Source organism: Chelon labrosus (assembly GCF_963514085.1).
Source record: "Chelon labrosus genome assembly, chromosome: 3".
NCBI classification, from domain to species: Eukaryota; Metazoa; Chordata; class Actinopteri; order Mugiliformes; family Mugilidae; genus Chelon; species Chelon labrosus.
In genome coordinates, this window is record NC_140339.1 from 24,305,412 (window position 1) to 24,427,918 (window position 122,507).

General features: G+C 40.6%; 5 protein-coding genes across 9 annotated transcripts; 3 read left to right on the plus strand and 2 right to left on the minus strand.

Moving 5' to 3' along the window:
- Positions 1–1,837: 1,837 nt before the first annotated feature.
- Positions 1,838–12,462, minus strand: sltm (SAFB-like, transcription modulator). The gene is made up of 20 exons (XM_084541159.1): positions 12,168–12,462; positions 11,246–11,333; positions 11,095–11,150; positions 10,421–10,448; positions 8,484–9,084; positions 7,846–7,889; positions 7,616–7,722; positions 7,359–7,508; positions 7,025–7,137; positions 6,795–6,946; positions 6,586–6,686; positions 6,426–6,482; positions 5,507–5,661; positions 5,247–5,412; positions 4,474–4,598; positions 4,137–4,310; positions 3,660–3,974; positions 3,432–3,567; positions 2,937–3,091; positions 1,838–2,846 (listed from the first exon to the last, which is right to left on the minus strand). Exons 1-20 carry the CDS (start codon positions 12,300–12,302, stop codon positions 2,735–2,737), a joined length of 2,970 nt encoding a protein of 989 aa, XP_084397285.1. The 5' UTR covers positions 12,303–12,462; the 3' UTR covers positions 1,838–2,734.
- A 1,575-nt stretch (positions 12,463–14,037) lies between these two features.
- On the plus strand, positions 14,038–41,719 carry rnf111 (ring finger protein 111). 4 transcript variants are annotated; one of them, XM_084541665.1, is made up of 17 exons: positions 14,038–14,108; positions 14,441–14,504; positions 15,086–15,165; positions 19,019–19,978; positions 23,490–23,616; positions 31,009–31,163; positions 32,615–32,809; positions 33,039–33,418; positions 34,326–34,578; positions 35,284–35,641; positions 35,729–35,854; positions 35,943–36,060; positions 36,501–36,581; positions 37,768–37,863; positions 38,165–38,251; positions 38,681–38,784; positions 40,234–41,719. In XM_084541665.1, the coding sequence occupies exons 4-17, from the start codon at positions 19,102–19,104 to the stop codon at positions 40,349–40,351; spliced, it is 3,075 nt and encodes a 1,024-aa protein (XP_084397791.1). In that variant the 5' UTR covers positions 14,038–14,108; positions 14,441–14,504; positions 15,086–15,165; positions 19,019–19,101; the 3' UTR covers positions 40,352–41,719. The 4 variants fall into 4 exon arrangements, with proteins under 4 accessions (XP_084397791.1, XP_084397790.1, XP_084397793.1 ...); XM_084541664.1 differs by lacking the exon at positions 15,086–15,165; XM_084541667.1 differs by lacking the exons at positions 15,086–15,165; positions 38,165–38,251.
- A 111-nt stretch (positions 41,720–41,830) lies between these two features.
- Positions 41,831–89,058, minus strand: myo1ea (myosin IEa). Its single transcript, XM_084541016.1, has 29 exons — positions 88,396–89,058; positions 75,342–75,485; positions 74,316–74,405; positions 72,827–72,921; positions 68,871–68,958; positions 67,478–67,567; positions 66,508–66,639; positions 66,090–66,224; positions 65,665–65,797; positions 62,681–62,877; positions 62,493–62,573; positions 61,733–61,819; positions 61,546–61,629; positions 60,072–60,239; positions 59,128–59,213; positions 57,042–57,123; positions 56,715–56,821; positions 55,500–55,598; positions 54,305–54,449; positions 51,116–51,230; positions 50,862–51,031; positions 50,606–50,751; positions 49,027–49,173; positions 48,570–48,727; positions 47,971–48,060; positions 47,655–47,859; positions 47,047–47,082; positions 45,917–46,086; positions 41,831–45,839 (listed from the first exon to the last, which is right to left on the minus strand). Exons 1-29 carry the CDS (start codon positions 88,396–88,398, stop codon positions 45,763–45,765), a joined length of 3,360 nt encoding a protein of 1,119 aa, XP_084397142.1. The 5' UTR covers positions 88,399–89,058; the 3' UTR covers positions 41,831–45,762.
- Positions 89,059–91,505: 2,447 nt separating this feature from the next.
- On the plus strand, positions 91,506–111,269 carry mtmr10 (myotubularin related protein 10). Of its 2 annotated transcripts, none has more exons than XM_084541138.1 (16): positions 91,506–92,041; positions 93,072–93,132; positions 98,171–98,307; positions 98,806–98,878; positions 100,533–100,675; positions 102,883–102,976; positions 103,759–103,906; positions 104,398–104,485; positions 104,617–104,702; positions 104,932–105,062; positions 105,205–105,274; positions 105,795–105,865; positions 106,454–106,626; positions 106,738–106,908; positions 107,344–107,526; positions 108,048–111,269. In XM_084541138.1, exons 1-16 carry the CDS (start codon positions 91,985–91,987, stop codon positions 108,660–108,662), a joined length of 2,301 nt encoding a protein of 766 aa, XP_084397264.1. In that variant the 5' UTR covers positions 91,506–91,984; the 3' UTR covers positions 108,663–111,269. The 2 variants fall into 2 exon arrangements, with proteins under 2 accessions (XP_084397264.1, XP_084397265.1); XM_084541139.1 differs by having other exon boundaries at positions 108,051–111,269.
- A 3,100-nt stretch (positions 111,270–114,369) lies between these two features.
- On the plus strand, positions 114,370–119,453 carry atxn1l (ataxin 1-like). Its single transcript, XM_084574952.1, has 2 exons — positions 114,370–115,544; positions 116,500–119,453. Exons 1-2 carry the CDS (start codon positions 114,480–114,482, stop codon positions 117,979–117,981), a joined length of 2,547 nt encoding a protein of 848 aa, XP_084431078.1. The 5' UTR covers positions 114,370–114,479; the 3' UTR covers positions 117,982–119,453.
- Positions 119,454–122,507: the final 3,054 nt, after the last annotated feature.

Below are 122,507 nucleotides of genomic sequence, written 5' to 3' on the forward strand. Positions count from 1 at the left end.
ACTATCGATGTAATTTCTCCTTCTCTTTCATATTATAACATGCACTGCTCAAAAAAATCTCAGTGGTGGATATTTATACTGATATAGACTGGGCATCATTTGATAGAAATGAAAATGATCAACCTAGAGTGGGCAGCAGGTCATTCTGTTTAGCTGAAATTTCAAAATGGTACTCAGTAGTTTGTGTGGCCTCCACGTGCTTGTATTCATGCCTCACAATGTTAGGGCATACTCCTAATGAGACGACGGAGGGTGTCCTGGGGTATCTCCTCCAAGATCTGGACCAGGGTTTTACTAGGCTCCTGGACAGTCTGAGGTGCTACCTGGTGGCTCGGATGGACTGGAACATAATGTAACAGAGGCATTCTCAATGTGTTATCAATGTGTTATCAATTCCTTCATCCTCCAGGAACTGCTGGCATGCTCTCACCTCATGAGGCCCGGCATTGTCGTGCAGCAGGAGGAACCCAGGACCCGCTGCACCAGCACACTCATTGTGTGTTCAAGGATTTCATCCCGATACCTAATGGCAGTCAGAGTGCAGTTGTCTTGCCTGTAGAGGTCAAACGCAAAACTAGTGAAAAACAGTCAGAAAAGATGAGGAGGTTAGAAATGTCAGTGGCCTCCACCTGTAAAACCATTCCTGTTTTGGGGGTCGTCTCATTGATGCCCCCGTCTATGTTCAGATCTCCATCCTCAAACAGCTTCAACTTGCATCTTGTCAATCTTCAATAAGCTTTAGCCGTGCCAAATCATGGAACAAAAAGAAAATATGCTTTATTTATTAACTGCTTCGAGGGTCCATGAATGCATGTTTTATTTGTTTCATTCCCAGTTACATGATTTATTATTCAGGAGATAATACAGGTGCAGACTGCCAAGAAACACATTTTGCTATATTTTGTTATGATTTAGTGAGCTATCGGTTTTACGTAGTTAAATAGTTGTTTATGTTCATTTGATGTTTTCTATAACATTGTGATATTTTAGTATTATTACGGTGGAGTCTTCAAATAAGGCCTTTAGTGTTTCCTGCCTCTTCCAGCACCGCATGTTATATTTTTATCTTTGCCTTTTAAACCGTGAACAATGAAATAAAATAGTTTCTAACTGATGCAGTACACAAAAGACAAAGGCAGATATCTAAAGTAGTAGTGAGTAGTTGCCCATATTGCAGTATTGCATATGCAGTCAAACCAATCTGCAGGGGAAAAAAACAAAACAAAAAAACAAATCCAAATTATGCCCCTGAGATTTGAAAATTTCAAATCCAGCATCATTCCCATAGGGTCCAGGATAACTGACGCCTAATAAATGACCTTAGAGATCGTCTCGAACAATTCAAGGACCTTACAAACACCAAGCACTTAAGCATGTGCATATTTTAAAACTAGCAGTCAAATCATGTCCGACAGAAAACAGGAGAGAATAGACCAGGCAAAGCAGACCCCCCCCCCCCCCCCCCCCCCCCCGCCCCCGCCCCCGCCCCCGCCACCACCACCACCACCACACACACACACACACACACACACACACACACACCCACACACACACACACACACAAAAAACAGGGTCAGTGTCATTTAGTTTTTGGTCATTTTATAAATAGTAACATATGTACGTACAGGGGGACTGTACAATCTAAATCTATGCTTCACTTTGGGATTCACAAGCATCCGCAACCAAACAAAAAGCACCAGTCATTCTGCTTTCCAACTTTTTTTTGTCGTTTAATCAAGCTTCATCAACCAGTTACAACAGGTGTGCGGGTAAACATTGTGCGATGTGAGTCCAAGTACATGCATGACAGTCCTGGATGTGTAGAAGTGGTCAAACCGAAGGTTCAGGAAGCTTTTATTTTTTAAATTAAATGAAAAAAATAAATAGCATTGAAATGACTGAACAAAAGACGAACGAGGTACCTCCTCAGAGTCGAGGTGATGTTTTAGTCACAGCTGGCACAAACACCTACAACACTGACGTGTCTGTCCACTGTTCAGTTTCTCAAACACTGCGCATGCCACAAGCCAAGTCCTTCCTGCTCGTTTCACAGGGTTCATTGATGCAGCAAGGTGTTCCCCGACAGTATCCATCTTACAAAAACCACCGCAAGCTCAGAACATTGAATGTCCTGCAGTAACAGACTTGAAAGTTGAATTTTATTTCTGACATACAGCTGTATTTAAACCGACTCATGAGCAATGGGTGGGAATTTGCAGGCTATTTTACAGTTTGATACCATTTCAGGAAATCCAACTAATCTTTACAAAACAAGAGGTCCACACCAAGAATGACTTTTATCAACAGAACAAAAAAAAAATACTCCTAGCGTCACCTGTTACCAAAGGAGCCAAATATCCCTGTCACTTCACGTTCTATAATACACTAAAATAAGACATTACATAGGAAAACTGAGTGTCACTAGGCTAGTGAAAATGTACATACAACACTCAATAAGAGAAGTTGTAAAATCACTCAAAAACTTGTTACAAAGATCTACGGCTGTACAATAACTTCCTAAACATTATTAAAACTTGTGCACAGGGTTGTTTAATATTAACAGCAGATCTGCCAGGAAAACCCTACACTGAGGTAAACACTTTTCTATACAAAATAAAATAGTGTTATCAACCACATGGCCTCAAATGTGCCACCAAAACCGGTTGATTTTCTAAAAATAAAGAATTCAGAAAAGTCTTTCCAGGTGCTTTACAGCGGCAGAAAATGGTTGTAGCTAGAACTGCCGCGGCGTTCCTTTGAAGGGCTTGAATCCACTGACGGTGCCACCGCTGGGAATGGAGCTGTTGGTTATCTGTACAATGCGACTCATTCCCGACGAAGAGTGGCTGCAGAGAAAACAAAAGTCATCTCTAAGACGGCTCAGAGAAAGGTACACTATTCAGCTTTCTCTTCATTTGTTGGGATAGTTGGTGTACCTGGAAGGAGCCATCAGGCTGCCCCTCGTGTCTCCCATCCTGCGATTATCAGGGAAACCCCCACCCTGAGAGCTCGATCCACCGTGCCACTCCTTCCTCAATCCCTGCTCCCTGCCGTGACGTTCCACCACGACCTGGCGGCCAGAGCTGAACGGCTGTAGACACAGAAGAGATTTGGAGTCAGGAGTCTCTATGAAATGTTAAATAAGTGAGAGCTACAACTGAAGACTAAGACCGCGTAAAATACTTAAGGGAGTAAAAACAAACATTTCATTTTACACCACACTGTAATTCTGTATTACCTGTGTTATTTTGAACTTTAAGGAAAATCTGTCACTGACTGTATAAACTGTGATAAACAAAACACTTCCCCATAACTCAGCAGAAATGAAAGTAGAAGTAAATACTCTTATTCTCAAAATGACCTAAAATGTTTCAAATATTTCTACATGCTTTTTCAATACCCTGGAGTTCTTTGTCATAAAGTAGACTGACCTGACTGTTCATCACCATGGGCCTTCCTTCATCTCGATCATTAAAGCTCCTTCCACGGCTGACTGAGGGGCCTCCTCTCAGTGCAGGACCCGGACCCTCTCTGCCTGATCGCTCTGCGCGCATACGCATAGGTCCTCTGCTCAGTGAAGAATGAGATTTTAAACAAGTTAGCTTTCAAAAACGACAAATAGTAATCATTCTTTTTCAAAACGTTTACATTTTATTTACCGTATATCTCCCTTGTTGGAGTTTATGCCGCCACCGTTGTTCTTCCATCCATGCCCTCCATCCCTAGGTGGGCGGTTGTGCGACATGCCGGGCATTGTGGCTCTTGCTGCCACAGGGCGATCATGCATGGGCGCAGGGCGTCTCTCGTCTCTGTCCCTTCTGTTGGTGTCCCGTAGTTCAGTGCGTGGAGGGGGAGGTGGCTCAGCTCTGCGGACTGTTTCAAAGTTTTTGGGGTAGCGGTCAAAGCCAGAGGCCTCTCTGTGAGGAGCAGGACGACTCTTCTTTACCTCTGGCTCAGCGTCAAACCTGTTACGTCTTGGAACATCCGAAGAAGAAAAAAGTGATTTACAAAAAAATAAATTAGGATGAGAGAAAAGTCAAAGTAACATGTAAGTAAACAGTAGAGAGCCACAGACATAACTCTGAAATTTGCCCAGAGCTACAACTAATAAACTGAGAACTCCTATAGTTTTGTACCTGTCATACGTGTTGGGCTGTTCAGCAGCAGCCTCTGGAAAACGACCCCTTTCCCTGGGACTGAAGTTAGAAAAGCGATTCTGCTGCCTGCTGTAGTTGGAACCTTGGTTCATACGGACCTCAGACTCAGGCGCCATCTTCTTAGTGCCGTTCCAATAGGGCTCGTCTCTCCGACTACAACATTAAGTACAGACATATATAATGAGCCAGAAGCTTAGTGAGGCAACACTTATGGTTAAAGCATACATTTAAAATGCTAAAACTGCCCATGTTTGAGACCCAGTGTTTTACAAATAGTGCCCACAATAATACTGCAGAGACAAAAAGCTATATGTACCCATGTTCCACTTCACGGCCCCTCTTGAGATTGTTTCTCTTTTCTTGCTCATAGCGGAAGTGCTCCTGCTGCCGACGCAGCTCCTCGCGTTCACGTGCCATGCGCTCTGCCTCTTTACGTCTTTCCTGAATGAGACGATGTTAAAAATAATTACTGAGACATGGATGTCACTCTATAATTACAAGCAGCAGAAAATTACAAGATAACTAATGACACACAATGAATCTTATTTGCTTTTTCTTGTCAGGTTAGCACACCCTTTGATGCCAAAATAGACTAACAGGATTGCCATAGTATCCTCCTTGCAGAGCTTGTGTTTTAAACTTTTTGCTCTTATTTTATTAAGGCATGTTGCTGCAAACTGGTGCAGGCAACACAAGAATCTGCACAATTTATTTCACTCAAGAAAACTCACGTTTCATGTCCAAATAAATGTTTTAGCTGTCTTCTGTCTCAGCTTTTTGTGCATCAACTTATGTCTTACTAGATGTTAGTACAGCGCTTTTAGGAGATGTGACTGACTGTTACCGCTACACTTTGAATATTTGCCGTTACTATTAATGTGTCCATGCAGGCGCTGCTATGACCCCGTTACAAACAGCTACATCTCTGACTACCATTAAGAGTTCCATTAAACGATAGCCACAGAGTGAACCTTTGTTTTTTATGTCGTCTGTTTTGCAGGCCTGCCAGAGTGACATTTGAAGAGAAAAAAAAAGAAAAATCACTTGAAACTGATGCAGTCCCCGAAGCCAGCAGATTTGTTCATTTACCTGCTCTATACGGATTCTTTCTCTCTCCAGCCTCTCCCTCTCCAAGCGCTCCCTTTCCAATTTTTGTCTTTCCATCTCTAGTCTCTGGCGTTCCCGAAGCAGGTTCTCCCGTTCTTCACGCTCGCGCTCACGCTCTCGGCGTTCTTGTTCTGCAATTTCTCGCCGCCTAAAGCCAAAAAATGCTCATTTTAGCACTTTAGGACAACAAACAAGAGTGCAGGACTTTTTTAATGTGTGAACAGTTCAATTTTTAAGGCTACCTGCGCAACTCTACCGCTCTACGGACACGCTCCAGACGAGCCATCCGTTCGCGCATCCGCTGCTCCTTCTGCTCCTTCATCTTGTCAAAAGGCAAGATGTCTCTTTCTTCCCCCTTGTTAATAAAAGGTCGTGGTTTGTCTCTCATCATCTCCAACTGAGAGGGAAAATGTAGATATTAAAGTTTAAAGCATCTGTACCACAATCAGGGCTGGGCAATATGGACAAAAAAAATAAATAAAAAAAAATCACATTTCGCTATTTTTTTATTGAAGGGCAACATACAATAGATATGTCAATATTTTTTCTAGACAAATCCAAGTCAAAACCACAAATGTAATCAGACTCTCATTAATAGAGTGCTGTACATTTACATGAAAAACTGCTATGAAAATACATTTCTGACATTTACTATATAAAAACCCTCTATGAATAAAATAAGAATAAAGAATATTTAACTCTACTAATACTCACAAGTGTGCAATTGATAAAATCTAAGCAGAAAATACAGAGCAAAAAAAACAAAAAGTGTTTTGTTTTCCCACTGCCGTAGATATGTACGAGGCCTTGTTCCACAATTTAAATTTGGGCCATGTCTTTGGTGGTGTGATAGGACACTACTTTAGAAATACCAACTTCTCACTCTTACTTTCATAGGGCACAGCACGAGGGTCTGAGTTGTACAACATAGTTTGTTTCAGGGTGGAAGTGCCATTGTAAATGTTGGAGAAAATTAATCATGCATGTTTGCAACTTGTTTCCGGCACCCTCAACAGAAAACATTCTCCAGCTGCTCATCAGACGCTTTAAATCTGAACCATCTCCAAATTACTGAGCCAAATTAAGATATACCAATCTTAAAAACTCACTATATCGTCCAGCCCTAACCACAATGTATAACGTATATCAAGGAGTGTATACCTCTTCAGGAGGAATCAACCACTTTGGCCGCCTCTGAAAATTGGTGTTGATGAAGGGCTAAAAAGAAATACAGCAAATAGAATATTCAACATCATTTAACATCATCTGAAGACATATTTATTAAGATATATCTTTTAAAAATATAAATAAAAATCCTTACTTTGTCAAAATACCTTCCCCTTCTAAAAGGTCTCATTTTGCCAAAATTAGAATCTCCTTTGGTGTAATCTACCATCCCCATCTTGCCAGGGCTCTTTGTCCCTGAAAAAAAGAAAAAAAAAATAATGAGACAGAGCAAACACACAGCATTTCAATTTATTACTAAATCAGATTCTCTGAAATCGTGATGAGAAGAAGATTAAAACCTACGCCCATGCTTTCTGTCATCTTTCTTCAGAGGATCTTGTCCTGGACCAGGTGACATTGACTCAGATTTTATACTTCTGGCCTCCTGTTTCTTGGATAAATCTCTGTCCTTTTCTGAAAGCTTATTGTCTTCTTTTTTGTAGGACGGCTGTGCTCTAAAAGTAAAACGCAGAAACAGTTAATGAGCCTTCAGTCAACAGAGGATTAACATTTGAACTTTTTCAGTCACTCACTTGTTTGTCAGTTTCATCCCTGTGGAACTGCGCTTGTCAATTGATTTGCTGGAACTTGATTTGTCCTCTGCTTCCTTCTTTGAGGGCTCCTTTTTGAATGGATCGTTTTTGGCCTAAAAAATGGCAACGGTGAAATATAAATGACAGAGGCACATGTGACTTTCGGTCAATACAAATGGATGGGTTCAATGCAGAGAACAAATTCCTTGTATCTGTACCGGGGCAGTAAAACTGATTGTTTTACTTTTTCTTCCATGATGAAAAAGAATAGTATTGGATCAACTAAAGTCTCATTAAAAATATATCAATGCCTTGACATCTGCTTAAAACTCACCCTTTCAACATATATCTGCTGTCCATGGAGCTCTGTGCAGTCAAGATGGGAGATGCACCGCGTCACCTCTACGCTGGACGACACTGTCACCAGGCCGTAACATTTTGAACCAGGACTGCGAGCATTTGTGACCACCTTGGCACTCAGAACCTGTTGGAAAGAATTTTATTCTATGAAACTGAGTATAGAATTCAAGAGTCAATTTTAGATATATTAAATACAAGCTAATTAGAGAAAAACGGCATGCTCTGATTTACCTTCCCATATTTTCCAAACAGGTTCTTTAGATCAGCTGCTTTGGTGTTTGAAGACAGGCCGCTCACCCATATGTTACGAGAAGAGCTGCTGTTGCTGCCGACAGCTCCTGGTAAAGATGTTTAACGAAAGACATTCACATTTTAATAATGGGGTATTAAAAACAAATACAGAATCAAGCTGTAAGAAATTAGAAAAAGTCCTTTTGGTAGTCTTTGGTACAACATCTTACCCTTTTCATCTTTTGTAGCTTTTCCATCTCTGTCTCTTGAAGAGCTACAAAGCAAATGTTGCAACAACAAACATGAAATGAACGAAGGCAAACAAAACCACTACGTCAGTAACAGGCATACATCTAGTGGAACAAAAACAACACATTTTGTACGGTTGAGGGAAAAAATAATCCTTTAGGCAAGTCGTGGATCAGAACCAATGTCTCAAAGGCTTCATTGCTTTTCCAGTGGTGAGATGTGTCAGGTTGTCAGCCAATTTATTCCCTGGACCAATGAAATCTTCAGAAGTTTGTTCAACTTCACAGTGAATCATTTGACCGAGAAAAAAAAACCTCATCACGGAGACTAATGCTCTTTTACACTGCCTTGTGTAGAAACTGGAAAAGGCTTTAAAACTGCCGGAAAGGTCAAAGTAACAAAGTAAGAGTTGTTTTCTCAGCTCCTGGTTAAGTCACAATTTAACCAACTTCAGAGAAACAAATCAAAGTAGTAAATGGCAGGATTAGGTACATCAGTGAACATTTCCCTTATGGCAAAAAAAACCAAAAAAAAAAAATCTTGAGGCTACCCACAATGTTGCGTTCTTAGTGAGTTGGACTTGGAAGTAGTATCAAAGAACTGACATAGAAAGACAAACCTCTTAGCTCGACCTGATGCCCCAGTAGTGGAGGGGCCTTTCTTCCCAGATTCCTTTTCTTTATCTCCCGTTTCGGCTTTCTTCAGGGCGTCTCTGTCTTTCTTCGGCTCACCTCTGGCTCCATCATCTCTCTTACCGTCTTTGTGGCCCTCCATCTCATCCACCTTCATGGCATCATCTTGGCCCGTCTCAGCAGAGGCCTCTGGGTCATCAGTGCCTTTCTCTGCCTCTGGATCTGGAAGTTTCACATGTTTACCTGTATCCAGGAGATCGTCACCATCAACATCTAGGGTGATGGCATCTTCATTTGGGATTGAGACGGACAGGTGATCGTCCTCAGCTTCTTTAGAGGAATGCATGGCTTCAACACTCATCTCAGCCAGTTTGGCCTCCCCCTCTGGCTCATCCATCTCTGGCTCATCCTCCTCATCCACCTCCTCTGGGTCAGCGTCTTCATCCAACTCTGGCTCAGGCTCTGAATCAGCCTCAGCCGCCACAACTTCTGACTCGGGTTCAGCCTCAGCCTCAGAGTGAGCAAGGCTGTCCTCACAGGGCGCAGGCTTAGAATTGTCACGATTACCTTCATCTGTATCAGTTACATCTGAGGGATTTAATAAGGATAAACATGGCAAAAACACAACTTTTAACATTGACATGTGGCATGTTACTTGACCTAAAAAGTAGAATATAAAACACATTTAGTGTTAATGGTCATCGAGGGCGTAGACATCACAGGGAGACACAAAACACACAATCTTCACTGATAATGGGGGGTGATTCGCTGATCTTCTCTTCATGACACGTGTACAGTTCTTGAGCCATTATTCACTGCGAACGTGCAATTCCAGATGCTTTCTTTGATATGTGGCATCTCTCTCTGTGCGAATGTCTTGACAAAGTTCAGATGTTGAGGGGAAACTTGTCAGTTCATCCAGTATGCAAACTACATCTCCAACTGGTCAGTTCATGAAACGTCAATCTTCAGTTCATGAAAGTCAATCTTCTGATGTTTCTTCTATTAAGGGAATCATCTTGTCTTTGGAGATTTCACATCATCAAATATTATCATCCATGATCATCTCCAACATGTGTCCAGTCAACCGTACACCGAGTGTACCAAAAGCGCATCCCTTTGGTTATAACAGTCTGTCCTTTGCCAATCTTGGGCCATGCTGGATTTACTGTAAGGTCTTTTCCAGTACCCATCATGCTGGGGTAGCAGTTAGCTGGGTACCAACAATTTGATGATGATTGCCACAAATGTATGAAGTCTCTTGATCTTTCCGTTTCCTCCTGACAAAAGGCCTCTCCAGGAGTCTAGCAGTCTTTGAGTTAACTCAAATTGTAACCCCATTCATAGACGTCCCATCAGATGAGACCTGCAGTAAAGTGCCCGATTCCTGTGGCAGAGGATGTGAAGTATTCAGATCTACCCAGTACACCAGTCACTGGTACGTCCAATCACGGTGCCCATCACAGTGGCAACAGTAAAGTACAACAATTGTCAATCCTTCACACTGTTGCTTCTTCCAATTCATTGCCATGATAAAACCTTATGAACATTCACCCTTCTTTTCCTTGGGGATTGTAAGATGTTGAATGCCAGAGACAACAGAAATCCACAGAAGCAAACAGGCCTTGTCTTTAAAATAACTTGAACAATCCGAGAAAGCTGGGTACCCAAGTCAAGGAAATCCAGATCCAATGATTCATGTGTGTAGCACAACAAAAAATCTTCAGTTGTTCTTCTGAGATGTCTCCATTATGCATGTCTTAATATATTGTCACTTAGATTGTGCAGTAGCTAGCAGAGGCATGAAATACCACTAAATAAAGGTTAGACATTCTACCTGGAGTTTCCTGTCACCATACGCGCAAGTTGAAAAAAAGAAACAAGTTAATGTTAGCACTGGACGTTAGTGTGACAGAATACATACCTTTTTCTGATTCATACTCTTCAGTTTCCTAGAAAAGAAAACATTAAGGTGAGTCAAAGTTTTCTGTTGCATGTACAGCAACAAAAGTTGGTCACAACAATGCATAGAGCATGGACTCCTTAGAGTATTTTCTCTTAAGTAGTACACATATCTAATTTACAAAGTATATTACATCTATGTCAAGCAAGTCTCACCTAAAAAGTCCAAAGAGCTAGTCTTTTGATTTTTAGGTGAGAAATTTCTTGTGAAAACTGTAAAATGTTGATAAACTCCATGTTTCCATGTGCACCAAATTCGTAGCTTTGACTTCACTCATAATATTGAATGTGGCTCGTGATACCGTCTGAATAACAGATGTGAGAGCTCTGTATATAACATTTTAAAAGGATTTTAACTGCTACGTCATACTTTTTCATTTGCTGCTGTCACTGCAACAGCTGCATTTATTTGGCATTTCTTGGGGAGTCCAAGGATTTACATAAACTTGTGTTTGCCATGCCTTTACACATTGGAAACACATTTAATAAAAAGCGCAAACTTCAGTAATTTGCATGTGCAAGAATTCACTAGAAAAACAGAATAAGATGATAACTGTGAGAAGCTCTCACAGTCAAAAGAGGAAGACACAAAGAGTTGTGGCAAACATTAACAACAGAAATGCATGCCACAGTCACCTTGGAGAGCACATCCTCTTCTGCTGTGGCGTCCACATCTGACTCCACTTTTTTCCCTTAAGGATTAAATACAGAAAAATTAAATATCAACATGAATATATACAGAATGTATGGCCTATCTTAGTCGTCCTGACTCAAAACAAAGATTTACCTTTGGCCTTTCCACCTTTGCGAGTTGATGCATCAGAAGAAAGCTGGATTTGAATGTTTTCTGGGTCACCACCTTCATCCTCAATAGCCTAAGAAAAGTAATTTGGCAAAAAAACAATTGTTTAAGAGGCATTATGAGCCTGAGACTATTCTTTTTTACAGTAAATTCAGTTAGTTTGAACCTACGTTAATGCTTGTCTTGTTTGAGTACGTGATGACTGTCTTGAACTGTTTTTTAATACTGCAAACACTATTTTACAGATCACAAAATAAACGTACATTACAATGAGGTGTGAGGATGGATTCATATCGACTCTTTACTTTTTAATTCCCAAATCTGATCTAAATCGCCAGTAAAAGGATTCATACATCCGACATAATCTATTTGTTGAACAACTAGATTCACACCCTGGATGTGACATAAGTCGTCGTGAAAAACATAAATTAATAAAGATGAAACACAAATCGCTGCACTTATATTTAAACCCTCACTTAAATGAACGCATTTAACAAAAACGCAACACTTCACTTCTGCACCACGGGCTGCAACAATATACCTGATCTGCTAGTGAAAAATAAGCACTAGATCCAAGTGGTCCAGTCTTAACATCGTAATGTTTTCAAGGTTCAGTGAGTCCGTTTCCCCATGCTGTTTTGTTGCACCAGCACCCTGCTGCTTCAAGTCGAACCTTAAACCCTTAATGCGTGCAGCGTTAACATTTCAATACCACCTTTATTTAAAAATTTTAATATTTTCCGCTTATTGAGCGGTTCCATAGTAAATTAAGACCCAGGCAGTAAAACTGATAACCCGACTAGTTATGTTAACAGGAAATCTCTAATGCTATCATTAGCATTAGCAACTTTACATCGCGTACACCAACTCATTCAACCGTAGTACAAATTATCTTCGTTTTAATTACCTGTCTCAATCTTGACAGAAGTACGTTCTTTACACCAGTTGTATCCAAATTCCTTCGTTTGAGCTCAGACTTAAGATCAACAACTCTTAATTCTGATATCTTTTTAGACTCCGTTGAAATGGCACCCGACGCCATTTTACCTCAAGATTAGCGAAACGTGCGCGCGCAGACAGATTTGCCCAGCTTCTTCTTCGTTGTCTTCCTATATGTTGTCACTGGAGGCTGCAACCGGCTGCAACGCCATCTACTGTGAAGGAAGATACTTAGCCCGTGAATAAATTAAAAAAATGTTTCCATTATCAAAATGTCTCATTATTTCTCTTTTAAATTTCAGTCCAACTCTATCACATATTAATTATCTAATTTTACCGTATTTCCCCAAAAAATAAAAGCAGAACACAGCAGCCCATTTCATTGAACAATATCACAGACAGGCATTTAAAACCTTTACTTGTAAAGTTGTGTGACTCTACTACTTAATGCACCTTGCACGTAATTTGCCAGTCCTGCACATTATAAATGTCTCTTTGTTCCTGTACTATCCATTTTCAAACTACTGTCATGTGTTTGATTGGTTCAGTCAGTACATTAATGTGTGAAATGAAGCTCTGTTTTTCTTTTCATCTAACAGCATCACAGTTTTGCTTTCCTCTAAGCAGGCAGACTACTGAAGCTTCATCTTGGTTATGACCTCTGCACCATAAGCCATTGGTCAGTAGGGAGACAAAGGGTCTGTGACTGATGCAATAACGTCTCAAACAGGTATTGGAATAACAGACCTTAATAAATCTCTATAATATAATTTATAACACAACTGATAATACATGTTTATTCCATGTGATGCCATAGTGATGAGAGCTTGCAACGCTCAAAGAACAACTATCACAGCAAAGGCAGGCCAGAGAAAACAAATTCATTCTACTGCCATAACTTCCCACACTAGTGAGTTGCAGCCCTAATACACCAAACGTGCAGACAAACCTTAGGGTATAAGCTACATTTTGATATCTCACTGAAGCTGAACAACAACTTTGCCTAGTCATGCCAAAACATTACCAGTCCTTTATATTTTATAAAAATAAATACATTTATTTGTTACATGTTTGGTGTGTGTAATTGGTATATATTCATGAATTAAATAAAACTGTAATTAAAGGTTATGTGTGACAGGCATGGACTTAAGCTTTGTGTATTTATAAGAAATTAAATGAAGACCAGTGCCAGAGACGTTCATATTTTCTGGAATTGTGGAGTTTAAGTTGTTTCTCCAGTGAGTAATAGTTCAAAAAAGCCCCAAAGTGTATGGGTTTTGTGATTGATTTTCAGCAACAGTCTTTTACTCATTCAGTGTTACCTTACCTAAGACCTCTCACCTTGCTGTCTGGATAGCCTTTGATAATGTATGTTATGTATTCTGCTCTCATGCTGTTTGATTGTAACGTAGGTCCATTGACTTTCCCACGTTTCCCTTGCGATTATTATTACAGGCAAAACTAACTAAAGTAAAGCAGTTGTAGAGTTGAGAGAATTTGGGGATTATTAAAACTATATCCACTAGCGGGCGCGCTGGTATTGTGAATTAATGGTTTAGGAACTCGATCCATGCACACCAGTGCTGCATGAACATGTATTATCATCATTCATAGGAGTGTGGTTCTATAATTACACAAGGAATCTTATGTCCTCTGGAAACAACAAGAATCTTATTGGCACTGAATATTTATCTCCCTCGGGCTCGCTTTGAAGTGTAAAGTGAATTAAGCGAGGCTGTCGCAAAGTGTCGTAAAGTACTTGAGGGCCGGCGGGGAAATGGCGCCCCCACTCGGCGCATAGAGCAACGACTGTGTTGTAGCAATAGCGAGCCAGCCACAGACGACCTGCTGGGTAAACAACAGTGGATGCCTCGGAAGGCAGGAATGGGAACTTCGTCGAGGGCAAATAGTGAGACATTTCTATCTTATCAAATAGAGACATAATAGAGAGGAAGTGTTACCTTTCAGAAATCGGTAGGATTCATCTGCGAGTCAAAATGGCTGATTACAATCGAGTATTTGATGAGTAAAGTGGAGCTAGCCTTAGCTTAGCTCGTAGCCATCCTGGGCCCATTGCCTTCGATTTTGCTTCTCGGCTCAGCTCGGGACTGTGTTGTCAGTTTCACAATCCCAGCCACCGTCGTCCTCGGGTCGCGATTTCTGTGTAGGCCTGCCTAGTTGCAGTTAGGGTTAACATTTAGATAAATGCCGGTTTTAAATGCTTGTCGCTATTTTCTACAGGATTTCACCTCGCATGTTACAAAAAGGACGGTGGCACATTTTGAAAAAAAGGACTTAGACCCAGGTACGTGTTGTCTTTGTTGTCTTCTGTCTGGAGTATTTGTCAGGCTAGATGGCTAACTGTCCACTTTAGGCTATGTTAATACGCCACAGGAATAATTCATCACAAACATATGCATATTTATGTTTCAGTGCTTCACTACTAACACGACTTTATCTGGCCGCAGTGACTTCAGCTACGTTTGTGGGACATGGACACACAGACAGACAGACAGACAGACAGACAGACAGCTGCTGGGCTTATTGTGATTGTAAAGCGTTGTAGAAACTATACCTACCCCTAGGCTCGATGCTACCTCCCTACATATAACTATATGTAGGTCTAATTTTTCTGATGAGAGTGGTTGGTAGTCGTTTCACAGTCTAAAAGTAGATTGGGTTATCGTTAGAGCTCAGTAGTCCTGGCTCAGTCCTTCATCTTGATTTGGTTTACTGTTGCCATTTCATATATATTATTCTACAGGCAATCCCTGCTATTTAATTCTGTTTTAGCCACACAGTCTTTTGCTTATCATTATCTGGGTGTCTTCAGGAAAATATTGTCATTCAGCACTGATGCTCTGGGGTTGTTTTTTTTCCAATCAGGGCAGTCCTCTGAGGCCCCTGAGTTCATGCATGTCATTGCACATCTTAGTCTGTGGCATCTGAAAGACCCTCATTTATCAGTAAGTTGTAAATACAAGCACAAAAGAGCATCGTTGTCATTGATAAGTTTACTTTTCCTCCAGGATTCAACCTCTTGCTACCCCAATTCCAGCATCTGTCTTTCACAGAAGTTGTATCTTCATGTAAGGTTATTGCCAGCACGCTGTTGTGAATGAAGAACACAATGTTTTTCAGTGTTAGCAAAAGGAAATGGCTGTGTAAGCTTCATTGTGTCCCATCATTATATTACCTTTTTACATACATATGCATGCATGTATGCCACTGCAGTTAAGAACAGTAACCCTGCAGCAAATGTAATGAGGGATATTGTTGTGTTATAGAGATAATGTCAGACCGATGGAGAAGTCTGAGCAGTAGTTGTATCTTAAAGAGATTGGACGACTGACCTTGGCCAAACAGAGTAAAATGTGCTAGTGTAAATGTACAGGCTTTCTTTATATGAAGCTTGATTTGATGGAGATGAAATGTGGATGTTTGCAGTTAGAAGTGTGTTTTCAAAGCAGAATTAAGCAAGGCGATATTTCTTAATTCTGCTAATTGTGTGGTCCCAGCAAACAATGTGGAAGGGCAAAGCACTGGTTTTATTTTCTTATGTCGCGTTACATCACTCGTGCTTCCAGATGGCCACATAGACGTGTTGGTACAATATGTTCCTAAATCACTTTCTAAGAGACGAGCAGCATGATTTTGTTTTCTGATTACATCATATGGAGAAATGTGTTTGGCTTGCTGCGGTGGGTAATATCACTACATGCACACAGTGCATAATGCTGCACTATATGTATTTGACTATATGATAAAACCCACAGTACATTCACTGCATTTACAGTATACAACACCCCCAGTTAACAGTGCAGTGCTATCTCAGATTATATCCACAATAGTGTTGATCACTTCTGTTAAGAGTAGTACATAGTGGGCGTGTTGCACAAAAGTCCACTACTTTACATCAGGTCATCAGGTACCTTGAAAGTTCTTCCTCAGCACCATAAGGCACACATTGAGTCTCAGAGACAAACTTTACAAAGTAGCCTAAATTTCCAAAATGATGGAATTTGGCATTGTTGTGGGAGACCTTACACCACTGTGAAAATGTTACCAGTGCAACACACTTGGAGTCTCTTTCTCCTGGGATTTACTTGTCAGTGCACACAAATATAGCCTGAATTTTCTCAAAGTCATGATAGGAACATGAGAATTACTTTCATTGTAGATATTTGCTTTGAAACCTTGTTCTGAGTTAGTCTGATTCATATGTACCCCTGGAAGCAATAATGAAGCAAACACATGAGTATTGACTCATCCATTAGTTTTGACTCAGCCTGTTGTAATTTATTTTCTATCTTTAATCTGCAGACTTGGGTCACATTGACTTTATTGGTGCTAACCAACAGAATGACTTAGTGAATTAACATATTTCTGTGATTTAACGCCATGAAGTGTTGTTATGGAGTTGTCAATATGCGGGTAGCATAACTAGGAAATTCTCTGCTTTAAAAAAAAAAAATGATATGGATCTCTTTAATTTAAATTTAAAGATGCATTCTTATAGATTTGTTTTTATGTAATTGTCCATTGACAGTTTTCCCTCTCTTATGTTGCATTATCCTTCTTTTTCTTCTTTTTCTCTTCTTTTGCAGCTGTTTTTTTGTTTTTATGAAATGCCCTTGCAACCCCTTAATTTGTTTTTGTTACGAGCAGTGGTATGCACTATTATTTATGTTCCTTTATCTTATTGGATGGGCTTGACTCTGTCGTGATGGCATTCCTAAAAACACTGTTGTTTTCAGTTCATGAAAGCCTCTACCTAAGTCTAGTGTTATCTGATCATTTTGGTTTTCCCACTGTCTATAATAAGTAAAAGACTTTTATATTTAGTGAAAATACAGTGAATCAGCTTAGTAGCTCAAGGCCTTTTCACACATGGACTGCAGTCCTGACATTTTTCAAACGGCACACAAGGGAGCTATATGTGACAAGCAAATGTCTGAATCAATCAAGCCGGACATTAAACATGCATTATCCTGCCAACTCCCTAGTACTGAATCCATGTAATTTCCGGTTGAGCCCACGTTCGAATAGAGCCTGTAGTTTTGAAGAGAATTCATAGGGAGTGAATCAGCATATTGATGACTTCACACTGAGTGGGGCTGCTTCGTCCTCTTTTCTGCGTATCTGTGTATTATATTCCACCCTTTTGTTGATATTGAAGATCTGTCCCAAATACACGTAGTATTGATATAAGTCATCATTATGGATGAATCCTCCTCGTTCTGCACCGAGCCACCACCCCACGCCTAAACCAAACGGATTATTTCCAGAATGAGTCTGACACAGACAGCCTCCTGTTGTCTGCTACATCCATTAAAGGGCAACTTGGGACAACATCTGGACCTCATTCTGTTGACATTGTCCTCAGTTCATGTATGACTGGCATTATTTAGTCCATACAGTCAGCATCAGTATGTTCAATGTGTAGTCTAAAAAACAGCATACTGGTTTCTTTATGGCGTGGTGAAGAAGAGGGTGATAATTGCTGATACCTGTCAAAGAGAGAGGGCAGACACACTGCAGGGGTTTGGTTGTTCTGGTGTACTGGTGTACCTTCAGTACATGTGATGTTAGACTGGAATTGTTCATCATTTGGAGAGTCTTAATTTTGGATCATGAGTTGGCGACACTCTGTTGGCTTCTAATGTTGGTGACATCTCTCTTTGAAATACCTCAAATTCCAGCCAAGACATAATCTTCCTCTTCCTTTTTATTCTCCCTCTATTGAGGAAAAGTGATCCATCTCTGTGCCTGTTCAGACCTTGCATTAAGATCCCATCTGGGCTGTCCAAGATCCCTCCAGATCCAATCTCAGTTTCACACTCTGTATGCAAATGTAACAGTGGCTGTCTCTAATGGATCTCTACCACTGCTTCAGAACCTAGAACAGCGCTGTTTCATGTGTGTGCATCATGACTTTGGCACTTGTTAAGTTATTATTTATTGACATCCACCCTGACATTAGTTAGACCTGCACAAAACTCAGATTATAACTCCAACCCTGGAAGTTTCCATACACAAGGTAATCTGGCAATAAAGGTACATTGAATAAATAAGTAACTTAACCGCATGTAGCTCCTCATCAACATGACTGCATCAATAATTTACAGAATCACACTCATGTACTCATATTTTTTTTTAGTTAACAGCTACAAGGACATAATATTTTAAACAGCTCTTATTACTAATGAACAATCATCACTTATGGTGCTTTTTCCTTTTCAGGTGATCATTCATAATAGCAGTCGTGTGTTATTTTCTGAATAAATGAGGCAAAATTCCAATGATACAGGGAACATCCCTATGGAGTATAGGTGGTCTTTAATGACGTATTGTTCACGCTACCAAAGGAATGTGGACACACGCAACCCAGACCACCTCCAAATGTGGTCAGAGATCAGATCTCTCTAATGCTATCTTAATCCGTCCTGGGGGTGTTCACACCTGTCTTTTATGTGATCGGAACGCCCAGATCAGATCTTAATGCATTGTCTGAACAGGCCCTCTGTTTTCCCCTCTTCAAGAATGCAGAACTGTTGCATATTTACCTCTCTTTCCTCCAGCTTGTGCTCCCCCTGTCTTCAACAAACACTCCAGTCTCATCAGTTGGAGACTGGATTTCCCACGCACCGCTAGCACCAGCCATTGATGACTTGCTTTTAATTTATTCATAGAAAAATTGTCAGCATGACATTTTATGAATTAATTAGGTCTTTTTTTTTTTAGCTAATGAGTCAAACTTCTATTTAAGTAAAATGCTTTTTTGGTGAGTGTCACTTACTCTTTTCTTCTTTATTCTAGGTATTGTAAGATGCAGTGGACAGAGGCCTAGGAATTAATGCGAGTGCACTTGGTGTTTGCCCTGTGAAGACAGACCTGCCACCATGAAGAGTGAGGTGCCATCTGAGGCGGCCAGCAGACAGGAGCATCTGAAGGAACCACTGGTGAACCCAGAGCCCATGGAGGCAGCCAAGAGCTTCCCTAACAACCTGGAAGTGATTGGAAAGGGAGGTGGCGATTTTGAAACCCTGTGTGAGTCCAGGCATCGGCCCCTGAGGGACACAGGGACACACAGAGACTCAGAACGGAGCCTCCCTGGGCGCAGAAAAAGAAAAGGCCAACAGGCAGGGCCATCAGACTGCTCGTTGAAAGAGGGCCACATCAGTGAGAGTTCACTGGCACCTCAGCGTCCCAGAGTAGAACTATTACAACAACCCAGCGAGGATGACCATAACCACGAGTCCTCTTTTAGTGACTGTGCTTCATCTCCTTCATCAAGCCTGCGATTTGGGGACTCGGACACTCTCAGCTCAGAGGATGAGGCGGAGGCTGGAGCAACAGGGGGCCAACAAAAGGCTCCCGCCCTGACTACAGGAGCAGCCACTGGAGTTAACCTGCGCCCTGTTCTGGGTCGAACTCGGGGGAATCGCTCTCATAAATGGGTGCGGTCTGAGGCTGAGCCCGTGCTGCTGAAGCGGCCGTGTCTGAGCAGCCGGCGGCCTCTGCATAGGAAGCGCTTTGTGAAAACGACTCCTGGAGGAGGTCAGCGGACTCAGAAGCAAAAGGAGCGACTACTACTGCAGAGAAAGAAACGTGAAGTGATAGCACGTAGGAAGTATGCTCTACTTCACAGCACCAGTAGTTCCAGTGAGGAGCTGAGCAGTGACTCGTCCTCGCCTTCTTCTACTGAAGCAGAAGATGAGCTGTATGTGGATGTCAGCAGCACCAGCAGCCAGCCCAACAGTGCTACTGTAGCCACAGGTAAAAACAAACCCCTTCATTTAGAAATGTGCTCCATTGTAGACTCTGTATTGTTCTTATTTTATGTTGCACAGCACGAGGTATGTTTATGTAGGCTATTGCATATGATAGTATAACATTGTACCATCACAGAGTAGTGCTTTAGACCTCAGGAGCAGCCATACAATCATGATCATGAGTAGTTAAAATGGACGTATACATCTATTTTATCAGTAATCAGTCAGTAAAAGATTTAGATGATTCACACTGTACATGGGACCTTTCAAAACTGTAATTAGATTAGTCTCATAAGCATGAGCAGACAAAATCATACACCACAATGTGGACATTGGTTTCTGTGATTTCCTTTCTAGTTTAAAAGAAATAGGCAAACAGGGCTGCCATCACAGCATAATGGAAATTATGTGGCCTGGAGCTAACAGGCACAATCCAGTATTAACATATTTTAATTGAAGTACATTGATGCATTGTGCAATTAATATGCACTGAATAGTAGAATAGAGAACAGAAAATGTGAGTTTTGGAGGTCAGCGTTTGTCATACAGCTTTTAATAACAAAAAAGGTTGTCAGTGTTGTTGTTTTCTTTAATCAAGTGACCTACATACATATTATATACTTACAGTTTCCGTCACTGTACAGAAACAGTTTAATTGGCTTCAGCAGAAATGTGATGATCAGAAGCCATCTCATTTTTGCTGGGGCTTTATTGGTGAGCACTTTTTAGCTATAGCTGAAGAGAGTCATTAAAGAACCTGATATTTCAAATGCACAAACAGGAATGTAGGAGTGAAACCAAACTCCAAACCACACAGTGTCAGGTAGAAGCTACAAAAGAACAGATCCCTGAACATCAAAACTACAAAGGTTTTGCTCTTGTCTCCAGTATTGATGCACAAAATAAGCTGGTGAGGACACAGGGCTATGGGGAAGAGGCTGTCATGATCGGACCTGCCACCAAGAAGGACCGCATCAGTGTGGCTAGCCCCTGCTTTGAGGCTGTAGCGGAAATGCATGTTATTGTGGCTCGGCACAGAGTACAGTAGCTAAGGCAGACCAACACGGGCAAAAATAAAACTCTATTAATGTATGTTTTCATTTTGAGCGAGTGACAATGAGATCTTCTGAAAAGCCCCACCTCTACCTTGGTGTAGTGTTTCTCTCATGCCACTTAGCTTTAGCAATATATCTGCTCCTGTGGCCTTAGGGGAGAATGGAAAGTTAGTTGTTGTGCCTCTATGGTACGAGGCAGGTGGGAGAAAACTCAGACACTGTTGAGCGCAGCTTTTGCATAGAAACAGTGGGTCTCGGAGGAAAAACAAGACATTTGTTTACATCAGCGGAAAGCAAGGAGGCAAGTGATGAAACCTACTGTCTAAATGTCCAGAGATGGAAACAGTTTAATCTTATCCCAGAGCAGCAGATAAAACGGTATCCTAACCAGACTTGCTGGGATGGATTGTTGTTTAAGATCAAATAAAATTCGACAAAATGATGTGTAAACACACATCTGACTGTCAGTGACACTAAATAAATGCTTGAAGCATATTACATGCCCTCCAAGTTGATCAAGTGGTTGCCAAGTTGTGCGAAGTGAGCACTTGTGGCCTTTTGATATTTTCACACAGATTGGTAACAATTCTCTTTCAGCTTGAAAGGTGTTGTTGTTTGTGTGACTACATGAAGCCTTCACCAGAGTGCCAGGCAGCTAGACTTGCAGAGGGTGCTAAGCAGCAGCTCTCACGAGACAACTGGAATAGAAATCACTCTGGGGAATTATAAGTCACTTAGTGATGTTCACAAAAACAAAATCTGGACTACAAAATCATATGAAGTGCACAAACAAACTTATCTATTCAGTAATTTAAGTAAACTAGAGGCCAGTTTCAAATGTCTAATTCATCAGTTTGTTTAAAATGTGTTCACTTTCCACCACAGGCTCCAGCTGATTTGATTTTCTGGTCTTCCTCTGCTCCTAGATGAAGTGAAAGCAGTGCTCATATTGATTTGTTACCTCACTGACACCAGAATGGTACAATAAACAAACATATCTGACTGACACCTGCTATACATCTTAAAAGTTTGGAATGACATTTGACAGAAGGCTCAATCATGAGCGAGAGAATTTATAACTTTGACTCATACACCTGAAGCATTAGTCAACAACTCTCACTTACATTGAGAATTTGTTATTGTAATAAGAAACTGATATGAGACGATTAACACAAATGAACATGTACTGTCTGTGGCTATATGCTCTGTATTATATTCATCACAGCTGAAGACTAAAATTATAGGTTTAACGCAAGTACCCGATCCTAAAATAAAGCCATAGATTGAGTTGTGTGTTCAGGGAGACATTGCTCTCATTACCTCCCATCACACACATGCTGTCTCCATTAAGAACGCGGAGAAGAATGATGCATTTGTCACAAATTAGTTTATCATAACTAATTTGTGTGATCAGTGTCAGTGATGAAAAGGGTTCTTTTTGTATTAGGTTGGTGGCATTAATTCAAAGGAGTCCAAGAGTGAGTACAAACAACCAATTTAGTATTAAAAATGTATGGCAAAACTGTCAATATATTAAATGAAGACAGTGTTGATGCTTGAGTCTCTGAATGTTTGAGTCCTATGGGGCCATGACACACCGAGCTGTCTGCCGACCATGTTCTAGAGTTGGGCCCCTAGTTTTTCCGATGTGATTTGTGCCATCGTCTGCACTAGTGAGACACCTGTCGCTGGCTTCTCAACCTGTTCACCATCTTAAATTGTTGAAGGATCAAATCGGTGACAGAGATCATTCTGATTAGCGCTTAAGCTTAGAAAACTTGCACACCAGAAGAGAAATGAAAGTGACAAAAGTAAACAGAATGATGAATAAAATGTCCACAGGACAGACATTTTAGTCTAATCTGAATGTTCAAATACAGACATATTACAACAACATGATCATCTAGAATGAATAAACCGTAGACCCACCAGACCAGGAGAGTCCAACTCTATTCAACAGTTTGTAGCTCTTCCTAGTTTCCTCGCCTCGCAGCTAATGGCAGATCTTCAGTTTCATGGAAGTTATTTCCTTTCACGAAGGCCAAAACATATGACCACATTTCTGCTGAAATTGTAATTTCAAAAAGTCATCTTTAGTTATTTATCTCTCACTGCAGTGATTTTCTCTGAGTGAACACGCCTTAGGGGGCTCACAAGGTATTAAGTCCAAGAAGAGTATGGGTAAAATCTTTTTAATAATAGAGCAGATTTGGAAAAGGTGAATGAAAAAAGAAAACAACAAACAGCTGGACATTGGTAACCGTTCTGCTATGTCCAGTGCTAAACTGAGTAGATTCTTCAGCATACACAAATGTTTATGGTTGTTTGGTCACAATATCTCAAAACCACACATTTGTTGGTATGGACTGAACTATACACCCAAGTTTATATGATTTGCTTTGATACTTTTTGTTTCTGTTCTCTGATCTGTAAGGTATTAACTTTTAGTGCTGTGTTCAGGTGCTCTGGATGAAGATGTGGTGGTGATCGAGGCATCTCCAGCTCCAGCCACTGCTATCCCGGCAAGCGAAGAGATCAATGTCACCTCAACAGACAGTGAGGTGGAGATAGTTGGAGATGGATTCAGGTGAGCATCTCAGATTTTTTTGGCAAGCAGTAAAAGTGTCTGAAAGTATTACTCAGCTTTGAGTTGTATGACTTGTGCGGTGTTGAATACACTTGGATGTTACATGACTTTGACTCTAGTTGAATAGTATAGCATTTTTCAGAATGTAAGACAATGTGACATTGGAGTGTGGGATGACTTTTTAGGAGTGGACTGTCCATTTTATTACAGAAAGCAATCAGATATCAATTCTGGTATCAAACAAGTTGAGTCATCATCACATTTATTGACAGACCAATGCTACTGCTCTTTGTCCCTGCCACTCTGATTGTTGGTCTCCTCTCAGCACTTACCGTAAATTCCGGACTATAAGCCGCTACTTTTGTCACTTGCTTTGGACCCTGCGGCTTATACAACGGCGGATGGATTTTTACAGCTAACGGTCACCAGGGGCGCACTATCATGTCATAGACGATGACACGAGGATTAAGAACTGACTTTTCTGGTATAGTAGGCTGGTTATTTTGATACAGTAAACGGCCGTGTTACTGCACCTTTACTGCTGTGTTGGCTGTTTTCGAAAAAGATGCTGGTTATTTAGTTGAGCAGCCGGGTTACTGCACTTTTTCTGCCGTGTTACAGGCAAGCACTTTTACAAACAAATTAAATTTAGCCAATTAACGTTATTGCCTCGTCAAGCGTTGTAAGCTTTGTTTTTTGTTATACTGCACTACTACGGTACTATGACTGCAGGAAGTGCGCTAGGAGCGCACTGTTGTATTATTTGTGCATTGCACGAATGCTGTTTGTAATGTCAAAGATGTGAAAGTTTGATCGATTGATTTTTTTGTTTGATTGATCGAAAGATTTATGTTTGTCAAATGTAAATAAATGGGACGCTTTGCGTTTCCAAACAGTCATTTCTGTCCCGACAATCCCCTCCGTGGTAGAAGAAACCCTTACGGTAATTAAACATTAAAACACCAGCAGCTTATAGTCGGGTGCGGCTTATATATGGCACAATCTGTAGTTTCCCCAAAATTTAGCTGGTGCGGCTTATATTCAGGTGCGCCTTATAGTCCGGAAAATACGGTACTTCCACCAGGTTGATTTCATTATCCCACCATAAACTGTCACACATAGAAACGACTTAAAATGTAATTCCTGTTCGTGAAGTCACCTAATCAAGCCACATGCAGTTCTGCTCTCATAATCATTTTTGAAGTTGTATGAAGTGAAACTTTATTAAACATGTTTAGATTGTCGCATTGATGTCCCATAACATCAGTGTGTGCTGCCCATGACAAAAATTTCACAAATGTTATTTATTTGTCCGTATTATTCATAACCAGGTCTTTTGAGACTTGAGGTTGAGGAAAAGTGTCTTCTCATTAACTCTGCATGACTGGTCATATGGTGTGGTTCCCCTTTCTTTAGAACATAAGAACCGTTGTTCCATATACTCATTCGCCGTTATACGTGGTCTATTTATGTGTTGTTTACTGCTTATAAAATAGTATTTGGCATGTTGCCTTCTAGTGTGCCTTCTCTGCGACAGTGAGTATCATCCTATAACTGAGCACCACTGCAAGAGTTTTAAGGTCTTCACGGACAAGTCACACTTGTGATTGTACTCATGAACAGGAAAAGTGGCTGATACAGCAGGAGAGGTCAAAAAGCTGCGATGACGATGACCTTAGCCTTTAGTGTCTTTCACTACCTTAACTTATTGAGGTAGCTCACTATTAAACGGGGATATTTAGCCACAATAAATTCTTGTTTTAGGCCACTTCTCTGTAACATGGTGATAATTGACACTCACTTGCCAGTTTATAAGGTACACTGGGTGAGGTTTTCCATCCAACTAGTGTGGGCTTTTCTGTTGGGCATGTAACTCGACACCAACCTTGCAAACTGGTCCGGGCTAGCTGGTTTGTGCACAATGCACAGAGCTGACCGTAAACAGCCAAGAGGCAGTGCGATGCAAACTGTGGTAGAAAAACCCAACTGAAGCGCATAAACAAATGAGCCGCATGCTCCTAAGACTTGAATAATATTGGCGTGCCCATATATCTTAATTAAAAAATGCTAAATTCCCAAAAATGACTAACCTAGAATAATATATGTTTACGTAACCCTTTATCATATTCAGAATATGATTATCTCAGCCTACATGTAAACCTACGGAATGACTATGCAAATGTATTAAGATTTTAACCAACATATAGCCAGTGGCTGTGTTAGTGTGTGTCAGCTGTTTTAACCACTGAGACAGAACTTGAAAAAAGAGAAAATGCAGGTCACTAATTGCTTGCAGGGTGGGGTAGAGTGTGGTGCTTCAGTGGATTTGCTTTGCTCATGAATTCCATAGCTCTGCTTACATTGCCCAGAGAATGCAGCCATAGTGGAGCTGCATGCCTGCTTGTTTATAGCCATGGAACCACATCACTCTAAGGGGATCCGCTCAGGGCTGCTGTTATTTAACTCTTTCAAAAAACAACACACATACTGCAAAGCTAATCAGTTACCTGCCTAAAGATTCATAATTGGATTGTCTCATGGGCACTGGCTCACTTGGAGCTAGTCACACATTTAGACACACAAGAAGTGAAAGATTTTCTTCCAAATTAGGCATTTATTATTTCCAGATTAAATGATTACTATAAATCCTGAAAAGCATTTAAAACCATTTGTATTTTAGCCTCTGATATCCTAGTTATTATGTCCATTTCTGTTGTGTATCAGCCTGGCCTAGACAGACTCAATTGCTATCACAATGTGATAGGGCTGGGCGATAAAACGATAACGATATCTATCGCGATAGACACGTGATCAATATCAATAGAAAATACGTTCGATAGAATGTTCGATAATTTCACCTAAACTCCGTTAGAGAAAAATAGGATGAAAACCATTGACTGTATAAGAAAACCCCGAGCCAGAACTGCAAGTCATTCTGGGGGATGTAGGCAGAGGAAGGGCTTTAGCCTCTCGACCTATCACGGCCCAGCTAAGCCAGGTTGGTGGCATCAGTAACAACAACAACAAATAAGTATGGCGTGGAGTGAAAGGAGAATATGAGTGCGACAGCGTGAGAGGAAATTGTAGATAAAAAAGGAAGGTCACGTCACCAGTTTGGCAATATTTTGGTTATTTTAAGTCTGACAAGAGTGAGACCGATGTTGTATGCAAACTTGGTGGCGAGTGAGCATATTAATTGGCTCTTGTCTCTCTTGATTTGTAGGGTAAGAATCGGTTAAGTTTCGTTTCTCTGACGGCCGAGTGAGTGGCTGCTGACTCGGTTAAGCAGATCCACGAGCAGCGGTTATGAGTCGGTTAAGTTTCGTTTCTCTGCGTATTGTGCATAAGTGAGTGAGTGTCTGAGTGCCTTAGTTTGCTAGTGGTTAAGTGGTCGGGTAGTACGTTTTGTTCCTCTGCCGAGTGAGATGTAAGATGTTTGAATGGTGCCGTTTATTGATTATACGTGGTAGGACTCAACTGAGCCGGCTAAATAGACTCTAGATTCATGATTCTTGAGTCGTCTTTGATGGCCGGTTATATGAGCCGAATCTTTTTTTCCACCGCTTCTGAATATTAATTAAAAATGAATGAAAATTAAATGCTATTGAATATGTCATTGTTATCATTTAATAAATAAATAAATAATTAAAGTCACGGGTAAAAAATGGGTTATGACGGGTTTTTTATGACCCTGTCAGTCAAAATGACAGACAACGAAAAAGTCTAGCGCAACTTCTGATCAAGAGGTACACTGAAGCAGTGCCATACGGCAAAACATCAAAGCGATATAAAGAAATAACGGATGCAGTGGCGTATCATTTAGCGAAGGACATGCTCCCGCTCAGCACAGTTGAGAAGTCTGGGTAGAATAGGTTAAAAAAACGAATCAATAATTATCGATATCGACCGATATGAAACACTTATATCGTGATCCATTTTTCAGCCATATCGCCCAGACCTACAATATGATTCTGATTACACACCATTTGAGTTTCATTCTGGGGTGTTTCAAACGATGCAAAGAAAAAAAAAAAAACTCTGCAACACTTGGATAATCCTAAAAAGATTTGGCTATGGTTTGATTGGCCCAGCACGTCTTCACTGGAGCATAATCAACTCTTAACGGAGCGATTCCAGACCAACTTTCCCCCACAAAAATGTTGTGGGTTGGTGAAGTTTAGTTGTGTATAGTTTGTTGTGGCTTGAAACAAGCAAGAGGTTGATATACTGTACAGATTTCTATGGTGTATTTTCTCGTAAAGATCTAACAATCGTAGTTCTTCCCAGAACAACTGAGAAATATTTGCAATTGGAGAAATTATGTTGTTGTCATCCTCTGCAGCCACCTCCATTTTCCACACCCCACTGAGAATCTTATTTCCCCATTCTTATAATATGACTTCCTGTCTCAGTCCTCCCCTAATTCCTCATGTAGGCGATTATGCAGCTCAATTCAACAACCTCTGCCTCTGTGTTAACCTCCATCTGGCTCCCTTTTTGTATCACTCCTTTCCCTGTTGCTCATTTTATATTACTCTATTGGTAATATCTGGAAATAGTTCCTGGGAGGGATTACACCGAGCGTGGAATGTCATGGCTGGTCTAAACGGCCTGCTTTGCTCACTTTCAAAGATGTCCTGTCTCACTAGAGAATGTAGAGATGAGCCCCGCTGAAGGGGGGATGGGCAGCAGTGGAGCAGGAGGGCGGGGAATCAAAGGCCAACAGAATGAGCAATGAAATCTTTGTTCACACTGCCATTGGTCCAGTGTATGAATGTGTGTTTGTGTCCAGCTGATGTCAGTATCGGCACAATGTGTCATGGCTTTTTTGGTATTGTTTGGGAATGTTGAGTCGAATGTTTATTCACCAGTCAATTTGCTCTTATGACTCTAATGCCATTTGATTCATTTTGCCATATTTGCTGCATGATATTTACTTGAAGCCTGCTTCACAGTTCACGTTTTGGCTTGGTTAATCTCTCATTAAATAAAACTAGTTGATTACTTATAAAGCTTTTCCTTCAATGTTTTGCATAGTGTCTAATTCATTTTAAATAAAAGATAGAAGAGTGTCTATAATGGCTGTAGCTCAAAGGTTTTGACACGATTTTGGACGTCTAATTCTCAGCTTGTGCAGTTTGTACTCGTTCAAATTCAGGTTTAAACCAATCACATACGTCAGTAGTAGTGGCCAATAATGCAGATCAGCAGCATGTCTTTGTGACTCTGTCTTCATGAAGTTGTCTAAATCCTAAATTATGAAGTAAATATTTTGCCAATGCACTGCTTGATGTCTGAAATTGTTTACCACTCTTGTGGTACACACAGTTCTGCTCCTGTCTAATGTGATTCCCTCCCGTTTAACTCCCAAACTCCCTGCCTTAGCTGTCCATAGCATCAGTCACAGCAGTTTACTCTACATTACCGCAGAGCACAGCCCTCAGCTCGTTTCTGATCCCAGAGGCACTTTGGTTTGGCACAACCTGATCTTTGCCAAGCCACCCATTCCCATAGTGTTCATATTTACAATGCACTGTTTTCCTCCTTGCATCTGCCCCCACCCTCAGGGGGCCACAGTGGTAAACAGATATCTACAAAATAATCCCAGGTCTGCTTAATTATGAACTCCTCCCTAGCGTAAAGTCCTGCTCCTTGGGATCAACCCAGAGCTGAGGCGGCTGTCCAATTACAACCACCCTGTACCTCCCTCCTCCCTCTGCATACTACCTTGCCGCTGTGTGATTTGTGAGGAGCCACAAGTGTTTGCAAGTTTACGTATTGAGTTTGCTTGATCGATTTGTGAAGTATGAGACTTAATAAGCTTCCTCCTGTATTCCTCTTGGACTGTGCAGTGTGCGTCTCAGGAAACTGTATTGGATTCAGGCCTTATGAGCTAATGGGAATCCCCCTTATCACAAACAGCAGGGAGAAAAATACTTTTCCTGCCTTAAACACGTCTGAGGAATGTGATCAAAGCCAACTATCTCTTAATTGAGTATTTTTGAGCTTTGAGAATAGATCAACAATTTAACCAATCCGTAACAGTACATGTTTCTAGTAATGTTTATAGTATGGTGCAGAAGCTCCACGTGCTAAAATTAAAGCAAGGGTGCTTTTACAGTAACGTCAGGAGTAGTTTTTCAGTGAAGCTTATACACAGTGCAGTTGACCAAAACAAACTAAATCAGTCTTTGCTGTGACCACCCTTTGCCAGTTCTCCTCTTGTGGTTTTACTTAGGCTGAAACTGCATACAGTTCTTGTGTGAATCCTCTGCTTCTTAATTTAATCCCAGATTAAATCCATAGTGTTGATATCATAGCTCTGTACTACACAGAATCATAAAAAAAAAAATTTCTGGTTCACATTTCTGTGAATGTTGCTAACAGCATAAAGGCAAGACAAAACATTTTTTCACCACTTTTATTATAGATTTTTTTGTTTTTTATTGTAGAGTATAATTCCTGTCCATCAAGTAGTTATGCCCACCTTTTTACTCTATTCAGGGGGCAAGTTTTTCATGAGGATATTATAAAGATAAACATGTTAAAGCTGCTAAAGCCTGAGCAAACACATGAAGAAAAATCTGTCCAATAAAGAGTTATCAGCTAATAATATCTTGTGTTTTTGTTTGTTAATCGGTACGAACCACTCACACGTTTGACACGTCTCGGCTGTGCTGTTGGCACTTGGATACATTCTTTTCCCACTGCTCTTGTGTATTTTTCAAAATCTCTCATTTGGCAGCAGCGAAATCCCCCAGCTGCAAAGCTCCATGGTATCCGGCTTTACGGCACTCCCGTACAGCCTCTTGCCTCTTGTCCCTCAGGCACATTCCTCCTCCCTCTGATCACCTGGCTTTACGGCACCGTCGAGGGAAATGTAGCTATTCCCTGGCCTCTCACTCCAGTCACAGAGGACAAGGGGAAGAGCAACGGAAACCTTTGAGAGAGAAAATTAAAAGGGAGAGAAGGAAAAGGGCCATAGGCAGGGCAGGAGAAGTGCAGACTTTTTGAGCTAAATGTAGGAAAAAGGAAAGGTGGTGGAAATAAGGATTTAGAGTCCAGTTTCCGGATGGTCATGAGTGCAGAACATGCCAACAGGTTCTGACAAAGCTTTCACTGAAGTGGCTTAATTTCCCAAAACAAATTATTTTATTGTTTTGACTAGAGCTTTCTGGGGTGGAGAAGAGCTTTAAAATGTTTTTGCTTGTGTACCATTGTGTACGTGTGGCCAGGATAGTGGTGTACATTAAATTCTGTCCTGGGAATGAACTCTTGAGTGTCTCGCTGTTGTGAAGCATTTGCTTCACTGAGCTGTGAGAATATTCCTGGTTGTCCTGCACTCTAGTTCGGTATAACAGACCTTTTTTTTTTATGTCTCTTTGTCTATAGGTCACGCTCAGTGGGGGGTCTTGGCAGGATTTGGCCGAACAGTTGCTCCCAGAATCGCCTTCAAGAGCCACGGGGACGTCACAGACTCTCCACCGTCATCCAACCACTGCGTCAGAATGCTGGGGAGGTGGTGGATCTCACTGTTGATGAAGATGGTAACAGCAAAAAAAGAAAAGCCTCCCTCCAAGTGCATTTTAACTAGTCTGATTAAAGGATAACTAGGCATAATTTTAACTTTTTTAGTTACCTTCCTCCTCCCAACTGTAAGAATAATGGCTTCTTTATCATAGTAGCTGTTCTTTTACAGTGTTTGTGTTTCCCTCGGTAAATTACATGTAAAATAGAAAAAACTAGAATCTGCAGATGTTTGAAAAGACAAATCCGTCAATTATTGTTATTGTATGTGGTTCAGAAGTCAAACTTTTTGCTTCAAAAGTAATCCAAACTTGGCTTTCACCAATATCCTGTGAGCAACCATTACCTGATTTTATGCTGCACACAGCATTAGTTTCCAAACAGCATCCTACCAAACCAGCTTCTTGGTTACCTTCCTCAGGCTGCGCAGCCTGCAGCTCTTCATCTAGCTGCTCTGTGATTTTAATGTGAAGTTGTTGAAGTAGCAACTTAAGGAAATGTTCAGTTTGCATTAGCACTCATCTCTGAATCAATCAGTTTTCCCCGATCATGATTTAGCATCCTGCACTCATACCTAGATATCTTTTTATACTGATTGCATTAGTAGTATACAGCATTTACATCGTTCTAGGATTGATGCCACAGAAACCCAGTTGGTAAAAATGCAAATATATAAAAACTGCATACTATTATCAGTGACTCTGACTCTGTGATGCAAACAAGTAACAACTCATGTACACAACAAAGTTTATTGTTGTGCATTGAAAATTAAAATGAACCTAAATGAACCCAACCACTACAATATTTATTTTCTTTTCACTTTATGCAAGCGCTATATTTTCTGTAAAAGTGGACCGCTTTTATGGCTTTAGGCATTTATGTCGTAAGTCAGATCAGCCCACACCATGATGGATGGCAAAGTGGTAGAGCACTGAGTATTAGAGTGTTTTCATTTCTTAGTAGAAAGAGGGGAAATTAATTTGTGAATATGAAAAGCAGATGGAGTGAACACACTGGAATGCTAATAAAGTCTGCTCCTCTACTCGGCTACTAAGCCTCTGCAGACAAGTAACCACATGCTACAGTCCACCTGGATGTACCAGTGAGAGCCTTTTACGTTTAGGTTTTTTGTATTTAATTTGTATGATTTAGTTTTGTATTATTTTTGCAAAAAAAAAAAAAAAATTGGGGGGGGGGGGGGGGGGGAATGCACACAATCAGGTTCCGGCACAGACCCCTCTCCTTTCAGTGAGTTTAAATGTTATTATATTTACAAATGAGCATTTTTATTATCAGTAATTCTCATTTTTTCTCAAGCAATGAATAATTGTTATTTTGGGAAGGAGCTGTGCACTCTTTTGTGCCTCTTGTTTAATGTATAGTTGAAGAATTGTAGCTCCACCTCTAAGCACAATAGTTATTAATTCGCCTTTTCTAAATTGTCACCTGATACATTTTTTTTTCTCCCTAGATCTCTCAGTTGTGCCAACAACCTCTGGCAGCATTCACAGTCAAACAGTCAGGTCGTCCTCATCATCATCTTCTCATCATGCCTCTACCTCAGAGCTCAATGATGCCCCAGGCCCTTCCACTAGCTGCCCAGGTTCAATACCTGAAAGTATGCACACACAGAGGCCAAGTGGCTCTGCTCGCACAGCCACAGAGGGTAAGACAGGACATGGCATGTTGAAATCAGATGCTGTAGACCAGTTTCAGCTCTTGCTCAGAGGCAGACTGATACTTCCTTTTAGCTCCTGATAAATGTTTACACAGTAAAGTATGAAGTAGTCACATGTCTCTATTGGTCAACTTTAGCTTTCTTCCTTTTCTGCCCTGAAACATGTTAACCTGCTGTCTCATTCTGTTTTACTGATCAAATATCTTTCTCCTCTCAGATGACAGCAGACCAGGTTTGTCAGGTACAGTGGGAGAAAGCGCCAGCACAGCCATGCCCAGACTCCCATCCTGCTGTCAGCAGCACTCCCCGTGCGGAGGCCCCTCCCCTGGTCACTTGTCCCTGAGCCACTCCCATTCAAGCTGCTTGCAGGCGTCGTCCTCTCAGCAGACCAGCGGCTCTCAGCACAGCCACAGTCACAGCAACACTCACCACTTTGTCCATCATGTCCATCACCCAGCACCACACCCACCGGGCACTGTGCCATTTCAAGAGGCGAGCTGCCCCGTGGAGCGACCCACTGCTCTGCCCGCCCCCTGCACTGGAGTCAGCAGCAGTAACAGCAGTAGTAGCAGCAACCCAACCCACTACCATGACCAGGTATGACTATACTGTAATAAATACGATCTGTTTTTGATTTATTGATATTTGCGTGGACCTGTTTCCATGACCATCTAATTATACATATTAAACATTTTGAGTAAAGTAAGGCATCTGTCAGCCTTGACGTAATTGATATTGTTATGGTGACTGCCACTTTTGTTTAACACTTGCAGACAGTTTTAATATTCTTTTGAAACACACAGTGATTTCACACTTAGTTCATTGTTCAGACACTGGGAGTGTTCCCCCCATGCGGGTTTGTTTGGGCCGGTGTGAATGCAGCAATCACACAGCATCCCAGAACAAATCAACCGAGCTCAGACCGGTTAGAGAGGGTGGTTGGAGCCTGCTTGCAGTCAAGATATCCAAGATATTTGATCTGAGTATCCAAGTTTAATCTAGTATCCAAGACTCTAGCCAAACCAAACATGTTATTCATACACTAGTACATGAAGCAGAGAACAACAGTAAATGCCAGTACTCCCTGCTAATGGCTTAAATTGTGTAGTGTTTGGGTCGCAACCACGGTTAAACTATAAATTATAACATTTTTTAGCTTCATTTTACTTTGGAAGCTTAACCGCCATTACTTTATTGAGGTTATCTTGCAGGTATTTGGGAGGACAGCGCAAATTAACTCAACAGTTATTAAATTCTGTCACTGTGCATAGCCTTAAATAGAATACTGTATGATTGAGGTGAGAAGATCACAATCTAAGTAATAACATCTTTTAAACGGTCTTGCTGTGATCTTGTGCTACATTAGCATCCTCTATTTTGACAAAACCCTCACTATGCATCACTAATTAATAAATTAATGTCAACAACCCTTCACTAGAGACACATTTTGCATTTCAAAGTTTGTCTCACTTCTTTCTTTAACCTTTCCGCCTTCCTCTCACAGCAAACTCTGCCAGTGGACCTGAGCAACAGCAGCGTTCGGAGCGGTGGAAACAGCGGGGCTAGTTTCCATGGCAGCACGTCAGCCTTTGACCCATGCTGCCCAGGCTCCACCTCACGACCCCCTGCTTATGTTTCCCATGCAACCCCTGGGCCCAGCCAGCCGACCGTGGTGGACTCATTCAGCTCCTCCATGGTGGCTCAGCCCCAGCCGCAAGCCCAACCCCAGACCTGCAGACATTACATGCACCCATCTTGTAAGTACGCCGCAGTCATGTTGCACAAGAGGACATACATTCACTGTTTTATTTCAATAAGTTTCTCAAGTCAGATTTCCAAGCGTCTGCTACTATGTAAGAAAAATTAACAAATTTGCAGTGGAATAGTACTAACACAAGCACGTCTAAAACCTGATGCTAATAGTAATTAACAGAGACTGATGGTTAATGTGCCAAGTGCTGAGGGAACTGTAGCAGGCAGAAGAAGTTAATTGCTCCTCAGAATATTTCAGTATGTATTTCAGCAGTGTGTCAAGGCTCCCTAGTGGGCATGGACTAAGAACTAGTGGCTGCTGGTGCCTATGCTCACCTCCCTTCTGCCTGACACTCCTCCTCATTTCACTGCAGCTCAGACAAATAGTAATGTCTGCATCAAGGAGCATTGCTTATTTATTAAAAGGATGACGCAATGGGAATCTGAAACAATTTTGCCAGAATCTTGGGACGTCAATGAGACAATGTTTATGTCAGTCATAACTAAAGCACTGCTGCAAATGCATCGTCTCTTGATGAGCTTGTTTGTCTGCTGGCATTAAGGAGACTTTCACCATGCTTTGATGGATATCTGGCAATCCATTATTGGATTTGGCCTCGCCTTGAGATTATTTACTAAGAATAAAAATGTAGAATTTCACCGCCATTAATGTTAAAAGATATTTTCCTTTTCTCCTTTTCCAAACCTAGATGGCTCTCTAACACGTTCGCTGCACCATCAGCCCTCCTCCGCCTGTCCTCATTCCCATGGGAACCCCCAACTCACACCTCAGCCTCCTCAACAAAGCGAATATGTCATTCCCCACACCTTTCATGCGCCACTACCATCTCACCCTTCTGGTCATGCTGTGCCACCTGCCCCTCCCCCTCCTCTGTCTACCCATCACCTCTCTTCTTCAAGTGCCCCACTGGCCCAACATCTTCCTACTGACCACCAGTCCCTGCCGCACCATATGCCCGTACTGGGGGCTTCGGTGCAGAGGATCCATCAACACGAGATGCTGCAGAGGATGGAGGTTCAAAGGCGTAGGATGATGCAGCACCCTACGTGAGTACCTCCACCGTCCAGTGCGGATTAGTGCAAAGCAGTTGTAGACCGCTCTCTGTTGAACCTGTATGTTCCCTTTCTTTGCAGACGAGCACATGAGCGGCCTCCCCCGCACCCCCACAGAATGCACCCAAACTATGGCCATGGACACCACATCCATGTGCCACAAACTATGTCTTCCCATCCTCGCCAACCTGAGCAGAGAACAGCATGGTCAGTACCAGCAGCAGCTTCATACCAGCTAATCCTTTATTTTATGACTAGTAGAGAATGTATTATAACAAGGAGCGTTTGTCAACAGGGAGCTTGGCATCGAGACTGGAGTAACCGTGGCACCGTTCCCTTCGGGGCACCTGCACTCCCACCTGCCCCACTACCACCCTCCCCCAAGGCTGCACCACTTCCCCATCCCCTTCATGGTGAGAGAAACCGATCTCACATGTGCATCTATTAGCACACATGAAAATTAACCACTTTTGTATGGAGCCTGGCTGAGATTAATGGCACCGGGTCCTTATTTATAACATCAGTTATTTCAAGGATGGTTTAGTGAACCACATGAATAATGCAATAGCAATTAATAGTGGCTCATCAAGCATTTCAAGTGCACACTCAACAAATCCAGAATTCTTGAGTCACATCCTCTGCGAATATAGCCAAACACTTTGTGATGCTGTTTATTATATAACTGTTATGAAGTTCATTCGTTTTTATACATATATGGCCCTTTTCATTACATTATCATGTCATTTGTTTTTAAAGTAAAGTAGGATTTTGTTAATACATCTTCCTGAGAAGTAGGAAACTGTATTATACACAAACTGACTGTGTTGTGAATACATTGCGTTCCTCCTCTCAGCACACTGGCATATCTGAAGTGACCTACCCGCACATTAGGTACATCTCATCTAGAATGACTGGCTTTGGAAGAACCTATGAGGTGAGGACAGTTTCTGCTTTTTCATAGATGTGTTTGTGTGAGACCGTGGACAAATAAGGGAAATAAGCAAGTAGCACTTACTGTTTCATTCATCACCGCTGCCAGTTCGAATAATGTCATGACGGCTTGACTCATCAACACTTGACTCGCTGTTTTGATCTTGTCACAGTGCTAATGCTAGTTTATTTTTATTCAAAATACACAGCGAAATTAGATACACGCAGCTGTTGTAGGAAAAGAATAAGCGGCAGTTCTCTTGTGGAAAGAAACTAAAGAAACTAACCAGTGCAGGCTTAGTAACAAATTTCTTCCTTTTTTTCTGAAAATTCGTGGTCACTTATAGTCGGTTATTCACTCACTTGCCAGTACATTAGGTAGGTATCACTATATGACAATAAAAGCTTTCTGATATAACACTCCTAAGCTAAATCTTAGCTTCATGAAGATTATTCAGTGTTTGTTCAAAATGAAAACACAGTTGAACCAGCGGCACTCTCAGTTATTTTAGAGTACTGTTTTACTATTGAATTGTGTTGTACTGACACGTGCTTCTATAATTTTGACAACCCTATTTGAGTCTAGGCTAAATAAAAGAAACACTTTTGTATTTAATTCAATCCAGTTTAATAGCCATTTCACTTTGTTTTCACTAGTGAACCTAATGAACTGGCATGCGAGTGTGTGCTGATACACAAAACTGTTTTCCATTTTTGAGCTTTTTTCTCTAATCTTTCATTTTTGGTAAGATGTTTGGACATTTATTGAAATGAAACCATGTGAGAAGTTAAGGAGAGGAGAAAAAAAACAGGAGTGTATTATTAAGTGGAGTAGCAAGTAATCGATATCTGAAATGTGACCCAGACTACACACTGCAAAAGTCAAAAAGGTTGGAACCCACTGATTTAATATTGTGTAAAATCAGCATCTTTACAGTAACTGGTAACTAAATCGTCCCATTAAATGTGGAGTAGAAAGTCTCGTCTGAAATATAGAATCTAGCATCTAGGTGAATATTACTTTTAGGCTCAGTGCTAACTACGAATGAACAGCTGGGCTTTAGTCTGTAAAAAACAGGAAACTGTCCAGGTGTGTTGCTGTTTTGTGCAAGTTTCAGTCTGTACAATGCAAACATGTGCACGTGTCTGTCAGTCTGATTGTGTTTTTTTTAATATACCACCCCCATCAGGACCTGCTGCATTTAGAGGAAAGACTGGGGACTGTGAACCGAGGAGCCTCTCAGGGAACCATAGAGAGGTGCACTTACCCACACAAGTACAAAAAGGTGAGGATGAGTCAGACTGTGTGTGTGTGTGTGTGTCTGTGTGTGCGTGTGTCATATTCACTGTGTAATAGATTTGGAAGGTGCTGTGTATAGCTGTGCATGTCTGTTACAGTTTATTCTGGGACAGAGTGCCTAGTGGTCTTTTGTGCTCGTTTCAAATGATGTTTTACCAGCATTTAGAAAATACTGTAGTGTCTTTCACCAGAGATTGCAGCTGTGAAGATATTGTTGGGGAAAGGTCTCCTTAGGGGTTTCCAAATGTATCTAAATAAGCAATCTAACACCCTGCCACCCAATACAGAAGGTGTTGGAGAGAGACATTGACCAACAGTTAACCCCCGAAGATTGGGCATCTATTGGGAAAAATATGCACGCAACCCCAGAATCGGTGAGAAATAATGAACAAATCAATTTGGAAACATGTCTCTGCTCACATGTACAGTAGATGTTAGTCTTAGTCTTGGGGGCCAGGGAATTCGGCTAATAGCTTTGATTTGAGTAACTTTGATTTGTTTAATATAGATGCAACAGATATAAAGTTTTTTTTTGTTTGTTTTTGTTTAAGGACAAAATGACCATTCTCTCTGTCCCCAAATTATTATTTTGTTTTTTTGGTTTGTTTTTGATGTGTCCTAAACATAGTTAACTTTTTAACAAATATAAAATGTTACCTCAGTGTTTTTAAGTTGAGCAGTTTAATGTTTTACAGAATCAGTTAATAGGTTTGTGAACCATCTGTAATGAATCTGCTGTACTTTTACTGATTGTTGCTGCATATCAAAAGTCATGTTTTTTTTTAAATGTTACTCACAAACAGAGAAAGCTGCATGGAAAGCAAGACGAAGACGAAGGGGCAGACGAAGACACAGAAGAAAAATGCACCATCTGTCTGTCTATACTGGAGGAGGGGGAGGATGTCAGGTAAACGTCTCCCCTCCTGGGGGTTTGTCCCACTCATCACACTCTTCATTTTTTGTTCAATTATGCTTTCCGGGGCGTGTGTGTTTGCCTGTGAACTAAGACAGGTGGGATGACAGGTGGAGTTGTTGCATTCTCTGTCTCTCGTGAGATTTTTTATTTTTATTTTTTTTTTTAAGCCCAAAGGTATTCAGGTAATCAGCGGAAAATCCCAGAGTGCCTTAAAATTACCAGCCTCATGGAGCTGCTTTTTTGGCACTCGCTCAGGTTTTTTAAAAAGGATTTTCTGCCCTCTGTTGGCATAAAAGGAAGTGACAGTTGTTTGATTTCTAACCAGATTATTTTTAAATCAACACAGTAGAATATTCTGACTCTTCTATATATAAATTATTCGTTCATTTAAATGAATGAAGTTTCTCCCATGTTTAAATGTCACTGTGTCCCTAATCTCTGAACTCAGCAAGGTAGTAAGGTCCCTCTTCTCTTGTGTTATGAGTTCTACCTGGTAAAAGTGAGAGTCTGTTAAATATGACTGAAGCCTCGTCAAGCTCAGTTTTATAGAAAACAATCTGGCAGTATTTTATACTGTCCACAAATGAAACAGCTGGCTACAATGGTTTTCAGAAGTAAATGCTTCATTTGTTGGGGTCTATTTTCAGCTGTTCATTTGATGCGCTGGTGAGTATGTAGAGCAACAGGATGATGTACCGTTTGTGGGATCATCTTAAAATAAACAGTGTGTTTGTGATAATGAAGGAACACAGCACCCAGCGGAGGGATGGTTTTATTCCTCTGTGTGATCGACAAGTATTGATGTGCTTATTATGACCAAATTTCACACAAATGAGTCCACCCCCTCGCTTCTCCTCCTTCTCCTCGCTGCTCCTGGATGACAAAATGATGTTCGTCTGTAGGTCCATCACATGCTCATTGGTTTTCGGTTTGAACTTGAGCCGATGGAGCGTTCTATCAGTCCTGTGCACTCATCGGTAAATATGGTCTCCAAGTGAAGACACCACGTTTCTACCTGGAAATAATTCTCTAGATTTGTGTCATTTATGATACATGTCCGTAAACCGGTGAAAGTTCAGTTTCAGCAAAAACAAATATGCTTAAGTTTTTTTTATATCACACTGTTTTGGAAAGACATTGATGTAAACTGCAGCTTGACTGGTTGGCAGAGGCATAATACCGCAAAGCCATAATTCTATTTCCATGATGCAAAAGAATAAACCTTCAGTCCAGGTTTGGATCAATTCGGTGCTGATTTAGTGATAGTGACAGACTCAAACCAACAGGGATAATCAGGCTGCGCTTCCTACAATAAAATCCAGCAGGAGATAAGCTGGACAACACTGTAACCAGCTGACTGGATGTCTGATGTGTTGTATATGTAAGCTGAGTTTCTGTTTTCAAATCCTCATGTCTCTCTTCTCTCTGTTTCCCCTCCAGACGCCTACCATGTATGCACCTCTTCCATCAGCTGTGTGTGGATCAGTGGCTCCTCACCAATAAGAAGTGCCCCATCTGCAGAGTGGACATTGAGGCGCAGTTGTCTGCCGAGAGTTGATGCTGTTTTTTCTTTTCTAACAACCCTTTTGTTGAAAATTTATTTTGAGATCATATTAATTTTCTCTTCAGTACCGCAGTCAACCAAAGATGGCATGAATTACCTGCGCAGCTCTACTACGAGAAAAGAAAAAAGAAAAAAAAAAACATCTGACAAAAAAGCATTGAGCCTAGAGTGCCAGCTATCACATATTACTACAACAGCTAGATTTCTCCATTAAGGGTTTAAGATTTTATTGTATTTATAAAGCTTTTATGTAGCTTTCGATTGTTTCCTCAAGTGTCATTTTCATTTTTCTGCATGTTTCCTTGCAATGCATTTCTTTGCACATATTACGTGGGCTTAATACGGCCTAACAAGTTGCAGGTGAGGATAGCTGCTCTAGTAAAGATGCATTTCTCTAAACCTAATGCCTTGCTTTACTAGAATAGAATGTCAACATCCAGTTAAAAAAACAACATTGCAGGATTCATTTTACCAATCATTGTATTGATTAGTTTATGTTTAGAAGATGTGGATTGTTAGTGAAAGATGTTTGTTAAGAAAACCAAGACATTCCTAACTAGGGAAATATGTTAACAGATCAGCTGCTGTATTAGTGCACACCCAGTATTTCTAGAGTGGAAATAAACTCCGATGTTCACCTCACTCCCGGAATATGCACATGCTTTGCTACGATTACACCTCCCTCCAGCACCTTCATTTGACTAAAACACCGTTACCACCACATCTGATGTATCTTAGAGAACAAGAAGAAGAATGTCACACCCCTGTCTTGACTGTTCTTTCTAAACTGATTGTCGGGATCTGCTGTGAATCTTTTCTCCGTTTCGTTGAGTTCCCTCCCTGCAGACCTGCGATGCTTAACTTGGGTTTCTGTGAGATGATCTCAGGTCTAGACGTGTTTAAGAAATTTCACACAAGCCTGCAGCCCGGGATCATTTAGTTAATTCGATAACTGGCAGTGGCGTTGACTTTTAATTTCCTGTGTGTGTGCGCGTGTGTGTTCAGAGGGAAATACACAGCTCAATCTGAGACCGTTTGTTCTCACACTTCAAACCATTTTAGCCACCCTCCCTTTTGTCTCTCTGTAGTTGAGCAGCGGCGTCCATTTTGGCTGCTGCGGAAAGGAAAAAAAAAAACACTAATACTGTTGACTAATTCACTCGCATAGACTTGCACAAGAGAGAGAAAAAGGTAGGAGAGTAGTAGTGAATATGAGTGCGCTGAGGCCATGTATTTCCACTCTGATGAACATTAAGAGAAGGAGGAGAGAAACAGTTATTTTGAGTGTTGAAATGCAGTACTTAAAGCAGGTATCCATGCATTCGTTGACTTAAAGGCACCAGGATCATATTCTGTGGGATTTATATTAGTTTTAAAAAATAATATTAATAAACTTGGATAACTCTTTATTGAGTCCGAGTCAGATGTTTGAGTGAATGTTGTTGAAGATTTCATGGTGGTGTATACATTCTTACAGCGTTTAATGAACTCAGTGGTATGTTTTGAAATTGCTTAAGATATTCTATATATATATCACAAAGAATTACATCTATACTACATATATGAGAAGTCAACATCTGTGAATATTTGGCATTTTGGCTAGAGCATAAATGCAACACTTTAGAGACTTTTCGTAGGACGTCTTCTCCTTTGCAACACTATTTTAGGTTGCGTTATTTCAGATCATTTGGTTTCGGTTCATATATCTCACATATATATTATGTTTTTGTTTGAACCAAAGACTGACTGATCTGATGACAAGAAATTTGAGAAGTGAGTCAATTCATCGCCATTTTATTTATGCATGAAAGTGAGCCAATATTACATATCTTTGATTTGCAAAAGTAAGTGAATCTTTGCTTTCAGTATCTCATGTGAGCCTTTGTGCATCAATAGCAGCAACTCAGCCTTTCCAGTAACTGCTGACCAGTCGCCTCGAGTGGCTTTAAGGGATTTTAGCCCATTCCTCAGTACAGAACCGTTTCAGTTCTGAGATGTTGGTGGGTTTACTCATATGAACTGCCTGCTTCAAGTCCAGGACTTTGACCTGGTCATTCCAAAACATTCATTTTGTTCTTTAACCATTCCTTTGTAGAACGACCCATGTGCTTGGGGTTATTTTCTTGCTTCATGACCCAGTTTCTCTACAGATTCAGCTCACAGACACATGTCCTGACATCTTCTTTTAGTATTGGTTGTTATAACTCAGAATTCATTGGTCCATCAATGATGACAAGCCGCCCTGGTCCAGATGCAGCAAAACAGACCCAATCAAGGACATTACCACCCCTATGTTGCTGTAATGCAGGATTGTTTAGTTAACAACTAGAATGTCTGGTTTGTAAACCAGATGTAAGGTTTGATGAAGTTAATAAATAAATGTATTACTTTGTTTTCGAGATCAAAAAGCACATTTCTCAGAAGTGTTCGAAAATATGGAATTACATGGAAATTAAACACATACGGACAACATAGACCGGAACAGTTACACCAAAGTCTTTCTTCAAAGATCTGTCAAAACATAGACCATGTTAGATCCATCCAACCAACAACTTTTGTTGATTGTATTGTGGCATTTTTCTAAACAAAAACAATTACCAAGTTCCTCGTAGCACACAATTTAGATTGATTTAGGAGATACATTAATTCATTGATTTGTGGTTCACTACACAGCTGCAGGACGCCACGCCGCCACTGATCCACCAGCAGTGGCAGAAAGAAGGTGTTCTGTTGCACCGCAGCATCAATGCAGTCGTCATCCATTAAGGTGTGGCAGCCATCATTCATTTTATTATTTAAAACAAGTACTGTTGATGGAAAATGTCTTCTCATGAGGCCATGCATGTCTCCTAGAAATAAAATGTCCTTGTCAGCTAGAAGGTGTCACAGCAAGCCAGATACAAATTACACTTATCAGCCATAACATTATGACTAATTACAACGGATGAAGGGGACAGGAGACGAGTGAACATTTTCCTCAAAGTTGACGCGTTACTTGGGCCAGTGAAAGTACGTTAGCAACTTTGACGAGAGCCAAATATTGATGGCTTGGCAAAATGTTCAATACTGCAGCTCTTGTGGGGTGTTCCCGATATGCTGAGGTCAATACAGAGGAAGGGAAAGCGGCCAGCTGGCGATAGGGTCACGGGCAGCCGAGGTTCATTAGAAGAATGGAAGAAGCTGGCCTGGTTGTAGGCATCACGTGTGTTTGTCGCTTATCTGGGGAACACATGGCACCAGGATTCACTATAGAAAGAAGGCAAGCTGGCAGAGGCAGTGTGATGCTTCATACAATGTTCTCCTGGGAAACCTTGTGTCTTGAGATTCACGTGGATGTTACTTTGACACATACTACCTATCTAAGCATTTACCCTTATGTAAACGGTATTCCCTGGTGGCTGTGGCCTCTGTCAGCAGGAAAATGCGCCCTGTCACAAAGCAAAACTTGTTCAGGAATAGTTTGTGGAACGAAACAACAAGTTCAAAGTTTTGAAAATTCCCCAGATCTCAGTCCATTTGAGCGTCCGTGGGACGAGCCGGACAAACAAGTCCGACCTATGGAGGGCCCCCTTCACAACCTGCAGGAACTTAAAGGATCTTCTGCTAACATCTTGCTGCCAGATACCACAGCACACCCTCAGAGGTCTAGTGTCTAGTGAGTCAGGCCTCTGAAGGGTCAGGGCTGTTATGGCGGTGAAAGAGGCATCTGCACACACAATATAAGGCATAATGTTATGGCTGATCAGTGGAGTCCATCCTTCTGTTTTAGCCCTCATTAGTGTTAAACCAAAAAGTCCAAGAAATAAAGTGTTGAAGACATTCACCACCAGGACCACAAGCAACATGTTTACACTGGTATTAGTTTTTATACCGACATTTTAGACTTAAGTCTTCTACTACATTTTATTCCAAAAAATGAAGAAATACGGCAATTATAAAAAAGCAGTCCTGTCAGCCACTTCCCTCACCCTTGTTGATGATCAAGTAAATACATTTAACAAACGCGGAAAAGAATAAGGAGTCTGATGACCTGTGACATTAAACATCAGATCGATCATTGCACGTTTAAATCAGTTCTCTGATAATAAAAGAAAACAAAGCAGTTAAATATGCCACATTACAAGCTTTATTAAAAGACTCATCTACTGTTGTGTATTGCACAAGGATGAATTCAACCATCCAAGATCAAACTATGTTTAATGATGCAGCAAGTTCTATGACAGGGGTCCCAGCAGTTTTTTATACCGAGTACAGCATAATGTGGTTATTTGATAAAAAACAAAACAAAAGAAAGGAATGTGTGAGTAATGCAACAGCAGTGCAAAGGATGTGCAGAAACAGTCGAGCAGAAGTAAAATGTCAACAAATTTCATTCACCAAAAAAAGAAAAGTGAACTCTGTGATTATTATTCAGCCTTAGCTGAACAGCCCCGTGAGTATCAAACGCAAATAAAAACAGCGTAGTTAAGAGAAAATACAAAAGGAAAATTATATTCTAACAGGCATACTCCTACATATGAACACATATACAGAATCGAATCTAAAATGCCTGTTTTACGTAAACACATTATTCTCCTCAGTGACTAGCTTGGCAATCTGTCCCTTCATAGACTTGATTTACTGGCTGTGGCATGAATGAGTGACGGTGTCTGTGTCCAAGGTAGTACCTGTACCAATAAAGTGCTAATACACCACATGCTCAGGTTACAGTATACATGGTCTCTACTGCTGTTTGTCTAATATATACTGATGTGATCTGAAGTTTAAAATCAACAAAAAAAAAATATATATATATATAATAAAGGTGGTTTTCCAGGTCATACACCGCTTTAATGTTTACGGAATAGAAATAAAAATCACTTAGCTTTGGTATTTAAAAATCACAGCGTGGTGATTTACAGAGCGTCCGTTCCTTGGGAAGTCGTGACAGTTTTACACCGAAATAAATATTCCTGTTAAAACAGCAGTCACTTCAGTTTTGACGCTGAGACAGCCACGCTTGTGTCAAACCTTCAACTAAAAAACAGAGTAAGAAATCACAGCCTGGTCCCCAGCAGATTTCATTCCAGCCCTTCAAAACGTTTGAGCTCTCAGCAAAGTATAAATGAACACAGAAAGCTATAAATACAATAAATAGTTTTGTTCAGTACTCAAAGGGACTGCGCAGGAAAACAGACCCTGGGGTCAAACAGTCTTCTTGTCTTTAGAGAAGAGAGCCTCGTTTCAAGCCCGACGATCTTTTGGTCTGGTGGTGTAACCGAGGGTTACATTCATTCATTATAAGGCAGTAGTGGAGGAAGTGTCTCACAGTGCTCCTCTCTGTGACTGTAAGCCCCGTCCCGTGCTCTGAGAGGGTCAGCAGGGACGCAGCAGGCTCTCCGCCTCGCGCTGTAAACCTGCAGCTCCTAGATCTTGGTGACGTAGTTGTTGGGGAAAAGTCCCTGCTTTCCTCGAAGGCGTCCCGTCCACCATCCAGACGCATCTGGTCAACGAACATGAGTGAATTATTGTCCCATATACACCATGAAGAAATTAACCTTACAAATGGTGAGCACTTACCCTCTTTGATGATGTCAATAACGTCTTCAGCATTAAAGCTGAGCTCGTCCGTGTCCTGAGCGTCGTAGGCGTACAGAGCTTTGCATTGGGGCACCTGTGGTTTGGGTTTTGGCGCAGGCTTAGGTCGTCCTCCGCCAGGCGCAGGCCTGCTGGCTGATGGTCTGTGGGCTCTGAGGTATCATGAGACAAAGAGAGAAAGCACACTGCTGTCAGAACGAGCTGCCTCCAGAAATGCACTGAATGAAAGATGCAGTTTTCTGTGCCGAAGTGTCTTAAAAGTACCCAACTCAAGCTTTTTGAGTGGGATAGCAACATTGTCATCAAAATACCAGTGCATGCACAGTCTCCATCTTGTTCTACTGTCTAAGAACTTACAGTTTCTTTCTTTATTTTATTCTTTTTATTTTCTTGTGTAGTCTGTTGTAAGCAAATAGTTATTTTCTGCTTCTGATTCCCCCCAGACATCGACCACAAACTGTGGACGAGGCTTCATTTGAATAGGAAGGATGTTCACAAATCAGCCACAAGATGGCGATCTAGTACATGCTATCACTCTGCCTGCACCAAAGACCAAAAACCAAAAGGTACTCATTAAGCCTCTCAGAGCAGAGCGTTGATCCTGAGTCAGCATTGCCTTTAAAATCTGCATACAGGCTGTATTTATTTAATTAAAAAACTGTATAATATATTATTAAAATAGTCCAAGTAGTCCTTAACCACAATACCAGTGTAATACCAATGTAATGAAGAAGACTATAGGAGTGAATTGCTATACCCAACTAACTAGTTACTTCATACATATTTAACATATGCATTTACAGAAAAGGAATATATATATTTATATATATATATATACTCATTTCAGTGATGGTCAGTTTTCATATGTACCAATGGAAAAGCTTCACAGTCAGGATTCTTTCATTGCAGGATGAAAGATCTAAACATACTGAGGCAAGCTGGAAGACATCCCATCTTATGTCAGCAGCAGGAAATGAAATATTAGTTGCAAACTACAGTTTGAACTACAAATGTACAAGAGAGGAAGCGTCAGTATGTCCTGCTGCCTAACGCTTTTCTAGTCCTGAACCACCACCGTCACCACCCAAAACACTGCAAACACTCCAACTCACATTCCTCCATTTGAAGCTGGCCGTCTGTCTCCAGCACTACAAAAGAATAAATTATCCAAATTATGTCAAATTACAGAAACACAAGAACGTGAATTAGTGCGTGCCCATGTGAAGTGAGGCCCTGTACGACTGCATGTCGAGGCTGCACAATATGTTAAATATCCTGCAGAGCTATGGGAGTTTATGCATTTATTTGTGCAGAGTAGACAGAACGAGGCAAATACCTCATCCCAAAGGACTGTAAACCTGAACTAAATGAATCACAATGATACAATATTGGGTTATAATAGGTCTAATTTCTGTTTTTAGTGTGACTGGGAGAAAATGTGTTGTTTTTTGTTTAGAGTTGTGAGATGTTAACTTCAAACGTGTCACGATTAGAGACTAAAATGGTCAGATCACCTTCCAAGAGTCTAACAAGAGAGAAGAAAAGAACACTGGAGACTGGAAACAACAAGTTGTTACAAGATTAAACCAACCAACAGATATGATATGATATTTTCATTCAGCCTAAACCAGTCCTTGTAGCAGTTATAGTAAAGTCCCTTTTCCCTGTACTGTGTGAGTTCATGGGTTTTGCTTGTTGTAAGCTTGTGCCAGTTTCTCACCCTGCAGCTCCTTGATCGGGCACTCTCAGACAGTCCAGGTTTGGCTGCTGCCGGCTTCCGCCTCGCTCGTTGTGCTGGTTGATGTTGCTGGGCAGGAAGGGGCGCGTCGAGTTGCCGGATGAGGGATGCCTTTGACCGTGGTGCTGCGTGTTTCTCTGATTAGCGGTGTGGTTGGTGTTTTTCAGGCCACCGTTCTGGTGAGCCACTGCAGAAAAAAAGAAAGAAAAGAACAAATGGATCAGATGTTGCGCGTCGCACACGGCCCTCTTGGACATACGACGAGCTGCTCAGCCGGTAGGAGGTGCGTGTGCTGTACCTGGAGGTCCTGGTGCAGCTCGTGCCGGGGTGTTGTGGTGCGTTCTGGACATGTTGGAGCGACCCTGACTGAAACTCTTCCTCGTTGGGCCTGAGGGAGAGATTCTCAGCGAATAAGTGACACATACAAACAGCGTATAGGTTGACAAGACAGCAAACATAAAATAAGGTCATTGCAGATGAGAGAAACTGCAACGGAAACAAAAAAAGGTCAAGATCATTGAGTTTATCGTCACACTTAGTGTTAATCTAAAATGTCAAAAATCAGTAATATCATAAATGATTCATAAATGCTTGAAAAAGTTTGTGTCCCATAATCTGATCCATTCTGCACGCTCCAGAACATTCACAAGGAGGATCAACATAATACAATGAAGAGCAATGAATCTATCGTAAGGCTGTCTGCCACTACTCTCTTACAAAATAACGTTTGTACAGTCAGCGCTATTGAAACTTCATTTTATAAGGGCTTCCACGTGTTCAAATCATTACGTCAAGGTCATATAAGACTCTAATCCCCGCCTCAGATCTGCTGCATGTTATTCACGTCTAACTGTGAGAACAGGTGTCGTCTGTATGTCGGGGTCAGTCAATACTCACGTGTGTTCTTGGGAAGCCCGGGCCCGATGCTGACCTGCAGAGATTTGCTGGATGGCTTCAGCACGGGCATGTCTCCCTGACCCTGCACAAACAGGACCTGCCTGGTGCCGCCACCACTCAAGAAGCCCCAGTTCTCCTTCTTCAGCTTCAGCTCCAGTCTGAGAACGACACAAGTCAAAGTTTTCACCGCTCGAGCCGCATTTGTATCCGATTTAGGATTATTAGGACATTGTGCTGAAGATGTGGTCAGAGGCTGCACACTGATCTGAGCGTGCTCACTACTGTGTATATGGATGGGTTAAATGCAGAGAAGGTATTTCTCTGGATAACAACAGAAGAGCTAAAATAAGTCAGACTTTGAGTTACTGAATTAGTTCAAACACTGATTTAGGTTTTTCTAGTTAGTTGTTTCTACTCTACATGTGCATATGGAACCATGTAGCGTGTTTTCACTTACGTGTTACTAAACTTGAGTGGCAGCTTCCTCTGAGTTTTCTCTTCAAACCTGCGGCTCAGTAAGCTGATGAACTCCGTCTTGAAGACACAGTCCAGCAGGCTGTCGTACTCCTGCTCGTGCAGTATTAAGAAATCATCCTGCATCGTGCTGAAATTAACAAAACACTGCGTGAGATACAACGTTTTAAAACTCTCATGCCCTATTACAAAATATTTGTTCTGCTTTCCGCGGTGCTCTGATGGAAGATGGGGAGTCAGAGTCAGCTTTCACATTTGCATCAAGAGCCTCACAAAGCAGCTCACATCTGAAGAGGGAAGACAGCTTGTGCCCGTAGCCCACACAAGGATACTTTGTTCCTCCCAATGAAGTGGATTTTTTTTTTCCCTCTGATGAGCTTTTTACAACTCCATTGCACCACCTGGTCCGTATTACCCCACTGACTCGAAAGCCACATGCTCGCACAACTGATACACGTTAAACAGCGTTCCCATCGACAACAAAACGCTCACAGGTTTGTGAGTTCCTCTTATTTCGTAGCCGTCTTTGTAGCAAACAAACCTACATTCTTTCATGACCGTGCTTTAGAGTGTGTATTATTTCAGCAGCGTTTTCTACCATGTGGACGGTTTTCAGTCAGGCCCGCACGCGAAAACATATACAAGTAGTTTTAATATACTCCACATGTTTTCAGTGTCCCTTGTGAGACATTTACAGGAACACGGGAACTTGTGTGATTGGAAATCCAGACTGTGGCTTTGAAGTAGATTGATGGCTTTGTGCAGAGCAATGACTCCAGATTATATAGTGGGCCCCTGCATGACGTTCGGTCTTGTTTTGGAAACAAGTCATTGCCTACTGGTATCAAACCCACACTCGCACATATGTGTGATGCAGAACTGCATCTCTGAGATAAAGCAGTGGACAAGTTTACAAAGAGTCGAGTTCATGTGTTTTCAATCTTTCATTTAACATTTTTTTTCCTCTTCTAGAAAGAACTGAACATATGATTTACTTGGGTCATGATTACATTCTACATGTATGCTTTAGCCAGATGTATGTCCATCTCGCTCCTCTTTAAACATGGATCAGATGTTCTGCATGAATGAGTGTGTGAGTCGAGGTGTGAAGGTTGCATTTATTTTTTCTCTCTTTTTTTGTTTTTTTTATTTTAATTTGCATACTCTTGGTAAAGACTATCAATGAGCTGCAAAAGCTGAATGTAGCAGGATACATTCTCACTAAAATTCACTGAAATGAAAATGCAGCAGGAGGCCAATTTGCTAGAGAGCAGGGGGTGGTGTAGCAGCAGGAAGCAACTCTTAAAGTTGATTTATGTAGACGGAACGAGCACCGTATTTATATGGACAGAAGAAGGACTGCATTGTGAAAAATTACTTCTGCACCAGCTTGAATTACCGTCAGAATCCATTAAAAACATGTGAAGGAACAAAATACTCTGTCTCATAAAACTACAAGCTGTAAGCTCTGTGCACCACATTGTACAAACTGAAAGGGACCTGTGTACAGTATCTTCTTTTGAGTGATCCGAGTGAACTTTGAACCAAAATGCTCCTTGTACCTGAGAGACACCGTCAAGATCTTGTCCACATCAATCCGCCTCTTCAGCACCTCTGTCACCTGCCCTTTCTCCGGCCCCTGCTTCACCTTCTCTCTTCCAATCAGGTAAACAGATTTTGGCGTCAAGATCAGATCTCTCTTAATTCCCTTAAGACAGAAGAAGAAAAACAGAACATGAATGCGTTTTTAGTTATTGAGCCAAAAGAAAAACAAACCCAAAAGAAAAAAACAAAGGCCACAGTCTGAAGAAAACCAACCTTGAACCTGCGGTCGTATTTTGTGACTGTGTCTGCAAAGTCGATCTTTTCTCTCTTTCCCAGAAACTGTCGAAGCTCGGGCCTGTCATCCATGCCGATGTAGTCACCTACAAAGTTTCTGTTCAGGCTATGTCGCCGCCTCTCTTTTCGGTTCATCAGCAGGTCAGAGGCTACATAAACCCACAGAGAGAGGTGGTGAGAGATGGAGGCAGAGGCATGTAGATGATGAACCAGTTAGATGTTACCTCACTCACCTTCTTCCCGCATCTGGACGTACTTCTTGCGAGCCACATATTTCCTCCAGGCCTTTTGGATGGTCCTGGCATAGCCGTCAAACTTGCGCTCCCTTGTCTCTTCCAGCAGAAAGAGCTGTCGGGACAAACAAGAGAGCCAGCGCAACATACTGTAAGCAAATCTCAGACCATTAAACCCAAAGACAGACACACCTCAGTACAGAGAATGGAAGGAATGAATGCAATAACATACTGAACATATTTGAGTACAGTTGAATACACAAAGTTATTCGTGCTGATAATTTTTACTGGTTTTCACTGACAATGAAGATCGGCTTGGCTTTTAGTCATCAGACCATTTAACGCGTGAATCAACACAGTCATGACAAGTCTCAGTTTGGATCGGGTTAAAATGAACAAGAGGATTCGCTCTTTTCATATCACTTCCCTCTGTTTTACTACTTTAGTGCCAGTTAGTGAGATTTTCTCATTATTAAAACATCCCACCAGTTAATTAATCAAATCCTGAGAACCAAAATAAGCCTGGACAAAGAAGAAACAACATCTGTGAATAAAAGTCTGCCTTTAAAGTGGCAAAACTATCAGAGTCCACCTTGTGTGAAAAAACTAGTTTCTGCCGCTGTCCCTTCACTGCACAAACAGAAAGTATATAATAGAAACTGTAGAATATACATTAAGTCTGTATAATTAATCCACTTCTGCTTATAAATTGCGTAACCTGGCAGAATTTGTCAAATACTGGGATGGTATTAAGGGATGGCAGTCAGACAACGCCATTTATTATCACACATTTGCGTATGACCTTTGAACCCAGCGAAATGGTTTTGATCACAAGTTTACATATTACTGAATGTGTGGTATTATGGTATTTAAATGAATATCGTAGGTAAGTCTTGGACAGTGCTCCAAAACACAAAAGTCAAACTGACCTTTTCTCTAGCTACAGCAGAAAAACAAATGAAGGTTCCAGTGACCACCACAATCTCCTGACTTCAGAATCACAGAGCCACCATCAGGTCTCAACCGTAGCAAATTTATGCAAAAATGACCCAATAACTTAAAGGTCCAGCAGCGCTTTTTTTGCCCAGATCAAGTAGAAGCACTAGTTAACTGAGAAAATAAAGGGCCCCGTCCACAACTATCATGAAAGACTGCAAGCTGTCACTAATGCAAAGGGGGTCACTATATACGGCATCAAGACCTAAGGCTACGCAAACATCTCTGTGTTTTCTTTATTGCTGTGTTATGCTTTGATTAGTTCATTTTGAATCACATTTAAAATAACACATTTTAACTGATCACTCGTGTTTTTCTGCTACACATCTTACAAATTCTGACATGGTATGTGATCCTACGAGCAGAGTTGTACACTTATCAGTAGGAGATGATTCTGTGCCAACAGACCACCAGTCTCCTCACCAGTCTACGTCATTTCCTGGTGGGCCTCTTGACACGCAATCACACTCTGGGCCCTCTCACTGCCAGACTAAACATCCTGCCCTGCTCTGCAACGGGCCTGGCATCAACTCAGCGGTGGCCGCAGTGTGACGGAAGAGGAGCGAACCACAAGCGAGCCAAAAACACAACACAACCGATCAAGCTTTGACCACGAAAGCTGTGAGCAGAGAAATGCACTGAGTCACTGACTGAATCAGTGACAACACAGAATCACTGAGGCCTTGGAAGACTGAATGAACATCCCGTGTGACAGACCTGAAAACAAACAGCTGCTGGTGATGAATTTAGTTCAAGCAGGAACATTAATCGAGGCCAGAAGAAAATAGTTTTAACTTTCTAATATCTTTACTACACACCTGACTCACTTCAGTTATCACTATATTATGTGTGATTAGTTACTTAATTGGTTCCACTTTAAGTCTCCATTTATATCATTTCTACACTGTTTATAATTTTTATAATTTAGATGTGTTTATTAATGTATATGTCAATAACTGTTATAAGTGGAGGCTGCTGTATAAGCAGAAAATGAATGATCATACCTCAATATAACAATACATGAAATGTTTTAACTGCTAACAAATATCTTAAAATGTCTTTACTGGTGCTAACAAAGTATATATCAGGAGGTGTCATAATCACGTCATATATGTTATACAGCTAATAAATGCAAAATAAAGTGATGCAATGAATGACTTTCATTTAAAGATGTCCTCCATAAAAACAGAAACGTTTGTCGGCACAACGTTATCTCACCTTTGTGAATGGCACATCAAAATAGATCACATTAATTACTTTGCTTCACATATAAATGACAGCTCTGTGGTCTTCGCTCTGTCTCAGAGAGTAAGTCCTTTGACAGACAGTAAGCCACCAGTTCATCCATCGTCACTTTGAGGGAGAAACTCCCGCACCATCTGGCCTGGCGTCAAACAAACTTCACTTATTAGATCCAACCAAAAAACTCTTCAGTCACACAGCTAATTACTGTCTTATCAGACACAGAGGCTTGTTTTGAGAAGCCTGGCAGCTCATTTCAGCGCTACGCCCTGTGTGATATTTGCGTTTCATAAGCACACCTCAGTGACTTGGGCTCTCAGTCTGCCAGCGTGGGGGATGGGGGCTGTGCCAGTGCATGGCTGCGATAAATAAGTAAAGGCATTCAGGATCAGCTGTAGGGCCTGAATCCAGACTAAGATGTCTGTGTATGAGATTCTAAACATACATCTGTGCGCGTGCACCCACGTTCGTGCATGATGTGTACAAATGTTAATAAGTGAGGGAGCAGGCTACACACAAGTGCTGCTTTCATAAGAATCATGAAAAAAGTAGTTTTGGTGGAAAAAGACAAGCCTTTACGATGTCACCTCATACGCCACAACCACAGCCTGGACCAGTGTTTTAGTTTCACAGCAGTGTTGACTCAGTGCTGACGCGGTACAAGGGTCAGGTTCAGTCTCCTCCCTACAACAGGGATTCGAGCACGATTTGGGACACTAGTGCCCTTTTATGGTGTTCAGTGTAAAAATGGTGTGTTCAGGTTTCCCCTCCTAATAAACAGACTTTCTTTACGTCAGCTGAGATCATGACAAAGTAAATTAAATTCTGCGTTGGCATATGTTGGTCAGCAAGTTTTTGCTGAGTGGCCAATTTCACTGGAAAGCTTTGTCACAGAGACTCCGTATTAGAGGAGATGTGAGAGTCTGAAGAAGAGGAAGATGACAAACGTACCGACTCAGGGGCTTTAACGAAGATCTTGGTGCGACCGAGCTGGAACTGATCCTGGTCCATGTTGACAGACCGTAAGAGATGAAGGACGCCTTGTTTCTCATCTCCCCGCCACGTTGGCCAGGATTCCTTAGTCAGGATGGCGTACCTGAGGACCAGGAGGTTCAGCAGATATACAGAATCTCAGTTGTGTACGTTTGGATGGGGGTTTGTTTATGTTGTAACACAGTTAACAAGCAAAACCACGACTAAAGGAAATGTAAATGGATTTGGAAAAACTGAATATTACACTGACTTTGAGAATAGAAATTATATTTAATGTGGAACCGTTGCATCATAGCTTGAGCCCAGTCTGCTTAAAGGGATAATTCTGTTTCTTTACTTATGAGTCACTTATCCATAGTTTCCCATCATAAAACGCTATCTGATACGAATGTAAAATGGTCATAATATTCTAAATATAGTGTACACTTAAAGTGATATTGACATGTTTTCCTGCTGACGCCATCCACAGCAGTTCACTTCTTTGTTTCTAGTCTGGTTCTCCAAACTGAGGGTGAGATCACCATCTGCGGCACAGTTAGATCCATATACAGTATGTTTCAAAATTTTTTGATTATTTTAGCTCTTTGTCAAAACATATTGAACTTATGGTTATATTATGACTATGGGCTTCAAGTTCAGACTCTCTGCTTTAATTTGAAGGTATTCAGGAATTACAAACATTTTTATTCCCAGTCCACTATTTTCAGAGACTCAGAAGCAGCCGCCTCTGCTGGCCTAAACTTTATCAAAATCACTAACTTACATTTTAATATTTTCCCATTAATCTTATTAACTTATTCCCAATAGCCTATTCTTTTCATTTTCTGGCTCATTTCTCTCAGCTGTGGTGCTTCTGGCAGTGTAACTCTGTATTAGAGCTTTTATCCAATCATATTTCAGCCATCATGTGTTGCCGGAGTCAAAGATGGTCAGAGAGAGGAGACTAATTGAACTGTTCTAAGTGAGTTTCTTGCTTTAGTAATGGCATTCATCTCGCTATATGAGATACCCGTCTATGATGCGATGCCCTGTTTTATTACGTATCCTTATGATGCTGATGGTTTTTATAGCAGCGGCGCCATAACGATCGTATTCAGAGGTGTTTTGAATAAGGCCTAGGTGGAAAATGCACGGCAAGTCTGAGGCGTGATACCTGTTGAGGAACTTCCTGAAGATTCTGCGGTAGGCGTACCCAGCACGCCTCACCCTGATGTTCTCCTTCAGACCCAGATACTCCACCTGGTGCTTTACTCTAAACAAAAAAGGAACCCACGATTAACTTTGAATGTGGCACTGAGATGATCAAGTTTACCCTGTTACTACCTTTACTTAATTTCAGATCCTCTATCGTTTTAATGTCACATCTTTGCGTTACATGTGACATCATCTTTAATTCAAAAATCTTTCCACAGCACATAAAGCTCCCGCTCGAGTGGAGGAAGGGATAGCAGCAGGTCATTGTATGCAAAAAAGCTGCTTTTGCTCACTTTTTCCTCAGACAAAGACGTTAAGCACTACTTAGTACACTCAGACTTCCTGCCAAAACAGCGTTTCCGGTGCTAATTAATGAGCCACCCAGCACACGACTCACAACAGGAAGGTCATAGACTCTAAACAATAGAAAATCCTTCTGTATCTGAACATGCAGTGACCAAAACCAGTGAGCAGAGTAGAAAGAGAGGGAAACTGAAACAATGTCTGAAACACGTCTCACATGTCTTCAGAAAGAAGAAGAAAAACAGATCAGAACAATGATCCAGTGTTTGCTTTTTGTAAGTGAATTTCACTTACAAAAATGAGTGAAAATATATTATCAGGACATGAATAATACATTAGCATCAAAGTATAATACTCCCATAACACATCAATGGCAGTAAAGAATAAACTTAAATGAACTGCTTTTTTATCAGAAGCTAAATAAAAACCAATAATATCATCAGCGTAAAACCTGCCCAGAGCTGCCAGCAGTTCCTCACAGGATGCTCTTTGGCTGATTGGTGTGGTTCGACCAAAAGCACATACTTAACTTCAATCCCGGCAACATGGATTTTCATGTCATCTTGCATATCTGACAAGAACTGCAAGGTAATCCTAAATATATATTATCATTATTTACTTAATTTGATGTTTTAACTACTTCTAAATTATTTTACAGAAATAAAAATAATCTGTTTTAGGAAGGTAAATCCTTGCTGTTCCTGCTCACAGCATCCATGGGATCAATCACTGAAAGCTTCCACTAATGGCTCCACTTAGACTTTGCTCTGAGGGATAAGTAACTGGATGAACATCATCTGACATCAACGGTTTTATTTCTGCGTCCTGCATGACGACATTGGGGGTGGGTTACGGTGAATCTGCCACTTACCGACTCTCCTCCCAGTCTCTGGGCTTCTTGGTCTCATTTGGTTTGATGCAGCGGATGTAGTGAGGAGTACATTTCATCAGTGTGCTCACCAGGTCATTGGCTTGTTTCTGTAGGGGACAAGCAAGGGACATCAAAACAGAGAAATCAAAACAGAGAAAGGACAGATAATGATGAGAGTGACAATGGTAATGATGTGAACGTTAAAATAACCCAAAGTACTGTGGGCTCTTTCTGACTGGGAATGTTGAAGGGCAAACACACTTTTTCACACGGGACCCTGATAAGGAAAAGGGACTGGTACACACACCGACTTCACTGAGCACACACCTTTATTTTGCTGCCTGCAGTTGTGGGCCGACCCTTCTTGTCAGCGTTGAGGTTTTCTGGAAACAGTGCTCTGATGAAGGCACTGTTGGAGAGAAGAGGAGGAGAGACTGAGTTAGGACTGACAGAGACAAGCTGGTATCATCCTCGTATCAACATAAACACAGTGCTGTGGATCTGAAAACAATGCAGGGTTACCCTGGCGACCAAAAACAAAAACGCAGTTAATGATTAAAGAACCAAGGACCTCTGACTAAGGTCACTGGTTTAAATTCCTGAACCACTTGGGAAGGTCTGAGTTTGTGTGCACACTGTGTTGTGTTTGTACAAACAGCTTTCTGTGCAGCAAATCTCCCCAAGGTCTCGGCTGTACAGAGGAACGAATGCTTTTATTTTACTAAATGTGAAATTTAATAATAAATTACGTGAACTTTAACTCTTTAAAGTCTTTAACTCTGTAAAAGGAGGTGTGTTTTTCCTGGGAGGACCATGCCCATTTGATTCAGTATTTTCTCCTGTGTCTTTCTGTAGCTGAAGTGGTATTAATATTAACAGATAGTTGACATTATTTGTGAAAAGAAGAAAGTCTTTCTGAAACCAGAGGCAATATCCAGGAGGGAGATAATACAAAATTACAGAGACAGAAACAAAGGACTAGCACTAAAACATATAAAACAGACATACGTATAAAGCTCCCCTTCTCCTACAAACTCTGTTTGGACATTAACACAACACGTGGACATGGTCAACCAGAGCTGAACCACACTCCCTCCCGAAAAAGTGCTGGGGCCAATTTATTTTGGAGTGGAACAATTTAGTCCTAACTTAAACTTTTAATTTGTAGATGTGGTTTTATAACATCATCATCATCATCATTACTACTACCCAGGATGCCTTACTGTGGCTCAGCATGTAGAAGATATTTGAAGTTTCCACATCCTCATGTTTCTCTGTGAGGAACAGTTTGTACTTTTCAGCTTTATTTACAGCTATACAAACACTAATGGTGAATATTTTTTTTTTCATAGAGCATGATCAAGTAATAAGAAAGAGACAGCATGTCTTTAAAATGTGACAGTTGAACTAATCTGTACTGAACCACAAAAATAAATCCTAAAACTGGCTATAACTAGATCCAAACTGATCAAGTATCTGTGGGACAATCCACAGAGGCCCCTCCCCGCAACCCATAGGACCCAAAGCCCCCCCACTAATGAACTGTGTCGGCTGTTTTTCCTTTGAAAAGTCACACAAAAATGTAGCCGTCTGTTCTAAAGCGGTCACGCACTTCCGCACTATCCCTGTTTGACGATTATTATTTGATTATTTCAAAGGGCTTTTTTCTCCCACACTGATATTTGTTTGGTTTCAAACATCTGACTTGAGGCTTGGCTACAGAAGAAAGGACCAGCAGGTTGTGTGTACAAGTGGGCTAATACTGTCCAGCAGACACCACTGGTCAATGCTTTCCTCTCTTTTCAGACCTGCTGCTCGGAGCAAAGAGGATGCTTCCTTTTCTTCTTGTGCTGCCCTTGAGTGACTGTGCCTGATTCTTTTGTCCATGTGTACATGTATATATTTACATACACATGTTTGTTTGTCTAAAAGTTAGCAGTATGTATACATTTTGTAGCACGTGTCTGAATGGGACTTTAGCATAACCTCCTTTCATGCCTCAAAAAGCATGCATGCAAAAGAGGCCCGTGGGGGTTACTCAGACAATACAGGCTGTTTGAACAGATGGCCACTTTGACACAAAAAAGGCCAAAAAACCATAACATGGGGGCAACAGACTGCATAACGCAGCCCTGCAAGGAGCCTGCAATGGTAAGGGCAGAATGGTTAGAACCCGTAAGCCACATAATGGGACAGCAGCCAGACGTGATTCAGGGCAGAGTGCACGACGTAACCCAGCCCTGCACACTTTTGCCGCGTCCCGCCACTTCCCAGATGCACTGCAACGTCTGAAGCTTTCATTCAGATGTATCCAATTATAACCATATGCATCACAAAAGAAGACTCCCTCCAAGTGAGCACTACAGAGGTCCTCGCCACATGTCGGTGCAGTGTGCAAACAGGAGTTACTTACATTTCACTGCTCTGCATCAGCTCAATGAGGTCAGTAAAAAGGACGTCTCGGTTCCTCTCGCAGAAACCCTCAGCGTCGTAGGACACCTGGAGGAGAGGCATACAGAAGGAGTGGTAATTATCAAAGAGGACAAGGTTGAACTGGTACAAATCTCCAGCTAAATGGCACAGGACACCTGTGAGAAACTAAAAAATTGTAACTGATATTCTGACCGATCAGTGCCTTGGATTTTATGGAGGGGGGAAAATAAAGGGTTTCAGATCCAAGCTTTACACCTCCTAAGATTAGCATCCTTATAAAGGCACCAGTGCATCAATTAAACCGTGTTATTTCTGGTGTACTGTAGACTGGAGGAATGTTTTGAGCGGGGTCATGGGAGCCCCTCAAGACGTTACGGCATGGCTCATTAAGCTTGTGGCATGTGTGCCAGGCTGAGGCCACCACCACACATCTGGAGAATGACACGGGACAACCTTGGCCAGGACACTGTTTCAAATGAGGAGGGTACTGCAACCATAAAAGACAAAGAAGAGAGAGGTGCAGCCGGGAGGGATGTTAGTTTAGAAGTGGAAATCTTTAAAGGACAAAGATGACGACATAGACTCCAGGATTGAAACACCAGCTGCATAACTGGTATTTATGACAGATCATACAAGTGGGAAAGAAAAGCTCCTGTACCAACACCATAAAAATATCATCTCAAGACGTTTCTATTTCCAGACCTAACCCTTCAGCTGCCTATTCCAGACTCGATGCATGACATATTCTTTTACCGTTGACACCACAGCAAAGCCGAGTACATTGAGACACTGGCAATCTTACATTGAATGTTATAATCTTTCAGCTTTGTCCCCCAGAAACAACATGATGCCAGGTGTCAAAGTGACCAAAAAGGACCAGACTGCCCTTAAAACGTATGCAGCACTACGTGCACTCAGACCGACCTTGCCAGCATAGTGGTGGATTATGAAGCCCTGGTTCCAGCTGTTGAAGTGTTCATGGGTGTTGATCTGGACTCTGAGCTTCTGCAGCATTGTCTGGTCGGCTCCCTCGCCCACTGCGTGCATGGTGGCGCACACATCGTCGAGGATGCACATGATACCGGGGGGATTCTGGGATCACACAGAGACAGAGTCACATTTTCACTGTTATTTTAAAAGGAGTCCCAGAGGTTAGATGTCTATCGAGTTCATCGATAGAATAGAATACAGCTCTCTTAGCCTTCCACGAAACTAAATTTAATAGCTTTGTTTGGAGTGTATTTTTATAGACCAAAACAGTCAGTTATTTGAAAGTGCAAATAATAATGTGTGGCCTTAATATGTGCCATTAGAAATGTGAAAAAACTAAACTTAATTATATCTCAGAGAAACTTCTGATAGTATAACCTATTATCTGTATTGACCTATATGCTTTATCCATCAAATACAAAAAGACACTTTTTTGACTCTAGCAAAGCATCTAATTGAGACATGAAAGCTACTCTAAGAAACTCTAACAGAGGCGCTCTTAAATATTAGTCTCGCACTCGGCCCCGTTTGGCTCCATTATGTCCGGCCTTCAGTGACCTTCAGATTGCACAGTGGTGACAGTGTCTCAGACTCCAAGAACAGCGTTTAAAAGGACACATGTAAACTTGTCAGTGTATTAGCCAGAGAGCTGAACTGTCAGGCACCGATACAGATCCCCTGCTCCCCTCAGATGGAAGCTTGTTTTAAAGCCCTTGTTGTGGATTTCATGGATTAAACCTCTCAGTAGGACAGATAAATCAAATTAAGAGGCATGTCGGCACATTTGAGGATGTCAAGCAGCAAGTCGTGGCAACAGAGCAGAAGCTTGGCAGGGACTTGTGCTGCTCAGTTTACAATATTAGGAAACCAAACTAAAACAAATCAGATAACTGGCCATATCCGAGTTTATCTGCTTTATATCTTTAGCCTTTGGCCTGTTTGTTATTACAGAAATAATTCATAATCATAATACGAAGGCTTAGAAAGTGTGGTTGTGATTTATTATATAGAAAATAATTTGATTTAATGAGTTTCATATTTCTTCTCATGTGCAGTTCCCTTGTTGGACTAAATGCATCTTTCATTTTTTGTAAATAATTGCATGAGTGTTTTTTGTGTATGATGGTTATGCTTGGTCCAATCTGATCACATATAAATTTATTAACTTGTTTTTAACCTAACCCTAAACCTAAGGTTGGTATATTCTAATTACTTCTGTTGTCCAACCAGATCAAACCTCAAAATATTCAATATATGATCACAGATTTTCTGTTAAACACCCATGGTTGTCTATTACATGAATTCAGATTCAGCTTTTCTATAATAATAATAATATAAATTGTTTACTCTTGGCAGGAGTTGTTAACTTTCTGTTTTCTAGCTTGTTTGCGACTTATGGTTTATTTACTTTGCTCTCGATGAGATCGCATACGATCTTGTTGTTGAAGTACTCGATAGCAGTCCACTTGATGCCCTCCTGCACATACTCCTCCTACAAGACACGGAAAGAGAACAGAACACATTTAGAGAAGCAGGAAACAGAATAAGAGCATTAAAACAAAACAAGTAGCAATAAGAGTGTGGGGGAACAGTACCTGCTCCGCCTTCAGAGTCAGCTCAATGAATATCTGCTGGAGCTTCTCATTCACAAAGTTGATGCAGAACTGTTCAAATCCATTTTTCTAATGAAGACAACATGGTTAATAAACTCCATACAGCCTGAGTGAGCTTTATCTTCAGTAGAGTACGGATATCCTCTAAGCTCAATGGGCTTTGTTTGGACTGGGGGCTATACACAGACTGTTTGATATTAAAGGAAGCCCCACATTGTTCAGTTCACTGCGCATACAATGGACCTTCAGCATGAATCTAGGTGACGGTGCTCTGCATCTTCCTGTCTAATAACATGGGGTCACCAGAACACTCACGACCTTTTCTCACATTGTGCATTCAGAGAGGAATCCTTCAAACTTAAAGACATACTGAAAAGCTGAAGGAGCAGATTAGATCATATTTACACTGGATAATGTTAGCATTATGGTGCACGCTAACTACCTTGATAGTGAGAATATAGAGGTCTTTGCAAGCCAAAATAACACAACAACATGTCCATTTTCAAGTAGCCGCCCTCCCATCAAACTAAACAAGTAATCAGATTAGAAAAGCATATTGAAGTCTGCAGTCTCAATCTGGAGATGGCCTTTAATCCACATGCTTTATAAATTAGGTTTATCCTTTATATTAAATCTGTTTAAATACTCAATGCTAATTCCAGTTAATCTAATTTATGTGTTGCTGCATAGTCAAAATGCCAGCAGTCATGTGTTAGTGTACAAAACAGCCAAAAACACTTACCTGGAAAATTTCAAATCCATAAATATCCAACACTCCCACATTTAACTCCTGATGATCCTTCACCATGGCTTTGTTGATGGACTGAAAGCAAAGGATTATTCAAACAAAACTTATATTTAAGACAGGCTTTCACGGCTTTAGTATTTCACATTTATTAATTCTAAAGCAGCACAAACATGCAATCATACCTCAACCAGGTAGTCAAACACACGTGAATGCAGGGCTTTGGAGAGGGCGTCACGCGTGTAACACGCCTGCTCCACGTTCAGTGTCACGTCAATAGACTCCACTGCATTTCCCCACTTGCTGTCCATCTTCCGGCTGGTCAGCTTCTCCTTCAGACGATTCTGGTCAATTCCAAGCAGAAACGCAGGAAAGGCTAAAACTGTAAGACAGAAGAAAGATCATGTGAGTTCATATAAATGTTTCCTTACCACACGGTATCTTTGGTTACCGGTAGGAGAAACGTTAAAAGGTGTGCAGATTAGCTGCATGTTAGAGTACAGGACAGGGATTATAATTCTGTATGAAGCCATACACAAAACCAGCCAATTACGATGAATAATTATAATAATATCAATACAGAGTAGAGTCAATTGGACCATTTAAGTATGTTTAAAGGTATATTATTGCAAATAATATTCCATAACTCTCCCTCTGAGCTGTAATAATGACTTGATAAATCAATGAGATTATCTTGTCACATTCTAGCTTGAAAAAACTAATTATGTCATCTTAAACTGATTAACTTTTGGATTTGTAATGTGGGATGGACAAAACAAAACTTTTTCAAGAAACTTGGAAATTATTATTTGTACTTATTTCTACAGTTAACATAGATGGTAACTGTTGTATTTAGCTCATACTATTGTTATATTGGGCCGTGGCTGTACTTTTACTGTCTGATAAACTATATAAATAAAGCAGAATGCTGCCCTAAAAATATGAAAATCAGTATGCAAATCAGCAGGTAGGACGTCATGGTTCTGTAACCTTATCACACCAGAGAGAACCACCCCTATTTTGTCTTATCGACCACTGGTAACCTCTCAATAACTGCTGCTAATATTCACAATGCCTGCAAAGCCACGAAATTAGGGTGATTCAGATGCTAAACCGCTAAAACTAAACATCCTCCAGCAGAGTTTTCAGAGCCAACGAGTTTTGAACTACAGCTGAATGCAAAATAGAAGAATAGCATAGACCAAACTCTTGAAAAAAAAAAAAAAGAGTTGAGCACACCACAGATCATTTGCCCCGACCTGGCGTTGATATTGTCCCCTGAGAGCCCCTCCCTGCCTTATTACAGTGACTCACTTCCCCTAAAAGGAAATAGCTCTCAGGCCTGCAGTCTCACTGCGTCTGGGAATGCATCAGACCACTGTAGTAGCTCCCTTTTTGGGAACTTAGGGTGTGACTGACCATATGCCTGCTTAAATCATAAGGAAAAGTCATTGTTTGTATGGATTGTACATGACGGCGAGGAGGCTTTCTGCACATGGTGTAGAAGCAGGGATAATATAAGCACATGTTTTCCTGCAGGAAATTTGTCAGTCAAAACAGCAGTTGGCTTTGAGAGCAACAGGATGATGCTGTCATTAGAGAGGTTTGTAAAGCATGCTGATTCAGTGCAGTAATATGTGACATGAGCATTGCCTCTTAATGTCACTCAACACTTCCTTCCTCCAATAGTGATTCTGCTTAGCTCTCAATGAAAACATCAGCATTATGAGACGTGGGTTAATTGCACGTTCATTTGCAGGGGTGGGAGTTCTCCAGTCAATGTTTTGCAGAATAAAGCTCGGAGGCACAAAGAGCATTACCAAAACAAAGTTATGCAAAAATCGATGGTGACAACAGACTTTCCTGAATGATCACCACGCTTTAATTACAAATTAACTGAAAGTTGCACTAAACATGAAGCTGCAGCCAGCAGTGGGTTAGCTTAGCTTAGCTTAGCATAAAGCCTGGAAACAGGGGAAATCAGCTAGTTCGGCTCAACTGAACAATGTCAAAGTTTGCCTCAACTTTCTTTCAACATGCGAAGATGCACTGACTCTTGTTGCTGTGTGCGAGTTAAAGATGGTGAAGCTTTATATTAGGAGCAATGGTCTCAATATGTGCAGTTACAGCACAGAAGAAGGGAGATTGAAAGCAACGGGAAAGGCAGAGATTATAATGCACTGCTGTTACGTCTGCACTGAACAGACCAAGGCTTTGTACACTGTACTCTCATCTGCATCATGCAGACACAGCATGAGATAGAAAAAGAGGAACGGAGACATGAATAAAATGAAGCAGGAGAAGGCAAGAGGGAAGAAAGCAGAAGGAGAAGTATTTTTCCAAGTAATTTTCATCTCTGACGAAATGCATTCAGACCCTCAATAATAGCATTTTTATGTTCTGGTAATCTAGCGTGGCCTGGATTAGTCCAGACAGTTGGCCGCAGCCCTGCATTAACACAATAAAATTTTAGGGAGTGAAAGTGGTGAGAGAGAAATATTCTCCAAAACCAACCCAAGAAGGGCAGCTCAGGACAGTAAGGGGAGGAGAAAGCTCCAGAAAGAAGAGAAAAGATTTACCATGACCCAGTCTTAATCTGAATACCAGCACCATCACCACTGAGCAGATATGAACAAACCGAACAAATATCTCAGAAAATACTGGGTGGACAGATGGATGTCATTTACAGACATTCATGTTAGGCAGAGGATGAATCTCTCTGACTGTGGTGATCATCAAGCACCAGGTCAAAGTTTTCACTTTATATCTAGAAAAGTAGCTATTTGAAGGATTAGCACAAACTCTGGTATAGATATTCATGGTCCCCAGAAGATAGAGGTCTGGTGATTTACAGCCTTTTTCTCCAGCACAAACAACAAAGTAAAAGTTTAAAACTGTTCAAAACTTTGGTTTATGACAGAATACCTGCAAGACTAATGACAGGATTTCCATAAAGAGTTTAGTAGTTTTGTCATCCACATTTTACCTCTCTTCCAAGACTCCAGCAACTGATTGTCAGAGCAAATAAAAACATGCCCGGTTAAAGCTGGAAAGTCTATTTTTGTCCATCTGTCCCTGATAAATGTTAAAATGTGGACTTTAGCCACCCTCCTATACCTGAGCACTTAACTAGACCACGTCCAGCCGCTTTGTGTGAGCCTATACTTACACTCCTCACTGTCCACAGCAGCGTAGTTGCCCGATTCCCTGAAAGTGATATTTCCCAGGTGCAGGACACCGGCTACAATCTGAAGCACCATGGAGCGGTCCTCCGCTGAGATGCCAATCACATCCATGGCATGCTGGGGAAGCAGAGGAAAAATAAAATCACGTTAAATCAGGGTCACAGTGTGGGTTTACTCACTCCTGTGGTACCTAGCTCATGTCTTCTAATTACTCCTGTTGCGGTCTCACTTGTAAACAAAAACAGGAGGAGATCATTGGAAAAGAAAACAAAGGAGTACTGCTAGAGAGAGAGACAGGAATGTAAAGAGAAGACTGTGAGCCACATTAACTCTGGTATGACATTCACAGACAAACACAAACAACACTGAGGGTGTTACTGCCAGCTGAACAGAAGGAATCTGACTGTACCACTGTCTCATGGAAGTCACTCTTGTCGTTGATGTCGTCCACTTTGTAGGAACCAGACTGATTGAGGTAAGTGTAGTAATCCAGGCTTGTGATTCCCAGGCTGTTCTTCTGCTCTCCGCTGGCTCCTTCTATCAACTACAGATCAGAAATCAAGTGGTAAATGGTGCATGCAACGGTTTTAGACGCGAGTCTTTATATGTAGATTCATTTTAAGACATTTTGTGTGCGCTCATCTGTGTTTGATGTCAAAGCTGAACAAGTCTTTTCCACTGACTTTGGGCCGTGTGCAGCAAAAACAGATCGACCCTTTTCTTGCGGCCAAATGGCACGTCTAATCCAACTTGTCCTGAAATTCCCTCACAGGCCCCTTTTCACGAGCCCGACATGTCCCATTCACTCTGAGAAAAATAAGTCTCACCTGGTAGAATATGTGGAAACTCCTTTCTCCAGGATTCCTCATGACGACGCGCGACTTCTCCAGAAGGAAGTTGGAGATTTTCCCTCCATCTGGTTCGCCACCAGAGCTGAACTGGATCTCAAAGTATTTCCCCTGATAGATCAAAGCACATATTTTAAGTATTCTAGTACGTATGTATAAAGCTTAAATACCAGAGCTATATAGTCTGAAATGCTGGCACCTGGTGTTTCTACGGCTGCTTGTGGTGTGTGTGTGTGCATTTATACAAAAATCGGATCCTGCTTTTTGTCTTGCTCTGGTGTCCAGACAAGCCTGTAATGTAATATCTGTTCCAGTCAAGCTGAGGGCAGAAGCACAAAGCTGAACAGAGACACCACTTAGTCCTTCAAAAGCAGTGATCTCAGGCTGTCAGCGCCAAACTGGATCTAAAAATATATTTTTGCTTCGTATGCAAATCGGAACCTTTGACCAAGAAACTGAAAAATTCAGGGGAAATACATTTTCTAAACAAGCTTGTTCTTATTTTTACATCCTTGCTGGCCGAGTTTCTTAGTAAGCGGCAGAGGACGTGTCTCAGTGGTTCCGCATGTGTGTATTTCTGTACAGTGTGTCCTTACAGCAATTCTGGTTAACCAGGACACACACGAGGTTTGCTGCCCCATGCAATAAAACTGAAAACAGAAAGAAAAGCCTCTACTATAAAGCTTTGTTTTCAAAACTCTCAGCTTGGATTCCAAGGTGTGCCACAAAACGTTTGAGTCCTCAAATTAGTCCACAGTAACTTGTCCTTAACATATGTGGTCTTCTGGGACACAGAAGTTGCTTAGTAGTGTTAAAATCTAATGCTCATGTTTTCAGCTGACTTTCCTGTGTATTTTTCTGTTGAACATTAACCAGTTATGAGTTGAGCCACAGTATTAGCACTGCGATTCACAAAAAGCAGAGGCCAGCTGAGAAATGAAAGCCTTACAAATCTGCTGGAGTTGTTGTTCCTCACAGTCTTGGCGTTGCCAAAGGCCTCGAGCAGCGGGTTGGACTGCAGGATGATGTCTTTGACGTGCTGCGAGGAGACAGATCCAGTGAGCTGTTAGATATGTAACAGACAACCGTACAGCAGGTAGAGACAACACACACTTCACACCCTCACGACACACCGGTGTGTACGTCTCTGGAAATTTCCACTCAGAAACTACACTGCACCGTGAGTGCACATAGACGTGTGCACACAAACGCACATCTACAGACAGACACAGAACGTCTGGAGGGCATTATCTTTCCTGTGAGCCGTGCGTGTATGTCAGAAACACATGAGTTTTAAATCAGTATGGCAGACACAGATATTCCCACTTCCATTATTGTTTGCAGAAGGTGAGTGGAATTTCTTGGAACTTTTTGTTGTTCCTATTCCCGCTTGAAAGGAAAAGATAAACACTGCACTTACTACTACTACTATATTAATAATATCCAGGAAATATGAAAGAACGCTGAGATTCTTTCAGAAAAATGGTCTAAAGATAAGAATAGTGGTCATAACATGGCATGAACATTATCAGACATGATATGAAATCATACTCAGAGAAACAGACAGGTCAGCATCTTTTTAAAACTATTTTCACACGTGTGTGAAAACACATCGTCAACACGGTGCATAAGAATGCAGGTGCTGAACAATCCCCATATGTTGTTTCCCCCTATGTGTGCAACAATGGGAGTGAGAAGTGATGCTGAGGAGAGAAGAGACTCACAATATTTGTCCAAACAAAAAGCACAGAAAGAGTCATCTTTACAACTGGCTTTTGTATGCTGTACAACTCTAAACACACAAATAATGCTGTGCAGTTATAGGATTTAGTTTAACCATTCAGATTAACAGTAGTGTTAAATCTAAAGCCCGAAAATGATTTCTGACGTCGCTTCACTGCACGCAGCTCTGAGTGGATTAGATATAAAAATCCCACTGCCATCACGGTTAAGGCATTTCCTCATCAAACTTTAGATCTTTATCGTGCTTAGAAGCTGGACATCTGCTGGTTTGGGAGGGGGGGGGCTGCCAGATGGCTAAAGGGGGCTGGGCGAACGTAAGAGGCTGCTGATGGGCTGATAATAGGCTATGAAGGATGAGGATGACAAGACAAAGACTGTGGCTGCGGGAGGAATAAGTGCAGGAATGAAGCAGCAACAGGTTGTTTGATTTCAAACGTGTAGCAAATATAAATATTAGAAATTGTCCTGGTTTTTATACTAACCTGGTGCTCTTTACTAATATGGCACTAAATCTTTGCATCTAAGCATCACAAAAATCTCAGACAGTCAAATGCATCTTTCACATGCTGTCCGGAGGCAGAGAAATCTCTTTCGCTCACCTGCACTTTGGGTCCGCCCCCTGAAACTCTGGAGATGTAGCCCATGATATATTTTGCTGCCACCGTTTTTCCTGCTCCGCTTTCTCCACTGAAAACCAGATAAAGAATTTTAAGCATGCGTTTTGTCATTCAGGCAATGTGAACCTCTGAGACAAATTCATCTAATAGCATGTGACGCCAGGGTATAGATATTGATTTCAGCGATTCATGCCGAAATGGGTTGTTGTTGTCGTCCATATTCATTACAAAAACAAGATTGAGGGACTCACACTTTTTGTATTGACTGTTTAGATTTGGGCTTTTCCTCTTCCTGAAACCAGATGACACCTTCTGATTATGGCTTAAACCTGTTTTTCACAAAACACTGAGGTTATTTTGAGTTACTAAGAGGGCCTGAGCCATGTCTTATCTTTAATTTGAGTAGGTTTACGTCAGTATAGAAGGAACTGTGCATGCGTTATCTTGACCTTTTAACACGCTGTGCCAAAAGTTGAGAGGTAATTGGACAAAGACTGCCTGAAATCACACCCATGCTTTCGCTGAGGCCACTTATAACCAAGTGTCCAACTGTTTGTACAGCTAGGCACTTTGTCTCCCACGCAGTTTGACAGAAACCCTTTTAAAAAAAAGTTGAGACTTTATTTTAAAAGGACTGTGCAAAAGCATGAGAAACAAAAGTGAGGTAGCTGTCCACGCGCTTTCAGTCTGGACTTCACGGATTCTTCATTCAGATGATTGAAAATATTATGGATTATGTTTAAGCGTGTTTGAAACGTTCGAGAGTTATTGCTGTTCATGTGTATACAATCTTTTTCATCTTTTGTGCAACTTTGTACAAATGTCAACTCATCTGGACAGCAATGAGGACATTTATTCTGTTTTGTTTACATATTTTTCCCCTCATCCTACACTTGTCTTTTTGCCAGGGTCATACTTATTTTTGACTTATGTGGCTTGGTGGTGGGTGACAGCGGAGTTCCCTTTTTCTTTTTGTGCCTTAAAGTAAAGTCAGGTTAGTAAAAGCCTCTGTGAGAAGCACAGCTGCAGACTGTTAGAGGCTGCCAGAGGAAGTCATGGGAGCAACTCTATTACACAGGAGTCTCTATATGGTTGTACCCATCCCCCTATATACCTCTACCAGATCCTTCAGCATTGTCTGGGCTTCCTCACAGCATAGTTAGAAATTAAGCAACAACAAAGTGATACGCCAAGTTTCATTTCAGAAAAGCTCCCTGTTGTCTTTCCGGGAGCATTGTTTCTCCTCCCGTCAGTTATGATCCAAAGAGTTATTTTAATCACAAGCTGCGGCAGTTTGAGTTGGAGTCCCATTTTCAGCCTCCAAAGGGGCAGGTCTCATTGTTACACAGCTCAAATGTTGAAGGCATTGTTAACTTCCGCAGAGATGTATTAACCAAACAAGGACATGAGTTAAACAATGCACAAGGAGGTTTAAGCATAAACTTTCATAAATTATTACTGACTTGAGCTATGGGGAGGATGCACTGTCAGCACAGAGTTCTCATGCTGGTGGTTTTAAATCCAATTATTGTATTCCCACAGAACTAGCTGCAGTATGTTCAAGAAGATTTTTAAGATTTCTTCTGCGAGACCGAGACCGTAACATCTGCTTCTCTATGCTTTCAATCAATAGGAGGTTGTCCATTTGTTTTGAGGTCCGAGTTAATGGTCCACAACTTGAAATCACAGGGTGTTAGTGATTAATTCATTTCAGTAAAGCTCTACAGAAGGAAGGGAACCGACTGCATGTGGCAGTAAAGACTGACACAAACAATGGTGAGCAAACGTGTCAGATGATCTTTCTCCACATGCCTTCCATGTCTTAAGAGTACTGATGCCATGAGAGATTTCAAAGATGGCAATCCATGTGGTGCACGGAAGGACATAAGGGGCGATAACAGGTTTTGTGGCAGATATGATCACTGCATAAGTTCTTGTGAGCAGGAGTCAGGCATCAATTGTTGCAAAACCATATCTGAATAGCTGAGAGTACCATTTTAAACAAGCACATACAACTGTCTATTTAGCTTAAAACAACTCAACCGCTGCCCTCAGGTCCTACCAGAGGAAGGAGAACAGAAATAAGAAAGAACCCGAACACTGCAAGTACTTCATCAACGGTCTGCAAACTCCAATGTCAAACTCATCAACCAAGAGTCAGTCGACTCATTAAAGAAGGATCGAGAAGGTCATCCACATCTGACTCTAATGACAATTTCTACAGAGAGATAGCGTTGACGACCTTGCTCTTGGACCAAATGTCATTACACAAGCAAGGTTCCATATATTGGTCATGGTATGCCACCTAAGCTATCACCAGACGCTAATTGAAAACAGGTCAGGGAGAAGATCTAAGCTAGCCTCTTTTCGTTAAATTGGAGTGGTTATTTTAAATAATTCAAACATATGAACATCCATAGAGGATTAAAAAACAGAAGAAGATGAATACGAAGAAAATAAATGCAATATATAACTGCCTAAACATTGTTAGGTAATGTAACTAACACCCCATGACTAAACCTGTATTTTTTACTCATTAAAAGGGACTTGGTAATCTCAAAATACCCATAGTCCTCTTAAAAGTGGTCTAATTATAACAGCGACTTGCTTTGTTGGCACCTATGAAAAGAAAAGAACAGCCATCTGTGGAAATATCTCACAGACAGTAATTAAAAAAGATGATTAAACCAGCAAAACACTAAATAAACCTGCTTTTTTAGGATTAGGTTTCAGGAGCTGTTGTTCACCTGACAAAGACTCAAAGTTAAGCCGGCTTTGGAACACAAACTGAGAGACTGTGAAGTCTGACAGGAACCTGGTCTCATTTGAGGTAAGACCAGATGTGAGGCTGCTGATGCTCAAATGAAAAAAGTTGCGATGTTTTGATTCCTCTATCCCTCAACCACTTTATGCTGAATCTCCCTCGTCATCTATTCACACATTTCCTTAGTAAATGTGAAAGAGCGCTAACACAGGCCCACGCTGACCGCACTGCACGGCCAGCAGTTCACGGCGGCCTTTGTTTACCGAGACCTGGTTCATCATAAAAACCACTTCCACGCTTTTGTTTGCTGATTTAGTTGATCGCAAAATCCACCTCAGTGCCTTTATGCAGGAAACCGAATGAGCAACTGCTGGCTGTCCAAACAACGGGCGAAAGTGCTGAAGCAGGGGTCATTCGTCATGAGGTAAGCACTAAAGTAACCATGCTGCTCAGATGACTGGAGCGTTGGAAAAAGCTGCGATCATGACAACACACTTTTTTTTTTGCAGCTCAAAAATATTAATCAGTAAGCTCCAGCAGGCTGTGAAAGTACCTAAAAATCCCCTAAATCTAGGGAGTGAGTGATTTTGAGCCAAGGTTCATGCAGGTGTGCTTCTGTTCTTTCTTTTGAAAGCAGGAAGTTGCTTTCCAGCTGCTTTGTTTCCTGTCCATCCTTAGCTAATAAAGGCCATATCCAGCTGTTAAATATGCATTGTTTTTCTATTTGGGTATAAGTAAATTTTTTCCATTTTATATTTCACTGAAGCCGAAAACGATATGATGAATAAACACCGGAGAAGCACGTCACTCTCTGTCACTAAGCAGCACTGAATATTGTGGTGGAACCTGTTAGGTCTGTTCTCCTGTTCCCCTCCCGTCTATTATCATGACTTGCGGAGCAGTCCAGCTTTGTGACCGCACAGATCACGTTGCACAGATTACTATCACCCGCCTTTCTCTCACATCCCGGACCTCTGACACATAGATACAAAGGGCTGAAAGTTACAAAAATGTAAACTTGTATAATCAATCAACTAAACAACTAATTCACCTCATGTTAAATGGAGAACTTAATAACAGTGCTGCTTTTTTGGGGAGCTCTTACATAATTTGGTTGTCACATGCCATTAGATCATGATGTGTAAAGAAGGCAAAGAATGATCATAATTCTTACCTAATGATGACACATTGGTTCTCTCGGTCGATCATCATGTTTCTGTACATGTTGTCTGCCAGAGCGTAGATGTGAGGGGGGTTCTCATACTGAGCCTGAGAGTCGATAAAAAGATTTTATTAAAAACAGTGGTAAGAGCAAAGTAAGAGCTTTTCTAGGACACAGCATCTGAAAAGAACAAGTACACTCACTTGCCAATTCATTGGGGACACAAGTGAAAACAAATACATTCTAATATAACAACCCTGCACTAAATCCATGTTATAATGCTTGTGTATATACAGTTATTATTGAGACAGGTGTTAATTCAACTGCATGATCATTTGGGCGGATGTAGTTTGTGGTGCTAGTAAACTTGATTGAATTAAACACAAAAGAGTTTCTGTTATTTAGCCTATCCCACTGACTAATATTCAAAAAACAATAGAAGTCAAAATAATAGAAACACATGTCGGCACAATACAGTCCAACAGGCTCCACGTGCTGCCACAGTCTCAAAAGTGAAAACACAGTTGAATCAACAGCTCTCTCAGCTTATCTTAAACAAACTCAGAATAACATAACCTTCACGAACCTAACATTTAGTGCAGGAATGTTATATTAGGATGCATTCGTTTACACATGTTTCCATAATGAACTGCCAAGTGAGTGCAAACTGCTCACAATGCTGCCTTATGAAGAACTATTTTCAGTGTAGCCAAACCAAAACAATTAACAACACATAAATTAGTCATGCTGTTGCACTGGGCGATACATTCTTGCGTTAAATATGGGTGTTCTGCTGCTGTGAGAACTCACTAGAGAACTTCAATGCCCAGATTTTTATTTATTTTTCTTAGGAAATACGAGGTGTTTTTCTATTAAACCACATAGTTGAGGGTAACAAAGCTGGAAACTAAGTTTTCATGGGAATTTTTGACAAAATAAAACAAATGTATCTTAACAAAGATGTCTAGAATCATTCTAATACATGTATACACTGATCTCACTTTGACAGTCAGTCTGATACATAAAACAAAGACAATTTCCAAATCTGTTACTCTACAACTGAGCATCCAAGTTTGTGCCTTTATGATTAAATTCAGGAAGCAAATCCGAATCATCTAACTGCGCAAATGTAAACCCAGTGAACTCGTGTACAAGTCAACTGTTAAATTGACCAAGTGTGATGCTGGGATTACACAGTTTGTCAGATTTTTAAAAGCCTTTCAGTGTGTTCCTGGCTTAAGGAGTGAAGCCCACACTCAGCAGGCCGGGCCAAGAGAGGACGAAGACTCGAACAGCCTGTTCTGTGAGGGTGCTGCCAAGCCTCCTCACTGGCTCAATCGAGTTTCTGACAGCAACATCTGGGCCTGCTCGTTGGAAAGTTTGCACTGCATCTAACCAAGCTCATTGAAAAAGCTCTGTCTTTCAGATTTCAATAACACATCAGCGATTCTAACGTTGTATGCTACGTTGTATTCTTTAATAGAAGCTTAGATCTACTTACTGCGCCTTGATACATCTCAATTTCTTTGTCCCCGAAGTATGGCATCTGCTTGAAAGGGTTGACGGAAATAAGCACAGGGCCGATGTATGTCTGATGTGTTAAAGATTACACTGATAGAATATTATAAAACTGTGAGGGAAAAAAATTACTTAATCTTTGGCAACTGTGACGTCAAGGGAGTGCAACAGTGCAGCAGTAGAGTATTTAGCGATCAGGCCTAAATAAGCATCCAGTGCTTACAAATGACAGAGAATAGACCGGCCATGTAACACTGAGGTTTTATGCCCTGAAGCCAAAACGCAGCTCAAGGCAAATAAAGCTGCTATTGTGGGTGGCCCACAGTGACCCAAAGCCTTGGCAGGGAGACCTCACAGTTACGGCTATTTATTGACCCAAATCAAAGGCCTGACTCAGAGCTTTCGAACCTATAACTGCCAGCATTTACTAAACTTCATAATCCCGATCGCTGCCAGAGCGTGGACCAAGTTTATGTAATGAGCTGCTCTGAGACCGTTCAGCAATGCTTTTCAAAGCGGCTATTCATTCATTTGAACAGCTTACGTGTGCTTGTGCTGCCACGGCACTTCAGGAACCCAAACCTAGCATTTGTACCACGTCCTGTATGAAAATGATAGCTGTCAGCAACCACGATCAAAAGGGGTTACTCAAAAAAGATAGCAGCAATGCTCTGATTAAACAGACTGCACATTTCCTCCGTGATGTAACTAGCTACTGCTCGCTAACACCTCTTCTTTCACATTTTGCACCACAGTGAGATAAAACTAGAGTAAGTCTGACTTTGGTGAAAAGGCAGGATGTAGGGATCTGGGTGAGGGTACGCACAATGAGCCTCTTTCCATCCTGCTTACGGACCAGGCAGAATGTGTCACCTTCTAACACTGACCTATTACTCAGAGCTAATATGTCACAGTGAATGAGCATTCAGCTATTCTGGGAATAGCAGGGATGAGACCGCCTCAGCTATTCCTCACTGGGGTGAGAACTGCAAATGTGAGCCAAGGATACAAAGATGTAGTCATCCATGTATCTCTTCTTGAGGTTGTCCACGATGGCGTCCTCATTGATCTTGCTGAGCAGCACCATGTCATCCACTCCGCTGTGTTTGACATTGTGGCTCTGCCAGTGGTACCGGTAGTGCCCCCGGCTCCCCTGCAACAAAACACACACAACATGCAATTGTTAGTTCACTCGGAAAGACACAGTGAGATGATATCTGGGTTGCACAGTCACAGAAAATGAATAGTGGCTTTAAAGCACACTCAGATGAAGTACAATTCTATGGTTTTATCAAAAAGTTCAGAGATCAAACAAAAGGGGAATCCATGGGGAAAATGCTTATTATCACTCCAACAAAAAACACAAAATTTGCACTTTTCTGTTGCCAGCAACAGGGTGAGCCCATGTTTACTTTGCAATACTGCAAGGTCAGATTCCCAGAAGTGCTTGGTGTTATTTGTCCAAGTGTTAAGGATGCTCTGAACCGACTTTTTTGTGCTAATGCTAACACTCTGGTTTCTCCATAAATCCCTGTTTTTCTTCTAGCTGAGGGAGTCTCCGAAGGACTGAGGTCATACATCATGTGCTATGAGTCAGTATTGTCTGGCTACTGTTGACGAGGGTCACAATGTGCTGCGAGGAGTGAGCCTCTTTCTCCTGGATGGAGAATCACTCAAAGCCACAGAGAGTGTCCAGCACATTAGTCAACACAGAAGTTAACCCTTGACTTCCTCCTACTTTAGCGGGGAAATGAAGGAAGAGGAAGAGGAGCTCAGCTCTAACCAGTACGGTAAAAGGAAAGAAATAATCCATTCAGTGACGCCACTACAGCTAGATACAGTATTAATAGTAAGAGGAGTGGACAGATAATATGTTTTTTTTTAAAAATGACATCAAATATGTGCAAAGGCAAACATGCATCTTGAATAAAACAAAATAAAATTTGAAAAAACTACAGTTGCAACCGGTGTTTGTTAGCTCCAGGGACAAAAATAAAGTTCAGCTTTAAAAGCAAATAGTTAGGGTTAGTGCTCCAAAAATCCCGACATGATTGAAAGCTCCAGTTGTTTTCTCAGCGGCTGCACCGGAATCAGGCATTAAACCTCAGCTCCATTCTGCTTTATCAGATTTATCTTTTGATTTTCAAGGGTTGTGGAGTCTAGTGTAAATGCAATACTAGACAAAAAAATATAATTCAAAGCAATACGTCTCAGTTTCCACAAAATAGGTTCATCTTTAGAAAACAAGCACTGTACAAAAACCATAAAGTGTGAATAAAAGTGAAACAAAAGCAGCAACGCTACAGTACAAAATGAAACAGTGGAAAGTCATTGTGCTTTCAGTAATTAACTCTAAATTACTGTATCAAGGAGGAGGGCCAGAAGCATTTAATATCCTCCAGGGTGAGTTTATTCTTTACAGCAGCAAAATTAAAACCACTTTACAGACTCAGTCATAGCCTGGGAGATGGCGAGGAATGTTAACAGCTTCTCTGCCTAATTCATCGTGTATTTCCCTTCAGGGGGGAAGGAGCAAATTGTTGCTTGATTAATTCTCCAGATCACACCGGTTAACTGGCGGCAGAGAGCGATGCGGACGATGACAGGGCGATGTCAAAGAGAGGGCGCAATACGAATATCTGACTTGAAGCAGTAAAGACATGTCGTGAAGAAGGTAGACACTAAGTGAAACAAGTAAAAACACACACACAAGCTTCCTTGATACAAAATTGTCAGCGGGCTCTAAAATGTGCACAACATTTAAAATGCTTTCAGATAAGGGAACAATTCTCAAGAAGAGCCGCAGATAGGAAACTCTGGGAAGGACAGATTTTCCACAAGCGCTGTTTATACAAAGCAGACAAAAGTAGAGTGAGTAGGAGTGAGGAGACACTAAATAATGCACATAATGCTGTTAGATATTATCTTAAGCAAATATTCCATGCAATAAGAGAGAGTCAGGCCGAAACCTTGGCTTAGCTCATATTTGACCAGTCTCAAATGTTTCTATATCACATAATTTGATATAAATGTCTGAAAAGAAGTATACAATATACAGTAATTAGTTGAGAAGAAGTTGGCTAAATATGTGTAACACAGAATTAGGTGATACATTTTGTTTTAGGCTTTATAAATAGTCAAATAGAGGGCAAAAGCTGCATGGTTGACGGGAAGACAAAACAAGGCTTAAATTGTGGAACATGTTCCAGCAGCCAGTTTTCCAAGTGTTTTTAGGACACGTTACAGAAGGAAAAGTACATAACAGTAAGTTACAGTAAACCAGGGAGAGGCTGATCCTTTATAATCTGTTTGTAGGCATTATTGTACTTTGCTCTGTCTGGGCCTAATTTTTACACAGAGATCCAGCACAATAGCAACTTACTTTATACTGATGAACTCAAGTGTCCTTTTTATTTGGGAAGTAATTGTCATTTTGCTGCCACCTACTTACTAAAAGTAGTACTTTGACAGACCTTCTCTCCAGCAGGGAAGCAGACTCAACCGCAAAGTGAAAATAATTGAACATGCTATATTTAACCACTCTCTGCTATGTCTGGAATGAAAGTATGCTCATTCAAGAAGGGAGAGGTAATAATCTGGAGACACAGGAGGTGAATGTCAAATATTCTGATGATTGTTTCATGTGTTTTGACTTAGGCCTTGTTTAATGAGCCAAGCGGACTAAGAAAATATTCTTACTTGCTGCAGTGGACTGTGGGAGTAGCTGCACCGGGAAGGAAGGCTGAACACATACGCACAAAGACATCTGGGAGGTACCTGAAACAATCACACTCCTCTTTTGCTGACTACTGAGCGGCAGTACATCAGCCAGGGGTCGAAGGTTGTTACACTCTATGGATTGTAGTACGGTGCTTGATTGGAAGTTCACTTCCTCTAAATGTTTTTCTGTTTTGAGCCAGGTTTTGAACCAGTGGCAAATGATGAAAATGCTTCTTTAAGCTGCTCCACAGGTTTACATACAGACACTTGTGTGTATACGCTGGTTAAGCTGCTAGGTAAGGATTACATGAATGATCTGATTTAGTTAAACGTTTTATAACGTCAAATCTGCAACTTTTTCTGTGTATTTTTTTGTACAGTACATTTTGACAAGCATAAACCAGCGAGCACGAAGCTGATCATTAACTCCTGTATTTGCTTTTACTGCTATAGCCACTGTGATGCGTCATATGCACGACATCTTGTCAATGCAGCCCTATTAATGCTTCTAAAGCTACGTGGACGTATTGGTTTAGCAGTACAGCCTGAAACAACATAAAGCATGCACAAAAACAGAGTTTACAACATATTACTGGTTACACAAAGAACCATTTAGATCCGTTAATCATCTCACAAACTTCCTTTTGAATGTAGTTTTGAATACCTCGTCCCTTTTATGGAAAATATTGTAGGATGGAGTTTAGCTTTTTAGCTTATTATTTAGCTGTCTGTTACAGGTTTTATGACACAAAATCTAAATGAAATCTGAGCCAAGTGTAAGTCGGTGGCAGTGATGTAGCAAGAGTGCAAACACAGACACACGAACGCACACAAGGGACATCTGGCCTAATGTGAAGTCTATGGTGGTCATAACAACAGCATCACCATGGAACCACAGACTTCCTCCTACACACAGCATTACACAGACGCAGTAAACAAATGAGATCTGACATCACTAACACACGGTGATAAAAAGATCTGAACAAATGACACTGTGACAAAACTGTTAATAATGGGAGTATAAAGAAAAGCAGCGAAGGCAGTTGATTAGTTTCCTCTCGTCAAATATAATCAGGTCATTCAAAACCAAAACGGAACCAGACCCTTTCCCAGAAGTTAACACAAAGGAGTTACAACACAGTCCTGATCCATAAGTCCAGGCTTTCCCTTCATGCAAAATACCATTACCATATATGGAGAGTGCTGTGCTGCTCTGGCTTGGGCTACAGGAAATGGCTGGGTTTGATTCAGTATCATAAGCGGCACTTTTCCCCCCATTTCTCCTTTCTGTACCATTTTCCTTTTCCACACTAGGGCTTGACACACAGTCCTCCATGTGTTAGGACTGTTTCTGCTCTGCCCTCAGAGCCAAATCTGGATGAAAGCCATGAGAACGAATTCCTCTCTTCTAAAAATAAGAAGCAACTCAAGTCGTTGCTCACTCTGTACTAAAAGTCCTCAGAAATGGCACGACTTTGACACTGTAAAGCCGACCACAAGGGATGAAGGTAAATAAAATACTGAGACTCATTTACAGCAAAAACAGGTTTAGTTTAGATTGGTTGTAGGAAGGGCATTTTTAATCAAGTACAAACTGAAGGATATGTTAGTTGAAGCCTCTGAGGCTAAATCTAGCTTAAGAATACAGCCGTCTTGGTGCTACAGACTAATACCGTGGGTCGTGTACTAAGCATGATTGGAGGAAAATGCTTTGAGCATTTCGATGGATATGACTTTAGGCTCGGAGCAGACTGCTTTAGGAGAGACCCCACATCTTATAAGCCCTCAGGTATTTAGATAGTATTAGGATCAGTGCTGCCATGTACCATTTTGCTTGACCTGATTTCATTCAGTCAATGCTGCTTTGAAATGGCATGTTTTAAAAGCAGTCCTATCATAAAGGCTGTTTTCGAGTAGCCAGAGTAGCCACCCTGTACTTGTTGATTATGGAAAAACAAAAACGGCAGCAGTGACTCAGTGACGTATAGTTCAACCACACTGAATCACATCAGCAATGATAACTCCAGTCATGATGAGTCAGAACCAAATGAACAAAATGCAACATCAAGCCAGAGGATTTAATCAAAGCTCCTGATTCAGATGAACACTTTTTAATCAAGTCACAGAGGTTCACTTAGCCGTCAAACTTAAAATAACCAGACTGGAAAGTTTCTATCACTTCCGACATCATTAGCAGGTCACTGATCACTTTTATTTACCGTAGCACTTTTTATTTACAACTTAATTACACATTAGTTACTCAACTCTGTCACGAGCTAAAGCGACCTGAGGTAGTTCCAAGATACAACGACAGCACCTCACAAAGCAGTTATCTCCTCATGCATCGCAGAGCTGTACGACCACCAAACAAATCTGCCCACATGATATTCTGACAAAGAGATATTAGTGCAGATGCAGCCAGCAGACTTCAAACATCATTCCAGTGGTTTTGTGTGTTTGAGCCCATTAACTGAAAATCAAGCACTCCTTATGTTACTGGCGACCTTTTTCCAAAGCATACCATGAGGATTTCCTACCTTCAAGGGAGCTGTTGCCAGTAGTGAGTTTCAGTGCAGTTTGAAAATCAATATACAAAGACTTTACACTTGTCTGCATTGAGCTGTCATACTGAAGTCAGCATTATTTTGTTTAACAAATAATAGTCAAACAGCAATGAAGTGTGCCTGTGAATTTTCACTGATGCATTGACACATTTCGGGAAGACTTTACCCTCCAACCAGAAAATAAACTCTTCGATGCAAAGCAGTCACATATCACAAATGTTTATCTCCCAGTTTAGGGGAGTTTTTTTTCCTAAAACTCAAAAGGCCTGTAAATGCAATTCATTTTTGATGTTGACTCTAGTAATCAGATTTCTGAGCCTCCTTGAAAGTGCCAACAAGTACACTGAGCCCCTCCTCACTGTTATCACACAGCAGTGGAATCTATTGTAACAAAAGGCACCCAACTGTCTGCTTTGTAATTAAATATAGCAAGAGCAAAGAAATATAGTACATTTCATAAAATGTCATGCTGTAAAGAACTGTATCCACATATGCTTTATTGATATTTGTGCCATGAGTCACTCTTTTGTCCAGTACTACTGCTGGATACTATTTCAATTACCAAAAGGAGTGCCAAAGGAAGCCAGGAAATACCTTCATAATACAAACATAATACTAGTAACATGTGGGTTAATTTTGAAAGTTTTTTTCCCCTGTCGCCTTTCTGGGATCCAAAACATATGTGGTTCAATCTAAACTAAACACAGTTCGAGAGAAATATCTCTCTAAGCAGCATTTCCACCTGGTCTCTGTGGCTTACGTTTGCACTTTGTCCATGATCAGTCACTCTGTGTAATCGGGCCAGATGCAGATAAAACTGCTGACCGAGACAGTTGGACTTTCCAAGGTAGAGAGAATAAACAATGACGAGAAGCAGGGTAGACACTCAGGAGAAGAAGCAGAGAGTCTGTGCGGTGTCAGAGGAGAAATGACCCTCAGTGTGAGACAGTCTGAACCAGTCTGAACTTCTGGGGGATGGGATGCTCATTAAGGTCATACTGAGATCTGAACACAAACACACACTAAAGTGATCCTGAAAACTGCACGACGCTGAAACCCAATTAAAGAGTAAATCCACACCGAATGTCACAAAGCAGAAAACTATTGCTGCATTACTCCCGCCAAACTAAACCTTTTAAAGGAGGTAGCAAAGCAGCTCACGCTAAAGATATACAAAAAGGTAGTATTTCATGATTAGATTTCCATTGTCTCTCATAGATGTCAAGGTTAAACCCAAGTTCTGATGCCACATTACAGTTCACAGTGTCAAAGACGTAAACATTACGTTAAAGCAGATCCAAATTTTGCATCAACACCTACTCAAGTTTGGTTAACACAACACGAAGGAGAAATAAAGGAAACAATGTGTCACTTCACCTGCCAACAGACTGATGAGAAATGTCTGGAAGGTCTGTTCCAATTATGGGAAGAAATATAGAGCCTCCAGCCTTACATAGAATCGAAATATTTACCCAGAAATGTCCAGAAAAACTTAAATCTGTGGAATACCAATAATAAAACCAAAACAATTTCCAGTAAGAAGAAACCGCATCTGACAAACAAATCGAATCTGTATTTTTTTCCCCCAACACAATCAACTGTCTGTCCAAGTCAACAACCTGCTGTGACATTACTTACTGAGGTGCAGCCAAATGTTAATGCAACTGGCTTTCTTTTTTTATTATTATTATTATTATTATTATTGCTAATTTAAATTAACCATTTAAGGGAAAGTCCATCTATTTTTCATCTGGTAATTTCAGTTCACAGATTGGCTTTGGAGGTGACTGTGGGAGGTTTGATTTGAGAGTGTGATTTTAATGCATTTTTGTTCTTTGCATTTAACATACCCATGCTAACCTGTCGCACTTCACCACTGCACAGTCTGTCTAGAAGCCTCAGACTCTGAGAACTTCAGTCAAATTTCACACCCGTTGACTGCGACACAGATGTAACTACACACCGAGTCTTAACATGGCTGTTATTCCCTTTTCGAACATAAATCACCACCGCAATTCCAGCCATTCTCACTGCTTAAACACCCAGTGGAGCAAGAAATCAGCCACTGCAGCGGTACAAACCTAGGCTCATTAGACTTTGGTAAAGTATTGTGTTGCCAATAAAAACTGCACTGACCTGGAATTTATCGTCACACACTGGCAATAAAAATTGAATGCAAAGGCTTGTCGCCAAAGCCACTTTGAATAGCACCTTCAGGAAATGTGAAACGCATGGAAATGTGAGTTATACTGAATATTTTGTTTATCCTGCAAATGACCAACACCTGCACATGCAGTAGAAGGTGAGCAGACTCCACGAGCTGTCTTGCCATCTTTGCACTTTACAGCTTGAATGTTGACAAGACTTGGTGGTAATTTGGACACCACCGTAAATAATGCAACCAGCAGGCCTGTCCTGAGTTTCCATGTTTGGATTTCTCACACTGTAACAGAGCAAAGCTGCTTGAGGTCACATAAAAGGGTAAAAAGAAATATATTATTCTGCACAAATTTGGAAACATGAGCTGACTGGTTGTGATGATGTTATAATACTGTGGCTGCAGGGCAGGGCTGAACACTGCCCCTCCTAGAGACAGAGGACATAATGATGGAGTGTAAACAGATACTTTTGACACATCTCAAGCTGAACCACGCAAGGTCTCAACTTTTCAGCGGCGGCACTCTTCCTCGAGTACAGTAAAACAGTGGAAACGTGAGAGCTGCTGATCTTAGACATCTTAAATTGAACCAGTCTCATAATTGGATGACAACAGCAATAAGGGTGCCAATAAAATATAATATCAAAGACAGTGTGGTTTAGGGTGGAACGCCACTGAAATCCTAGACAGGAGACGTGTCACAAAGTGCTGCATTTTCTTTTCAAACCAGCCTCGGTAGTGGTTGAATGTAAACAGACTATCCACTAATTCAAAGTCATGAATGTGCCACAACAGGGTCTCCAGTTTTAATCAAAGAAATCCAAACTGACATGTACCCTAACTTAACCTTTAATCTAAAACTACAGAGACAGAGATGTAGTACAACAACATAGCAGAAGGGAAAACTGGTGGAGCTTTCTGTTTCCTGCAACTCTTCATTGTTTTAGTTCAGCCACTGTTTCTTAGAAGGTAAAAGGAGAATCTTCAATGCATCTAATTTGAATTTTGACAAATAAACTGAGGTGAAAAAGACAATGCTAGCATTGAAAGGATTCATCTTTTAATGTGGTTTATTGCAGCAATTCAACAAACGTGTCTTTGATTCTGTCAATTGTGCAGCTTGTTACACGGAAATGCCTCCAGCAGTTCATAATGTACCACGGACAGAAATATTCTCTAGTATCAGCACAAACAAGTTACAGTAGCTACTCTCTATGACTATCATACATCTGCCAGGAGCAAAGCAGATCACTAAAGATGTGCAAGACAGCTTCCAGCTGAATCACTGTGGTTATATCCCAGAGCTTTTGTTTCTTTTGTGAATCTAATATCGCTACTGAAACAGATTAACTTGCCGAACATGTGTGCCAAAACAGTCTGATCTACAGTAGAGTGTTGCTACAGATCAAAAGGCTAACATTGGTCTAAGGTGTCTCGTGATACAGTGAGAAGTTGCCCAAAGTCAGATAAGGTCAACCCTGTGCTCTCACCTAAGAACAAGGATGCATTTTTCTTACACCAAGTTCGTAAACACGGAAACCGGAACCGTGATGTGTCAGCATGATTCAACATCATTACTTTTTTTAAAAACAAAAAAAAAAGGTCTCACCTGCATATTTAGCCCTCAGGTGTGGCCCTCAGGCTCATTGGGTGTGGTGTATGCATATGATAAATGGGAGTTTAATAATTTTGCAAACCATTCCACAGAAGCTAGCAGGGATCCAAACTGACTGGAAGTTACATTTTGTTTTGTAACTGATGCAAATGTACACTCTCGCGGTATTACATTTAGCTGCGATGTACACTGTAAAACTAGTGTTTGTGGAAGATCATCACGTTAAAGTGGATGCTATTTTCACACTCCAGTAAATACACGATTCCACAGAGATAAATGCAGTGACTCAGCCATGCCATGGGAAATGTGCCAGACAAGACAACTAATTCAAACCAGCTAATTCTGACTTTGTTTCCAGTCAGTTCATGTCTTTCTTTAAATATACAACAGCTGACAAGCCTTATAAAAGCTTTGACTCAGTTCAAGTTCCTTAGTTCTTGTCTGGAGATGTGATTTTTTCCCCCCCACATGATTTATTCCAGAAATATGCAACTGGATATTCTGTTGACATCCTTTTAACATATTTATAAGAACATCCTTTTTACACATTTCAACTCAAGTGCTGAAATTAGTCGAGCTTTAAGAAAAACTTCAGTTTCAGGGGGAAAATCCAGCTTTTCATAACCACGTAACACACGTCTTACTTTCTGATAAGGCAGACATTTTTATTTTCTGTACCAGTACAGTAAATAAGGTTAAACAACAGCAATCAAAATGACACACCTACTGCAAACAGTAATAAGACAAAGGAGGTTTCCATTGGTGAGAGTTTAAGGTCAGCGAATGGATCACTGGCTCGACACTGGTTGCTATGAGACAATAGGAAGCTATCAGACATAATTGGAGAAGGTCCAAGAGCCTGTCCTTGTCCCCTGTCCATGAAGAAGGAAGTCATATATGCATGCAAATAGACAGTTATAATAGGACACTGCTTGGTTCATGATCTAAGAAAGAGGAAAATAACCTAAACGTACAACAGAGGACATCACAAGATTATGTTGACACAGAAGTTAATTTATCCTTTACTTTCCTACTTTATAATCTTTTTATCAGTTTAAAGTAAAAGAAAAGTTGTCTGTTCTGACTGTTAGGTGGAAAGTATGATCAAATAACAGAAACTATTTAACCTGCAGGCTTTGTCCAATGTTAGCACAACAGTGTTAAGCAGAGATTCAACAGAACCACCAACTCCTAACAGCTACTTTCAAATGAAAATTCAATAAGGTTGTAGAAATATTTAAACCCAAACTGAAGTAAACATCCACACTGACAATTTAAGAAGTTATGCAAGATGTGAGGCTGCATTTGAGCACAATGGTGCTTTGAGCTAAATGCTAAACTCTGAACGCTACGGTGATATTAAGCACATAGAAGGGTTTAGCCTGATAGCATTCTAGCAATTGCCTAATTAGCGCTAAACAAAAAGTACAGCTGAGGATGAAATGTTAACCAGTTCCCCAAAGTGATTACTATTCATTCAAATGTGTGTTCCAAATGTCTTGAATGTAGATCTGATCAAAGTCATGAAAATTCACACCAAGAAAACACGTCAAATATTGATATTTCAGTCTTGATCGATGTAATGACTTTGACATGCACAGAGAATATTATGTTTCACAGAAGACTACAGGCCTCGGTGTTATCAACTCACTGACGACACATACTTATAAAATATTATTTTTTGCTAAGTGACAATGCTTATCAAGTCTTTTGTTTCAGTAAAAAACGCTTAGATATCAGGTGTGGTTAACTGATTTTATTTTTGATTTTTTTTGCAAAATCAAAACCAAAGTTATCATCCCACCGTGTCTCATTTCCTCAATGTTTAATATGTCAGAGCTAACAGTCATGCAGAAACCCCAAGATGTTTGGCCTGTTAAAAAGATGAACTGGAAGTGGTGCAGTAAATGACTGAATATGAGAAATCTATGTCTACTGCTGAAGGCTATAAAGGTTTTTTATAGTTGCATGAACAACTCTCACTACTGGATACGCTCATGTGCAACAAAATCTAAAACAGGAAGAAAAGCTGCCACATCTGTTTGCAATAAATTTAAAGATTAAATAATAAAAGTATTGGAAATGTTGCATTTCCATTAAAAACACAAAAAAAGACAGTAGTAAACCCAGATTTGGCGTAAATGCACACTGATATGTGACGTGCTTAAATATATGACAGTTTGGCAACTTGAATTTACAATGTGTTCAACACATTTATAAGCTTCTTTTATCCAGAATGATTTACAACAAGTGCAATGGTAGAATAAGTCGACACTCCACCATCACAAACAGCAAAGAAAATGAAAACATAGCTGCAGCTTCGTAACAAAGACGTATGGAACTGATCAAGAGAAGTGTGTGAGCCTACTGAACCACAGCGACAAGCCTAACGAGTTTGCCAGGTCCGCAGAATGGGTGTTCGTCCTGTTTTCAGACACAGGGCTTGAATTCCAGAGCAAATCTCTACAGCAGTGATGGGTTTGAAAATAGAGCGCCAGCTTTGAGGTGAAGGGAGAGGGGGGTTACTCAGTATGCACCTCCCTGTTGGAGAAGCTAATGCAAACCATCTGCTGTCATACTGACTTGCTATTCAGCATCTGGCAGAGAGGGAACCAGTGAGCGGTGCTGGTGTCTGCTATTCCAGACAGTCGGGATGAAAATCTGACTATTTTCTCTCTCTTCTACTGTCCACATGAGCTGATACTCTCCTTTAACCTCTAATATAAAGTTGAGATGTAAAGCTTTATCCCTCAGCTCCATTAAACTCATGAGTATGTTTTGTTCTCCGTAAAAATACAGCAGTGGAAGAATCAAACTTTAAAAGTAAAACATTATTTTTTTTTTCACAGCACAAGCGCAAAGCTCTGTTGTGTTGATCGCATATTATGCAACTTTTGTCTTTTCAGATTTTCTCAGGGCAACCCTACCAACAGGTTCAATACAACACTTAGGATGGCAGAATGCTGGCAAGTTTCAGTCCTACCTGTTTTAAACAGACATTGTTTGTGAGAGCGTGAACAAAGCAACAGGTTTGAGTGGATGAAACACACTGCACAGACACATGGGAAGAAATTATTCCTTTAACAAAAAGTGGAAACATAATCAAAGTATTCCAAACTCACATATTTTTATTGTTTTTTTGTGGGAGGCACATACAAACATATTTAGTTAACACTACGTCTCCAAAAACCGCGAGACAGCCACATTACCAAATACAAGTGACTGTAATAAAAATCTGTATTATTATGCTCATCAGCCAAGGTGGGAATCCTTCCACTAAGGACAGAGACTTGAGGAACTGTTGTCAAAACACAAAGATGAGGCCCTACAGCTTCCTCCATAACTTTGCTGTAGGTGTGTCTGCTGCAGGGATGGTATTCAGAAACCAGGAAAAACCTGTCTGCATGCAATGCACTGAGACACACACAGTTGACACACTCCACCTGACACATGCTCCCCGGCTGCCTATCCATCCAAGACTAACCGGTTTTTTAAGATAGGACGATACCTAACGCAGCAGACTAATGTTTTTAAATGACATCTCACTGGGTGTCACTCAGATAAGTCAAATTCAGCTGCTCGGGGTCAGTACTTTCTAATTACCTTCAATGCAGAGGAACTGTTAGGATGAAGAAGATAAACAGCCAGAGTGACTGTTACTAATGGTGGGGCCAATGATAAATATGGCACAGTAACAACTAAATTAAAGGACTTGCTCATGTGCTTTACAATGTATTCCATTAATACAAAAAAGACAACCTGTCAAGTAAATGTGTGGAAACTAAATGGTTATTTTGGATTATGTAATGATAAAAAACTAAATGACAAGGTCTTCAGACTCTCCATTTCATTTCTGGGAGTAATTAAACGGAATATTTCTGAGTGATAACATGTGGGGTTTTTTTTTTTACCGTCACACTGCTGCATAGACAGTAGCAGAGCATCTGTGGATTAATATTTGACAATGTAACTCGAATAATATTTCGGTCACTGAAACATCACTCACCATCCTGTGTCCTCACAACAGTCGCAGTCTTCTCTGTCGTATTCCCCGCGATCCAGTATTTGTGCGAACCTCAGTGTTTACACTCAAGTTCACACTGCGTTTAAAAAAAAGTCTGAGTAACTTAAAGCCAAAGGACAAGATCCAAGTTTACACAATATATTCCCGATAAACTCCGGACAGCATGGATGCGGCTCCTCAGCGGCGTCCTCCGTCCATCGTGCAGTCAGATAGGAGTCCTTCTGTACACTGACAGCGGCAGAGCTAACAGCGAGCTGGAGGGTAACTCACGGAGCTCAAAATTCCACTCTAAAACATAACACAGGAAACTGAGACACGTTGTCCAATCAAAAGGCCGCTAAACACGAGAAACACTTAATTATTCATTAGTTACTGGGAGCGAAACAACTGGGCATGCGCAGCTTTGGCACCAAGCTCAACTGGACAATAACATTTCAACATCAGTTTCCTCATAGATCTGAACAAACACACACAGCCAAGGGACATGAATGTCATTTTTTTACTTTAGTGAAAGTGCAACGTATTTTTTTATTAAAAGTCAAAAGAAACGGATAATGCAGTCTGAACTATTTTAAAATATAGTATTTAATCATAAATACTGATATTTTAGCATGAGGAACTTTTGTGTTGCTGTTCTTAATAGCCTAAATCCAATTCATTTTCTCTCATTTGTCAGTTGATTAGATACACTAGTGAAAATGAATGTATTCTAATGTAACAGGTTATTGTATTAATATTATTTTCTTCTGTGTTGCTGTTATAGCTTTGATTTGGTTATTTCTGATGAACCAAAAAAAAAAAAAAAATGCAATTTTTGTTGTTGTTGTTGTTGTTGTTTTGTACCTGACAATGACAATAAAAGTTTCTTATCTAATTTGTTTAAAATAACTGCAAGAGCGATCGGAGGCTGTGTTTTTAGTACTATTTAACTGTACTGTGTTGTACTGACACATGTTTTTATTATTTTAACAGACTCGTTTTAGTCAGTGGGCTAGTCTAAATAACATCCTCCAAAATGATCATACAGTTGAATTAATGTATTTCTGACACTGTTTCAATATAAACTGAACATTATTACAGTAATGATAATATTTAGTAATACTGCAGTGCACTATCAATACTGTACCTAATGTTTTGTAGAGTGAGCGTATATAGTCTGGTGGGAAGACTGTGAATTTTCTTTTAGTATTTTTTTATTTGAATCTATTAGAAATCATCATCATCATCTCTGACTACCTTTGGCACTTTTTTGAGTTAGCAGAGTGACACTCTAGGAGGATCAAATGAATGCAGTGGAGCAAAGATTACAGTACATGCGCCTGGACTCTAGTGAATCAAAAAGCAAATTAGTAGAACATGAAAATACTCAAAAATAAGTAACTCCAGACTGCACTTAAATATAGCCCAAATTATTGCCTCTTCCCACTGTATGTGGTGGCCATAAATGGAAATGGTAACCCCGTGTAATATGTATAGTTCACCTTTGTGAAAGAGCAATATTAAATGCTCTTTTCCTTTTTCATGTTCCATTTAAAGTAATCACTTAATTGTCCTACAAGGAGGGGAGGAATTTCACACCAAATGTCTTCAGTGTTTTTCTTTAGTTTAGATGCTCTACCGTTTTTTGAAAGGCTGTCTCCAAACTGAATTCCATTTAATGTTTAGACTGTAGTGTTAGTGGGTGGCACGTATCCCGTTCTCACGTCCAGTCTCCAGCCAGACTGAGGCTTGTCCTGAAATGATGTAGAGTGGTGAGGCGAGTCTCTGGGTGTAACCAGTCTAACAGGCTGCCTCTGTATGCATGGACACAAAAGTGTGTGTGTGTGTGTGTGTGGGTACGTGCGCGCGTGTGTGTCTGCGTGAGCATCCATGCATGCATTTCAGTGAGGTAAACATACCAGTACACTAAATATGATCACTCAGTATTTGGCATCTGACGATGATTAAACAATATGTTTCCACCTGTATTATGTGATAAGTAACACCCAAACATGAAGAAAGCTCTCATAAGGGTAGGGACAATCAATTGTAAGCTTATAATTAACAGGGGTGCCTTTGGTGTGGTGTCTTGTCGCCACCTTACGGACACTGAAGGAGAAGGCAGACATTTAAAAAAAAAAAAAAAAACTTGCATGTTCATTCATTCATACGTTCATACAAATATTTTGGGTTATGAAAGTTTCATTTCGGTTATGTGTGGTTAATCAAAATATCGGATATGTTTTTATCATACCAATAGCATTTAATGGTATCTGGCACGCATTTTGGCACGTTAGGTTAATTTGGTTCCTGGTTGAGAAGTGGCTGAATTGACATTATTACCTACTTTTTCACTTTAGTGGTCTGTAATACTACAGTCTTGTGCTTTCATTGCTGTTACTCCATTCTCCATCTGCCTACCAAGCACCTTCGTCTGCCCATCCCCTGCCACTGCCTGTCACAGGTATCTAATTACCTCTGAATGTCAACCACTTTAATCTGCAAGTCATCTGGCTGGCTTCAAAAATAGCTCCACAAATTAACAATTTAAAAACCATTGGTCATGGCCATTATACATAGTACAGTGAAATTGTGTTTAGCAAAAGTCAACAAAAAGACACAGACAAGTGGGTAATAATAAAATAAAAGCAAGTGTCTGCTGTGAATCAAATGTGAAGTATACTGCTTCTGAATGATGAGATGGACACATATTAATGGCGTTGTAAATGGATTTGCAATAGTATTATGACTGGACTTTGTTTTCACATGAAAGTTTTGTGGAATAAAGTTGAGCTACTGTAAAATAAAAAAAACTAGGTCACAGGCTTCTAGGTTAATCGCCTCGTGGGAGTTGTAGTCCATGGGTGGCGTACTTCGTGTATGCAAACTAAATAATCATTATCATATCGTTAATTTGACACTGTTGTCACTATTTACTATCACGTAAGTCAGTCTATATCAATTTTGCCTAGAATATGTGTAGAGCTGACAACCGTCGTGCATCAATTTTACAGAAAGTTTGACGAAACAAAGTCTTGATGTGAAAATACAGCTGAAGAGTGGAGCCCGGAAGTAGGGCGGGACCTCGGCTCTTTATAAACATGGCCGTTAAGTCCTTCATAGCGTCAGGCGCTGCGTTTGGCTGAATTGGTTAGCCTTTGAGGAAGTCACCGAGGGTTACCAACGCAGTAACAGGTGTAAAGAAAATGTAGACACGCAGTTGGCTCCTGTAATTTGTTTGTAGTTTTATCCTTGCGTGGGGACGACATTTATAAACTTCATGTAGTACTTTTTGCTAGCTAGCTAACCAAGCTAACGCCGACGTCTCAACGTTAACTTCTGTCAACTTTTTTTTTTTTTCAACCAGCAAGCGTAATCTGCTACTTGACTGCTTATCGAAATGGAGGAGTGCCGTCGCTCGCCCTGGTTGTGTCGATGAATATTTTACAGACGGTCGTCTTGGATTAACTCGGCTAAAGTCTGACCTGAAGTTTCTTGGAGGCTTTCTTTTGGTTTTTTCCTACTGGCAGCAGTCAACTGATCGCCAGTCGCCCGTTTAGTAACATCACAGAGAGGAGGGCGGACATAAACAATGTTTTCTGGCAAACCCACGAAACCCACCTTCAAGTCTTATCTTCCACCTGTACAGGTATGTATGTATTTACTTATGTCTGATATTAACGGCGGAGGGTCAGGATACAGTCTAACGTTGCCTTGAAGTTAACTAAATGCAAAACAGCTCATAAAGAGGCAGCAGCACGCTTCAGTAGTTTTTTTCTTATTCCTAGTGATGTTGGGCAGGTTTTTAGTTTGTGCAACGACTTTGCAACATCGCCATAACATGGGGAAGCGTCTTACCACATTGCATTTGCTTGGTATTCGAATAAATCAGGTGAAATGTCACTTGGTGATTAAAATGTCCATCCTACTCCCGCGCGATAAACCTTATACTGAGACTTGACAACTTCTTGAAAGTTAGATGTGATTACTCAGTTTTAATTTGGCGTCACTTGTAAGAGTATGGGCTTCTACTTGGCTTGTTTTGCCTGCAGGTGTACGCATTTCTTCAGACAGAGTGAAAGTGTTTGCTTACAGACACTGTTGGAGATGACCCAAATAAAACCAATGTTTCTCAGGCCATGGCCAAGAGTTGTGTACTGTTTGGTGTTTAGGTAACTTTTTTTTTCTTCTCTCCATTGACTATCAGTGAATCCATTTATAAAAATCCTCATATTGTCATGAGCATACTCTGGTCAAGCGGCAAATACTTTTTCCACAGGATAAATGAAGTATCTATACAGATCCTGTACTTGATCGCCTGTGAAAAATATTGGAGGATACAGTATAAATACCATTAGTTGACTGCTGTGTATGCTTGACACCTAATTTTGGTAAACAGAACCTACACCAGACGTCTTGTCACTGCATGTAATGTTTAATGCAACATTCATTTTCCTCTGTGTTTGGAATATTACAAGTCCCTTCATTTTATTGGTTTTACATTTTGAAGCAATTTACCTTTTAATGTTGTGTTTACGATGCCAAGACACATTTGAGTGGCAGTTTTCTACCTCTTCCCCTTGCAGTCACATTATTTCCATTATTCATTAACCATCTCACGAGTGAAGTACTGTATACCTAACTCTGATGTGGAATATATTTGTTTGTTTGTTTTCTAGACTGATGTGAAGAAATCTGTTGAACCTCCTATCAAAAAGTTGGAGCCCAAGTTACTTCCAGGTAAGTTTGTTTTATGTATCATCCTAAAGAATAGGCTGGCACGAAAGAACGTTTTTCACCAAACAAGAACGGTCTGTTTTATTGAAGGCAGGTGTAGTATTTTTGCCATGTAGACCTTATATTAACAGCTAGATTAAATACTTATTTATTTTTAGGCAGTGTCTCACATACTGCATTCCTGTTCTGTGTGCAAATTGGTAACATCATTGACTAAGCAGCAGACTTGTACTTTGGTAAAAAGGCCTGTTTGTCATTAACTAAAAAGCTGTGTCTTCAGTCTGCAGCCTGCTTCCAGACTTCTTTAATCACACATCTCCATTTTGTTTTCAGTGTACGCTAAATGACAATGACTGTTAGGACTGATTATTGCATCTACCTTGCATAAAGCCACATTTTATTGTAAGCTGCAGCTAAAAGGCTCCAGGGAAGTGTTTCAGTAGTTGGTTTTGAGTTGATGAATTTTTTTCAAAAGTATTGGGTCCAATTCTTACTAAAAGCTTGTTCTTGTAGCAACCCTAGCAATGGGGTAGGAGAGTGGAAACTTGTACAGTAGAGAATTGTAGCCGATTTAGACCTCTGCGTCAATTTGGCGGTGTAGCTATGGCGACAGCCCAGACCTCACTCTGGCCTTAACACCGTAGCCTGATGTGCACCTCCCCAGAAATGCAACTTCGCGTCGCGGTGACGCAGACCGCAAGAGCTGTGATTGGTCTGCTTAGTAGTAGCGTGTTTCCGCTTTAGTATTTCTGGCTGCTTCTCCATCTCCGTAATTTTCAAATTGATTGTTTTGGATCAATAAAGAAGGGACACATTGAGGAAGGTTCGGAGATACAAACATTTGTGTGACTCGGCTTTGTCCAAATTTCGTCGACATTTCACCAAAAGTTTCAGACACCATTGTTGTAAGTGAAGCAGGAAGTAGAATCAATCAACTGGCAAAAAAGACACAACTCCCACTGGCATTTGAGTGGTGTTTTTACAGAGCGAGCCAGACTGACGCTCACACTGGCATTGGCTGCGTGCGTAGGTTACAGCGTCTGTTTCCCGCAGTACTTTAAATAAGCCTTTAGGATGTTGCCTTCTTTTGTCCTTCTCCTTTTTTTTTTCCTTTACAGTAGTATATGGTCTCATTGCCAATGAAAGGATACATGATGCCTGTTTCATGTACGTGTATTCTTGTCCTGTTTACATAGTGTTTTATTAGACCTTAGTCTTAGTCTAACAAGCATTTCAGATCAGCCAAACATGCATCACTCTTGCACAAAGTAAGATAATGCAAATAATCCCAAATTCCTTTGTGGTAGCAGAGGAACTGTGTGTGGACATCCTTTACTACCCAAATTCTCATTGTGTCGTCCACTTCTATCTTGTGTAATTTGTTGTGTTTTTCTCTACATATATTATAGAAGTTTGAACACACGTGGCGTCCGTATAAACTGAGATAAACTTAGGTAGTTTGTGTAATTTTACAATCGAAACTAATGGGTATTTGATTGCATTGACTTGTTAGTACTAATCAATTAAAAGCGTCTCAGATTTGTTTGTATGACTGTATGAACAAAAAACAAAGATGACCCTCTGTAAGTGTTGCAGCTTTAGCTATCAGAGTGTTCTGACAGATGAGCCAATGCATTATTATACATGAAAAAAATTTCAAAACATGAAACAAGCCTTTAGATCATGTTGCATTTTTAAAAGAAATTTTAAACACCTCTGATGGTGGCCGTGTTCACATCAACAGTGAATGCAGGTGGCTTTGTTCTTGTGGGGCGAGCTGTCTGGTGGGGCTTTGGGACTGTGCTTGCTATTCAGCAGACCCTTACGTTTGTCCATTTCTGCTTGGGAAGGTTTGTTACAGCTTGCCAACCACAGCGGTGCTTCTGCATCACTTCCTGATTTCCTAAACTACACGTCAGGCTGTTGGTCAAATCACAGAATATGCATGCATTAATCATGTGTTAAAAAAGTTATCAGTGTCAAAAGGAATTTGCTTTTACAAGTGTTATTAAAAAGCGTGATTTCATTTTTTTTTTTTTTTATGAAAATCTTTATGAAGTAATGCATTGGAAATTGGTAAATGCTTTCCAAAGAATTGCTCATCAATAAATTAAACCAGTCAGCACAACTCTGTTGGGAGCTCTTACATGCTTTAGGTATTATTTATTGATCCAAAACAATCAATTCGAACATTGCGGAGATGGAGAAGCAGCCGGAAATCCTAAAGCTACTACGCTACTACCAAGCGGACCAATCACTGCTCTTGTGCTCTGCGTCGCTGCGACTTGTAGTTCCATTTCTGGGGAGGTGCATGTCAGTTACAGCAAAGGCTCTACACAGGTGTCTGCGTAGGTGTCTGCGTAGGTGTCTGCGTAGGTGTCTGCGTAGGTGTCTGCGTAGGTGTCTGTGTAGGTGTCTGTGTAGGTGTCTGTGTAGGTGTCTGTGTAGGTGTCTGTGTTGTTGCTGTAGCCTCTGCGTCAATTTAGCGCAGAAGTCTAAACGGCCTATTAGGTGTTAGAAAACTCGCCCTCCCAGTGAAACATCACCCTCCCTGCTCCAGGTCAGCCCAAGAGTTCTTTACAGCACACTTCCTCACTATCACTGTGGTGTTTAAGCCTCTGACAATTATAGGAAGTGACAGTTTTAGAGGAAACAACTACTTTAAAACTCAGTTTTAAAATGTATTCAATTGAAATTCCCTCAAGTTGTGCCAACTGATGCATATTTAATCATTATGTTAAGTGTTTTTAGTGTAACTTTAGTTATTTATCAACAGGGGAGCCTCCATTTTAATGATTTAAGTGTGAGCACTTGGTGATCTCACAGGAGTGGCTTGACACACCCTTCGACGGTGTGTCTTAATAAGTGTCCCCTTTTAAAGTATTATGCCTAGGTCAAGTTGAACATGGTGATTTAAATTGATCTGCTGTACTACCACTTTGTTGTTGCCTTTTTCTCATCCTGATTTGTGCGCCAAGCAGACGAACAGGTTTCATGGTCAGCTTCCTTGTTTTTAAATGTTCAGTCTCGGTTGGTTTCTCAGAGGCCGAGCTTTGAAGTGACTGTCTGTAGGACTCCACCCTGCTGTCCCAGTTCACATCATTTAAACATTTGCGGGGCAACCTTTACGGCTGGGTTCTTGTCTACGTCTTAATCACTTTGTGATCATGTGAAGGGGCAAGGGTCATGTTACTCATAAAAATGGTTTATAAAAAGTCGCCTTGTTACCCTAAAGTTGAAGTAAACACTTGTAATGTGACTTGCATGTGGCAGACCTGAAGGCAGTCACGGTTCCGCTTGTATTTAGAGACATTTGACAACGTGTGGGGCCTTGTAGATGCAGGTTTCTAAAAATGTGCATGTGACTTCGGCCTCCTGTTGGGTTGCATATCTACTGATATAAAACAGGGTCTGCTCTACTTTTAGAAAATCACAAAACATTGTGTTTCATGTATGTCGGCATAAATTAAGTAAAGTGATTCTGTTTTTTGCTGTTCACTAAATAGAAATAGAGATATGAATAAAAGAAGCTAAGCAGGTGCACACTTGAGGAGTTAACATCTTAGTCAGACTGGTTGAACTAGTTTTTTTATTTTTGATGTCAATGTGAAGACTTGGTTAAACGTCATCCATTTTAATTGTCTTTAATAAAAAGTTTCAGCCGCATGCAGTGTTTGTGACAGGGATGTCCTGATCAGTATTGGAACATCAGTATCAGGGCAGATCCAGGCGTTCCTGTAATGACTGGATTGGTTTTGGGTTTCAGCCAAGCCCGATGTAGTTATTTATTTTAGGTTTGCCATAAACCACAACCACATCCTTGTAGTGCCAAAATGTCTTCTTCTTCTGTTTTAGTGGCGGCTGGCTACCGTCACAACTGCCAAAAACTGAAGGAAATGAATCAAAATCACGTGACTAAACATGTCTACTGTGTGGACGTATTTTACTCTGGAAAATGAAGTCAGTCCGACAGCAAATTGTAAATTTTGCAACGGAGGTGGTAGTGGGAGACTATCATTCATTACTACTAACTTCATTTGCCACAAATAAAAACTACGGAATACGGCGAATACACTCAGGCCCCGCACCAGAACGACAACAAACACTGAGCACTGTTTTTTCTCGAGGCATCGTCAAGGCAAAAAAATGTTACAGAGAGAGTTGTGGAGTTTGGCGTTGGATGCCCAGCCCATTTCTATAGTAGAGAACACAGGTTTTCACCATCTGTTGGAGCTTCTGTAGCCAAGGTATGAGCTACATTAGCATTGACAGACCCTATTTGTTGGACTTAATACAGTCACATTGTGCACACGTGATCTAGGCGCATACAAATAAGATTAAAAAAAAAAGCCTTTATGAATCACCAGGGGAGGAAATTTTGTTTATCCAAAATTGGATCGGGACTCGAATAAGCCTATACTGAATATGAAAAGACTGGTATCAGATCAGGGGGCAAAAAAAGTTTGTACTTCAGACAATGGTGACTGGAACTAACCAGTTCTTGTTTGAGTTAATAAATGTTCATCAGCGGTTACTTTTATTGAAATCACAAAAAATGAGAAGACGTGGTTAGGTTTCTGGGGAGGTGGATGTTGAGCTACAGCATAGACTATAGAGAAGGCCACTGTTGGAACAGAGCTGCACTGCAACTGCGGGATCCAATGCAGAAGCAAAAACGAGCTCAAGTTTGAGGAAATGCTTGCGAGAAAGTTTCATAATTGTCTATACAAGAGGTATTCTGAATGCACAGATATGTGCAAATGCTATCACAGAATTTATAGTGTTCATTCATATGTTAATGATCTAAAATCCATTTAACCAAATTTCAGTCTAGAATATGTTTCAATGCAAAGAACTGAAACTATCACTTCTCAGCATGTTAACAAGAACCACCTTCTTCTTTTTTGTTTTGTTTTTAAGCAGTACTTAGGTTTTTGCTTTGCTATATCGTTCCAGTCTTTTTCTGCATGCTTTCATGAACTGTAACAATCTGCTGTAGGTTTTACACTCATCTTTTTCTTCATGTGTTTGTCACCACCAGGAGAGATAGTGGTGAATGAGGCAAACTTTGTGAGGAAATGCATCAGCAATGAAAGCAACCAGGATGACCTTTGGGGGAAGTTGATATGCACCAACTTTAAGGTTTCCTTCATCTCTCAAGATGCCCTACTTAAACAGGTACTTGTGTTGATATCTTAGTTAAACAGTACTTAATAATGTTGTTGCATGTTTGCAGATTTGTCATGGCGATACCCCGAGTGTGATAACACATCCTCCTGCAGTTCTTAGCAAGGCTTTAAATTTATTTTTTAAACAGTATCTTTACATTTGTTCATTTATACAGTTATTTATTTTTAGTCCCCCAGCATACTGTTGAATAGATTAAGTACTTGCTGTACAGCCTCATTTGTATGTTTGCTACATCTGGCAAAGAGGAAGGAAAACTTGTGCACTTTCCTGTATTATATTGTCAGTGATATCGCACAAGAAGTGAGAGAACAGACGTCATTTCCACCAATGCAGCAGATTGTTGTTGTGATAAGAAAATGGAACTTAGTCATTGCTCAGCCTGCAACTCACGGAACATACCAGCCAGAATGTTATACTTCTGCTATTCATTTATACTTGTGGAGAGTTTTGTAAATAACAGTGTTTTTTTTTTGTTCTTTACATCAGAAGCCCCAGTTGTCCCACCTACTGCTTGGAGAGCATGACATCCCACTCACCTGTCTGGAGCAGGTAGTAACAGGTATGTCTGTCATTTATTTATTTATTTGTTTATTGAGATTAATTCTGCATGTTTTCCTATTGTTATTCACTACTGACTTCCACATGTGGAAATCTCATTACAAAAACTCAAACAGAAATCGCAAGATGCCAGAATACCGCAAATTATTAATTTCCTTATGGTATTAAACCTTAATAATTTATTGTCTAACTCAAAAAGAATTGATCAGTTAGCTGTTTTGGCACAAACACAGAGCATCATAACATTGTGCCACACAGAGCAAAATTGAGAATTAAAGTTAGATGGGCCCAGTCTACTCCTCATTAATCTTTGACAGTGTTAATCTTGGGTGGCTGGTGTCGCTTGTTGTTTTTCCTGGTCAGCAATCTGATAACGAGTGATGTCCCAGCAAAGTTAGTGTTTAGTGGCAGTGCAGCCTGGCTTAGGATTAGCTTTGTTTATATTTCTCATTGCTGTCGATTGCTGACACCACAAGGGCAACTGCCCAGAGCAAAGTTTGTTGTGTTACATTGATAGAGCACGAGGTTGTGTTTTATCCAGCTGGTTTTTGACCTGTTTGAGCAACTAAAGACAGTACTTCACTGTGAGATTTGCACAGACACGGAGAGGCATATTTTGAATGAAATAAGACCCCAGTTGCTGGATAATATGAATACAGTTAAATAGCTTTTTTTTTTTTCATCATCTGTTAATGAGGCGAAGAGTCGAATTAATGGCTGACATGCAATTTGGCTGCTAGAAAGGAGGACAGGCTGGTTAGTCTCAGTCAATCTTAATATCTACTGCGATCCAAATAAACTTGATTAACATATCTTATTATGTTCAGCTGTTTTAGCCGTATTTGTTTGTAGGTCATTCATAAGAATAGCCTAGCAAACAGTATGTTTGTGTATGTAGAGGGATGAGTGGGTTGACTGCTATGGAGTCACATTTCATATTTCTGCAAGTTTGTTCTGCTTGTTTGTGTTTCATAAATTTCTCATAATGTCTCTCTCACTGGGGATTTTAGATTTTTGTTGTGCTTACAGGGATAACTAGAGTTATTGCTGTCCACTTGAATTAATGAATTCACCGCTCAGAGTTGGTTCTTGAGTGGCCGTTGTTTGTAGGACATTCCTAATGCACCATAATTGATGATCAGTACTGACTGAAATGACATTATTAGAAGAATAATTGGATTTTCTTTCTGGCCTCTGCTACATATCATAACACTAAAGTAATTATTTAGCCATGTCAAAGATATGTGGTTAGGGTTCTGAGCATGTTTTAAAATTGGATCTTCTGTCTCTTAAGGGGGAATTACCGTTTTTTTACAACCTGGACCTTATTTCTTGCATAAAATACGATCTTTTACTCACCCATATAACTTTGGTGTCACTTGGAGTCGTTCGGAAGATATTTAGATCCAGGGCGCTGCGTATATCCATATAGTGGGAGTGACTTGGGGCACCGAAACGCAGCCTCTAAATAACGCATTATCTGCCATGAAACTCGTTCATTTCACCAATATTTTGTTATGATATATTCCCCGTTGAGTCTGGAGTTTTTTTTTATGCCAGAAGTTAGGTCCAGGTTGTAAAAAACCTATAACATATTTTATTTACAAATGAATAAATTGTGTTTGCAAATATATATTTTTGCTTGTTCCTCTCAGTGAATGATACAAAGGGGAAGAAGAAAGTATTGGGCTCAAACCAGAAGCTGAAATTCAACCCCTCTGAGCTCATTCTGTATTGCAAAGACTTGCGTGTCATAAGGTTCTGCTTTGATGAGGCTGGGCCCGATAGTGCCAAAAAGGTGAGTGAAAGGAAGACTTGTACAAATTTGCTTTGATTTCAGTTTTGGTAGGTGGGGGTCTATTTAAAATATTTCCTGCATGAATTAATAAATTATATACAATAACAAAAACAATCCCATTGCAGTATCAGGATATTAAAGCCACTGTGGGTGTTTTAAAACATGGATATTTGCTATCCACCCAGCCCCATTTTATTTGTCATTAAATAAAATCATCAAATTCTACATATAAAAATTTTTCCATCATTGACTGTTTTTTTTAAAACAGTGACAGAAAAATCTGAACGCCATCTGTCATTTTGACAGATCGCAATTCACACCCCTGACCACTTGTTGGCAAGTGACGTTATTAATTGGCTCTTGTCTCTAATCGCAGTTTGCATTCCAAACATCGCGGAACTTTTATCAGTGCACGATTTCCTGGTACACCGATTATACTGATGCACACGTCAGAGCTTGGCTAACCATAGACATATATACAATATATATGTATATATGTCTATGCGGCTAATGGCTACCAAAATGGAGGAATCGGATGAAAGCACGTTGCTACGAGTGATGAGTTTTTGTGCAAATTGTGCAAAATAAAAGAGTTTGCATACCACCGAAGCACTTCAACCCTATGGTGCCGTCTAAGAGCTGTTAGCGCTAGCAGTCCCGGTCCGAGAACGGACAAGACGTGTCGGCAGCCTAAACTTTTTTTTCCCTACCATTTAAAGTCACTACTGTCAGTACTGAAAAGGTACTTAAAGTTAATGAAATTTTAATGAAAATTAAATGCTATTGAATTGCATTATTATCATTTAAAAAAAAAAAAAAAAAAAAGTGACAGGTAAAAATATATTATGACGGGATTTTTATGACCCTGTCAGTCAAAATGACAGATAGCGCAAACTCTGTTGCTGACTAAACTTTTCCTTTCCTGACTGTGTGCTCTCATTACATTCTCACACTCATTGCCGCGGCCACTTCCTTAGTGACAAGGATATTTATGTCACACCAACTTTTATGTGCTTCTCTGTCACCCTCAGTTTTATTTGGCTTGACTTACCTCTCAAAAAGCATTGCCATTGTAACTGTTAGACAAACAACAAAGGGACATTGAGAACAATACCCATTTAAGACAAAGGAAACACAATTTGTTCCTGATTGTTTAGTGACTCATCTCTTACGCAGAAAGACTGGATGGAGACATGTTTTAAAAGTTCAAGTTGGCCATATATGTGGTTAGATGAACTTTTTGGTAGCCATACATAAAAAATCTTAATTAAGACCTGGACATTGTGACAAATTCAACTAAAAAACAAACAAAAAAAACATTAACCTGGAAGTTTGAAAATGTGACCATTTATAAGTAAACTAACCCACCATTAAAACACAGCCAACAATAATTAAACAAACATGTAACATTGTGAAGTCTGGTGTCTATAGAAGGCCCTGAAATAAATGTGTGTCAGGAGCTCTTTCTATCTGCACTCTTTACAGTGTGCTGGTGAAATGTACATGAATCTGAATGGACACAGTTGTGTGTCTGATCTCCTCATGTCATCTGGGAGCAATTTTTATGTAGGTTTTGGAGCACTTGCAGCTCCCCAACATGTACTTACACCCTATTTCTTCAGAGGCAAATCTCTGTTTACATAATAATTGGAGATACATATATCTATAAATTACTTTACTGGGTAGTGTAATACATAAGACAGAATATTAATAATAACGGAACGTGTGATTGTGTATAGAGCACCAAAATAGAATGTGTGCCCTCCCTTACTCCTTTTGAGCTTATTTATAGACGCCATGTGTGTAATTACAGTGTGAACGTTAAACAGGGCTCAGTTCTTTCTTTTTTTTTTTGTGATGTATGGAATTATGCCAGCCTATAATAGCGTATTTTGCAATAGGAAATTACAGAGTTGGGAGCAGCCTTGTCTACACACACACTTTTTCTGTGTCTCTTGTGTTATTCACAGCTTTACTGCTGAATGGACTGCTTTGTGTGAGTCAAATGGAGCCACATAAAGATTCAGTTCTGTAAACCCAGAGCAGTAAGCTGTCATACATTTTTTTTTTTACAGGTCTCACTTGTGTTAGGGTCAGGGAGTAGTTTAGGTAACTAAACGGCTGCTGCATCTTCCATATTGTTGAAACTTAGTTTGTTGTATTGCACTCTTTATAACATAAAATTATATTTTATCTTTGCATGCTAGGTTTGCCTTGCTATTGCCCACTATTCTCATCCAGCTGATCTTCAACTTCTGTTTGGTTTTGAGTATCAAGGACGACGATACCATGAAACTAAAGGTACTCAAACATATTTCTTAGTAGGAATTTCATATTTTACAACTCAGCATAATATACTTGTCAATACTGCTGTATGTATATACAGTATACACTCTCTTGCCAGTCCACTAGGTACACTAGTGTAAACTATTGTATTCTAATATACAATAGTTTTCTTCATGAAGCTAAGATTGAGAGCATATCCTGCTCTCAATCTTAGCTTCATGAAGGTTATAATGTTCAGTTTACGTTGAAACAGCGTAAGAAAAGTGGTAATTCAACTGTATGACCATTTTGAAGGATGTAGTTTGTGGTGCTGGATTGAATTAAACACACTAATATTTCTGTTATTTAGCCTAGCTGCATGAGCAATACAGGGTTGTCAAGAAGTGTCGGTAAAACACAATATAATTCAATAGTACTCCAAACCACAGCCTCCAAAATGTAAAATGCAACAAGATCAACAGCTCTGTTATTTTAAACAAATGCTGAATAACATAAGCTTCATGAAGATATGATTCAGTGCAGTGCTGTATTAGAATGCATTAGTTTCTTTTGGTGTACCTAATGAACTGGCAAGTGAGTGTAGAAATATATGTAAGTATGTTGTACTTTATCCTGCTTAAACTGACACACAAATCTTTATTTTGTATACAACAGTGCTGTCCGCATTATCTGCATATAAGCCTCTTGTTCTTTTTTTAACCTATTAAATCTCTGCCTATTTTAATACTTTGACAGAAACATGTAATGACATAAGCCATTTTCCAAATTCTGAAATCAAAATGTGTTTGTGTTTCCAGGTGGGCAACCTAATGGTTCCACTCCAAGAGCAGGGTTACAGACGCCCATTTTTGGCTGTTCATCTGACTGGGATCGAGAGATCAAGAGAACGGGTGCTTCAGAGTGGCGGGTGTGCTCCATCAATGAGAACTATGCCATCTCAGCAAGGTTGTCAGATCATTTTATCTTTTGGAAGAAAAGCTTGTCTGTAGCTCCAGTTGGCCTCAGATGCTATAAACACTTAAAATATTTTTGGAGACACTAAATTTACTTTATGTGCCTTTTTGCTCATTTATTGAGGTGTGTCAAAAACAGCAACTGTGTAACATGCATGTCTGTTTTGGACAGTTTATGCTATTCACCATGGTTGGGTGGTGACAGCATGGTGGCTTTCAAAGAGAGGATTGTAATTTGCGAAAAGACTGCATAATGGTAGTTCGTGCCAAATTGTACACACAACATGGACTGAAACAATACTTACATGAAAACCAATTCACAAACCACCACTGCTAAAAATACTTAGATACACATTTTGGACAGACAATCAATTCCAGCACTAACAAGTTATTTACAGTACCAAGGTGTCCAATGCCATGCCATGATGTTTTGTGTTTGATTCATGTGTAACGCCATGTTTTCCTTTCAACTTCTTTTTTTAGTCTCCCTGAGTACATCGTGGTCCCAGCTTCTCTAGCAGATCAAGATCTAAAGCAGTACTCGTCATCCTTCACTGACAACCGCATCCCTGTGAGTATATGTACCATGTCTTGTATCTAAAATGTGTGCTTTTTATCAAACTTTAGAATACTTCATTTATCCATTTCCGTTTTGTTTTTTTATTATTGGCCTATAATGCTCTTCTTCTTTCTTCTTTGTAGCTCTGGTGCTGGAATCACCCTAATGGGGGTGCTCTTGTCCGCATGGTCAGCATAACTGATCCATTGCAGCAGAAGAAGATTGAGAGGTAATGCAGATCTGTCAGCTTCATTCAGATTCAGAACTTGAATTAAATGTAATGTTTGTACAACCTCCTCACAATGAAGCTCCATAGCAACCATCAATGTTCAGCTGCATCAGGATAAGAAAGTTTTGAAATTTGTCATAATTTAATATAACATTATAGCTCAGGTTTTTCATTAATTAACAGTTAGTATTAATGAAGAGAACTTCCAGTCATAAACGTGTTGTTGTAGGATCTTCACGGCCATCACAAAAAGCCACCCTCAGCGCAGTGAAGTCTTCAGGTCAGATCTGGACAAGTATCTGCCGAATATCCAGGAGATCCAGAACGCTTTTGTTAAAATCAGACAGCTCTGTGTCCTAGGTGAGTTCCACTGCAACTGTTAATTGTAAATAAAGTCACTACAAGCATTTATCTTTTTGTGCAGTCTAATTCAAAGCACTTTTTTGCTAAGGCGTGTGTAAGGTTTTATAGGTAAAGGTGTTTGACGGTTTTGATTGTACAGATCCTTTTGAGGAGTCTGAAGAAAGGTGGCTTTCGTCCATCGAAAACTCAAGATGGCTGGAGTACGTCAGGTATGTGAACAAGCTGACGACACGTGATCCTTATAAACTATCACTGTAGTAGCAGTAGTTTTTAAAAGGCCGGCATTAAAAGATCTTGCCCACTCCATGATGTTTGCGATACCCACATACTTTTTCCAATCTGCACCATGTTGTTTACATGTTGTATTCAATAAAAACATTTAAACATGTACTTTTTTGTGCAGTATTAGTCTAAGTAGACTGTGTTTGTCTATTGTTTTGACTTAGATGAACATCAGAACACATGTTATGACCAATTTATGCAGAAATCCAAGTAATCGCAAAGGGTTCACATACTTTTTTTGCAACTGTACACACACAAGATCAGTAACTCGTTTGCACAGCATGGCTATTAAGACTTAGTATCTCTTGTCTTGAGCTTATCTGATCTGTTTTGCCACTATTAAGGTGGCACGCATGAAAGGATTTAAATAATGTAAGAATTGTATTCAGAAGATAGTAGTGCAAGTTTTTCATTGCCAGCTAATGTGTGTTCTTTTTCTGATCCAAGGAGCTTTTTAAGGCACTCGGCTGAGATGGTGTACTACCTGGAAGGAAAGAATACCCCGGTTGTTCTCCAAGGTAAACTCTTTCTTTGTCAGTCATAGAGCAACAGCATTCTGTAGTTGACACTCTTATATTAGAAGTTAAAAATTAAAGCGCTCCATGATTTATGATATATTAAAGAGGATGTTGTCTTTAAATACTTGTTGCATACCAGTCAAACAACAAAATAAGAATGAATAACTGCGGCATCCGTCAGAATGTCAAAAACAAGCAAAAGGAGCTAACATGCTATAGATACAGTAACTTCAGGCGGATGTGAGTGATGAGATGTAATCCTGTTTTAAAAGTGTACTGGATAAATGTATTGCATTATTGTGTGTCATTCGGTAAAAAATCTATGTGCTCTTTGCCTGACTGAACCACATATGATATCACTCACTATAGAAAAAGAAACCATCAATATTCATCATTCAGTATACATGTATTTGTTTTGTGCATTTGTGTCTCACAAAATGAATTAACACAAATAACTATTAACTATTGCACATTAAAGTATAATATTGCATGATGTAAATTATTTTCTCACACTGTTGCTCTTAAAATAAGTGTTTTTCTTGCAAAATGCCTTTTTAATGCCGTGTTTCTCATTTTGCACCTGTACAGAGGAAGAAGACAGAGACCTAAACTGTGTAGTGTCCTCACTGGTGCAGCTCATGCTGGATCCTCACTATCGCAGCCTCACTGGCTTTCAGAGTTTGGTGCAGAAGGAGTGGGTGATGGCTGGCCATCGCTTCTTAGACCGATGCAACCACTTAAAGAAGAACTACAGGGAGGAGGTATATGTCAAATTTATTTAAAGTTATTCAGTCTTAGGAGAGCTGACCTCGTGAATTTCCTGTGACACTCCTCTTTCTTGCTGTCTGCCTCTCTGTGTTCTCTCGGTCAAGTGTCCGCTGTTTGTGTTGTTCCTGGACTGCGTGTGGCAGATGATGAACCAGTACCCAGCTGCATTTGAGTTCACAGAGACCTATCTGACTGTATTAAGTGACAGCATGTGGATCCCACTCTTCAGTACTTTCCTCTTCAACTCTCCCAAACAGTGTGCTCAGCACTTGATGGTGAGAAATACACATTTCTGATTGTACATTTATACACTTTGTATATTTATTTAATTGTAACACAGTGGATACTTGTTTTTAATAAACGTGCCGGAAATGCAAAAGTAATCCCGAACATACTGTACCTCGGGATGAATTTAATGAGAGTAAAAAGACTTGAGGTGATGGTTTGTAACATAGCATAATTTTTTTGTTTTATCGTTTTATGTTAAGATGTAAGATCCTTTAGTGTGTGCCAGATATTTGGCAGAAAAGGGTGAAACACAATGTACAAAGACAAACATAAAGCTTGTAGTCAGGAAAGTAACCATCACATTTGACAAAAGCAAATTATGTTTGTATAACGATTCATTTTTTGTTTGATTCGTACGTTGAATAAAAAAAGTTTAATGCATGTCATAGTGAACACTACTAAAAATGAAATTTAAATTTCAGGACTTTGCCAAAGTTAAAGCTATCCCTCAAGGAGAAGACCAGGTTGTGTGTTTCCCTCCTGTCTGGGAGTGGTCACAGCAGTTCTCCACCAAAGATCAAACCCTCTTTAACAACCCCATGTATATAGGCAAAGGAGTTGCCTGCGTTCAGAAGGGGGAAGTGAAAACCTTCAGACGCACAAAGGTATGTTAAGACAATGAGTGTTAAACATTTCTATACAGCTATAGTAGTATGAGCACACTGATTTGGGTATATTCCCCCTTCTTTTCCTATCATTGGTGTGTTACAATGTTATGAGCTGTATTAGCTGCCATTTTGTTGTTTTATAGGTTTGTTAGTGTTTATTTTCTAAGCCAGTTGTATTATTTTATGTAGATGTATTTCTATATACAGTTTTTTGTGTGCATGGTGCAAGTAGGAAAATGTATTGCGTAATTGTCAGAGCTTGATTATAAAAGGCAAATACCATTAATAATAATAATGTGTAGTTAACTGTCATCTCTACTTGGTATTATTATATTATGGTTTTAGCACATTTGTATTTTGTCAGACATTTTGTTGATTTCTTCTCAGAAAAAAATAATTATTGTTTTTCTAAGTTGAACATTTTACTGTGGAGTCATGAGCATGTGAATTGGCAAGCTGCAGAAATTGCAATATGGCCATGTCATGAAAAATAAAATCTTCTTGTCTGTTTGTTGTAGCAGAAAAGCTACAGTTCCACAATGCGTGGAGCTACCGCATCTGTGCGTAATGGACTGAAGGGTGGAGATGATACACTGCCCCGGCGGGGCTCTCTGGTGTCAGAGCTGAAGCCTGATTTCTCACCAGTGAAAGATGAAAGCCCATCAGAGCGCTTCTTCAGGGACTGGTTCTCTCGACCTACCGACCTGCAGGGCATCCTTATTCCACTGCTCATGCCATCACATGTAGTTCTCTGGAAGCTCTTCTTCCTACGTTGGGTTCCTGAAGTCTGCATTCCCAGAGGTGGCCCTATCACCGCCTTCCACAAGCTCTCCCAACTGGTTGATGAAATAGATATACTGCAGAGCCAACTCAGGCAGTACAAGGCACCCAGCCAGGGCAACATGCTACTCCCAAGCCCAAGTGGGCCCCCTTCAGACCAAAGGAGAATGTATTTTAAAGCCAGTTCTCCAGATGACCCCTCTACACCAACAGACTGCCTTACCTCTTCTTTTCCTTTCACCCCAGCTGGAAACCTGTGCCGCCGCACTGTCTATGGGACACCAATAAGCAAATTTCTGAATGGGGCGAGGATCTGGCTCTCAACAGAGACTCTTGCTTATGATGTTGTCTGAGGATGTGAGGTTTTAAGGGATGTGGGCCCAGTAGAGGTTTTAGTAACAACTAATCATATTATTTTCTATTACCTCTTTCTTAAATACCAGGAAGAAAACTGAGAAACCGAAAAATGCTGTTGTGGACTTTTGATTTTAAATTATTTATAAGCTAGAATTTGCGCCATTGATGCTGCATCCAAATCTGAGGTCATTTCTAATTGTCATCCGTGTCACAGCAGGCCCTTTGACATGAAAATAACTAGAAACACATGCTTACTAATTGCATTAATGAAGGTTTTGTTCTGTTTACATACAGAACCTATATTAATGTGACCTTTGTTTTGCTACGGTGTCAAAATGGCTGTTTTGAGAAAGGTCTGTTGTTGATTACAGCTGAGGAATCCTTATGTTTTCAAGCACAATATTATCTTATTAGCCAGGGAGTTGTTACTGTGAGATCTTGTTATTTTTACAATAGATGCGTTTTATTGTCTTCTTCATCCTGCATCTTTCTGAAACTTTTGTTGAACAAACTGCTCTGATTTCTGAGTTACTTGTCCCATATAAAGAGTTCTGTCTGAGGTTTTACTATGGGTTCAAGATCTACATGTGATTCCCTAGATGGCTTAAAGCAATAACTGAAATTAACTATTAATGTATGCGCGTCTCCCCTTTTCTTTAAATTCTGATTGGTCAGAAAGACTTCATTGAAATAATTGAATAATGATATTTAAGATTAGAAAATGCCCATTTTTATTGCAGCAGCAATGATGCATTTCATTTAACACTGATTTCCAAGTACTCAATTTGTGTGTGCTTTCTGGCAAAATTAATCAAAGTTTTTTTCAGAAAGAGGAATAGAAAATAACACTGCTAACAAGTTTTATACTATGTGGTTAAAAGTTTAAGTATCAGGCCTGGTTGAATGTAATGGGGTGTTTTTTTTGTTTTTGTTTTTCCTTGCACAAACTTACTGCTGTTTGCTACAAGTGCCCTTATTTTATTGGTTGTTTGGGGGGTTCACGCTACGTAGCAGATGGTGCGATTTTCAGGGTCTAACTTTCAAGATTTACTATTTCTGAAGCAGCAATAAGGGCCTATATTTTTAGCATCATAATGCAGGTGATGCTGAGGGGAAGTAGAGCTGTGAGGATTTCAATCTGTGGTCGACAGTTCCTCTTCTCTTTTGAAGAGACTTTTATAGAGGCCTTCTGGTAAGGCACCAAGGAGAAGCTAGTCAGATTAGCAGCAGCTCACTGGGTATATATTTGAAAGTAAAGGGACAGACAAAGGCTTTGACTCAAACCAGTTCCTAGTTTAGTATATTGGATTTCAGGCACTTAAGTTTCTCATCCAGTGAGGGTGACACAGTTTTAAGGCAGCACATAAAAACATTAGCAATAAGACATGTAGATACCAGCTGTCACAAGTGATCTGATAATGTAGGTCAGTTGTCCATTCTACAGCAGTAGTGTTAGTGGAGAATGAAAAGCCTTGAACTTCTGATGGAATTAACTGCATACATTGTTGAACATACTGTATGTGTGTCCTTATTTGTCTGGATAATTCTACTCAACATAGGCGATTATAATAGACAAACAACAGGAATTGGGGCTACTGTTTATTCAGTTAGGATACTAATAATGAGGCTTATGCATAAATGTGCTCCTGGCCATTATTGATGCATTAGGGAAATTTCTTGGGAGATTTTCGAACATGTACACCCTAAAAATATCTCCCTGGGATGTAGACAACCAGCTGAACTAGGGACTGGTTGGAGGCACATCTGGGAAAATTGGTCCTGTGCCCTTGAAAACTGGCGAGAAACGATCACTGTGTAAAATCTCAATGTCTTAAACATGACAATGCAGCATTTATTGTCAAACCCTTTGTAATTCTGCTTATGAGACCACTGGACAGACTTCATATCTGTCCTATTATTACAAAGGAGTGTTGATCCAGCAATACTAGATTGACCATCTTCCAGTGGCACACGGTGAACTTGTGATTCTCTAGCAATAACTAGTTCAGGTGTTTCTTAGTAAAGTGTATAATGTGAGTGCAGTCTTGCTCTCCTAAATGCTATTAATTGCACATTTTACTTAGTATATAGGATAGGTTGTTGAATATAATTCTGGCAAATATTATAAATACTGTATATGCTTGAAAATCTTTCAGTTAATATTTTTGATTAATGGTACTAAATAACTTTTATCCTGATTTAGTCTTATATTTTATGGAGATATATTTATATTCTGTGTGTTTCCCACTAACAATGTTGCACTCTGCTGAGATTGTATGATGGCCGTGCTTCCTCTGTAGCACAGTTTGAAATTGATTGGCAGCAGATGTATATATTCAGTTATGCAAATGTTCTCTAAGAGGGGTGCAGCTGTTATTGCACGTCCTCTGTGCCTTTTTGGGAATATTGACCATTTTTGTAACTATATTCTAAAATCTATTGACTTATTTTAGTTTTCTAAAACTGAGGATTTTGACCAATTCTGTAAATCTAGTTAAATTCGGAGGTACTGCACTGAAGCTGTTTTTTTTTTTTTTCCTTAACAGAAAATAAGGCTCAAATGTGTACCAGTAACCAATCATTACAGTAGTTTTCAAATGAAATTGTGTTATGGCTTTTATTTAACTTGGACATGGTTCATGATATGATAAGAGCTCGTATAACAAGTCAAACGAACACATTGTCTTTGTTTGACGTGCACATTTGGTACAATGAAACATGGTAGAAGAAAACAAAGCTGTTGGTTCTCACATAGCTCACCTGCTGAGTAGGAGCCAGGAGCCAGAGAGATTCCTGGTGTCCATGTCTTTTTTATTTTATGATTCACCTTAAGTTTAATTCCATAAAAATGAAACTATGAATTTATAGGTATATTAGTCTTTGGGATATCAGCTGAACATTATTTGTACAAGTAAGTCTAGGGGAAACTTATCTCCAAATGTGCAACGATATGGCTAATGCTCAGGTAAGCTCATTGGCTTGACTGGTGAGACCTACAGTTGCACTCCTCTGACATAAAATCTGTGGGAAAAAATACAACGAAGGGAGTCACAGTTTTGTAATTTTAACACTGACTCTCTCTCCAGTTAGTGATCACAACAGGAAAGGACTCTTGATTTAACTCGGCTCATGTGTACTGAACATGTTCATGAACCTTCCAAACCAACAAAACACGTGTTTGAACTTGTTTTGCGTCTGGTTTGTAGATACACAGCCATTGAGTGGTGAGAAAATTGGTTTTAAAGTTTTGAATGCATAAAAATGAAAACTGAATATTGAAAAAAAAAAAATAAATTTAAAAATGTGCTTGTGCATAGTAAACCTCACCCTTTAAATGTATGATTATTTTATTTAAAAAAGGCTTCACCCAAATGCAAGATGTGGCATTTGGAGCAGAGGGTAACTATTTATATATATTTCCTTACTGGACTCATGTGAATGAGTGAAATGAAAGAGCAATGTGAAAGAGTCACATCACAGCACATCCACTGTGCCTAGTTTGGCCTTTCCCAGAACAGATGTTTTGACAACACACACAGTTACTGTAACTTCTAACATTAATAATGATTGCATTTCATTGCAGTGTCTCATTAACTATGACTGGAAGCCAGCCATGCACATTAAAAGAACACCTAAACAGGACACGTTACACCTGCGCTTTACTTGCTGTGACATGTAGAAAAATCTGAAAGAGCCTGTTGCAGATCTGCTTTGGGCCCCAAAAGGATTTTAATTGCCTCTGATGCTTTTCAGGTGCTTTCTGTCACTGCAGCCACACCTGCGTGTTTTCACGACAGTCACAGGCTGACTCAAAACTAGATTACAAACAAGGCAAACTTCCTTGTTCCCCTGAACTACTATGCTCACTGCATGCCAGTTGGTTTTGGCAATTTGTTCCTCTCAAGTAAAAACACATTCTAGATTTAAAACATTATTCTTTTGGTTTATGTTGTCTACAAGGTGTTTATTGCTTCTTAAAAGTTTGTTCAGCTGACACACATAAAAAAGGTGAAGTACTATATTAGTAGGAAACGGCCTGTTGACTGCACTAAATGACAATGTAATGATGAGGAATTTATTGAGGTGTTTTACAGAAACACTTCTGATATATTAAATATATTAAATATCACTATAATTAATGAAATAATACATAAGGTTCTGGGTTCGAATCCAGGCCGTGTGGGGCCTTTCTGTGTGAAGTTTGCATGTTCATGTGAATGTCTGTCTCTGTGTGTTAGCCCTGTGATAGACTGGAGACCTGTCCAGGGTGTACCCGCCTCTCGCCCGATGACAGCTGGGACAGGCTCCAGCCCCCTCCCGACCCTTCACGGGACAAGCGGTTACAGAAGATGAATGAATGAAAACTATACATTATATTAAAAGTAAAGAGTAACCGCAGTTTACCGCTTTTCAGCGTGCGCGTGCTAGACATTCGTGCTCGCTAAGAAAAACAGGAAATTGAATAAACGCGATGACGTCATTGGTGAGCGCCTCTGCTGGCCTTCGAAATGGGCTTGACTCCTGAGCCTTGATTTCTTCAATTGTCCCTCCGTATATCAACTTTTTTTTATTATCATTTAAGAAACGCCTGTCCGCGATGACATTTGGAGGTACGTGTGCATCACATGACAAAACATATATATATGTATTATAGACTTTTCGTGTACTGCCATGTTAAGTGTGAGCAGATGTGACTCGAGTTCATGTAGCTACATATAGCCGTGTTAGCCATATAGCTAACTAGCGTCAGCCTCTTGGCTGGTGCCTTGTAATAAATTATAACGAAAACCATAGGCCTTCATACAACATTAGTTATCATTTGAACTCAATATCTACATTTAGTGTTGGCGTACGAAGTGTCATAACGTCACGTATTTGTTTTTAAGGAAAAACTGTGACTTCAAGTAGCTAGCTAACTTTAGCCAAGTCAGCCACCAGCTAACGGTGAACATAATTACCCTGAAGTGTAGCGGTAACAGCAAGATAACTCTTACAAATAACAGCATTCATAAATCAAATGGTTATATCTGCTGGCAGTCATTGATTTGTTTCAGGAAACGTGATTACACAGTTTTCTGGACAGCTTTTGCTGAGTGCAAAATCGGGTCTGGATCATTGAGTGATTTTAAAGAAAATTGAGCTTTTGCAAGTTAATTTAAAATGTTTAGTAAATCTGCCTCTTGGAAAGTGTCCAGAAGTGTCACCTCAGGTTAGCTTAATGTTTTTCAACCTGTTTCTGTTAATTTATTGAATATTTTATTGTCTAAGCACCATATAGATTCAGTGAAAAGATGGACCAAGCTGACATAAAACAATGGATGTGATATTGTTAGTGTGGAAATGTTTTGTTTTTACAATTTTAATACTACTTAAAGGCTCATATCAGGAAGCAGATGAATGTTAAGGATAGAAAGTTTTTAAATTAGGGATGGGAATCAGTACTCATATTATTCTATACTAATATGTTGGAGTTTTTGCATATTATATTATTCTGTGATCAGCTGCCAGTCATATCAAGGTGGAAAAGTTTGAGTAACAGTAACCTTAATACTTTCTGTGGTTCAAGGTAATCTAATACAATCTCTGGTCGAACATAAATAATTCTCTCTCACACTAAAACTTTGTTATTCTTATTAATAATTCAAGCATTCATGTGATGAGAAGGCATGCTTTTCTGTTTTTTTGTTTCAGGTGAATTGGCAGATGAGGTCAGCCAGGTGATTTCAGAACTGGTTTCTGTGCGGGCTGACTGGCTTGCAAGTTTTAGTTCATGTGCAGTACAGTAAGGCTTCTTGATTGGTGAGACGATTGCAATGAAACCAGCTCAGGAGCGCAACCAGGAGTGCCTGCCTCCTAAGAAGAGGGACCACCTGCCAATTAGTAACAGCAGTGGATCTGGAGGGACAGGGGGAGGTGGGACTGCAGCAGGATGTGGTGGAAGTGCTGGCAGCAGTGCTGGTGGTGGCGGCATTGGAGAAGATGAAGTGGTTTCCATCCAGAACTCTGCACCCAACAGTGACACTCAGGGAGGTACCTCATCTGGAGAGTGGCTGCGGGCTCAACCAGGGCTTCATTATGGAGTGGAAAATTCTGATGGCATACCAGCAGTGCCTGTTGACCAGTACAGTATGCTCTACAAAGTGGCACTTCCATCTGCTAACTACTCACCAACCAGTCTTCACCCAGTGTTAAGTCACATCTCTCCAGCCTACACTGTACACTCTCCTCTCCTTCAGCATCCTGGCATTCCCTATCCTCCCCTTGGTTATGCTCAGATCCCCCATTCTTCTCTCCAGTTTGTTAGTTCCCCTTATGCAGCAGTACCTTACGCTCTACCCCCTGGCTTTGTCCCGGGATCATTAATCTCTCCTTCAGGCGCCATCTCTCAGCCCCATGCTGTGTCCCACCTGGTTCCCTATCCATCTGTCATACAGGAAGGTGTTGTTTCCCCACCTCCCCAGGCCCAGGTAACTGCTCATACTTTTGCCAAAGTTGCAGCTTCCAGTGGTGTCCCGCTGATGCTGCCTTCAGAGCAAGCTGCCCAGCAGCACCTTGGTACTGTCGGAGTCCTGCCTGCAACAGAGCTCAGCTCTCGAGGGTTGCCAATCTTTTACCACCCTCAGGGTGCCAGGGTTGCTCCTACCACCAGGGACACTTCACAACAGGAGAATGAACCAGAGATGAACGGAGGCGATAAAGAGCACGGAGGCAGAGATGTTATACCAGACTCTCCCTACACTGCCAGAAATGCACGTCTGTCGCAGGTAGCCCCTAGCTTTGCAACACAGGATCACAGCCAAGACAAAGTCCTGCAGAATCGAAGACTGGACGAGAGAAGCTCACCTGGTCAGCGCAGTACTCCAGATAGCGACCTAGAGGTAGGGCACACTGACGGATAATATGACAGCCTAATACGACATGCCCTTTTAGCTGTAACCTGGTGATATAAACAGCCATGTAAATGCTTATAAGTTTTACACATTAAATAACCTTTTCCTATTTGATAAAAGATAGTGTTTAACATTGCTCCATGTTGCATCGCGTTTTTGTGTTTTATACTAAAATGACAACTGATGCAAAGTATATCACATGTTTCAGCATGGCTAGCAGGAGCACTATTAAAAGGCAGCAGTTCTGGATAAGTCTATAATGTCAATTAAGGAATACATTTTCTTTATAACATTTGTAATGAAAGAACTTTTTGCAAACCTTGTACTGAACATAACTTTCATATGATTTACGATTTAAGGTTGTAAATATAACAAGTTCCTTTACATTATTTATCACAGTTGTCTTTTGGTGTGCATTTAAATGTAGTCATAGGATTCATAGTGACCCTTTTCTGTGGTATTTTTATCTTCAGTCATTCCAGTAGCTATTCTGCTAACCTGCCTCATCATTTAAATTTTACATTATATCAATGTCACATATTTGCACCTCAGTATTTGGGTAGTGTCGTATAGTAGACTTTACTCCCTTCCTTTATTGTGTGCTGTGATTCTTTTTAGCAATTGGACTATCATTCAAAACCAAAAGGGCTATGCACAACCTTGGTTTGTTGCAACTTGTTGCATGGAGATGCTCCGTGTTGCCTTCAGTGCCTCTTTTCTTGATGCCAATTTAAAGCTTTTGGAGAAGTTGAGGCTTGAGTTTTTTTCATATAGTAAAAGTGTGTTTATTTCCTGACCCAAAGACAGATGTCATGCTTAGATGCTGGAAAAAAAGGGCTGCTGGGGCGAGACTTTTGAATGCCTTATAAAATGTGTATTCTGTGTTTCAGTCAAACTGAAAGTTGTTTCACTAACCCCTGATACTACTTTTTGCAACTTCCAGGTGCAGCAAGTGGTTGGTCGTTTGGCTTCCTCTAGCCAAGGTGTTAGTGGAGTGCGGAAAGAGGTCTCCTTTGCTCCCTTGAACCTCTCTCAGGGTGGCCAGAGAGCCAGAGATTTCCATGGAGAGAGCACAAGTTCTGGCCGGACTGTATACACGACCCAGTCAGCGAGTTACAGTGATCACAGAGTGACTGGTCTCCAGCAGCAAACGGGACAGCCAGGCCATGCTGTCATGCTTGCCAATGGGCAACCAGTCCTTATTCCTCTGGAGTATCACCCTCAGCATCAGCCACCTCAACACTACCCAGGGCAGGCTAATGATGCCTCAGCCAGCCATGCCTCTACCACCATGGCCTCCCCTAGCCGAAGCTTTAAAGCCTCTGATTCTTCAGCCAGAGTGTGCCTCCCTGAAAGGGCAGATCCAACCATAGCCCAGCAGCAGCAGCAGCAGCAGCAGCAACAGCAACAGCAACAGCAGCAGCTTCCCCTGCAGCCTCCGGTCCAGCCTACAGCAGATGTGGCTCAGGCCTTAGCTTCGAGCCTCGCTCCTACATCAACACCTTGCAACCCATCACACTTCATGAAGGGGGCAATTATTCAGCTGGCTACTGGGGAGTTAAAGCGTGTGGAGGACCTGCAGACTCAGGATTTTGTGCGTAGCGCAGAGGTGAGTGGGGGGCTTAAGATAGACTCCAGCTTGGTCATGGACATCCGTGCCAGCCAACAGAGACCAGGCCTTGTGTCACTTCATTTTACTGTGGGGGAGCAGCAGAGCAAAGTGACCATTGACGTGCCCCCGGAACACCCATTTTTTGTGTTTGGCCAGGGGTGGTCATCTTGCAGCCCCGAACGCACCGCCCAGCTCTATGGCTTGGCCTGCCATCATCTTCAAGTCGGAGACATGTGTGTGTCCATTACCTTGCAGCAGCAGCTTCAGCCACAGCAGCAGAAACAACCACAGCACCATCATTCACAGCAGCAGCAACAACAACAGCAGCAGCACCTGTCCAGGACTTTGAGCAAAACCAACTCTACATCAGGACCTGTTCACCAGCTCATGGGGCCTCCTGCCCCTCAGCAGTCACGGGCTCAGTCTCATTTCAGGATGGACCGCAGCCACAGAGAAAGACAGAGGGATGGGGAGAAAGATGTGGTTGAGAAGGAGGAAGCCACACATTCGGGGATTGTTGGGCACACTGAATCGCCCATCAGACCAAGTAGGACCATGGTAGAGCATCCAAGGAGCCAGAGCAGTTACCACTTGCACACAGAGAGCTCTGCTTTTGCAGAGGCAGGGATGGGAGCAATGCAGTCTGCAGGTGGCTCTCAGAGGCGCTGGTCCTCACCTGGCCTCCAAAGATACAGTATGAAGGGAGACGAAGGGCCACGTCCTCAAATAATCACCTCTGGCCACTCAAGGCCTTCCTTCATCCCCCAGGAGGTCAAACTGTCCATTGAGGGGCGCTCTAATGCAGGGAAGTAGCATCACATTTGGTAGCAACGATAGAGGAGACTACCACGAGTGAGAATGAGTCTGATAAGGAGAGAAAGAGGAAAAAAAAGAGTGCGAATGTAGCCTCAGAATGTTTGAGATTTTGCACACCTAAAACATACAAACAAGACAAGATCATTGTCTAGCAGTGAGGAGATCTGGTTTGGTTTAGTTATCACTCAGCCAACTGATACAAGGCTTTGGTTTCCCAAGAAGTGAATATCTGACAGAGCCATTAAAAGCTGAGTAGAAAGTATGTAGCTGATGAAATGCCTACCATAGTCCTCACACACTGCATTTCTCTTCTTCCCTCCCTCTTTTTGTCTCCACTTCCTCATACCCAAACTTGGAGTTTACCATCGCATTTACTCTAGCTTGCTTTATGACCAGACTGTCGCTATGGAAGACCACAGACTACAAACGATGAGTGTGTAGCACAGTGGAGCTACCAACTCCGTGGGCTCCGACGTATTAAAAAGATCTCAGTCAGTGATCATTCATCTTCTCCACTCCTAAGATTCTGTGTCCATCAAAAGCATTTATCCAAAAAGGAGCAGAGTTGCTGACATCAGCAGCTCCTGTGGAGATGTTGGCACTGTTGACTCTAACTGTCATTGTATGTTACATTACGCTTCTCTGGCAGGAGTCTAAAACGTCTGCTGTCAGCAGAGAGGCTCTCTCCTCTCCTTCCTTTTCAGTGGAAAGATTTGGGATCTTCTCTCAGGCCAAGTGTGGCACGTCCCACTTGTCTTGCAATCGAATAGTGATAAATCAATCAGTTTACCTGTTCAGCAATCAATTTCCTAAAAAATGTGCTTTCATTACACACCATCATCATGCCCTCTGATTTTGGCTGAGGGCCCTAATGTGTGTGTGTGTGTGTGTGCATTTGCATAAATGCAGCAGATTTGTATAATGTTTTCTTCTCCATGATAAGCGATGTCGTTCATTCCGGTGTCATCAATGAGATTATCCCTGTTTTTATTAAACTTTACCCCCATAGAGAATAATTTCCCATACAGAGCGACACCCTCCTGTCTTCACTATACCTCAGGACTTTCCAAATCAGACCAATGACTTTTAATGCAATTTTTAAATCGTGTAATTAATGGAAGAGGCACTGGCTGGTCATCACCAAAGCCATCTGTGGGAATGAACCAGAGACGTTACCCTGTCACATCACTGGCTGACTCCAGACCCAGAGGAGGATGGTCTAGTACATTTCTTTGAAGGGGGACCCTGTGTACAAGTGATGAGGTGTTCTCTGTCTGTTCTAGACTTGAGTTGGCCTTTACTCAGTTACCAAATGAAAGCAATAGTTCTTTTTGCAAAGCAGGGCTGTTACTGCTCGTACTGCCCTTCCCCAGGAATCTCCCATTGTGGGCTGTTGCATATCTATTCTTCTGAGGTGTGAGATCTCACCCCTTCTGGCCCAACATTTAAAGGATATGCACTATTTTGGTGTAAGTTTTCATTGATTGTAGTTCTATATGTGCAAAGCATGGCTTTGGTCGTTTCCTTCAGAAACCATTGTAGATTAACCTGCTTCTCTTTTGTTCCTCTATCTCTGGATCTGATGATTTTTTTTTTTTTTATCCGATACTGATTTACTGAAGTTCTTCTCCAGAAGAGACAAGTTATTTTCAGTCTGATCTTTTGTTTTAAACTTCGCGATCCTTTGCTTTTGTGCTAGGGTGTCCTTTACCCAGTGGATCTTAAGATTGTCTTGTGTTGCACATAGCAGATGTCACACACTGATTTCACACTGACCTTGAAATAGGAAACACAGTAGAGTTTTTTTTTTTTAATGAAGGGAATATGTTTGAAGTATTGTTGTTGGTGTTTTATACTGAGAGAAAAAAAAACTGACTTGCATTTCTAACTCTGTTTACAAATTAGCCAAGATGAATGCTGCAGTTTCTTCCTTCTGACATAACTTTTTAATCTTTGTCACTGAAAAAAAGAAGTGCAATTAGACACTTAAAATCATTCAGAGGCTTATAATTGGACAACATTCCTCGTGCAGACATTCCCATCAGAAAGTGTAAATCACACAGTACAGGTTTTTTCTGCCTTAGAGTTCTACCTCTGGCAGAACTTCCAGTCACTTTTGAATATTTCATGCATTTTCTCTAATATCTTAACGTTTCTCTGGATGTGCGCAGAAAGGAGCATCCGTTAGTTATGTGGTTGTGTGTGTTGGTGTTGTACTTCCAAACTTTCAAACTAGCTTGTCCATCACGCCCAGACACTCTTCAGGGTTCATTGATGATACAGCCTACCTTCTATCAGCAGACAGAGGGGGCCATGAGACTGGGCCTAGCAGACTCTCATCCTGTGGCTTGTCATCCAGAGCAGCTTTAAAGAATGGGTTCACTTGATTTCTAAGGCTGTCTTACGACAAATCTGTTATGCATGTGAAGAGTTAATGGTTGCTGTAATTATTCTTCCTGTCCATAGTGGCTGTACAAAGACTCCTTTCTGATGTTACTGCATTTTTAATAGAGTGAGACTCAGAAGTTGTCTTTCTGTGCAGTAATGTTTGATATTAGGCTTCAGCAGTGGGCATCTTTAAGGGAATTATTACCCAACTTATTCAGCTCTTTGTCAATGTTCCTCGCCTGCAGCACAGCAAGGAAACTGCAGGGAAACCCAAAGATGGAATTTCACCCTAAAATACTTACCTTTGTATGATAGCCATGGAATATGTCAAGAAAGTCCAGCCTGGGTTCCACATTGGTACTACACTGGTGCTACGCAGAGCTTTGCAGATGCACATCTTCCTGTTGTAGATGTCTGCTGCTATTCTGTGACAATATGTTGAACAACTGATGATGTAGGATACTCCATGTTTAGGCTGTTTTTGGTCCTATGACTTTGCCTCTGCCATGGAAAAGACTGAACAAAGAACTTCTTAGTCACTGACTCTGAGCTTTGTTTTGTTTACTTTTTTTTTTTGCCCTTTTTCTTCATCGTTATAAACTAGTCAGCATTCAATCTACGCTTATTGGCTTTTTCGAGAACTGTACATAGGCCCCTCTCCGTAGCCCATGCTTTGGTTGTATTCCTATAATACTTTACTCTGCACAAACTGCCCGTCACCTTAAACATCAGTGTGTAGTATTTAAGTGAATCTATGAGCAGAAATAGACTACAGTATTCACCATGTTGTTGTTTTTTTTTTTTAGTACAAATTGTTGTGTTTTCTATAACTGAGCTGATTTTCAGTAGAGCGGTACCTCTATGCTGTAGCCTGAGGTGCACCTCCCCAGAAATGTAATGCTGACACAGATTGCAACAAGTGTGACTGGTCCAAAATGCATCTCCTTGTTCTTGTTCTCGTCTCTGAGCGGCCACACAAGCACAGCAAATTCTCAAACTCGGTATATAAAGTCGCAGTGATTCCAAACCATTGTGTGAAGTAACACAGCTAGTCCTTGGCTGCTTAATTACAAAATGCAACGCACCAGCACACATGTATAAATGCTTTCACCATCACAGGCTCTGTGTAGACCCGTTGCGGAAATGTAAACCAGGCTTAAGAAAAGAGAAATGAGGGAGTGGTATTCAGTTGGTTGCAGTCTGCACCCTCACCACTAGATGCCACTAAATCCTACACACTGGTCCTTTAAAATTGAATCTAGTAGGGATTTCTTTACGGCACGTATGGACAGGTTGAATAACTATAATCAACTATTTTACATATGGACAAGTTATTTACAATGCAGAGAGGTGAACCTAAATTAAAAAAATAATAATTGAACTACTGTTAACACATCTTGCCATTGAGCACTCACCATATTGTTTTTTTTTTTTAATGCTGTAAGCAATATACATAAAACATGAAACATTTCACGCAGTCTTGGCATATCCTATGCAGTAAACTCAGTATTGTACTCTTCGTTGTCTTAAGTACAGCTCTTTGAGGCAGCAGGGCAGGTTGGCTGGTGCAGTCATTTTGTTCTGATAATGTCTGGGTATAGGATTTCTTTTTTCAAGTGACCCTTGTGTAGGAGTTCAGGACAGCGATTTGCCACTTTCCATTTTATGCTCAGTGATCTTTGTATAGCGCAGTACTGAGTGATAGATCAGTAACCTTTATTGTCTTCTTTTCACGATACCGCACAGTTGAAGCCAAATCACTCAAGATGAGTGTCACTGAAATGTTGATGTTTGTCCTGCATTATTTTGGCACGATTGCCAAACCACTTCAGCACGTTTTTTTAGGTCAAGAAGCATTTGATGGGATTTAAATGGTGCAAGCAGTGCCACCTGTGACTTTACCTCCTGTTAATTCTCACAGCAAAACCATCCTGTGCTGCCAATGACCATTTTTTTGTTGTTTTTTGCGCTCTGCTTTGAGAAGTGTGCTGCAGGAAAGCTCTGCTTAAACCAAGATGTCTAATGAATTTTACTCACATTACTGATAGTCTGTTGCTGTAAGTAATTGCACTAAATGCCCTCCTACACAGTGTTTTAAAACGAAATCCGTTGGTAAATTGAAGAGTTTCAAAATG

Coding starts and splice junctions, on each gene's coding strand:
- sltm (XM_084541159.1), bottom strand. CDS start 12,302: ATGGCGTCGGGTGCCATTTCAACGGAGTCTAAAAAGATATCAGAATTA. Junction 5,413..5,506: donor AGAGCGGTAGAGTTGCGCAG/GTAGCCTTAAAA, acceptor TTTTGGCTTTAG/GCGGCGAGAAATTGCAGAAC. Junction 4,599..5,246: donor AAAGAATCCGTATAGAGCAG/GTAAATGAACAA, acceptor CGTCTCATTCAG/GAAAGACGTAAAGAGGCAGA.
- rnf111 (XM_084541665.1), top strand. CDS start 19,102: ATGAAGAGTGAGGTGCCATCTGAGGCGGCCAGCAGACAGGAGCATCTG. Junction 31,164..32,614: donor TCTCACTGTTGATGAAGATG/GTAACAGCAAAA, acceptor TTTTCTCCCTAG/ATCTCTCAGTTGTGCCAACA. Junction 38,252..38,680: donor TGCACGCAACCCCAGAATCG/GTGAGAAATAAT, acceptor ACTCACAAACAG/AGAAAGCTGCATGGAAAGCA.
- myo1ea (XM_084541016.1), bottom strand. Junction 72,922..74,315: donor TTGAGATGTATCAAGGCGCA/GTAAGTAGATCT, acceptor ATCGACTCTCAG/GCTCAGTATGAGAACCCCCC. Junction 57,124..59,127: donor CTGATGCAGAGCAGTGAAAT/GTAAGTAACTCC, acceptor TCTCTCCAACAG/TGCCTTCATCAGAGCACTGT.
- mtmr10 (XM_084541138.1), top strand. CDS start 91,985: ATGTTTTCTGGCAAACCCACGAAACCCACCTTCAAGTCTTATCTTCCA. Junction 105,063..105,204: donor CAGACAGCTCTGTGTCCTAG/GTGAGTTCCACT, acceptor TTGATTGTACAG/ATCCTTTTGAGGAGTCTGAA. Junction 106,909..107,343: donor AGTGTGCTCAGCACTTGATG/GTGAGAAATACA, acceptor TTTAAATTTCAG/GACTTTGCCAAAGTTAAAGC.
- atxn1l (XM_084574952.1), top strand. CDS start 114,480: ATGAAACCAGCTCAGGAGCGCAACCAGGAGTGCCTGCCTCCTAAGAAG. Junction 115,545..116,499: donor CTCCAGATAGCGACCTAGAG/GTAGGGCACACT, acceptor TGCAACTTCCAG/GTGCAGCAAGTGGTTGGTCG.